Genomic DNA, 103,473 nt, shown 5'->3' with positions numbered 1-103,473 from the left:
TATTTCTTCTCACATCTGAAGAATGTCTTCTGAACTCAGCTGCAGAAATACTTGATTATTAGATTTTAGATAAATCCACTTGTAGTAAAACTGTTCAGTATCATATATTATTGTAGTATGAAGAGAAAATATATGGCCAAGTGGCAGCAGATGAGGCAAAGAAAACTAAGAAGTGCTCACCAAGACCACACAGAGATTTAAAAGAATTCAAAGCTGAAATAGCTGACCATTACTGAGATTAGAGAGTGCCATTTTTTAACTGAAGTGTTCCAAGAGAGACTCAGAAAACAAGAAGCCTGTCAGCCTGCTATCTATCCAAAACAAAGAGGTGGAAGCTGTAATGTGGAACACTGGACATCTGGATAAATATGACTTATCTGGGAAGAGTTAAAAAGGTTTTCATAAAAGGAAGTCCTGTCTCACAAACATAAGGCAGTTCTTTCAGGGGATCAAAAAACACGTGGATAAGGGTGATCTGATTGATCTTGGATTTACAAAAGGCTTTCAACAAATTCCTTCACCAAAGGCTTTTAAGAAAACTAAGCAGCCATACCATAACATGGCTTAGAAGTATAAGGTGATACACACTGGGGAAAAAACATTCATTCACATATAAAACTATGTACTTTGAACTAAGCAGCATCAGACAAGATCTTAAGATTTTGTAAGATAATTCCAGGAACTCATTAACTCTGCAGTATCTGAAAAAGCAAATTAGGTGTTAGCAGTGTTGGGGTTAGCAAGTAGAGAATAAAATGGATATCATCGTGTTATTGCATAAATCTCAGTTTTGCCTGCTTCCTGCCTGAAGGCTGTGGTGTTGCAGACCCTCATTTCAAACAGGACTTAGAACTAGAGGATGTCAAGAAAGAAAATGAGGAGAATGAAAGGTGTGAGATGGCTTCCCTGTAAAGGATGACTAATTATTCTGTTGTCTGTTTGGAAAACAGCGGACATACAAAAGATCTTTAAAATAAGTGCCTGGGAAGTGTGCCTGGGGATTGTGTGGTCATGGTCTCCCTTGATCCGTGAACCAGGGGACATCAAATGAATCTGTAGGATCCAGATTCAAGGCAGAGAAGGCGATTCTCTATGTCGCCGTTTAGTTAGGGATGACTTCCTGCATTAAGCTAAAGATACTAAAAGTTATGTGGGCTCAAGAGGAAACAACATGCCTAGTTCTTGGAAGATAAATTTCTGGTACAAAGGACAGAGCTGCCACATCCAGCTGAGGAAGTCTTTGAGAGAAGGCTGCCTGGGGAAAGAAATGCACCATTTTCCATGTTTCATTTTCCATCTATTATCGGAGACAACATTTCAGGATAGATGGTCTCACTTTGGCTATGCTGCAAGTATTCCTGCTTTATCACAGCTCATCCAGGCTATTGTGCTGAGTTTTTTGACTGGCAGTTCTTGAAGGTACATGAACAAGGGGAGATTTGACCTGGAAATGTTTTAATACACATCTCATCAAACAAGATCAGATTGAAGCCAAAGCTTTGCCTGTATTTGGTCACAGATAGCTGTTGAGTGACTTCTGCCATTTGTAACTTTTCCTGTTTATAGGATTGTTTGTGACCTAAAGGTTTTATTACTTGCTGCCTAAAACTGTAGGATCTTTAGGTTTTAGTGAGACAGTGGAGATGGTGGCAGTGGTTAAATGGCTGTAGTTGCCATTAGCTTGAAATTTTTCAGTGTATTTTGAAAATAATCTCAGAATTGATGCAATTTATTTAAGTTCTAGAAATTGAAGAGACAAAAAAGTCATAAACTCCATCATGGACTCCACTTTTATCTTGATGTCCAGTTTTTGACCACCATTTAGAAATCCCAAAAGATGCAAGAGTGTACAAAAGGATATGAGTCGTATTAAAAGCAAAACACGCTGCAGCATAAGCATTTAAGAAATTCATACAAAGCAACTGGGAATTGTTAGGGCCTATGGAATGTTCTTTGTGAGATTAAGACATAGGAAGCTTTGGGTCTCCCATCATGGGAAAAGTTCAGTTACAGACTTCAAATGGTTTCCTTACTGCAGAGCAAACAAGAAATTGTACCTTAGAGGAAAGCAGCAATTTGTTTGAAATTGCTTTTATAGAAGTCCCTCAACATACGGACAAGACAAAAGTTATTTCTCCTATTTTTTTTTTTCTTCTTCTGTCAGGAACACAGCTCTTCTCAGTTCAAGAGTCCTGTATCACTTTAAATGTACCAGGTTAAAATATGCCCAAAGCTTTGTCGTACACCAAAACCAAACAGATCCTGATGTTCTGACTGGTCATTTTATCAGCTGAGCAATCACTAATCAAGGTTGTTCTGTTCTAATATATTACACAGTTCAGTTGCATGGTCAAAAGTGACAGAAACATCTGTATCTAGTACAAATTCCCATCACATATGTGACCATCCAAATGCAGGGGTGATTCTGTTTAATTTGATTTCTCCAATAAGTATATGAAGAAGTTCAGAAACAGAGATCAGATTTGATTATCCCTTTTTACCAAAATGATAAGAGACTCATACAAGCTCAAAACACCCTAATTAAGCATTTAATCACAAATATGTAACATTTGAAGGACTAATAATTATGTGATAAATTCTGCTAAAACAGATGCCTAATATTTGTATTTAACAGTGTCATAGGACATTTGTTGCAGCTAAATAATGAAGAACTGTATTGCCATAAAATGTATAAAAACTTGCATCATTAGGTAAAAAGGAGAGAAATTTGTCTAAAGCAAGATTCTGCCTAGGGAAATACTAAAAATCTGTCTGCTACAGCAATGTATCAACACTGCAGAAGATAATAAGCAGTTAGCCACCTTGAACTATTTCAAATGAGGTGTCTGCACTCAAAGGTTGTCTAGCAAAGTCCCTTTAGAGGCCATCCATTCTCCTAGTATGGCTTCTCTGGTGTTTTCCTTAAGTATTTAATTGTATGGCAACCTGTGCTTGTTTGGCTTCTCCAGAGCTGTTGACTTGTAGTCAATAAAGCAAGCACTCTTCCTCCTCCTAAATCCTGTTATTGAGAGAGTGCCATTTCCCTCTGTTTGATTAGGGATCTTCTCTCCACCCAGGCTTTGTGTTATCTTAGTGTCCCAGAGGACTAACGAAGGACTCAAAGCTCCTAAAAGTCTGTCTGTACTTTTTCCAGTCAGAATATTTCAGTTTAACAGAAGATCCTGTCTCTACCTTGATATTTCACCTTTGAAGCATCACTCCAGGGGTCCCTAAATTGACAGTTGCACTGGATAGGTTTAAACCCTCAGTGGTTACCTTCTACTTAGATGCAAAGTCATGTAATTTAAATTATGAGTGTTTCCTGTAGCCCCAAGATCTCTGGCAGCGTAGAACCAACCAAGGGGAAACTCTTCAGAGAGGGACCTCAGTGAATTTGTACTGTGAGAATCTGATGTCCCAGTACCCTGGGTCTCAAAGCAAAAGGTGTTTCTTTCAGAAACTTGTCCAGACATTAAAGATGGCTCACCTGCTGAACATTCTCCTTTAGAACCAGATTAGTTCAAAATGCTATGTGATTTAAACCAGGCTACCAGACTTTGGGCTGAGGTGAGTAGGAGATAATGCTGTCAGTTAGTTGTTAACACCCAGCTAGAGGAATATTCATCCCATGCTGAAGAAGAGTCACCTCTCAAACCACCCCCAGGAATTTATTATGTTTTTTTTTTAATGACACAACGCAAACCATCCATTCGTAGCATCTGTAGAGGGATCTGATACTTCATTTCACTAACCCTCTTCTCCTCTCTGGTAGGAAAGGCAGCAGGCTGCATAAGAACAGGAATTATTAGAATCCAATAGTAATTCAGGTCAAAATCACAGCACGTTTTAAACTATAGTGAGGTCAGAGAGAACTAGAAAAAGGAGCAATTCTGTGACAGGGAAATTATAAGGCTTTTCACTCTCTCTCTTTTTTTTTTCCCCTTACATGCCTGCAGTGCTGCAGAAAGTGAATGCAGAGTAGACGTGAAAATCCTAAAGCCAGCTCAGTCTAAGTGAATCAGTTATTCAGAGGACGTACGTGGTGTTTCACTTGAGATTTTGCTTGGAGTAAAAATGCAAGAAATGAGTAAATTAGAGCTTAAAATGTCTGGTACCATTTACTAAAGTAAACTTATTTCCCAAATTGTCACAGGGAAATGTACACTTCTTTTTGCTGCTGTTTTGATTTAGCTAGCAGGAGAGTCATGTTTAAAGCCAGCTTTCTCTGCCTCACGGCTGAGCCTCTCTGTGTGCATTCCTTCAAGTTCCAAGTTCACTTACTTGACTTCGAAGGTGGGCTGAGCATCGGAATCTGACGAAAGAGTGGGCTGTGCCCTCGGTGCGAGGGAGCTCTTCCATTCCCGTCAATGATTACATTTGCTCGTGCAGTACACAGCAGCCGCAACAGTGTGGTGCTCTGGGTCTCCAGCTCTGCCCGGCAGACGAATCTCCAGCTCTCTGAACATCTGCAAGCCAACTTTTTCATGTTCTGCTGTATGTGAATGCTGCCCAACTGCACCAGGAAAATGGGCACAGGGGATTATCTCTGCATTGCTATGAGCGGAGGGGCGCCATGGGGCTTCAGGCTGCAAGGTGGCAAGGAACAGAAGCAGCCTTTGCAAATCGCCAAGGTAGGAGCATGACAGAAAGATGTTGGAATTTTGTGGACACAGATGACTGGACCACTTTGTTTAAATCCATCCTGCTGCCAGGGAAATGGTTGGTGTAGATATTATTGTGATGCTTCTTAGAATTTGCTTGTTTTGCAGAGATTCTGCAGGTGCTGATTCTGTTTCAATAAGAAGGGATTATTACTTTTTTGATAGCTTGCAAGTGTTGCAAGAGTTTTGTTAGATGCTGAATGTTTCACTTGTGACATGATGTGTGCCTTTCAGCTCCTGTTTGCTTCACTCTCTGGCTTTGAGTGCACCCGGCACATCACAAAACTCAATCTCCTATTATGAAATGCTGCTTCAGTCATCTATTTATGATAGTTTTTCTACTCTGGTCATAGAATAAATACAGCTTTATCATGAGAAAATGTTCTTTCTATTTTGGGAATCCTGGAAAGCGTTACACTGACTTATCTCTGGTTTTGGAAAGTTATCCAGTCTTAGAAGCAGCTTTAATAGACGCCAAACGTTCCCTCTTATATTTCATGAGCAATGCTGAAAATTACTGGGCACTTTATAAATTATCTGCACGTATAGAAGGAGGGCAAGACAGACAGTAGAAGTTTACAGTAAACCAAAAATAGGAACTAGTAACCCCAACTTGCAGAAATAATATTTCAAAAGTAGTTTTGTTAAAAATCAGCGCTCACTCCAGTGCAACAATGAAGATTTGTCACGGTTATTAAGGCTTATGTAACTGTATGCAGCTGCATTCTGTTCCCTTAGACAAGAGGGACAAGTTTTGTCCAGAGCTCTGAGCTCAGCAAAATACCGCTGGCTGAAACAGCATGGGGACTGATCATCATCCCATGAACTCTGCCTAGTTAAACTGAGGGACAGAGTTTAAAATGTATCTTATCTCCCTCGGGGATCTCGGTAATGCAGTACACTGAGTGTGTCGGCTTTACTTTGATACAGTATCGTAGAGCAGTACTTTATTATTTAAGCTGCAGCTTGCTCAGGCTGTCAATACACTTGTTTGTCAGTTAACTTTAATTCACTGTATCAGTTAACTTTTTCACAAACAGAAGAAATAATAAATCTATCCCATTTTGTAGGAGAAGGTCCTTTTAGCTCCTCTGTCAAGAAAAGAACATCTTTCAGAATTCTTTTCACTTATTTCCAGTCTATGATACTAACCATATCCAGTAACAGAATTATGATTTATCGAGGGACTGGATAATTTTTCTCATTCCTGTTAAGTTTTCATTTGTTTTTCTATGTTTTACAAAACTTGAACATGCTTACTTTTTTTTCCTACCGATGGGCAACTGTTGGTGTGCAAGTAAAAACCTCTGATAACAGATGGCAGTGGACTCCTGCCATCTAGTGAAAACTTGTAGCTAGAACTTAAAAAATGGTGAGCAACGGTAAAAGGCAAGTGGCCTTGATTACACAAAATCAAAAGTAAAACCCAAATATAAAGATTCTGAATAAACTTTAGTTTTTCTGATAAAAATGTGGAAGTTCAAGGAGGGTGAGTTTGGGTTTGTTTGTTTGGTTTTTTTTGGGTTTTTTTTTATGTCCATATCCTAGACTGGGGCACTTAAGTCTAGGTTCTGTTTTAAGACGAAAGGTTGGGACTTGAGATAGTTGTACCTTACTTCTAATGTATTTTCAGTAATACATGGTATTTTCTAATGGGAAAATCCCCAGGAAAATACACTCTCATTTAGAAAAATAATAATATGTATTTTTAGGAAAAAACTCACAGGTACAAGTTTGTTTTCCTGTAAATGAAAAGAAAGGCTCCAGAGGGGTTGCTTACTTTTGTCAGGGTAGGGCAAGGGAAGGGCACTCAGGCTCTGGTCATGAGTGGAGAAGTGATTGTGATATAGATCTAAAGGGGAGAGGGATATGAAATGGAGGGAAATGAGATAATCCATTAAAATATGTCAAGACATACAAAATTCCCAAATTCATACTTACCTACTCTTTGATAAAGGAAACATATTGTTTTTAAAGCTGATGGAATAAGTCACTGCAGCTCACTGCCAGAAGCAGCTTTTACCAGTTTGTTTTATGCCTTTTAAAATAGTTTTATTACATTTATAAAGAATATGTAAGCCATTCCCCCTCTGCCTAGCTCCTAGAGCATATATTCAAGTATCATTCCCACTGAAATCCATGAGAGTTTTGCCTGGAGTATAAATTATTGTCTTCCATTACTGTGCAAAGTGTTAATGGAGAGATAAAGACAAACTTTTTACCAAAAGATATCTCGGTACTTTTTCACAAGTACTTTTGCAGATAAAACAGGCAATTTTTATCAGCAAATAATTTTACAACCACTAAATTAGATTCAAGACCATTCAGTATTTTGTTAGTGTGAGACTGCAACAAATGATTTTTCTGAAGTATGAGCAAATATCATTCTTCCTGTCTATTTTAAACCCTTATTCAACACATAAATTTGACTCCTTTTTTGTAGAGCCATAAAAAGTATTTAGGAATTCTCCTCCTCTAAATCCTGGCTGTGTACACCAATTTACTTTGTGAAGTCTGACAATGTTGCAAATACTTCATAAAAACTTCTTTTCAGATAAAGAGAATTTGCATATTCTATATACTGTCCCAATGTAACATAAGGGCTTCTTTTTTAAAGTATTTTAAATGCTGTGTCCGAAGACACACTGTTCTAAGAAGGTTATCTAATAAATTAATGTTATTTAAAAAAAAATAGTTTAATCATGAGTCCAAAGCTAAGGAAAGCAGTGGTTGTGTGTATCCCTTCACTAAACCATGTCAGTGCTGTGCTGTAGGATGACTTTCCCAAAGCAGGAGATGGGAAATCTCAGTATAGCAGTGACCCTAGAAGGATAAGTATTCAAGATATATAAAATCTAAGCAATGCATGATGTCCTTTCCATTTTGTCACGAGATACATGAAAGAATTTTTTTTTAAATTTATATTATTGTGGGTTTTTTCCTTGAAAATTTCTTTGCAGCTTTTAATTTAAAATATATACAAAATAATGGCTGAACTAGAATTTGAAAGAAAGTCCTGTGAGTTTTTCTATTAATACTTAAAAACAGTTAACAGTAAAATTATGTCCTTTAAGAAGCATCTCTTTGCCACAGGTAATTTCAGGGAGTTGTCCTATAGATTATTTAGATTTATATTCAACTGCAATGTGACTCTATTAAATTAACAGTGCCAGAGAGGTACATTATTCTCAGCGTATTTGTTACCTGCACCGAACAGTAATTTGATGAACTCCCCGTTTGTATCTGTCAAAGTCTTGGTAATTCAAGTTTGGGAACTTAACCAGACACTTCTAATATTTAAGGGAAGCAAGTTGCATGACTCAGACCTATAAGCATTCCAAAGGAAATCCAGATTCATATCCTAAAAGCAAAAATGAACAGATGCTTACAAGGAGACTTCTGCTACTGCTTCCCAAATTGTAGCTTTACCTTTGGCTTAGTAATGACATGTGACAACTGGCTGCCTGGTCATTTTAGACTTGTGCCCTTGTCCATCAACATGCTCAGATTTCAAGTCTCATTTTCATCATTTTGGATTCACTTGAACCTGAAACAGAAAGTGAAACTCAAACAACCCAAACCAACAATGTGAAAAGTAATGTCTGATTACTTCATACTGGATGTAGAGGTGGGCTGTGCTGTGGTAGTTTGGCTTTTTCTCTGCATTTATCCAAAGTACTTGACACATACAGAACAACCCCAAGAGGTCTTCAACAAGTTGACTTCTACACTTTGTCTAGCAGAAAAAAAAAAGGGGTGAGACATGTTGGCACAGTAATGCTTTGGATCCTAAATAAGGCAAAACACACCACTGTCACATATATACGTGTAATGTATATATTAGCAAAGAGCTGGTCTATCCACAAAAGACACCACAACTGCTGGGTTGAAGGAAACCTTTTAAAGCTGTTGTCATGCTCTTCCATTGTCACCCCTGGTAAATGCTCACACTTGCAGACAGGTAAATGAGGTTAGTGAAAGCAGGGTTTTCCTCTCCAGCACTGTTTGGAATTGCAGATCTCAGCGAGCTGGGTGAAGGCTCAGCACTGGCTAACACCACCCTGCTGACATTGCCTCGTTTGTATCACTTGACATTTCAGGCAGGATTTGAACACAACCCTATGCAATAGCAATCAGCAGAACAAGGCATGCTTAAAACATGCTAGTTGAACTTTGGCAGCAAATGAGGGGAGTTTAGAGTCAACCTACATGATTTTAAACACAACTTGCCTTACTTGGCCTGTATTTAAAACTGTTTGTTTAAATTTCCTGGCTAATACATTTCCAAACATAGTTTGTTTTTGCAGCCTGGGCAGACTCTTATTCTCAAATTCACCCTTCGGACCATCTGACACAGCTGATATTTGCTGATATTTGAAAACCCTGGGAGGCATATTTACATATTCTTTCACACAAGGAGTTATGTGGAAGACTGTGGGTTTATCTGTCTTTTCTGGAGAGGATTTTGACTGTGTTACAAGCCTTGACCTATACATTTTTGCACGTGTTTAAATGACATAGCTCAGCTTTTATTTAAGTAAATTATGAAACTTCCATTGACAGACTGGAAGAAGCTGAGCCTTATGGAGCTTAAGATAATTTATTTTGCAAAACAGAAGAACAAAGTAAGGTTCCCCAAATCTAGCTAAAATAGAGCACTACTAAATAACTCTGTTCTGAAAGATCTGCCAGTGCTAGTTGGAAAATAATGAAGAAAAAAATTCATACACCTTAACCACCAAAGATTTACATGTTCTTCTAAAGGTTAGTGCTCTGTGTTCCCTACTTTCAAGCTTCTGCATTCCAGCCATTGTGCCAGTGGAAATGTTTAACACTGGAGTCTCATCTAGCTGTTTGAAAGCTACAGGCTGAACTAGCACATGAGTGTATACCCCATTTTGGATATACAGGATTACATACCAAGCTGTTTTTGGCATGCTTCCCATAGTATTTAGGCAAATGTTTTGGATACATGGTATTATTCATTTGTGCTTGTTTCCAACTGATGCTTTTCCAACTCTCACGCTAGGCGAGTTTTCAATGGAATAGAAATGAACACCATAATTCACACTGATTTAAACTAAACAAGCTAAAAAAACCAGTGTATTCCTACTAAATTAGATTAGCTGCTTTGTACAGAGCTTTGCTTCATTTTGTAGTTTCTTTGCTGGAAATATTTAAAGTACACTGCAAGACATTATTACTTGTCATTGTTCTGCACTTTCTGCCATTGCATTCTTATTGTGAATGTGAATGTAATAGTAAGACTTCTGGCCAAGTTCACATTAAAATATCACAACAGGAAATGTTATTTACAGAGTGTCAGGATTGTGTCAGATTGTTTAAGAGGACACAGCTAACAATTTATGCATATCATGGAAGGCTTTTCTTTCAAATGCAGAACTCAGCCTTCTTCCTATTTGCAGCAGAAATATTTAGAGCAGAAATTACTTTAAGGGACCACATTTTCTAAGTTAAGTGCTTAACACTCTATAAAGGGAGAAGGATTAGCAGAGATAGCTTCAGTTTTAAGAGGAATAATTCAGTGCATGGAATTAACTATGGACAGAAATGATAACATTTAGATTGCAACCAGTACTCACGAGCACTATTCATTGGCTGGAACAAAACTGGCAGTAAAAAAAAAAAAAAAAACAACTGGATATCAGCTTGAAGGTTTTAAATTTCAAACCTAATGTATGCAAGTTACACAGTGAATTCCCCCCCCCCCCCCCCCTTTTCTCTAATTTATCCCATCTGCACCATTTCATTAGAATCTGTAGGCCATAGTCAGTGGGAATTTTAGGATCAGACTAACATACATTTAGACTGGAACACTTCAGTGTGCACCAAAATCAAAGTGCTGTGTTTTGGTTACCTGCCAATACAACCTGGTATAGAGCATGAAGGCCAAAAATCTTCAAAACACCTCAGGACCTTGCTCTCAGTGGAGAGCTAAGAACAGTGAAAAGTGGCTGCCTTATTTGTGGCTATGTGGAGGGTAAATTCTAACAAAAACCTGGTTCTAAACTAGCCAGAGAAAATGGGTTTGGACCCTTAGCTCTCTATGAAGTTCTTCAGTCCTGGACACAGCACAGACCGTCCCTCTCTTATTTAGCAGGGAAACTCTTGTCTGCAAGTTGTCATTCTACTTTGTAGAAATATATTTTGAATCCTTAAAGTCTCTTTCTTTGTTGTACATCTCCTTCCTACATCTGGGACTGGGCACTGAATGCATGGGTAACTTTTGCTTCAAAAGAGTTATGTCATCCTGGACTGAGTAGCTGCGGAATCATTATTTTATGAACTTGCCTTTTTGTAGGTATATTTTAGAAATATGGTCCTATTTAAGAAACTGGATGCTTTGGGTTTTGAAGGCATGTTTTATATTACAATTCATTAGCAGATGAACTGGTGATGGGTCAAAACTACGAAGAAAGTAGATAAACTGTGGTGTTCTATACTGCTGGTTTCATTTGATAGCTTCTCCATAGCATAAACACGCCACGTATGGCATAAATTGCTGCATATTGAATTTCTAGAACGTTTCTAAAATAAAAACAATGTAAGACACCATATGTCCATTGTGGCTCTTCACAGTAACAGAAAGAAAACAAACAGAATGAGAGGAGAACATAATTTAATAAGACTAAATCTGCCTTTCCTAGTGGTCTCTGCCTAATACAGGAATTTCAGGAGCTGCGTGTTGTCTGAAGGCAGAGGTGGCAAAGCTGAAGCTCTGTTTTAAAAACCTGACATTTGAAATTGCACTAAAGGAAGTCTTAACAGAGGAGTTACTTTTTTCCCCATGAAGTAATTGGAAGCTTTGCCAGTGACTTCAAAGGGCAAAGGATTTGGCCTTAGTATGCATAATATAGTGCAGTTATTTAATTAGAAGCAGAGATCATGAATAAAAATCCTCATTGGGAAGAGTGTATGTTGTTATGGATCTATTCAGTACAGATTTCTGTGTCTAGCAGAAGTAATTCTCCTCTAAGGAATAAAAAACTACCTTAGACTTTGGGCTATTGTGATAACATGGCTATATAATGTAACTTTTATTCAAGTTATTTGGTAATTATTTGGTATATTTATTTTCCAACCTGTCTTGGAAGTCTGTGTGAGGACAAAGATACTTACTTGAGCTGAAGGCATTTCAATCTGCTTATTTGTAAGAGAAAGAAATGATTGCTAATAGTATAGATTAGACTGGCATTACTAAAAACTAGAAGCCATTTATTAAAGGACTGATAATGTATCAGGGTAAGCCCAAGGAAAAAAAAATTAGACAGTGGACATATCCCTCAGCAGCAAATGTTTACTGGTTGAAGGCACTACTTGTAATTGCCCTCTCACTTGCTTTAGCTCTGCAGACTGACCTGTGCTGGCTGAATGGATTCCCTAAACAATTTAGACCTCAGAGCTTTGCTAACTCACCTCACACTGCCTGACAGCTCGGGCAACAGCCCTGCGAGCAGTTTACCTGTCAGATTTGAAGTGCAGAAAGCCCCAGGTCAGGAGAAGAAGGAGGAAAGGAAGAGGAGTGCCAGGCAGCTGGGGGTGACAGTTTTCCAGCAAGCAGAGGCGTGGCTGGACAAGTCTGGAACTCCTTGACACACCCATCTTGTAGATCGGTCTCCAGCAGTTTAACTGGCATCCCTCTGGAAAGGCTCTAAGGGTCCTGCTTGTCATCTGTAAGAAAAGCATCTCCATGGAGAACCGTGCAGCAGTGATGGCAATTGCTGTCTATACCTGTGTAAGAGAAGGTGTTTCCAAGATGTGCTCCTATCCAGGGGAATCATGTCATGAGTTCCAACAGCTTTATGCACCCACCACCACTGAAACAGTCATCTCTCTATTTACCTCTCTAAATCCTCGTCTTCTCTGCCAGGAATTCTTGCTCTGCCTTCTCTTGTAATTTTCATTGTAGTACTTCTATTTAAATACACAAGTACAGCTACTTAAGCATCAGTCTCAGTGAATTCACTGCAAATTGTGGGCAAAAATGCCTCCGACTTCAAACCTTGTTATTTGGTTAGAATAGCACCCATCACTTCCACTAAACTTCCTTTGGACTGAAAGAAATACAGTAAACTTTCTACTTTCATGAACTCTCTCATGGCAGAATTCTCTGAACTAATAGAGCTTAACAGATGTGGCTGGAATAGAGTGATCAGCATTTTGTTCCACAAATTACATTTTCCTATTTTGCAGAGATCACTTCAAAGGCCAGCTGCCCTAAGCCACTGATTTAATTACAGAGGATGCATATGGAAGTTATCTGAAAGGGATAAATAGCTTTCTATATTATCATATATTCATAATGAGCTTTCTGCATGCTGAAATAATACTTGCAGGATGTATAGTGTAAGACTCGCTTGCAAAATCCTTCAAATTAGGAAAAGCTATCATTAGGCATGGATGCTTTAAGAAAATTCCAACATGTGATATTATTTAATGCCTAAGATCCTCATGAAAGAGCAGCTGTTAGACATCCTTCATAAAAAAAGAGACCAAAGTTTCAGAATTGTTGGCTTTCCAAACAAAACAAACAAACAAAAACACCCAAACAAAAACAAAAACGAAACAAAACAAAAAAAAGACACCTAGGAAATTGGAAGTGTTTCACCTAAATTGTCAGTCAGTGGAATAAGTATATTATGCTGATCAATATAAACCATGCAAAAAACTGGAGAGTTTCATTATAGAATATATAGTAAGACTACATAATTAGCTTTTGAAACAAAATTTTAACATTAAAGTTGTTATGTCATGGTATTCATGCTGTTAGCCTAAGCCAGTTTTTAGATGCCCTACACATTTTGAGGGTATCTGAGGGAAGGTACTGACATTTGAAAACCACAACCAGGACACTGTTTCCTTTGGAGCTCCCCAGTCCCTTTGGTAAGTGAATTAGCAGTGTGCCTTCATGTCCACTTTAAGTTATCACCTTTTCATGATACTGACATTATTGATTATCACTAGATGGTGCTCTTCACAATCCCCAAAATCATAGGTAAGTGAATGTAAAGACAGTTCTACCTTGGAGAAGTTCTGGTTGAAAGATTTAATGTTTTCTTACTGAAGCTGAAAGTATCATTCAGCTCAGTTCCCCTCAGACCACATAATTTCAAACTGTAATATTAATGCCCTCAGGAAAATTTGTATATAAACTAAGTCAAGGATGACAGAATATCAAATTAATCAAAATCATAACATCAAATTAGTAATTCCAAATCCTCCTTTCACTTCTACTTACTATTCCATGCACACAAATAAAGTGTAATCCCCTTAAGGAGGGCTCCATAAATTTGTACTAGGGTTTGATTTGTGGTTTCACAACACTACAGTTAGGACAAAATTTGATCTTGCAAAAACCCTGACTAAAATATTTCAGTAGTATTTCAGAAAAAAGAAGGAGTTGTAATCCTTTAAAGAGAAAACAAAAGTATTTCTGCACCTATCTGACACCATACTATGAACATTAAACAGTCGTATTACACACAACTATTGATTACCTGCAGTGAAATAATAATTAAAAAGAGTATAAAAGATATCTCAAACCTCATCTTCTTACAGCCCAATATGAAGACAGCCTGAGCAGACAGGGCTGCGAGCCCTGGAGGTCTAAGAACTCTCCCAGGTCTTGTATCCAATTTAAATCAAATTTTGAGCTGTATTAAAATGGTGTGTTTAATAAATTCCTCATTATCCTTTCACTGCCCCCACTTTCAGTCATGACTTCAGTCTATAACACTAGCTCTTCATTTTACTAATTTGATGAAGAATAAACTAATAAGAAGTACACCAAATCCAAGACTGCATCATTGACCAGCCATGGTGCTGGAAATCTACCCGAGTTTTGCAGCTATAGGCCATTTTTACACAAATAGTTTAAAATTAACAGATCAGTAGTACAAGTGTGACATAACTAAATTTTTCATGGCTGAATCTTCATTTCAAGGACCCTGATGCAGCTCCAAAAAGTGCTACATTTTGAAGTAATTTTCCAGATCCCCAGGATAATGTTACCAAAGCATTTCTGATTCCATGGCACAATTTGTGACTGTAGAGGGGTTTGACTTTAAAACCTCTTGTCATTCTGTTTCAGTTTTCTCCCTCTGTATTTACAGGAACAGTGAGAAACAATCCAATGAATCTTAATGCAGTGAGAGGTTCATGAATGCCTCTTTTTCTGCACTGGCAAGAACAGTACAAAGGCTACAATAATTAAGCCTGAGGAGGTAGTTATAGTTGTGGGCTGTCATTTTTTTAGAGTTACTCTCTGAACAAACAGAGCACTGAAATGCATGGCCTGAGAACAATAGTGCCCAGCCCCGTACCAGCCTTCTGGGTCATTCACTGGTTGTTTGCTTCCAGGCCTGATTTGCATAACAGGCCTGAAAAAGTTGCAGAGGCTGGGAATTAGCACAAATTGATATGGGGTGCTAATTGACTCTGGCAAAAACTAAAGATGCACTGACCTGTTCAGATCAGACCTCTGGATTCCTACATCATCCAGCGCTGAAGAATTAAATCCTGGCACTGTTCATCAGCTGCTGGGCCCTGGGATAAAAGTAGCCGGGCAGAAATGGGATCATGTTTTAGGATAATCAGCTGAAACTGAAAAGGGTGGGCAGGAACCCTTCCTCTTATGGAAAATGCTTTCTTTTCAGCTGTTTCGGGTGTTGCTGTAGGCAAAGGCATGGTAATCATGCTCACCTAACGTGAGAGCCAAACCAAATTCTTCCCCAAAACCTTTTACTTCTCTAGACCCAAATACTTTTTTAAAGTATGAAAAATACTCATTGTTCCATGTTTGTGGGCAGGCGTGCTCCATCAAGAGCAAGGAACATGATTTATTTCAGTGACTGGATCCAACATGCTGGATGCAGACCCAGTGATTCACAGCTGCAGGAGTTACCTATTGCCTCAGCCCTATGCAGTGCCTCCCCGGTCTGATAAACAAATAAAAAGCTGCTTCCAATAGCTTTCCATCAGGTCATTGTGAGAAGAAAGGATATGTTATGAAGTCCTCTCTGCTTTCAGAGGTCTGTAGTACTACAGAAAGCAGTGTTCAATCATGGGGATTCACATAATCTCATGTTATACCAGTATGTCCCTTAAAGCAAAAATTACGTTTATGCCCAAGTGAGTTCAGTTTAATTTACAAGTTTTCATGAACTTTTGTGAATTTCTTCAGTTTTACATTTGCAAGATGCTCTCAGGCCAGATGATATTTTCATGTGCTTGTGTTTCCTTTTGGCCATTTAACTTGGCTCACACAGACCTCTAGTTTCTCCATTATTTTAATACACTTAGTCACACCCTAAAACAGTGTCTCAAATACAGATCCTGACACAACTGCACTTGGCTGGTTTTGACTCCTTTCTTCCATGCCAAAAGAATGTACAATCCCCTCTGACACAATGACATTAAGCTGCTTTCACTGGGTTTTTTTTTTCAATTAATTGTATAAGTTAATAAGAAAAAGGTAAGTTTCAGGGTAAAATAATAAAGAGCAAAGGAAACCGGACACTGATTCTAGCACTGAATTTAATTTATGGAGGTGCTGGCCTGTGACATCTTTTTAAAGACTACGTCATCCTTAAAAAGTGTGCTTCCCAGAGAAACTTGAGATAGGAGCAGTTCATATAATAGAAGCTTTCCCTCAAAATTATATATTAGTCAGAGGTGCCAGCAGAGCCTTCTGAGGCACTCTGAGTTAGTTTATCATCTTTTAGGTGAAAAAGAGCACTGTACACGTTCACATTCCTATTCAGTTGCTTAAACGGTCACTTCTGATCTTCAGTGAGTTTTTAAATGACTCCTTACATCAGCAGCATGCTGAAAACTGTGTCTGACTAAAAGGGATTCTTAAAAAGCTAAAACCAGTGCCATGAGATAAGGAGCTACAAAACTTATCAATTCTTAATGTACATAGTAATTTGAATTGTTGGGAAGCACTTGCTCAGGAAACAAATACAAAATTTGGGAACCGATTCACATCAATGTCTTTTCACAAGACATTGTGACTTCACAAGTTCCTCCTGGCTTCTACTGCTTTTGCTTGGTGCTTGGCATTTGGAAAAATGCTGCAGATCAGGGCTGACTTTGACATTACCAGGGGCTTCCTTGCACCCTTTGGAAAAATCACTCATAAATACCATGCTGTCATATTGCCACACGTTCCTTCAGACTGCTTTTTCTTTCACAAGTATGCTCTGAAAGCAGCACAGTGCAAATGAGAGGAGAAAGCAGAGATGTCCATTTCCTCTTCTGCTTTTGTCTCCTGTTTTAAAGATAGCATTTGACCTTTGTTGGCACTTAGCACATTTTCCATAGGGAAATGTCACATGGAGGATTTGGGATTTGTAGCTGCCAGAGTCTTCATTTCAGAAGTACTTACAAAAGATGCCTCTTAATTTGATACAAGGTGCAGTCATTTCTTGCTTTCCTATGCAGTTTTCACTCTAGAAATCAAGTCATGAGGATCTGGCACAGTTTAGGATTTGAACATACTAAGGTTACTTGGAGGTTCCACAACAATGAAGCCAAGTCAGATGCACCATTTAATAGTTGAAAAATTTGCAGGACATCTTGGAGCAAAGCTGGAGCAACAGTAGCCACACAAAAGGAAAAGGGATGCTGCTATCCTACAGAAATACAGCTAGGGCTATCTGAAATCTTTCTATGATCATGTTGGGGTGAAATCTGATGGCAAGCAGGTATTTTATGGCCACGTGTTAATCTTCTTGAGCAGGATGAGTTACTAAATTAAATCCTCAAAATGAGCAGCTCTTTCATGTGCTTTCATATTTTCCAGATGTTTGATACAGTCAAGATTATCCTGTTCATTTACATGTGCTTGTTTAGTTTGTTGTTATTTTTAGAAAATTCTTTAAAATTATTAACATGTGAGTAAGATTTGAAAATACCTTTTATTTTAGTTTCATAGCATTTTCACGTTATCTTTCTTAATCCTTATTTCTATTATTTAAAGTTTTGGAAGAGACCAGGATTTAATTTAAACTAATTAAGCAAGTAAGGAGGAATTTTGTCCTAGGTTTCACTCATTTGAGGGATTCAGCAATATCAGTGATACTTATCTGTAATATTTAGCAGTAGGGTTTCATAAAAATTACAGCCTTGCTAAAAATAAAAGCTGTGCCTCAACATAAACAACACCACTTCAGAACCAGTGTTGCAGTAAGTCAAGGCTGTGTGTTCAGCACGTGGCCATTCCCTGCTGAGTCCATCCCTCAGTGATCCTGGCAAGAAATGTGCACCTGGAGGTTCTGACCCTCTGCAGGAATTTCACTTCTAAAAAACATTTTAAACTAATCTTCCAACTCGTGCCTATGATCTAATGGCATCAGTTATCCTGCACCCCTTTCCTCTGTGAAAGGTTTGTTAGGAAAACTCTGCTTTAGCTCCCAGAAGGAGCACATGGGGCTGCTGTTGCTATAGGATCGATGCATTTCATGAATGTGTGGGCTGCAGCTTCCTGTCTATGGAACTGCATCCTTGACTTAACAAATGTCTTAAAGCTGGCACAGATCTCGGACAAAGATCATGAAAGTACTTGGGATTTGAGTGATGCTATATTAAGTTTGTGTTACTACATAAAAATAATAATTCAGAGGAAGAGAATTAAATAAAATCATAAAAAATGCATGCCAAAAGTCTGCCTGAAACAATACTCTGGCTTCTCAAATTAAGAATTGTCAAAAATGGCAGCATTAAAACCAACCCCAACTGGCTCCTTCCCAAGCTCCATGCCTTTTGGATTTCCTTAAAAATTCAATCTTTACGGTTTCTGAATAATGCAACCATTGTAATTCAAGGACGCTCCCCTGCTGGTTTTGATTAATTTATTTTAACAACACAGAAAAAAGTCTGCTGTAGCTCCTCTGGTAATATAAATCCCTGTTACAAAGGATTCTGTTGTCTCCACCTCTCTAATAAACGATAGTGTCAGGGGTTCAGAGCTAAATGGATGGCAATACCACTTTAACAATTCATCTCTGCTCATGTATCTGAATTAATATCAGGGTTCTTTCCCCTTCAACCTTTAACTAATTTATAACTCCATTCTTACCTTTCTATGTAAGTAACAGATCCAGCGAAATAAAAATAGCTGTGGCTATCTGCCCAACTTCTTAAAACTTGCTGTGAGTCTCATGACAAATGCAACTTTCCTTACAGTACCAGCTACCAGAATCTGGTCCTTACCTGAGTTCCAGCTTTCATTAAAATTAAAATACATTTATGGATGTCCTGGATGGCAAAGTGATCCCAGCCCCTCAGGGAGAAAAAAACCCAACTAATCACAAGTTTTTTGTGTTTTAATCTTTTTTCATGGGGTACTAGAGAAACTGGTACTTGCTGGTTGCAGGGCTGATGGAATAAGCTTGGCAGGCCCACAGTCTGAGAACAAAATGCCCAGTGAGGACACTTAAATACCTGCTACAGTTTCTATGGACAGAAATTGAGTAGCACAACAAAGCTGCTATTAAAATAACCGTGGCTTTCAGAGGTTGCAGAGATTGTCACAGCAAATTACGGCAGGCAGATGTTTTCCCAAATCCCAAGAGCATGTGAATTCTCCAGCATTCAAGCAGTGGGATTCTTTTTGGGAATCCTACAGCTCTTTAAAAGAAATTGCTGTTAGCTTACTTATACAATTACATACTCTTGAACTGTTTTCATTTCACATAAATATTAAATACTCCTTTGTTTAAACGAATTGATCTAAAAATATTAAATAAAAGGAAATCAAACAATTTTCAAGCTGTTACTTATAGATTTCTTGTAAACTTGCTGCTCATTTGACATGTTGCATGTGTCGTTTCAACAATGCCCCTATGTGTGAGTGTATATACAGATGCTTTAAGCTAACATTAAACAATGTTCTATAGCTAGGACTGGTTTTGTAGTCCAAATAAAGTAGGTAGTGTTTTTATAACTATCAATTCTTGGGTTATGGAGAATGTCTTCAAATAGAAATAGAAAGAGGTTTATCTTTACAAACAGGTCTCATTCCCTTAAAAGGAAGTTGTTTCTTTTTTCTTCTGCTTCTTTGGAGAACTGACTACAAACTGGGAATGGTTATTGTATGACTCATTTGGGAAGAATAGCTACAGCATAAAAAGTTCAGAAGGGATTTTAATAAAACCAAACCAAATTATCTTCTGTTTTGGGCATGATAAGGATAGTTTTCAAGAGCAAAATAAGAAGTTTTTCAGAATGCTGTAAGTCAACCTAATACTGTAGTGTTTTGAAGGGAAGGGGGGAAAATGTCACGAAAGACTAAACCATTTTCTCCCAGTTTCAGTTTTATAGATAAGACAGAAATTGCCTTTCTTAAGGAAATTTTAATTTACTTTATTCTGGTCTGGTCTAGTCTGGCAGTGAACCCCTGCATGCACCAGGCAAATCACTGACTGCCAAAACCAGACATCGAGCTTGGGAACAACCCCCTTAGTGAGATATGCACAGATAATTGGAGTTTCTACTACAGCCCGTGTACTTCAGGTACTTGGAAATTCCCCCAAACCCCCAACACTGTCATTTAAACTGTTAAAAATTATAACATTATTCCAATAAAACAACATGAATGCTATGCACAATAGAGACTGCAAATGCTACAAGTATTACTGGATTACTCCCTGCATTGCCTTCCCTGCAATGCCATAAAGGATACAATAGCAAAGTTAGGACAGAAAAACTTCTATTAATGTTTACAATTCAGCATCCTTTCCTTACAGCCCTCATCTTAGTTTTTACAGTTTTATAAATGAAATCATGTCTTCAGCATGCCACTTAGAGTTCTGCTTCTCTTTGTGCTGCAGCACTTGAGTATCCTGCCTTTCAGGGGAAGAAACTGGGGTTGTGTCTTATAAAGCAAAGTTTTAACAGGGTTTGTGATCTTAGAAACATGCATTGAGAAAGTGCAGGCTAGCTCATGCAGTAGCTGGGTGAGGGATGCTGGCTGTTTAGCAAGTGTTCCATGGAAACATGGAAAAATGCAAGTTTTTTTTCAAGTTCAGCACTAGTTGTTTGCCTATTGCTAATCTAGCAAGATAATTTAATAAAATTTTTGTTCTCTTCCTCCTTAGTGTATATACAGTGTAAAGGAATTTGCTGCATTTGTCCCTTGTAGTCAAGGCACATTCCTTTGAATTTCAGACTATTATGCGGTTTTCTGTTTGAAAGCTCATGTCCAATGTTGTCCATTTATATAAAGCTTCCCAAAGTGCCAGTAGGATTTTTAAATTATTTTCTCATGCTTGAAGCACTATGAAACTTTTCCCTGAGTGTTTCTCCTAAGATTGGTTCAACTGAGGCTGAAGTTAATAGAAAGTGACCAAGTGATGGGAATTTCACATTTGGAAACCAAAATCATTACTGTCTTTTGGCAACATTGTTGATGTATCTGAACTCCCATTCCTAGGAATTATACAGGGAAATGCTGAACATTTCAAATTGCCATGAGTCTAACTTCATTTGAATCTTCTGAATATATCTAGAACGTCCTGTAGTCTTCAAGCTAAGTTTTTAAAAAAAGTGCTTCAAAACCCTCTTCACCTCACTTCCAGCTTGCTCATGTTGGACTGTTTAGGAATGTCCTGGCCAAACAAGGTTCATGGATGTGTCACAAGCACTCAGTTCTTTCTGCAAACCCAAAAATAATGACTCTATGCTTTCCAGGTTTTACAGTAGAGCTCAGACATGCAATGCTGATGCTTTATGAGGTACCTTTAACGATGTGAGATCTACAGGCACAGCCATAATTTACCACTGCAGTAGAGTGTGGAGAGACAAAATATAGAATTTGGATATTTTAATAGATTAAAAAACCATATTTTGCAGATCTCACATTTTTAAAGAGGTGTGGGTGTAACTGTTGTTGGTGCTGCTGCTGTCCCAAAGTGCAGCTCATTGTGGGGACCTAGAAGGTTGCTATTTGGGAAGGGTCCAGCTGCTGGGAATGGGAGGCCAGCTGGGACAGGAGGCTCCTCCTTGACAATAGTCTGGATAGTGCTCTGCCTGATAATGAGGGGAGTGATATTTCAGCAGACTGCAAAAGAGAGCCTGTGCCTCTTTTAAAGGCCTACCCTGGACCTAGCTGCCAGGGAGCTGTGGGAGGGCAAAGGCTGGCAGCTGACAGGGAAATAATTCAGCTGAACTCAATTAGAGTGCATCAGGAGAACTAAGTGAACTATTAAACAGTTTCCCTAAATCAGAAAGGGTTATGGAGCCTTCACAGATTTCTTTACACCATATTGAGATCTCCAATTACAGAAATTGGAACCTTCACAAATTTCTTTACACACATTGAGCTATTAATGCTTTCTAACATGAGCCACTGCATTGCACAGTTGGCAGTGTGCTGAGGACATGATTGTGTCTAGGCCTGCACACGTGGCAGGACCCACCTCGGGCCCTCTGACACGGGTCATTTTTCAGGATGCACAGCAGACAGAGATACAGCAAGGCACTGCTTTCCCCACAGAGACTGAGAAGCTGCTGCCTTGGTCTGTGGGTCAAAGGGAACCAGAACTAACGGCATGAGAGAGCAGGACTGTGAGCAAACCCTTCATTCCCTCTTCTGGTGAGGACTCCTGCTGAACACCTGCAGAGAGGGCAATGGTTCCTCTGGTAGAATGACTCCGGATTTTCCAAATATCCTGATCAAACCACTGGTCAGGATATAACCCTAATCGAGTAGAAACAGCCCAACACTTTACTAATGCCTTCGGATATCCTGGATCAATCTTCCTCTAAGCACTACCTAATTGATTTAATGAGAGAGATTTTCTTGATTTAAAAGGAAGCATCCTGAGTATTTCCTGGACTGTAGATTTAATTGGTTTGGCATTGGTATAGGTATTCATCAGCAAGCAAACACCTAGTTTTAATTTATAACAGCCATTGCACTTCATACTAAAGCCAGAGATTTAAGAAGAAACGGTGTGAGAAAGTGCTGCTTGTAACTGAAACTACAGACTAATAGTGGGCTCTCTGGGTAATACAGGAGTGCATTTCCTGACTGCTTAGTCTTCCTTGATGGTAGCTTTTGCAGATACTTATGTCTAAGTGAAAAATCAAAGTGAAAGAATGTAGCAATAGCTACGAGAAGAACATATACTGGAAGAGATTGCTAGGTCCTATATTCAGGGGAACAATACAATGTCCAGCAGACACAACAGAAATACTTACAAGGGTTGAATAAAAAAGTACCTTGCCTTTTAGGTGGTATTCTCAAAATATGATTTCCTGCCTAAAAGAAAAGAAGGATAATGAAGATAAACACAACTTAATGGTGAGAAATAAAGGAAACCATCTTATAAAAAATAATAGGACAGGAAGGAGTAAATATGCTGTATATGGAAAAAAAAAAAAAAGACTCCTAAGAAAGTGTAGTGGTAGTCCACAAAAAACTTCTATGGAATTTGCAACTGAGCTCCCACTTCCTTCAAAGGTTGAAAATGACAAGTTTCTGCAAAGCAGCCTTCTCAAAGTTTGCAAAGACCAAGGGTTTAGTTTATATTTTTCCTACTGCAAAGCAAGTGACAGAGGTCAAGCATACAATTGGAAAGTTAAGTCCTTTCCCCAAGTCCCTTTTCTGTTGCTGCCTCCCCTTAGTATTCCACTCTCTTGGTTTCTGAGTTCTCCTATGCATTAGTTGGCAGCCTCAGCTTATAGCCACACAAACTTATACACAGCACCACCAGAATTCCAACTTGGTGTAGACTGAAAGCCTGAATTTAAACCAACCCTTATGGAAGAAAACGTATCAGATACTTTTGCTGGAGTAAAATCTCCATGCTCACAATATAAAATATATTTTGCCTGCTTTTTTAGTACTCAGAAGCAGAAACCTAAATTGTTTGAAAGACTATTTTTTTTTTCTCCATGTAATACCTTTTTTGGTTATGGACCAGTGGTGCTGACAAATATCCAGCTCTTGCCAGAAGCTAAACTACTAAATGTCAATCTACTCCATTTTTGACAGTACACATGCAAGATAGGGCATAACAGCTGTAAACTGCAAGAGAAAGCACAGCCAGTTTCAAGCCTCATTGCACAACTGCAATAATTACTTCTGGAAGAATATAGCCTGATACACAGAACAAGGGTGACAACAGGTTCTATTAATCCAAGTGTACTCTAATGGAGCTAAAGATGGAATACAAACCAAAAAGTCAGAAATATTATTCAAACTTCCTAGCTTGACCCATTTGAAACTCCTGCAGCGTGGGTGAGAAGTCTGTGATATTTTGTGCTTATATATTTTGAGGCAGTTAGATGCCAGGACCTAATTCTTAGTTTGGGCCCAAGAATGCTCCAGCAAACTCATTTTAGAAACATAAAGTTTAGTTTTCATATTGATGTGATCAGCAGAACTGATTAATGGCAATGCAAAATGCTGAAGGGCTCCATTGGAAGAGCTGGCTCCAGTGATTATTGCAGCAGTTACAAAAAGCTGATGAGGGGCAGGGATGAGTTATGAATCCACACAGAATAGTCCCACGTTACAGACCACGGACTAAACTTACCAGTCAGACACAGCTTTCTCTGGAAATGGTTAGGACTTGGCTTTCCAACTACTGTTCCTACCTGCAACCCTGCTTTTATCACATCTGAGTTGTTAAGTGGATCAGTTCTGAACACATTTTGCAGTCAGAGCCTCATCTAATGTCACACTGTCCCTCACCCCCCCATGGGCTCTGACACCCATAGGGTGCTCCTCTGATTTCCTGTCGCACAGAGACATGAGCACACAACTTCCACCCTGGAATTACCACTTATAAATTCCCTTGGTTTAAAAAGCTGTCTTCAAACACCTTGCATTGCTTAATCTAACCTAACTCCTAAACTGGGCCCTATTTTATTCTGCTCTCTCCTTGGTTTTCTGGTCCTTTTCCTCTATATCCTTCCACACAGATCAACTACATCAATTCTAACATCAGCTGGGTGTTAGGATCATCTTTTTGGTCATTTCTACCAGGGGAAACAGCTTGCCTATGCTTCCCCCTATTTAATGGCATATACGTGTCTTTCCTGACATTTCCCATTCCTTCATCTGTCAGGTGTTTTAAGGAAAGAAACTCAACAGGATGTTTGAAAGAAACTGTTCCAGGTAAAGGTACTGGGAAGCCCTGGTACATGATGAATGCAACAGCTCAGTCTGGGATTGTGAGGATTATCAAAGAGGGAAGAACAGTAACTTAAATGTGTAAACTGCTTCACTACAAACAGTGTGCACAAGAAAATGTAAATGATGATGACAGTAGATTAAACTTGGTTCACAGGCCTTCAGACCTACTCAGTATGACATTTTTTTTCATTTATGCAGCTGAGCAAATTTACTTAGGCCAGTAGGTGGGGGCGTCTAAGGGAACTATTTGGACTATAGAACAAGAAGACATCCATACAGCTGAGAGAGCTTTGAAGACATGCCAGATTTATTTGGGGGTTTTTATCTTTCAATAAGGTTAAGGCTCTTCTAGGAAAATCCTAATATTACTTCTGCTCCTCACATCAAAAATAAGCCCCAAATGAAAACAGCATCAGGGACAGTCATGAAAGAATTTCTGTGGCCCTATAGATAGGGTGTCACAAAACAGAACAGCATACAAATGAAATACTGATTTGTTTATATGTTATGCATTCAAACAACCATCAGCAAAACACATCCCTGAAACTGTTGATATGAAATATCAAATATGAAATACAGAAGTTGCAAATTCCCAGCAAAAATCACCTATAGATCCTTGCAAATACTACCATCCTATTATAGGATGCTATTACTATTATGCTTCAGTGTTTAACTAGGCTTGGCAGGCAGAAAGAAAAAAACAAAAATATACTTGCATTCTGGCAATCTACTGCATGCTGAATTTTAGAGCATTAGGCCATGTAACTATCTTGTCCTATTTAGGAATTTTTTTTTTTTGGTCTAGATTTCTTTGTTTGGGTTCGATAGTGTAACTGCAAGCTGATCCAAAATGACAATAAGCTTCATTACAAGTGCAGTAGGAAAATGCAGACACAGATGCTGCTTCACTGCTTGTCCATAAGGAGGATTGCAAAGGATCTCTTAGGCTCCTAAAGGAAGAAGTCTGTTGCTAGCACCTCTCAGGCAGAATTTGCTAGTATTGCTGATTTGCTGTATTTGTACACAAAATAGTAAGGTATGCAAATTTCAAGACAGCGTATCAAATTCTCACACAACATAAAAGTTCTAAGCATGGAACTTGGAAAGACTGGATTGTATTCAAAGTTTGGGTGAAAAAAAAGTAACAGTTCTGTTGTGCAGCTAAATTTAGAAAACAAGAGACCCCAGGTGTGCTCTGCAGTGGTTTATGGCCTTCTTTAAGAACATTATGCTACTCAGTACAAGTCAGGCCCACACTATCCCATTCCTCAACAGTGGGCATTATTAAGCTCCCTTGCTTAGTAAGTAGAAACTGGGAAGGTGTTTGCTATTTTCCTTCTATTTTTTCTCTCCCCTCATTTCATAAATCTAAATTTTCAATTTAAATTTACTAGAGATTCAAATTCAAACAGCCCTAAATGTGCAACTATATTTTGGCCACATCTAGACAATTACTTTGCCTCCTCCTTTTATGATAGCCCTTCATCATTAAATCTTTTGTGTCAAGAGAGGTAACTGGAAATTTCAGGCTTCCAGTTCTCTGTTCAAACTTGCTTTTGAATATCTGAAGGATGCAAGGGGTAAAGCACATTGGAATTTCTTTATGAAGCCCTACTGGTAGCTGTGCTCTTAGATCTCCCATGGCCACTGTGGGGGAGGTGGCTCCAATCCCCACAGAGACATCCAACAAGACCCTTTCCTAAGTAACTGGACACAGCAGACACTGGTGCAGCATCACACAGAGGGCTGACATATGTTATTGCATTCTTATCTCTGAGCTTTTTCTCCTTGGATGAGTTCATTTTTTCAATCCTAACATGAATTTGACACTATTTTTGGCCAAAAAACAAGGCTAGTCCTGTGCCAGAAAAGCCCAGGATAAATGTGCCAGAACCTATTTTCATCTGCTTATTTAAGTCTTCCAGGACAACATTTAAGCCCTTCTCCCCACCCAGAACTATGCCTACCTTGAATGCTTTGTTTATTTGTAGCTAGGCAACAAGGGAACAAGTACCCATGACCTGGGAAAAGTGCATTGTATTAAGCTGTCTGTGTCCAACTCTTTTTTAATGTCAAGAGATTAAATCAAATGGAGCTGTGGGTTTCTAATATTGCCTTCATCTCTTTTTTTAAAAAAAAATTAATACTGCTACCACCCAGCATCACTGACAGAAACAACTGTAGCTTTAACTTCTGATCCAAGTCCTGCAGACCCTTGGTGCACTGAACTCACATTTGCTTTTTTTACCATCAGCTGAAGATGCAGTTTGGATAGATCTTTATCTCCTCCCTATTAGAGTGCAATGTATCACGACCTGCAAGACACCTCTTGCCAGAGGAAGGTGGGTACCTGATGAGCTCTGGCATATGACAGAGCCAGGCACAGTGTGAGGTTTGTCAGGCTGAGTGTGAGGCAGGTTCGTCTGCCCCTGTATCCCAGTCTAGGAACTGGGAGTACTGGGGAGCACCGTGGAGGGGAGCAGGACCTGCTTGGATGTGTTCATTCAGATGAAGCCAGATTTATGAGCCCAAGCTCAGGGCTGTGGCTGCAGCCAGCAGAGGCAAGGAGGATGCTGCAGCCAGCTGTGGGAGCAGGGTAAAGTGGATATAATTGAGAACAAATCTGGCCAATTTTTTCAAGTGTGGCTTGGCCTCAGAACTGCTCAGAATCATTACTGTATAATATATTAGATGTGCCTGAACAAGTTAAATTTCTCGTTTTCTTGGACAATGAAACAATATTCCTTCTTTTCTGTACTATAAATTATTGTAAAATACAAATTGAGATATCCTGTTGATATGTGGGTTTTCTTTCTGGTTTTGTTTGGTTTGGTTGTTATGCCTGGTTTCTAACAAAGCATAACTTTCAGTGCACATTCATGTCAGCAATGGCCTTATTTGAAACAGCAGTTCTTCTCAAGGTGCCTCGCAGGGTGATGACCCTTAATTCCAGGCATCCCAGCTTTGATTAAAACCACATGAAACAAGTTCATCTTTGTAACCCTGCACGAGTGGATAGCCTGCTTCCCTCAAATACACAAAAAAGCCTGTATTAAAACTACCCTAACTCATCTTTATGTTGGTCACATTTTCTTAAACCTTGTCTGTCTCCCACAGTTCAAGCTCTGAACAACTATTACAATCACAAGAATTCCTCCTGAATGAGGAGTAGAGTCATTTTAAATCCAAGAACAAAACCATCTTTTCCTAAAAGACAAGATTTCCTGTTCTCTCCTTCTACAGAAGTAAACTGCATATAGGATTATAAGAAGATGAAATCATGTACTTTTAAGTCAGTGGCTATTCCTGTCCCTCCGAAAAGTAGCTGGCTAGAATGGAGAGGAGAAGGAAAAGAAGGAAACACAGAATGCAAGAGCAAAACCACAAAGCTCTTTGGGGAATTGAAAATTTTTAAAAAGGGGAAAATAGTAGGCAACACACAACTGCCACCGCCAGTAACTGCAAAATCCTTAAAGAGGAACTGTGAGGAACTGCTACGGTTTTATTTCCCATTTTAAGACAAGATCAACAAATATGATGGAGGGTTTTTCAACAGCAGCCAAACTATGGCCATATTCACATCATCACACTGACACAGGGCACCTGAATCCAACAAAGACCTTTCTGAATTCTCTTTCCCTATGAGCAATCACTACCTTCACCACTGCTGGTTTTGTTTTGAGGTCTAAAATCTTGCTGGTTTGGTCCCTATCTTTCTCTCTCAGGCTTTCACAGAGGCTTTATGAAAAGTTGGTATGATCTTTCAGGATCACAGTTCTGTGATTCCCATTTGAATACCCACACCCTTTTCTTTGCTTCTAAAGCAGCTCTTCTGATCATATAGGCCTTGTACCAATTCAAGTTTTTAAGACTGCACTGGAGATGCCTCAATCCAATCAGACACTCGTGGAAATTGATTAATAATGACAGCTTTACTGCTCCTATCCACAAAAACATCTTTTTATCCATCTCTCCTCTTTGTGGGGCAAGAGAAGTCCCACCTAGCACTTTAACAGATGAATACATGAAGCATTCTTAACATGTCAGCAGATCCCCAACCCCATCACCATTGTTCAACACTTTCAAGAGGAATCCAAAGTGATTATAAAAGATATTGAATACTGGGTGAATGATCCTCTAATATGATAGTATCTAATTTCTAAAATCTAGTTGTTGTTTCTAGCTTCTGATTAGCAAACTAACACTGATGGCTTTTTTTTTTGAGAGCACCATACAGTGTTCGGTGCTTTTCTGACTTTCACAGTGTATCCATTGCAATAATAAGCCATTTCTAAAACAGTGTAGACTAATTACAGCACATAGAGTAAAATCTCATGCTCTGAATATAGTAAGCATGATCATAGAAATTATCTTAAGCACCTGCTTGCAGAAGTCATAAAACTTCTCCTTAAATAAGGAAATGCAGACAGAAGATTTAATTGATGAAACACCAAAACAGAGACTTCCTGATTTACCTTCTCTCCATGGGTGTGTTCATATTTTCTCAAGGTTGTGAAGTACTAATTATCCTCAAGGCTGAAAGCAAATTCCTCATATAATAAATCCTAAGCATAAAGCAGCCACTGCAGTTAAAATACTTTGTGAAAAATCAGTTGATCCTCTAATAGTTCAAATTCTGGCTGCAGAAATACTTCTCTTCATTGAATTATGAGACAGGAACCCTTTATGAGCCCCAGAAAGTAATTCAGCCTCACTAATTTTCCATCAGAGCTTGTAATCTTGCATAAATATTAAATCTCAGATTAAAAAAAATTAAAAAGAACTTTAAAAACAGAAAAGTAATTGAATAGTGTTTTTTAAATTGCGGTTTTAGTTTCTGTAGGAAGCAAATGTTCCTGTGGGGATCATCTGAAGGAATGCCAAATATCCATAACAGACTTCAGCACTGCATTTCATAGAGTGGTGCAAACCTTTTCACGAATAAGCAAGCTCAGAGGAGCTTAGCTCAGTTTCAAATAAGCATGAAATTGCATTGTTGTTTCTTAAGTTTTCACGTGGAACTAAGTGAAACAGAGCAATTTTAACAGAATTTTGCAGGAAGATTTGCATTAGTTCATTTTAATTCAATTACCAAGCATATAAGCTGTTTACATGGACATACCCAGAGGAAGAAAAATATAAATTTTCACAGCCGTGCTTGGGACTTTGAAGCTATAAAAACCACATACTTCAGAGTTTATAATTAAATGAAGGACAAGTGTCATCTCTACCTCCCTCTTTTAAACATCTGTAAAAAAATAAAGCTAATTTATCACAGTATTTGATCTCTTAAACGTCAGGGTCAGTTATGCTTATAGAACAAGCATCTTTGAACAAGCTAGGTATAGAGCAATTGTAAAATGTACAGACAGCAATGTATGTGCTTGTCATCTGGAGATACAAATAAACACCCAACAAAGCATGGAGCATTATGCTGTGCTAATGTAATAAGGGGCAAGGTTTCTCCAAAAATCTTGGAAGATGTGTTTTTCAGATGTGAACCTATAACTCATAAACACTGATACCTATCTACTCTCTCAGCCAGAAGTGGCACGTGATGTGCACTAACAATAGTCATAACCCTCCAGAGTGCTCAAGCACATAATTTGTATAAATATACATCATTAATTTATACAAGAGCTGTCTGCTTAGCCTCAGAATAATGCTGATAGAGCTGGCTGAGCCACAGCACTCAGAACTGCTACACAGTTACAGTCCTGCAATGAAACATAAAATAGAGCCAACTGAAGTAAAAATTTATTTATAAGGATTCTATTGCCACAAAACTGAATGCCTAAGCCTATATGAGACTCTACAAATTAATGTTGGTAGTATTTGTTATACTGGTCCAAAGAGAAAACCCTCTCAAGCATCTAAAACACATGGATCTTTTTTTCCCCCCTTTTTCCTGTTTTTTTTCCCCCTTCCCTTCCCCCCCTCCTTTTTTTTTTGTTCTATCTTTAACCTGCTAAAGTGATTTCAAGTGTCAAAACTCTGTCTGTATACTAAAGAATAGGCCAGAATAGAAAGCACACAGCAGCCTCACACAGGCCATTGGGGAAATGCTAACAACAATGCAAAAGGTAGGTTTCTGCAGCTAAAACCTGGAGCCAGACAGGTGCAAATGCTTTGTTTCCACTGAGTTTAGGCATCCATTTGTAGGATTTAAAAAATGGATATCTGGAAAAATAGTTATGCCAACAAAATCTTTTTTGTGTAGACATAGTCTAAATTGAATAAATCAACTGCCTGTAGACTCTGTGCTCAGAGACCTGGCACTCATCTTCTCCCATCTTCTAGAACACATGTAGAGATGATTGTTTTGTTATTTTTAGTTTCTAGGATACCTAAGTTAAATAATTTTAAAAAAAGATATTATGTTGAATATGCAAAAAGATGATAAGATATAGTGGGACTGAATGTGTCCACATAAAAAATAAACATAGAAAAAGAGGAGAACAGAGCTGAGTGAAGAAATTTCTAGAAGCAGGAGACCATAGTGTGTAGGCAAAAATAAACAATGATAAAATTGTAAGAGTTAATAATCTTAGTCTTGCACAGAGAAAAAAAAAAGAGAGATAAAAAGCCTGAGTATTGTTAAACGTTGGAAGTGCAACATAGATGTAAAGCACTAAAAATTATTGCTCTCATCTCATACACCTATCACTTTCTACAGAGTTCAGGCAGTGCCTTTACATCAAAGAGAGCTGGAATGATGCCTGGTCTGGCAGCCTGGTGTCTGGCTGAGCCTGAGCTCCCTGTGGATTTATACAAGTGCTACAGCCCAGAGCTGGGCTGGCATGGCCTGGTTGCCAATCATCAGTTTATCTCTTAGGGTAGCAAGGATGGAAACTCAAGAGCTGGGCTTGAGCAGAAGCCCAGCAGTCCCTTGCACACATGAGCTGTACAGCACTGCTGAGGATATAAATCCAGACAATCCTTCCAGAAGATCTTGCACCACTGATGTTTCCAAAGCTGAGCAGCAGAAGGGCAGAGTTACAGAGGAAAATAACACACAGCAAGTAACTGCTGTTGGTTTAGCGTAGAAAATTGCCAGGATGGAAGCTGAAACACAAGTTTGAAAAGAAGAGCTTACAGTCTATAAATGGAATGTGAAACTGCTGTAGAAGGGATGGATTCTGTTCCAACTGTTGCCATTGCAGGCTCTCCCCCATACTGTATGTCTATTCATACCTGATTTGTCTAGAGAGAAAAAGATACTAAGGAAAAGAAATGCCCCAGAACCACTAGTGAGCTAATGAGGACTTCTGTACAAAATGACTTTGAAGTTTTCCAACTTGCTTCACTCTTGAACACGATTTATGGATTCCCCTGCTATTTAGCTTCAGTACTCCACAAGGAACCAGGCTTCCAAACTAACTGGATCCCATATTTTTGTGACATATTTAGACAACAGTTTCCCGAGGATCTTCTCTCCTTGTTCAGTTTCCCTGGTACGCATACTACTGAGATGCATTCAGTACAATTCTCTTACTGAAAGAACACATTTCTTTTAACAGTCTTCACAAACTACTTCCGTGTTTTTTGTGGAGAATGTTATGGATAGTAAACAGCACTCTCTCACAGCAGAACATGAGCAATTTTGATTGGAATTAGTATATAATTTTCTAGCCAGCTTTGGAAGAATCAGCACTGAGTCAGGTCCAATTACAAGCAGATTTGCTGGAAGCATTTTCCTTTCAGCAACAACATTAGTCATCTGAAAATGTGTGTGGGTGTCCATGCACTTTTATTTTTCTATACTTCACAAAGGAACTCTCCCTGATAGCTTTAAGCTGCAATAAGCAGGCAAAAATATCAATAAATATATTTATCATCAGGGTAAATCAGCTATTTGAGAGCAGAGAGATCCCACTGTGCTCCCTGATAAGTCCTGCTAAGACCATCCACTGTAATTATAGAACATTAAAGTATGTGATCAATATTTATATCTGTTTGCCTTAAGAGCACATCACAAAAGAAGGTATTTGAGGGCAAGATATAGTCAGAGGAAAAAATATCTGACCTTGCCATTAAAAAAAACCAACACTCTAACCCATTTAAAACAGTCGATAGAGATACACACAAAATGTGATAGCCACAGTCTCTGGAAAAAGGGATAACTGTAAAAATGATCTCTTAAATCTGATTTATTTTGAGAGTTCAGGATATGAAGAAATTCATATTAATAACATCCTTTAAAAAAAAAAAAAAAAGATACAGACCATGAGGCACATGGGATTGCCGTGACTCTAAGTTTATATTTTGGGATAATGCTCTCCAAAGACTCTTTGAACATTTCCTTGCTTGGCTTTTGTACAGTAAGTATGCTGTGAGATTTCAGGCTGACCTTTAGCTTTTGGAAATCCCTGAGTCTGTGCTTGCAGAGCAAGCCTGAACATTTCAGCTAAACAGAAGAAGGAAAAACAGCGAGGAATGTTTTGTTATGGGATAGACTAATTTCTTTTAAACAAAGGAAACACTGCTGATTCAACAAAATACAGTTAGAGCTATGTTAAGTGGAAGGTAGGAGAAATGTTTGATCTGGCAAGCAAAATTTAAGTAAGGGGACATTTTTCTACAGCTGGTTGACAATGGCTGCCATTACACAGAGGGTAAGGGGAAAGATATTTCTTTTGCCTTGCCTTTTCTTAGGTCTGCATTGCACACAGCCTGTGGAACCAATGCTTTTTCCAGATGCATGATATTATCCTTTGTGAGGGAAAGGAATAATCCATCTCATTTACTTGTTGGGTGCAATCTGCTGTGGAAGAGCACATAACATGCAAGGAAACTGTAGGATCATCACCATCATCATGGTTTCCAAGCTCCCTGCTGGAACTGCCCTTGCAGCTCGTGTCTCCCAGGCTGTACTGTGAGATGGAAAGGGGTAACACAAAGGTAATGCCCTTTGATCATCTCCTTATCTGCAGGGAGATGTGTACCAATGCCCCAGTCAATATTCATATCATCTGAAGCTTTTCTTAGGGAAAAAAAAAAAAAATCAAACCACAGCTAAAAGTTGTTTTATTAAGAGTGAGCAGCCTCAATCCTCTTTTGAGTTCTCACAAGCCTACTTAAAACACTACTAAAATTAGAATTTTGTCCTTTTTAATTCATTGCAACCCAAGTAGCTTAGGCGGAGACAATGCCAGTGACTTCCAGACCCACTTTTCCCAGTAGACTGCTTTAAGGGACTTTTATACTGGGAAATAAAACTAATGTCTTGTTTGTTCTCATATCTAACTGGGGACAGCAGAGTTCCAAAAGAAATACAAGAGTTACTTGTTTATGTTAAGATAAAGCCCCGATGTAAGATGTCATCTCATTTATGATTTGTCCCATAAATTCAGAACACTCAGAACCAGATGCTTCTTCTTCAGAGTGATTAATTGCAAGAAAACTTTTTAATATCTGGGTTTAAGGTTTCTCACTTAATTTAATTTGAGTGTGAAACCAGACAGGAATGAATTGTGGAGAACAAATATTGTTCCAGAAAAAAATCGAATAATTTTTCACAAACTGCAGTACTCCCAGCTCTTCTAAGTACAGTACTTCAGGGTAGTCAAAACTGGTTTCGACTTCTCATATTTCCTTTTGACATTACTGAAATAATTTATAATTGAAAATTATTAGTGTTTTGATTGGAAATGTTGAGATACAGAAACATGAGAAGCAGGGGTATAGAAAAGGGAAGTCTGAGGGCCTTAACAGGAAGAGGGACAGTGAGCTCCAGTGCCTTGTGTGTGTCTGTGTTCAAGTTGATGATTTCCTTACCTTCCTCACCATGAGAATTAGAGCAGATGAACCATATGAGGGTTGTGCAATCCATACAGCATAACATGCTTCCAGGTATTCCCTCTTTTTGTTATGCACCATAAAGAAAGGAATAATTCAGAATAATCATCAAGCAGGGGGATTCTCTGATAAAAACAGGTTAAATGGGGGCTTCTGTAGGTGATCTCACTGAATGCAAAGACACTACAATACCTGGAGGCAGAGAAGAAATTGCCTAGAAAGGAAATAAAAAAGTAAAAACCAAACCACTGTCAGAATTGAATAAGAAACAGAATTTCCATTCCACTGCTTTTTTTCAGGTGTATCTTCAAGTATAAGAAGTTTCAGTTTTTGTGAATCATGTTTGGAACTGCAACAGTCTTTGCAAATGACTACTGACATAATAGCCAACTTCCTCTAAGCAAGCTAGTCATCAAAAAAACCCTTGATTTCTGCTTTGTTATAAGAGATTTTGAGAAAACATGTGAGTAACAAATATCCAGCTGGACTGCAAGCAAGTGTTAAAAGACAAGTGATTGGGGCCTTAGAAGAATGTATCTTGCACATTGCAAACTTTTGATGTTATATGCTATGCTTCTAAATACATAGATATTGTCCCTTCAGGAAAATCTGGAGAACAGATCTGGATGAAGCATAAATCTTTATGCTGGTGATAATGAACTGTAGGGAAAGATTTTATCATTTCATGGTGCACACATATCTGTATATACTTGAGAGGCAGTAAATAACATTCCCATATTTATTGCTCAGAGCTGAAGCTATAGTTTATACATGCCAAATGACTCTCTACAAGTCATTAGTCTTTGAGAAAATCTGCCATTTTGGTGCTTGACAGTCTGAACAGGAAGTCAGCACAGCTGCTGTGACACAGTGCTCAGAGCAAGTCCAGATGCAGCAATTGATTGAGAGGACAGACAGCAGTGCTAAATCAAATCGTTAATTTCCTTACATTACTCACACCAGGAATTGTCTGGTTTCCTACATCTCACTGCATACATACAGAAGCAAGAAGAGACTTCTCAGAAGGTTTTTTTTTCTGTGTGTGCCTGTTCTCTCCTCAATGTTTCAGTCTTGAGCTGCTCTTTCAGTGTGTAGGGCCTCTTCAGTACAGATGACTCATTATGAAGCATTCTCCAAATGCAAGGTGAGCAAGCATCTGCAGTGGATTAGGGTGACGTCAAAGCCATTCCAGATTCTCCATATTAGATATGAACTTGGGTCAGGAATGAAATGAAGCACTTGTTCATTGAGTCATCCAGACACTGAACTCACCACAGCCATAATTTGGGAGGTAGTTACACCCCCAAGAGCAAAAGTGATCTGAAATCTCTTTTGCCAGATGAGTCCAGATGAAAGGCCTGATACTGGGAGCTATAGGAGTCTTATTGTCCATAACCAGACCTTGTTAGAGTCACCAACAAGTAGAGTAACCTTTTCAAGGTGATTGCAGAATCCTCCCTAGCACGGGCTGTAGCTTCCAGCACTGACCCCAGAAAAATGGGAGAGATCATCTAACACACTCTCTTCTGTGGCTGCTGCCCACTGGTGTGAAGTCAGCCTGGGCATTAGGGACTCTCTCTTCTGTGCTAAGTTGTTCCAGAGAGGAATGCATTTCTCTTCTCTTTCGCTATTTCTTTTCAGACACAGAGGCAAAGTGGCTCTATGTTCTCAAGCAGTCATGTTGCAGGCATTCTTTCTCTCAAAAATACTGCTGAGATGAACTAAGGCTGTTTGGGGCACCATTCAAGACCTGTTTGTGTGGGTCTTTTCAGTTACTGTGGCAACTACACATTCAGTCAGGTCCTGCAGACCGGTCTCCTGTCTGGCTTTCCCCATTTCCCATAAGATTATTTAGGTGGTTGCTAGCATTGAACAAAGATGTGTGGGGCTGCTTGAGCCTTGAGAGGTTGTTACTCCACTGACTGGAGCTGAAACACCTCCTACCTACCAGCCACACTGAAGACCTCTTGCAACGGGGCTCTGCCAAAACCTCAGTCACCATAAACCAGGACTTGTGGCCAGAGTAAAACTTCACTCGAGAACCACTGAAACCAGCTTCGGGCTGAGAGGATTAAATGAGCATAGGCAATTCCTGACAGCAATTTGCTTCAAGTCTTCTAAAATCCTTCAGTGAAGGGGACTCCTAACTTAGCAAAATCTTTCATTGTCCTCAAAAATACTGAATATATAATCTCAAATTTTCTCCACTGCAAAGTTGATTTCTTGCTGTTTTAAGTCTATAAACAAGAACCAAAAATTTTCCTGCCTTCTTTATACAAGTTTCCTGCTGTGAAGAGGTTAAGTCCTTCTCCCCATCTCTAAACTTGTTTTTTTTTTCCTTTTTTCCCGAAAGATAAAGACTGAATACAGTAAATTCCTCCCCAGCTTCCTCATAGGTCATGCTTTCTCTTTGAGCATAGTTACTGACCTACTTTGGACCCTTCCCAATTCTCCCACATCTTTGTGAACTCGACAGGGCACTCACAGAACCAAGTGAAGATGAATAATTACATCCCATGTTTTGCAGATGGAGCTATCCTATCAATATGGCCCAGGATCACATTTTCCTCCTTTCCTAAGGAAAAAGCCCGACAGACAACATAAAACCCCACCACCTACCTCCTGCCCCAGCCTTCCCTTATCCAGTTTAGAAACACATTTAGCACCCCCCAGAACCTCTGCAGCTGAACTGGTATCTGCAAGAAACTTTTTCTTGTCACTTCATGATTTACAAATTCCATTTTTCAAGCAAAACAGTTTGTGTTACTCTGACAAAGTAAAAAAATCCACTTTTTGTCTTGACAAATCATTTTGAATTGGGGCTCTTTTACAAAGCCAACAATCACACCTTGTGGGCTCTCATTAGTCAATTATATTTGTATAATCTTGCTTCAGTGAGGGATTAATGAAAAGCAGCAATAAAAGGGCATCCTTTACATAAGTATATAACACTGCTTGGATGTAGAATGCTGCTCTTAAAAAAAAATTCCAAAGGATCTAACCCTGCAAAGTCAGACAATAATGATAAATACCTTCAAAGGCTTGTAAGGAAATTCCTTCCCTGGTGTCTCTGAGTACAACATTAGTAGTTTTCTAATCAAAGATAGAATCTTCTGGCAATAAAGTGTGGTATGCTTTGAATAAGGAAATAAAGAAACTCACAGGAGATCTGTCATTGATGATAACAGCCAATTTTCAATCCCATGGGGATACTTTTCTGCTTAGAGAGATTTGGTGAAAATCCTCATGTTCTCACATCAAATAGCACGTGAGAAAACAGAGAAGCACAAAAAATGCACTATCAGAATGGTCTTAGTGAGGACAAAAAAAGGATAAAATGTCCCTATCTCAGCTAGAGCAAACTTGTGATTCTTACTGTTAATCTGAAGAGACTGTAGAAATAGATTAAGAAATGTGAAAATGGTACTGAAGAATTTGCAACACTTGAAAGATGTAATATGAAAGTGCTTACCTCCATCAGAAATTATGTCTTCTGATAAAGCTGCTCGAATATTTCACATCAAATTACTCCTCTTTGAAAAAGTGAATTTTAAAGTCAATAGCTTTGGGGAGCAAAGAGTTTTAACGAGGCAAAGTCCCAAGCTTTCTGGGTTTTTTGATTGATTGGATTTTGGTGATGGTTTATGTTTGTTTTTTTTTTAACATCCTCAGCCTAACTGAATAGATCTTAGTGTTCATCTTTCACTTCTGCCAAAAAATATTCAGACACAGAAAATCACAAAAAGGCCACCCACTTCTGTAGCTGCAGCTAATATTTTTCGGGTTTGTAGTACTCATTTCCCCGAGTCTCAATTTTGACTTTATCTCCTTTTCTTTTCCATTTGTCCTTGTTTCTCTGCTCCCTTTTGCAGTGTATTAAAACAACAACGTATGCAGTGTAGCAGACAGTACTCTGGCCTTACAAAATTATCTTAGTTTATTGAATTGTGCCTTTATTAGGTCTATTAAGTTAAAAAAACATCATGATAACTATACATATAATTTACTTCGGGTATGTACGACAGGGGCCATTTCTGGTAGGGAATGACTCGGAAATGGGATTGTATGGAAAAGGAATAATAATTTTTTTCTATGAGCAGACATTTTAGTTTTTCTGACACGGTGATTTGCTGCCATCTGCTGTTTGAGACAAGCACAGAGCAGTCAGGGAACAGATAAACTCCAGCTGTAACACCAGCTGACTTGGGAAACTTGTAATCACAAAATAGCACTCTCACCTGACAAGCAGAATTAAACTTTGCCCTGGTAGCAAAGCTTTCCACTAAAATAACACTTAATTAAAGGGAAGGTCTTTGCTATTATCTCATTAAAGTAAAGCTATATTATCTTGCATTGTACAAAGAGCACAGCATTTGTGTGTGCACCTAAGCAACAGGAGCAAAAAAAAAAAAAATCTGTAATTATCCAAACAGATCAAATTCCACTACCTTACTTTTAATACATCATCTGGATTGTTCAAAGAGAGATTTGGGGCTTCTGGTGGTGATCAACATCCATATAAATCCAAAACTTTATAAAGCTAGAGATAGCAGTTAAACTCATCAAACTATGGTTTTAACAGGGTCAGTTATGTTTTTATATGCATGCTTTATGATAATTCCATAAAATATTTGTCATATTTTTTTCTGCGTCACAAGAAAACAAGGATAGTGGGGTAAAAGGCAAAAAAAACCCAACCCAAACCAAAACAAAAAACCCATCCCACATTTGTCTGGCGTTCATTATCTGTGATGTTTAAATATTCAGTTCTATTGAGAAGCACTTATGGTCACATACAATCAGACAATATTTGAAAGTAACCAACAGAAACGTAACTATTTAGCATTTTAGTGCTCAATCTCATTTCTTTTACCCAGTTTGTTTACTTCTTTCTTGGACACTCATATGAAAATATGTTTCAAAACAGCTATACAAAAGGACTCCAGGAGTAGTAAGATGCTTACAGATATTTTGGAAATTGGTGGCTTTTCAGATAAATCTTCATCCTTAACTAAATTCAGGCTTGTACTAACACACGCACAGTGCAGCTGGTTTTTGTAATATTGTGCATTTTGTGCTGCTGAGTTAACCTTCAGCTAATAAGAGGAGGCATGAGGAAATCATTGTACAATCGTGACTTAGAGACTGATGGTGTCTATTTACAGTACAATAGTGTTGCTTAATCCTATTTGTCTCCTACAGCAGCATTTCAGTAAGAAGATGCTGCTTCTTTTGTTAAGCAAGTGCTTGGGCTCACTACATTATTTAGACTTTTTAACATGCAGAATATGCTATTGTCTGACATGACTGGAGACCACTGAGCCCAGAAAAGAGAAGTGTGCTTATCTAGTGGGGCATGAGACAGACATTGGAACAAAGCTTATGATAAAAAATGCAGATTGAGTCAGTACTGGCACCAAAATGTTGAAGTTAATATGAAAAAAGAGGTTGCAAATGAAATATAAATCAATTTAAATGATCAAATATGTATCCTTGTACTAACTATTTCAGATGATCAATCGATGATGACTAAAATTTCAGGTGTAATGTTGTGTTTACCTGGTTTTCAGGACTTTCAAGCTATTTCTTCAACATACCCAACCAATGTAGATGGAAGAGCTCAGGTGACACAGGATAACATGCCTTGCTGTAATAAAACAAAAAAGAGATCTTGCCTCAGTTAATACTTCTTTTTCTCAGGTCCACAGGTGCCTTGGAGCTCATAGCCCTTTATTTTCACCTTGGAATAGGCATTTGTATATTAGCATATTTGTATTTACATGTTAAAAATGGAAACTCTGTGTAATACATGTATGTCGTTATTAAAAAGGCTGGGTTGATCAAATGGAAACTTTTAGTTATTTAGCAATTATCGGTTCTGATCTCCCTGTGGACAGTAGCTAGCAAAATAAAAACAAGTTAAAGGTCAGAACAGCATCTTAGAAGTGGAGCATGAAAATTTCAGTAGAAATCACACTGTATAAATTCACTGAGAATACATTTAATAAGACGAATGACTGACAAGGTGTACGACATTTTAAGAAATGGCTTGTCAATATCAGAAAATTACCGTATTTAGTATTAAAAGCGAGAAGGAGAAAGTTCGTTGCCATCTGAATGCCCGGCAAGCAAAAGTCAGAATTAACTCCTAAACCTTCAGCCAGCCGCTCGTTCGGGAACCAGCGAGGGGATTTGTGCAGTCCCAGAAGGAAACTGTCCTGGAGCTGTGGAAGGACAGCCCGGGATTCCCGCCTGGAGCCAGCTGCGCGGGGGATCCCGTGAGGAACGCCTGGACACGTTTGGGAAGGACGAGGGGACGGCCACGGAGACATTTCCTGGGGACTCCCTCAGGGGACGGGCACAGAGGGAAGAAGGAAAAGACACCGGCGGCGGGAGAGGGGCTGCTTGTCGTGGACCCCCTCGGGGCCGATGCATGAGGCCTTCAGCAGAAGGACGCTCCGCGGGTGTTTTTGGGGAATGGCGCCTCCGGCAGCTCCCGGCCCGCGGGCGGGCCCTCAGCGCTCGCCGCCAGGGGGCGCTGCGAGACCGCGGGAAGCGCGGCCGGCTCCAGACCAACCCCCCCTTCCCAAAACCCCTCAGCTCCTTCCTTCCCTCAGCTCCTTCCTTCCCTCAGGTGCGGCCCCTCAACTCCAGCACCCCAAGGGACAGCAGGGATGGCCGATTGATCCGCCCTGCCCTAGACTCACCCCGCTGTCCGCAGTCAAAGCTCATTTCAGCAGTAGCTCTGCGAAGGTGCTCTCGTGTGCCCCAGCGCACCCGAGCTGCTTCTCATACAAATAAGCCAATAGTTTTATTTCTTTTGAATAGCAAATGTCAAAGTAGAGGTGTTTCTCCCGCTATACCCGGCTCGGTGCGCTGAGTGGATGCAAAGATTTCCCTCGTTCCAGCTGCTCAGGCTTTGCCAGCAGCTCCTCTGCCCTGTCTTACCCCCTGCACAACCGAAGCCTTTCCTTATGTTACTGGAATCACACATTACTTCCAGCTCCTGTGCTTTTTTCACCCCCGTTCAGTGTAGCTGTTCCCATTTTATTCACCTGAAGCCGAAGAGGTTATGTCACAACTAGCCAGACAATATAAAAACAGAAATAGAAACCCTGGGCAAGTTAAGATCAGAAACATTTCAGTCCCATCCTCAGTTCAGAATTCATCACAGGGACTGTGTTGGACTACGGAAGAAGTAGACCCAGTGTCCTTAATTTAGTTCTGTTACCTCATTTAGTCCTTACTCAAGCAATACCAAGTACGCCAAGCTGCTGTGCTAACATTGGCAACAGCTGCTAAAACCAGTTTTACCTGGGCTGCCTCTGAAAGTCCAACCAGACCAGAAACCCTACAGTTCCTCTTCAAACTGTGGGAGAAATCACACTGAGAGCATTAATTGCAAACACAAGTTCGTCCAGTTCTGTACAGATCTTTTTCCTATCTATTAACACAAACCCAGAGATGAAAGGTAACTGGTTTAGGTGTTTTCCTGGATGACCAAAAACCAGGCTTCAGAAGAAAGCTCCCCAGCAAAGCCAGAACTTAAGATACTCTTCAGTTTTCCTGCCATTAACTGTGACTACTGTTCTGAGCCCACCTGACCACTGTCTCTGATGGCTTTGCTGCAGCACCCACTCAGTTCAGGTGCACTTTGTACTCAGGATAACTAATAAGTCTGTACCTGTAAAGTCTGAATCCATAACATCAAGCTTTACTTAGTCTCCCCATGAAGGAAACTATGGTTATTTGTGGGGTTTCCCCTTGTTTTGTCACATATTAGCGTAGCAAGCTGTCTTTTAGCATCAAACTCTGCTTGGAACTATCTCTTCCCTCTTGCATCATCACTTCAGATCAAGAGCCTTGCCTAACATTTTTAATGGATAAAGCACTTGTTTCAAGAAGTTGAACACAAGTTCTCAAGAAGCTGAGAGAAATTAGAATACTGAAAAACAAATATTGAGTTCTCAGTTTTTATCTCAGTTTCTTCTCACCCACAAAAGACAACCAAGTGAAAGTACCTTTGTGTTTTTCACTTTTATACGGAATTTTTCTTCCCAACAGAGTAACAAATACTCTCATCTATAATAAAAAAGTAATGGTCTGCCCAGAACAGCCTTATATAGTTCTTTGAGTAGAATCTCTCTCTAAAAATAGCAATCTCTTTGACATTGAAGCTCCAGGCAGCAAGGAAACTGTTGCATTTCAAGCTGAAGCTTTTGGAAAGCGCGCTCTGTATTTCCTTTACGAGTGTCCCACAGATGTCCAAAATGCATGACCTGTCCTGTCGTGAACTTTGAGCAAACAAGGTTTTGTTTGCAGCCAGTGCTGTTGCGGCAATACCTTCTTAGAAAGAAGAATAAAAAAGATGCAACGCTGGCAAAAGGTGCTGGATTTACAGCTCTGCAGAAATAACACTCTCTCTCTTCATCCCCCACCCCCAGACACAACTGCCAGCTTTTCCCAGACTGCCTGGCTGGGCATGATATCCTGAGTTAAGCCCAACACTTGCACTGAGGACAACAGGAGAGATGAAAACAAACAAACAGAAATTTCACACATCAGGGTAGCAGGTTTTTTTCCATTTCTCAGGCAGACATTCCTCTTGGGAATGCACAGAAAGAAAAGGGCAGGGGAACACAAATCCTCTCCATCCAGCCTTTGAAGATGCTGAAAACTTGCTCTTACTAAAGTCAGTGACTAAACAAGCCAACTCTGCCTGCATGCTGGAATTGAAGACTGTAAGAATAGGAGGGCTAATTCCTGGGAGCACTAAGTCCAGGAGTATTCAACAGAGCTCAGCACCTCTGTGTCAGACGGGCCTCAGACACAAATGTGCAGGGACAACAGCCCCAGCTGAACTATTGATGTGGGATCCAGAGGTCTGGCTCAGCTTCCATAGTTACCAGTGAAGTAAACAAGCATTTCCTCAGTGTTCTCAATACTACTGTCCACTCACCATGCCAAACTAGTTCTTCTTCCAGCACTGGAATATTCCCCTGGCAGCATATTTAACATGAATTTGAAAGTGCTGATATTTCCAGATTATTAAATGTGAGTACTGATCTTAAAGTCTGAATGAGGAGATGGGGTGTGAGTCTAGCCTACCCTGAGACAGATTCATTCTTTATTCAGCCTTCAGCACCAGGGCAAGTCTCATGCTCCACTTGTAAGATACTTTGTTTTCAGTCTGGTTGGTCCCACGTATGACTTACACAGGATTTTATTTAAGACCTGAAAGGCAGATCACGAATACTAATCTCTACATCAATTTCATGGAACCTGCACAACTGTCACATGTGTTCAAGGACTGCCTTCACAAGAAAGGATTGAAGGGGTGACAAAGAGATCTTTTCAGTAGAGATACTTATTTCTGTTTATCATTATCTTTGGTTAAAGGCATTCTGATTAAGTGACTGAAAAAGAAAATGAATTCTTGTGATGGTTTGCATTGATCAGCCTATGGCCATTTTAGAGCCTGAAAAATGGATAAAATTAAAACTAGGCAAATTCTGGATATATTCTTTAAAAACTGAGACTGAGATAAGGAAATCTTCATGGCAGATTTTAGGCTTTTATTTTTTGCTTGAAAGCACAGGTTAAAAAACGTGCCCATTGTTGTTGCCCAGGCAGGTGAGAAAGCCCACAGAGGGAATACTTTTGTCTCTTAATTCCCTGGAGGTTTTGAAAGCATCTGTCAGGAGTCTCCAGGCTCCATTTTCCCCATCATTAGGGCTTCCAGCACAAGCACAGAAACCTCATGTCCTCTTCTGGGAGGAGAAGTAGGTCACTGACCTCCCTGGCAGGCTTGGATATCCCTGGTGTGCATCCACTCTCGGAGCCATCACTGCTCCATTCCTGGCCAGCTTTATTTGAGTCACCAGGGAGAGGTGAGGCTGATGAACATCCAAATTTCCTGATGAGTCACAAAAGAGGAGCTGTCCAGGACAGCAGCCAGACAACACTGGAAGGCCTTCACATGAACCTACGTGTTGGCACTCACAGAGCATTCACCAGCTTTGGCAGAGCTTTGCCTCCTAAACACAAAGGTGGGTTGGCCTGAGACTGCCTCAGATTTAAAAGGTTGTTTCAAAACATTACGCCCTAAGCACAAGGGATGCTAGGGAAATTAAAAGATTGATAATTGATTCTGCATGGTTTCTATGACTGTTTTTTTTTAAAAATTGTGAGTCTTGGGAGACTTGTCTGAAACTCTGTTTTTAGCTAAAGCTACTGGTGAATATCAATTTGTACACTACCTGTCTGAGATATGAAGAACTGAGCAATTAGAGAAATGTCAAGGAAGAGTGAAAATTCAGTGAAACAGGCAGGCTTGAAATTTGTCAGTAAGAACTTTCCTGGAAAGAAGGGAAGCTTGAATCTAGCTTATTTTGAGAAGTGAAAGGAATAGATAGAGTGTAAGAGTGAGCAACATGGTGGAGTTTCATGCAAAACCTTGGTAAATAAATCTAACAGTTTTCACAGAGGACCATTTTCTTTAGATTACTCCTAAGTTTTATTTAGATGAACAGGTAAAGATGACCACAAGCACTGGGAGCTGGAACACAACCCCTGTATGGAGCTCTCAGTTGAGTTTGGGTGACTGTTTGATTCATACTTCTCAAATGACTTGGAACACTGTGCTCTCCTGTGAAGATTGTTTGGCATGGGGCACTTTGCTCGTGCATAATCTATTATGTGTATTAATGTGTATTATCCAGATGCTGCCTTTACCAGATGTTCATGTTATTTGGTTTCTTTGAACAGTGTCTCTCACGCGTGCTAATACAGCCCCCAAAGGCCCCCTACCCCATAAAGTGAGATCTGGCCCAGTTGTGCTGAGCTTTGTACACACAGAAAGCTCCCACAATAAACACAGGGCCACTGCTTTCTCCACTGGGAGAGAGGCAAAGCTTCCAGTTACCTCTGCATGATCCTGCTGGTGTTGACTGAATTGCTGCCTCAGCAGTGAGGCAAGTAGCAAGAAATACATCACTGGGCACACATTTCAGGATAACCTTGACATCATTTGACAGTGATAGCTCCAGCCCTGGCTGAAACAGAAACCTGTAAGATGGCATTTGTTCCTTCTTGCTGCCTTGGCTATTCCTTTTGGGAGGATGATCATATGCCATGCTCATGTATTTGCAAGCTCATGACATAGTGTTAAGGGATTGTAATAAACAATACCATTTTGGGGAATAGACTGGGGAGACTGAACGTTTTAACTGTCACTGGAGTAGTTTTGCTTTAAGGATTAAATGTGTTGTCTCAAATCCAGATTTGTAATGAGAACCCTCCTGTCTTTCCTTCTCTGCTTGTTCCTCGTGCCCCCTGCATCAAGAGATTTTGAGCAGGTGACCAATGGAGTGGAAATGAGACAGGGGAGTCACATAGAACAGAGTTACTGATAGAGGATATGAAGCAAGGAATGAGTGGATTTGACAAAGTGCACACCAGTAAACTGAATGGCTCATTTGCCTACCAGCAGGATGCATTTATAGGCTGTGTGTCACTAAGACGCCAGTCATTCCCCCTACTCCTATCCCCCAAAAAAACCCTCACATCCCTTGTGTCCCCCCCACCAAGGTTGCTTAATCTGAAAGGCAGATCACAAGTCAAAGCGTCAGATTACACAAACAGGCTTTGGGCTAAACTGGGGAAAGCACAAAGACCTCCAGCAAACTATTTTTTTTTTATTTTTCTTTTTTCTTTTTTTAAGAAACTTAAGGGTTCCATTACTTCTCACATACCTTTGCTGTTTTCTCCCAGCAGCCACAAGTCTAGGCTAGAAATGTTCTCTTTGTAACAGTGTGAATATATTATATACCATCATTCTCTTAGCTCCACCAGCAGGTAAGTACTTTCAGGTAGCAGGTTTTGCTTTTTACCTTTCATTTACCTGTGCTTGGACTGCAGTTTTGGTATAAGAAAGGTGTCTCTTTTCCTACTGGAAACACCCAGTGCATGGTCTTGGGACTGTAGAAATCCTGGAAGCATATTGCAGCTCCTCTACTCATCAGTGACAAGAACTCAGCCCCAGATTAGCTGGTGGATATACTTATCACAAGAACTGTCTATTGGAGCACTTGTTGCCTCCAACTCTCCAGTAGCAGATAATAAAGACATTTAAGATCTCTATTTGTTCTCCCTTAACCTTATCATTATAGAAATTCTAATCTCCAGGACATAAAGTATACTGCAGTTAAAGACTTTTGATTCTACCCTTATACCAAAGCACTCAGTAAAGGTTCATTATTTTCTCAATCCCAAAGAGGCATTGACAATTCAATTATCTCTCTGCATGGGGAGCAGTGGGAAGGAAGAAATGAAAATGTAGCTGCAGTGTTCCTGGAGAGATCAAAGTTGTTTAGGACTTAGAAATAAGGTAGGAAGCATAGAGCCAGTCACTACTCAAGCAGTGCAAGAAGAAAAGGAGAATGGAAATAGGGCAGACAATGCACAGCAACCCAAATGAAAAGCAAAGGCATCATTCCTCTCCTTGTCACATGTTCCCTCATGGCAAAAATTCACTGTAAAAACGTAAATCAGCACAACATTTTAGTTTTGACACATCAGCTACAAGTATGTAACAGCACACTCCAAGAAAGGCTGTGCACTGGATCTGTTGTACCAAATGAATAGCAGACTTTAAGTTCTGTACACCCAAGCTCACTGTTGGGAAATCTGCTGCGTCGCCAGCATACCACATCAATATTTCAGAGGTCATTATCTCATCCCTTCTTCAGCTGCTAACTTTGGATTTCTGCCAGAAAAAGGCAACCGCCAGTAAGATGATACACCAGTACATTAGGCAAGGCTTTTGGGAATCTGAGCAGGCTTTTCTTTTCACTGAGATCATTCTGCTCTCAGGGCCCAAATGGCACAAGTGCTCTGTCAATATATATATGGCAAAACAGGTTCTGCAACCCTCCCACGACAGAATGTGCAAGAAATTCTACCAAACTGCATTTGTCAAACAGACACTGCAGAAAACTGAACCTTTATGTGAGTACGTCTGACACTGTGGGAAGGAGGAAACAATGGTCACCAAACTGCTCCAGAATCAAGAAGTGTGATTTCACATGTACAGTGCTGCAGAAGAACTGGAGACAGAGTTAAGCAAAAAGTAAACCAGTCAAAAAGTAAACCTGGTACCATCTCCCCTCTGCAAGAATGTCCGGTGAACTTTTACGTCAGCAAACCATGATTAAAGTTCTGCTTTAGCTGTGAGTTGCTAAGTAAAGCCAGAACCTTTGCAATGGGATTCATGGACTTAAAAGTTTAAAAGTACCTTTTTATGTGGCTTGGCATCCTAGATCTCCTGCGTTGCCATAAGCTACTATAATATTACACCATTATTCAATTTTTCCAGTGATGATCTTAGTGATAATCAATGGCAGCACTCCTGTCCATTCAAGGAGTTATATCCTACCTGCCCTTCTGTAAAGACTTTTTGAAGGTTTAGTAATAAAACTACGTCTGGATGTATTAACTATTTTCTCCTTTGACGTCTTTAATGTTATTTTGTTTCATGACTCATTTAGAAAGATAATTCCCTCTAAAGAAAACATGAAAGTTGATGTCTCTAGGAGTTTTCCCTTAAGAACATTAGGAGAAAAAGGTAGACTGATCTGCCCAATTCCCAATATCATTATCCTGTTACTGGGAAGAATTTGGTGAAAGGAAATATTCTGTGCTTACCGTACAAGCCAAAGATACATCATTCAAAGCTTTCTCTCAGGAAAACCATTTGGGAGATAATTTAGAAGCATCTTTGTTTAACCCAGTTAATTAACAGGCGTTTGCTGTTAGTCTTACTGTGTAAATCCTGCATAAAATCCTCAAAGGAGGGGGCACAGAGACTTAGAGGTAAAATATAGAAAAGTATTTTATAATCATACTGTGTTCATATTATCTGTATTTATAGTAGCTAAAGTCACAGCACTTGAGCTTTAGCTCTGGGGCAAGTCTTCTCATTGCATTCCCATACATTCAGAGGAGCTAGAGAGGGGCTGGATCTCACAATCCCAGTGAACTTGCCCTGTCTGAAGCTTTTACACTGTGGCTTTTACCCTGACTGATTCTGAAAGAAAGTAGCTTATCTGGTAGAGAAATTCAGTCCAGAGAGGATAAGAACTGGAATCAGCTTGACACGAAGTCACCTCTGGGCAGCACGGATGCAAATAGCTCGAGCCACATCACCCAGCAGACTCCATCTCAAGTCCAGGCATGGCTAATGAAAGCAGACTAAAATTTGGTATGCCAGATCTAAAGAGGCCCTTTATAAGAGTAAAATGCATGCAGCCATCATGAGGTCTGCATACAGAATACAATCCAGCTCAATGGCAATGACACTGTCACCTCAACAGCATTTCACCCATTTTGATTCAAACGCAATCCATAAGCTTGAGCCCTGTCCTGCCAAAAATGCCTTCAGTTTAGACCAGAACCTGGTATTTCCAACGAACTTGTGTGGATACAAAGCCCAAACAGGAGTTCTAGGCAAGAATATTTCCTAATATATGGCTTTTAAAACCTCTCAAGGAAGATCTCAGTTCTGCTACCATTACTCAGACAATTCTGCAGGTGGCTCAAATTCCCTTCCTGAAGATCTGATGACTCTTTCCTCTCTGCTCATCGCTATCTATCTACTGACAACTACTTTCTCTTTATACACACATTAAAAGAGAAAATTAGGAACTCAAAGGTCTTCCAGTTTCCCTCGTTTACGGACACTTTTTTCCTTAAGACTCATTATTTATACAGCCCACACTATAACTTGTGATGGCAGTGCTTGTGGATGGGGGAGAAACTGTTAAGGTAGAAATATTTTTAGATGTTCTTGTTGTAAACCTGACATAACCCTCCCCCCCCAGAAACCATGGAGAAAACAAGGGGATGTGAGCTTGTCCCTTCATCACCCTCTCTGATTTAGCAAGAGCAGTGTTTACCAGCCTGGAGACTCTGAGCTATTTAAAGGATCTACAGAGATCCCTAAAAAACCCAAGCACATTAGGAGGTAGGCTTAACTTACTGTACAGCCCTTCATATCTTAACCCCCCAAAAGTTCACCAACTGAAGGCTTCTTTGCTGTCTAAAGGACTCCTGCAAGCATAACCCTTGCCAAACAAGGCCCTAGAGCTTTATTTATAAACTGTGGCTGAATTAATTTGATTTGTAACTTCATACAAGTCAAACTACTAATACACCAACAACTGTACCTCCAAGTGCTTCTACTCCCTGCTCAGAGCAAAGCACTGCACATTTGTCATTTTATTAGAGTGACAGATAACTTTAAAATAAATTTAAATACATTTACCAGCCACTGTCTTTGCTGAAGGGTTTATAACAGAAGAGATGAAGTGCCTTTTTTTGGGTGCATTTTGGGATTTTTTTAAAAATATTGTCTACAGGGATCTTTGATCCCTGATCCTTAACTTCATGACTAACATTTAGCTAATCAATTAATGAGAAAAATAACTTCTGGAAAGTATGAGCTCCTGTCTGACAAAATTAAACTAAGTAGTGAATACATTAATTTATTTATGCTGGCCTTAAACATATTTAAGAAAAATATGTCAACCAGATAAATTTATTGCAGCAATTAACGGGCAAGCCTTTAATTGTTGTAATGCTAATTTGTACTTAGCTAAGTGGCAAAAGCTGAGTTCCACTACACTTTGTGTAATTTCACATGTAGTACTATCTGTCACTTGGTCAGCAAGCAGAACAACTTTCTTTAATTACTTAGATTTTTGATCACTTCATCACTTCTCCTGTCTTTTCAATCAGTTTGAATCACCACCTCTTTTACAGCCAGGACTAGGCCATATGCAAGTCAGTTGACTTCACTGTTATTTCTGACACATAACCCATTTAACTTAATTATACTTTCTCTCAAAGTTAAGGTATCTGACCGGATAGATTTAGAAACATCAGGGTGTATTCAGGGTGTCAAAAATAAAGTTTAAGTTTATTATTATTATTAATATTTTAGACAAAATATTACTTGTGAAGGGAATGCATCAGCCACTTACTGTTTTAATATTAGTAGGAACACCAAAAGAAGAAGCACTGAATCTCCAGCCCCACTTTCCTGCATACCGATGCCTGTTTTCTCTGCCTCTTTACAATTTTCATATCTCTGGCAAGACAACAGAACAGTTGAAAAAAACCTCAACACAAGGCACATTTAAACAATGTCACTCAATTAATAGTTAATTAGTTAGTTCTACAGAGTAAGGGTACTAATCCCAAGATTTAGGTTAATGATTACTTTAAAAAGGCTATTTAATAGAAATTTCTTAAACACATTTTTGCATTACTGATAACAACAAAACATCAAAGGGCACAGTTTGCTACTGTTGTCAGAATTACTGCTTTAAAAACTGGCTAGCTGTTGGGTCTGAGAAGGTGACTTTAATCTGGGGAATCATTACTCAGTAAGGGCATAACAGTAGGCAAAGGATATATCCTTTGTTATTGATGTTAAATCACCAGTTTAAAAGAAAACACAAAGTCACTGCTAATAATGTTTGCAGTTGACATAACTGAAGTTGTAAACAATAATGAGGATGGACAAGAAGTCCCTTGCCTGGTGAGCCTTGCTATTTTGGGCAACATATTTCATCAGAGCAGAACACAAGGCCAGCCATCAAAGACTCAAACCTCCACTGAGGACACACGTGTAAATAAGGAACCAGCTTCAATCCTTGAGGGGCAGCAGCAGCTCAATGAGGCTTCAGGAATCAGACAGGATATTCAACTGAATAGGCTCTTCCAGAGGCAACCCCTCAATGGAAGAAACTATTCTGTCTGTGTGAGCAAGGGGCCTGAAAAGGCAGGCAAGGATATTTCCACTACATCCAGTGGTAGTATTTCCTGTTCTGCTGTTTAAAAGCTGTTGACAGACTAAAAAAGGATGAGTAAATAGTTCTGAAAATAGCTCATGGTTTTGGAAAGCTTGCTTTATATTCAGAATTTTGCTGCGAGAATATCTGCATATTTTAAAGCCACATAACTCTTATTTTATCAGATACAATTTTTGGCTAAATGGACTGTGCTTATGGTCATATTGCTCATTTCCTCAGTCTGGTTCCTCAGTCAGGCTATACCTGATGCACAGCACTTAGACACATGTCCCAGATAAAAGTTTGTGCTGCTAGCTCCAGAATTAAACTAAACTCCAGGACAAGATTAAGATACACATCGTCCTTACCAAAAATCACTGGTAAAACCAAGATGATGAAACATCCTAATGACTCTCCATTGTGCCACTGGACAACCTGGATTGCAGTGTCCTCACTCCATTTGCTTCACTTTAAACTACAAATCATTGAACTTGTTACCAGGTTCAACTTACCTCAACTCTGATCTGCTTATTATAGGGCTCAGACATGCACCCAAAATCATCAGCTGGTCAGCTGAGGCCCAGTTGTTGTCTGTGCATCCACTTGCAGCCACAACAAGTAACAGGTGCATCTACTCCAGTTTTTTAACTTCATCGGGATAACATTTTTGAAGCTAAATTCTCTGTTATTCCTGATTACCAAACGTTGTTTCAGAGCATGGAACAGCTCTGGGCTGTAACTCGAGTGCTTTCAGGGTCAATCAAAGGAGATCTAGTGACGTGGGAAGGAGTCTCCAGCTGGCAGGAGGAGACTTGATCTAGTTTAAATTAAAAGCACTATAGCATACACAGGATGAGGGCTGAGCCCTCCCATTTGCTTTCTCTAAAAATACATCTTTTCCCCACACTCACATGAGCACAGCTACTGTGTATCCATCCATCTATTCTTTTTTTACTGGGTAAGAAACTGACTGGAACTGCCCTATGCTGTGGGCACACGTGGCTACTCCAGCCCCAGCAGCATCCCACAGCCAGCACCCAAGCTCCTGTCCCACACTTCCCCCACATACCTGTGTCTTTGGGAGATGATCTCTCACCAGGCCAGCACAGCACCCAGACATTGCTCACCCACAGCTTCCACCTGAAGTCTTCACAGACCCTTCTGAGCAGCCTCTGGGCAGCCCCCAGTTCCTGCTGCCTCTGAACTGGTGCCAGAGGGGTCCTGGATCCCCTGGGTCACTCAGATAACATCGAACACCCAGGCTAAATTCTTCACATAGCATGGAACAGCTTCCTCCTAAGTTTAATATTTCTGTGGATATGAGGAATTGCTCAGCACTTGACATTTTAATCAGCAAAGGGCACTCCTGATAGCTGGAAATCGTGGATACAGGAGAAATTCCTTTTATCTGGGAATAAAAAGAAATTACACGCTTCAGGTACATTGAATAATAAAGAGTCCTGACTGAGGGGGAGCAGGAAAGCAATAGAGGCAGCACCAGCTGAAAATTGGGTGAAGGTCTTCAAGGTGCCCAGTAGCAGCTGGTGTCTTGACAGGTTCAGCACTAACAGCACCAGCCCAGTTTTGCTGTGTTATGCTGGTATTGCAGGCATTGGAAAACAAAGGAAATCTTTCCAAAGTAATTTTTCTTGGGTGAGATCCCATTCAAAAAAATTTATGGGAAAAAACACTTTTTTTCCAAGTGCATAGGAGAAACAAGCACCTGAGAAAGCCAGGTCTGCACTAGGAGAAAGAGCAAACGCTGGTTTTGTAAGAATCTCTCCTGCTTTACAACCAAATATGCCTTGCTTTAAATTCCCAAGAACTGGATAAAGGTTTCTTACTGTCCCCTGTGTGACCAAGTTGCATTTCTGCTAACAAAAGCAGCTTTTGTTTCCCAGTGGGCTCCTCAAAGGCTTTCTGCCAAAACTTTGAGAGAAAACTGTCCACTGAACACATATTTTACCAGGGACATCTTTCTTTCCACAAATCTTCTTGGAATTTTGTTGTTGTTGTTTTTCTGGGTGGGTCTTTTTCTTTATGATTTATTTATTTTTATTTATTATTTTTCCCAGAAATCGGAAAAGTTTCAGTTTACACGAGTAAATTATTTATTATTTTTTGTGGGTTTCCAGTTAAAACAAATAAACAAAGCCAGAAACAATTACAGCTTGCCTGGAAAAGCAGGCTACATATTATTGAGAAAGTGGGTGTTAAGCTGAGGCTGAAATAACACAAATGATGATGGGATATCCTATTCCAGAAGCAACCTGCTATAATTTACCACAAAATCTACCCTTGCCTATTTCCTTCTGGGTGTTCTGCCTTCCCTTTTATTACCCCAACAGAAACACACACACAAAAAACCACAAACAAACAAACAAACAAACAAACAAACAAACAGGTTAATACTGAGGTGATTTTATGTAGACGTTCAAATTTGGGAGGGTGTTTTTGCATGAAGTTTCAAATATCTCAAAATTGTAATCTCTCAACAATTCACAAGGCAGAACAATTGACTGAGAGAACCTTTTAAGAACTTTGAAAGGGAAATCAATCCCCTTCTCTGTTTTTTTTTTTTTTCTCTTTTTAATGCTACCAAGGAGTCTGTCAAACACTAGATAAAGAAAGAGAAACAAGTTTTCTTCTCACAATCTAGGTATCACATTATGCTGTTTCAGAGTTCACAGGTTTTTATAATGATGTTTACAGATTTTCTGAAAAAAGGTCACTCAAAATTCATCATGGTATCTATATTAAATATCTACATTCAGGACAAGGATGTCTTGTAAAAATTTAATAGCATACCTTTCTATTTAAAACAAGGACAATAACTAAACCTCTAGTTCTTACATGAAGCAAAACCTTCTAAACACTGTCTAAAGTGTCACTTCTTCCCAAGGCACAGGGATGTTTATGCTCTTGTCCAAGGGGAGATAAACAGAGCAGCATACCACTCCATATTTGTAAATGTTAACTCTGCAAGGTAGAAACTGGCTTCTGTAAGCAACAGGCTTCTGTTCCTTCACTGCTCCAAGAGCCATAATGTGACATGTGGGAATGTGAAAATTGAAACAGCAGTGACATATATGGTGGCCCTGCCACAGAAAAACGTGCAGTCTTACTGCTGTGCCCCACATCATCCTGACTCTAAAGAACTTCCTTTCTGAAATGCATCTTAGGTACCAGCCCAGTGGCTTAAGAGAAAATCTGGGACAATTCCATGAGTCTGCAGGGCAGTTCCACCCTCAGATCCAGAGCATATCAGAAGTAGCTTCCCTAAAGTCAGTAGGGACTGACTCTGCTGCTATGAGTGTGGTAGAAATGTTACTTCTTGAAAAATTTTCAAGAAAACACTATGAGAACTAACAAGGGTAACACGCTGAATCAACAGCTGGATATGGTATAAGGCTAAAGTACTCACACCAACAGGTAGAAAAGTGACATCAAAGAACTCAGGGCCAGCCCTTTTTTGTGTATATGTAATTCTAAAATAGACTCATGCAAGAATCCTGGTTACTATAACACACTCGTTGCCAAATACATACGTCAGAAATAGCCATCAACTGTAGGCATACCTTGAGTGGTGTTAGAGCTGTCTGGGTTTTGTTATGCAAAGATTGTGATAAGTTACACACACACTGCCAGTGGAAAAAGGAATGAAACTGCAAAAACTGAGCTGCACAGGATTCTTGAATGAGAACTTAACAGAGGAGTTTAGACATAATAGGCGTGCTTCAATAAATCAGGGCACTTACTGAAATGACTAAACACGGATTTAGGATCTCCAGGGATGCAGATGTCTGTAGTTTAGAACCAAAACTACAGCTGGGCATCTAAGGAAAAAGAGACCAGCATGCAGATACTGATATTCTTTCCAGAGAGGCCTGAATTTACACACTCTTCTTTTACAATCTCAGTGAAATTTCACTTCTTGGTAGTCTTCATTCTCAGAGAAACTGATGAGGGTTTTTTTGCAGTTCTGCTAAACTGTGATCAATTGATTGTTGCCTGTCCCAAACTTCAATTTCTCCCAGTTTTAAAGGAATTAATCCAGCCTGTTTGACATCTAGCTCACAAGTTCAGTAAAGCAGAAGGTTTTGTATTATTACTGGCCAGGGTAACATTAACCTCAACTGAGACAAGTTAATAATCTGTGTTACCACAAATATGTTTATGATCAACATTACTGATACTTTTGCACAGACAAAAAGTAGGCTGAGGACATGGTTGCTGCTGTTTTCAAATGAACACTAATTGTGCAATTTGGCATTTGTTTTTGACTCGTTGTAGGTTCGCAGCAAAAGCAAAGCAGCCAAGGCTGGACTGTGTGAGGGGGATGAAGTGGTGTCTATCAATGGCAAGCCTTGTGGAGACCTAACCTATGCTGAAGTCATTGTTCTGATGGAAAGCCTGACTGACGTCCTGCAGATGCTTATCAAGAGGTACAGGAATGCTCAGGATGCTTTGGTGCAATTCAGTGAACCACCTGGAAAGCGATGGCTTTGAACACACTCGTTTTGCAGACTTATACTGAGAGGTTCTGATAGTCCTGTTGTTAATGTCTGTAACTCTGCTTGGATGGAAAAGGAAGACAGAGAATTTGAGCTGAAGGAATTAATGTATATAATTTGAACAGCAGCAGTCAGGCACAGAATTAATAGTACAATCTCCAGATGTAAGTATTAATACTTGCAAGGTGTCCACTACCATATATGCATAATGCAGGGCCTTGAGTTCAGTTATTCTCTGCACCCCTTTGAAGCAGTGAAGTGTTGTTATTCCCCACAGATAGTAAAGTGAGGCTTACAAAGAACAAAGGCTGTATAGATGGAGAAACTGTATTACACAGATATGCCTTGATGATGACATGGCAAAGGGTCTTCTTGGGTGGCAAAATGTGATAGTGGTCAGGAAGAGGAGAGGGTCTGGAAGTCATGAATTCTATTTCTGTAGCTGTTATCACCTCACTAGATGAGGTGGGAGAAGTCACAGCTCTCTGGGTGTCAGTTTCTGCCTTTGTAAAATAGTGAGAGGGAATTTGGGTTTTCTTTGAAAATGCTTTGAGTTTCTCAGAGCAGAGAAGCTTCATGCAAACTTGCAAGCAGGCCAGCATTACTGCTCACTGAACATCAGTCTATCCCAATGCCTGCTCTGTAATTGCCAGCCGTTAATAAATGCAACCTGAGTTCAGAGCCACCTACAGTAAATCACATTCTCCCCAGACTGTGAATTCAGACAGGATGAACACTGAATTGCCTTCAGTGGGGGTAAGAAGAGGAAAAAAAGTCTTGAAACTCCCACACTCCTTGTAAGGACTTAAGGCTCCCCCCAGAGCTACTGCAGCTCCCTCTCCCAGGCAGGACCAGGGAAGGATCAGGATTCATCATGACAGCTACCAGAGCAGTGTCCCTGGAAAGGCTGAAAACAGGCATTTGTCTCTGTCTACCAGGGATGTCTACACAGCATGTGAAATTCCTCATGGTTCCTGCAACCTGCACAAAAGAGCTTTCCTCAAGTGCCTAGCAGTTCAAAGTGACAGTCTGCCTTCAAAACTAGATGCTCTCAAGGAGTGGTCATTTTATTTATAACAGACATTTATTTTACATGGCCTGCCTGTACATGTTGTCTGGGGCTGAGGAATGGATCTGTGTGACAGGATCAGAGAGACAGTGGTAGCTGAGGATTACAGCTTACCTCCCCCAGAGTGCACAGCTCCTGCTCCTGGTTCAGCAGGGGACCAGCTGAGTGTTCCTCATGTGATAGCTGCATTCTCCTGTTTTTAATTCACAACATGGCTATTGGAACTGCACTTGTAAGAATGGTATTTGTGGCTGACCAGCTGTCTTCTCTTCAGCCATAGAAATAGCTCTACATACTTTGACTCCTGCCTGTTGCTGTTCCATAACTGATATTTCAGTTGTCTGAAGGCCACAGGATGCTGCAGCTGTAAGGGACTCTCCATTGCCCCTGCTTGAATGCATGGTGAACAGCAAGGCATGTCCTGAAAATCAGAACCAAAATAGAGTGTTTTTATAACATAATTCAGTGTTTCATGGAATGCAACCATGTCAGAAATTTTAGGAAAATTGTAGTTGCTCAACATTCTGAAAGTGACTAAAATGTTCTGAAGAAATTCACTGTGAGAATCTTTAAATTTCTTCTCATCAGCTCATCTCTCCCAAATCCCAGCCCCTTCTGTCTGTATCTTCCCAGGTATGGGAGGATGGAGTGAAACACTTCTTTTCCCCTCCCACCTTGTTTGTGGGTACTATCCCTCTCAGCACTACTCCCAGAAGGATTTTTCAGGAAGTGCTTTAGCATCCTTTGAGAGCAATGAGAAGCAAACCCTTCCTTTCCTGAGTAGCCACTTGTTAGCAGCCATCTCAAGAAAATGCTGGAAAGCATGAGGAAAGAATAGTTTAAGTGCTATTCCACTGGTGAATTTTATATCTAAGTATCTTGCGTTAGCAGGGAAGAATATTTTCCATTGGAAAGCTCCTGGCTGTCCCTGAACTTTTTGCATGAAGGATACAATTTTCACAGGCATTAATTATTGACCTAATTGTGCTCTTACAAATCTTAGTGGGAGGAAAATTGGGCTTTTGAAGTAGTTTTTAAAATGCTACTTGGCCTTTGATGTCTACCAAAAGTTTTCCCAAAGCCGTGTAAGCCGCCGTGAGTTACTGACCAGCAGCAGTGCCCAGAAAATGCTCGGTTTACAGGATGAGAGGAAAGCGACACCCTGCAGGGCGGGCACTCCCAGATGCCTTGTGGGGGAGCATCTCCCTGGCCTTCCCGGCAAATGCTGAGCAGATGGATCCGGGAAACACGGAGAGAGGGGACAGACACTGAAACGCCAGGCTGCCCTTCTCACATCAGTGTTAGCAGCTCCTGGGCTACTGCTGAGTGTGGAGAGAACATTTCTAGGGGGAAGAAGGGAGTGCCCAGTGCATGCCGACATGAAATACACCATGTAGGGTGTAAAACATGAGCCTGCGACAAACCCTGCCGTGCTGACTCCAGGAGTTCTGCTTCCTTCCTGGAATTACACCAGGGCTGCTGTTCCTGCAGTGAGCTGGAAAGGCCTGAAACAGAAGCAAGAATTTGACAAAACAGAATCTGAATTGACAAAAAAGAAATCATGCCCGGTATTCTGCATTTTGACAGAGGATACACAGTTATGTCTATATAGAGTAGAAGTATATCCATACGTAGCAAGGGCCTTTTAAGGTGGAAATCTTTCTCTCCCACACATACACACAACCATTCAACTACCAATAAAGGCTAACATTTAGCTGGCCCAGCCCCCACTCCATATCTTACATGGAAATGTTTACAGATTTCTGTAATTTATCTGTGCTCGAGAGCAGTATAATTGATCATCCAAATAGCATCATCCGATGGGATCCAGCAGCAAGGAGCTCCCTAAATTAAAATCTGTCTGACCTTTACCAAGTCCCATATGTGGCGAAATGGATGTTACACATTTTGTGCTATTTGAGGCAGACCCAGACTGCCACAAGCAGTAAGCTGCATGCCTAAAAAGCAAGTGATATTGAAGTTTCTTCGGCACACTGACAGATTTATTCCTTCTGCTGTTTCTTCCAAGCTTTTTTTTTTTTTTTTCCTAGGGGGTTCTGAAGTTTCAGAATAGCCAGGGCTGCTTTTTTCGATTTCAAAATCTCCATGGTACTTGATATTAGTACTTTACTGGGGAAACCTACTGCTTTCCTCATTTGAAAAAATGCTTTGCTACCTTCTAGCAGATAGAAACTCTTAAGAACATGCTGCAGCCTTGCTGTACAGAGAAGATTTCTCATCAAATTAATAGTAGCCAGCATGGTCCAGAGTACTGAAAGAAGGAGCAAAAGAGTACACCAGGTGTCCTAAAAGCAGTAAATCAGCTTAACTGGGCCAGAGGAATCAACAGTTTAGAAAAAGGAGCTACACTGACATGTACTGTAGGTTTCAAAAGTGAGAATAACATTTTCCAGTTAGAAATATAATCTTTTTAAACAGGTAGGAAATACTGTATAGGTTCACTACACTTTTATGCTAGATCACTGGCATAGGCCCAGAATATCTCAACTAATCCATGATATATAAGGATGATGATCATCACAGGATCATTAATTTCCTTCCCTCTGATCCCTTTCCAGTACTTCTCTGTTCCTTAGTGAGTGATTTGGGACAGGAACCACATGTAAGGATGGTGCCTAAAAAAGTTGCAGTAGTGGCTACAGAGCCAAAACTGAAACACTCCTCTGGTGTCATGCAAAGTTAATTTTCTCACGGGCATGTGAAATATGAAGAAGTATAGTCTCAAATGTCCCAGCAACGTTTCTCTGAAAACCCTGTAATAGAAATGTGGCTGTGAAAACACACTGATATTGAGAATGATACAATTCCACATTTTAGGTTAGTAGTAGGGTCATAGTTCTACCAGTGGTGTGTAATTTCCCTCCTACTGGACTGCTAAGTTGAAGAACTTTGAAAGATACGAAAATGCTTCTATTTAAAACCTCTACATTCTCGGAAAATTCTTCTATTTAACTGAACCTGCCAGAAGGTGCCACAATTAATAGGGTGGTGAAATACTATGCAGAAATTGCTTTTGTAACTCTATTTACAATGGCTGTGCTAACAGCAGCTTAATTTCTTGAATGTGCAGATCCTCCAGTGGAATAAATGAAACCTTGAATGCTGAAAGAGAAAATGGGAACATAAAAATTGAGGACTACAGGGAGAACACCACACTGCAAATGAACACAGCGCAAGAGATACCCCATGGAGATTTATGCATCACAGAGATTTACAGTGGCACTCACCACGGAGCAGCAGAAAGCAACACACACTTTTCTGAAACAAAACAAGAGACCACACAAAGCCACAGAATTCCTCCTAAAGTGATAGGCACGCCCAAAGTGATCGTGACAGACGAGGCTGCTGTCAGTGGGACGACAGAAGAAAGGCCAGGCGCTATGGTTGAGCTGCAGTTGTCCCTCTCAAATGACGCACACCAGGCCACCAGCGCTCCTGCTGTGACTCTCTTGGGGACAGAAAAGTGCCCCCCTTCAAGCAGAGGATCCAGTGCACAACAGGACGAGAGCAGTCCCCTGATCGCAGTTCCCCTGGGTGTGAAGCAGGGCAACATCCAGTGGTCAAACAAAGTAGTCCACTTTTCTAGCAGCAAGGAGGTCAAGAGGATCCAAGGTGCAGCTCCATCTATCCCCAGGGTGGAGGTGATCCTAGACTGCTCAGACAGGGAGAAGGAAGCGTCTGAAAGGGGGTGTGTTGATTCTCAAGTAGAAGGAGGGCAGTCAGAAGCACCTCCTTCCCTCCTCTCCTTTGCCATCTCAGCAGAAGCCACAGTGCGGGGAGAAGACAGCAAGCACTCGGAAAAGGAGCACAGACCTCTCAAGCACAGGGCAAGGCACGCAAGTGAGTATGTCCCATCTAATCCTTTGCACTGCCTGGGGGCATCTTTTATAACTTTAGATAGAATTTCAGGATTTAGAATGCATTAGAATAAAAAAATGTTTAGAGATTTTTTCTGCAGTTTTCTAAATTTCCCTCTCTCTTTTTCTTTTAAATGATGTTTTTGTTCTCACTTTATATATTTTTTCAGGGTAATACAATGCTCCTGGTGATGAGCTGAGACTGTACCCATGCCTTAACTGCACTGAATAACTTTGCTTAGTAGAATTCCACTTTGAAATTAAGTCATGACTTTTTCCGATTAACAATTCTTACATCTCCAGAAAGGGATGAACTCTGCTGGTCTTCTAACTCATATTCAGTGGCAATCTGTAAAATATTAACAAAAAGAGCAAGTTGCTTGCACATGTCTAAGTGAATCCTGTGGGTTTCTCCTTTTATAGCAAAAGCTTTGCGTTGTCATTTGCATCATCTAAAACCAAAGCCATGCTACTGCTTTGAAAAGTTAATAAAAAAGTCTAGCAGCAAAGCTTCATGTTGTCTGCAGAAGAGATTTTGACAGACACCAGCATGTGTATAACTGTTACATGATCCTTTTGGTTTTGTCAGCCTTCTCTAGACTGTAAAGTGAACATGTTATTTCTCCTGACTCCCAGACCCAGAGGTCAGCTTCAAAATGTGTCCAAGAAGTTGACATGGAAGCTAACTTGCCACTAGGAGCCAATATTGATTAACTGGGTGTAGACATGCAATATTTATTAATTAAACTATTTATTTTTTTATTATTTTATTCATCTGGCACCTTTTCTCTCGGTTGCTTGCTCCTTCCCAACAATGTGAAGAATCCTGTCTGGGGATTTAGTAGCAGTATGTCAAAGGTGCTTGAATGTGTGCAGTGAGATACTGTAGCAACAAACTATTTCATATGCAGTGTTGGAACTCTTTTGCTAACCCACTGCTAATTCCTCTGGAAGCATATTTTTAGCATGATAACCATTTGTGTCTCGTTGGCAAGTGGATTAGGCACTTACTTATGCCTGAGTGTCTGTATGCAACCCACATATTTTGGGCATATTAAATGAAGTATAAAAGAAAAGTGCACATGCCTCACATTTTGGCTGCAAAGTCAGAACCAACTGTGGGACTGTGCCTGCATTTCTTAGGGAATTACTTGCAGTACCTGTCTTAAAAGGCAAAAGTACAAAGAGTGAACTACTTTTTACACGATAAACTCTTCTTTCAGGAAGAACAGAAGTCCTGTCCTTTTCCCATGTCAACTACGACAATCTCAGTCTCTTCTAAACTAGTGGCAGGTCATTATTCTTAGGAACCACTGATTTAATACATGATGATGATGATTATTATTATTACTATTGTTACTATTAACCTATCCACACATTAGAAAAAACAAGTTTCCAAGCATAGTGAACACTCTCTGTGCAGCAAATACTATGCATGTTTGCTGCAAAAATAGAAGTTACAATGCAACATTTAAGTCTGAAATAGAAAAGAACTTTTATTGTGGGTGTTTGATCTCTTTAGCAGGAATTTTCTCTGTAAATATTATTCAGATTATATTTACCTGAATAGGTAGCTCTCTAACACTAAAACCCATAGTTTTGGAAAATACCTTCAGTGACTATTGTAAGCAATTGGATTGTCACTGGACTGAGCCAAGGATTTTGTGATTTGGCTCTCCAACAAAAAAATATTAGAAATTGCTGGCTCAGGTGCCATGCTCCTTTCTCTTTTACAGATTCTTGTGAGGACCACTGGTCCAGCTGTGCAGTCATCTGGCATAATGGCAAAACTCCAATTGTCTTTAATAGGAGAAGTATCAGACTCCATCTACTGCCATGGCTGAAAGGATCATGGCTAGAAAACACACAGCATGGCTTTCTTTAATAAATTTATTTATGCCTGCAAAAGATACTAAATAATTTACCATTCTATTTTCTTCTATCAGAGGCATGTTTTTCCCTTGTGACTATTGATTTAGTGAGGGACAGCTTTAAATTCCAGGTTTTTTGAAGGGAGGAGCTATTGAGGCTGTCACTCAGTGGTAGAGTAGGAGGAAGTGAAGCAGCAGGGACATCACTTGACTAGCATTGCCCCATGAGGCACACGCTCCATGTCCCAGTACAAGGAAGCAGTCACACTGATGTCCAGTGCATCCATCAGCTTTGCAGCTGCATTTGTTCCTCTTTCACATGATCAGTAGTTAATGCTTTCAGAAATATTATCATTGATTCTCCAGTGAATACCCTTGAGAAGTTAGTTGAGTCTCCTTGGTTCTGTTCTTAAATGTGTATTCACTGTTGCCACATTTCCAAAATAAATATTCCATATACGTTATATCTTACAGAACATATATTTCAGGCAAGTGATGTTTGTTAAAAGACTGAAACCTGCTTTCATTGAGTACCATGGACAAACTCCCACATCTGCCAAGGGGCTGAAAGTTAATGCTAATATTTTCTGTGTATGCCCTTCTGGATGTATACTTGCTTTTAAACAGCTAATACACAGTAGAATACTGACTTTGAGCGAGTTTACAATTTACAGCACACCTAAATACCTGAAATAAGCACCTAAATGACAGAAGCTGCTGCCACTGTTGGACAGAATCTGCTCAGTTTCATTTGGTCTCAGATATTAAGCAGTTGTGGGTCTGCCTGGCTAGGAATGGCCGCTATGAGCTGAGGAACTTGCAGTCAAATACTTGGAAAATACCAGACCAGAAACAGGACAAATGAGAAAGTGTCACCTGTCTGTTGGTGCTGGGAATAAAAATTAAGACATATGTAATGCTCCTGTTGAGCTAAGAGACTCGTAAAGAAAGTGATGTAGCTTTTGAACTTGCATCAGTGTATTTCCAAGGAATGCTGGGTATGGAATTTATAACACTGTGAGAAAAACTTGAGTATAATGAACTTTCCATACAGAAAAAATGTTTTCATATTTAATAAATTTCAGCACAGAAAAATGCACTCGTTAGTCTCCTGGTAATTTCGTGGGCCACATGAATTTAATGTGCACTTTGTTCTTTCCACAGGGCTCCGACGAAGCGAGAGCCTGTCGGAGAAGCAGGTCAAAGAAGCCAAATCTAAATGTAAAAGTATTGCACTGCTGCTGACGGCAGCTCCCAACCCCAATTCCAAGGGGGTGTTGATGTTCAAGAAGCGCCGCCAAAGGGCCAGGAAATACACTTTAGTCAGCTACGGGACTGGGGAGCTAGAGCGTGACGAGGACGAGGGGGAAGAGGGTGAAGGTGAAGAGGGGGACAAGGAAAACACTTTTGAGGTGAGTTTGCTTGCAACGAGTGAGTCGGAAATAGATGAAGATTTTTTCTCTGACATTGACAAGGACGGTAAGATTGTGACGTTTGACTGGGACAGTGGTCTGCTCGAGGTGGAAAAGAAGGCAAAAAGTGGAGAGGAGATGCAGACGCTCGCAGACAGCACAGGGAAAGGCGCTCTCATGTTTGCCAAGAGGCGGCAGAGGATGGATCAGATTACAGCGGAGCAAGAGGAGATGAAGGCAAGCACAGTGCAGACAGAGGAGCACAGGGAAACCACCGTGACAGAGAACTTCCAGAAAGTGAGCTCTTCCGTCTATCAATCAAAAGAGGAGGAAACGTCAAGACAGCAGACCTCTGTGAAAAAAAGCTACACAGATGTGAGCCAGAATCACAGCAAAGTGGTACAACAAAATGGCTTTGGCTTAGCACCTGGCACGAGCCTCTCTTTTCAGTCCTCTGGAACTCAAAAGGCAGCATCTTTGAATAAAACAGCAAAACCCTTTCCTTCTGGTGTTCAAAACCGAGCAGCTGCACCATTTTCACCCGTAAGAAATATCACCAGTCCCCTTTCAGATGCAGCAGCACCACCTCCTTACTGCTCTGTCAGCCCACCAGCTGAGGCTTTCTACAGACCTGTCTCAGCTCCTGTGGCCAGCAAGGCTGCTCCACCTGCGTGGGCAGTCCCCGAGCCCACGGAACACATCGCGTCCAGAGATGAAAGGATTGCCGTGCCAGCCAAAAGAACTGGGATACTGCAGGAGGCAAAGAGAAGAAGCACTTCCAAACCTATGTTCAATTTCAAAGACGCACCCAAAGTAAGTCCTAATCCTGCCCTGCTGTCCCTTGTACACAACGCAGAGGGCAAAAAAGGGACCGGAGCTGGTTTTGAGTCAGGACCTGAAGAAGACTACCTCAGTTTGGGAGCAGAGGCTTGCAACTTCATGCAGACTCAAGCATCTAAACAAAAGGCTCCTCCTCCTGTTGCTCCAAAGCCTTCACTCAAGCTGTCTCCTTCTGCTGGTACTCCAGTTTCACCAGTTTGGTCACCTTCAGCTGCAGCTTCCAACAAGCCTCCTTCTTTCCCAGCACCAGCGTCACCTCAGGCAGCGTATCCTGCACCACCCAAATCTCCACAGTATCCTCATTCTCCCGTCCATCCCCCAAGCACTCTGGACCTTGCTGGTCCTTTCAAAGGGCCTCAGGCCAGCCTGGCGAGTCCAAACCTTGCCCCCAAGTCAACACCAGTCACCCCAAGCGCTGGAGAAACAAAGCCTCCCTTCGAGATGCCACCAGCTATGAGTGGGAAAGGAGCACAGCTGTTTGCCAGGAGGCATTCCCGAATGGAGAAGTATGTAGTGGATTCAGAGACTGTGCAGGCAAACATGGCACGAGCCTCATCTCCAACTCCATCTTTACCAGCTTCTTGGAAATATTCATCTAATGTCCGAGCACCTCCACCCGTCGCTTACAATCCCATCCACTGCCCCTCTTACCCTCCTGCTGCTACCAAGCCTTCCTCTAAGGCTGCTGCTGCTACCAAGAACACAAAAAGAAAACCTAAGAAAGGTCTCAATGCTTTGGATATTATGAAACACCAACCTTATCAACTCGATCCATCTTTATTTACTTTCCAGCCTCCTAAGGAAAGCCTTGCCATGAAGCAGACACTGAAGCTGCCCACTTCAAAGCAAACGCTGCCTTTACCTACCTACCTTCCACCTGGTGCTGGCTCTCCCACAAGGGCCCGGCCTTCTTCGGTGTACTCCGTGCCAGCCTACGGTTCCCAACCTTCGTTCCCGTCAAATGCCTCTCTCCCAGGGAATGAATCCTATTCACCCACAGGCTACTCCGCATTTTCTAAGCCAGAAACCACCACATCCTCTTTGTTTACTGCTCCGAGGCCAAAATTTTCAGCCAAGAAAGCTGGAGTCACTGCACAGGTGTGGAAGCCATCGGTTATTCAAGAGTAAACGTGGTAGCAGAAACTTAGTGTCCATTTTGCTTGCAGTCACTGATTTGCAGTGGTCACCTGGCACACGGACTGTGCCTGAGGTATTCCTTAGCTTGCTTAAAAATGTCAGATGTATCACCTCAAATCTGGGTCCAAAACATTTGAACTTTTTAAAGGAATCAAAACATCCAAAATTTTAGCACATTTATGCATTCTATCAGGTGCTTTATAGACACGACACCCTGAGATGGAGAGGTGCCATTGCGTGAAGTGAGCAGGACACTAGGTTTTTGCTTTAGGACTACAACAATAGAAACAGTGAGCAATATTCCTGGTATGTCAAAATTACAGAGAACAGCTTTCTTCCTGTCCCTCTCCCCAGCTGTATTCTAATTACCTAGGGATTTCAGGACTTTGGTGGTTGTTGTTTTGGTTTTTTTTTTTTAAAGAAGTGCCTTATTAACTATAGTAATATGTATTATTAACACAGCATAAAACAGATACAGTGTTAGACTCTGACTGATCATTAGCAGAATACAACTGGACAGACCTTTGGCCTGCACAGAGCCTCATGGAATTCACTCAGAACCTGTCCTGGCTCCAAGGTCCTTCCACAGGATACTGATTGATCAGCCAGGGGCTTAGCTTGTAAGCTACGTGGATCAGCTGTGATCCAAAATCATGAATTGCCTCTCTGATTTCACAGAGAACATAAGAACGCTATAAGAGATGCTGGAGTGTTATGAAGACTAAAAAGAGGTGGAAAGACAGCTGGACAAATTGTTTAAATTTTCCCATTTTGGGGAAATTTCACATCCCACATGCAGGCATATTTTCAGCCAGAGTTTGCCTTGAACCCAGCAAATATGAGAGAAGCCTGTAAACCAAAATTATTGAGTAGTCAGAGAGGTGAGCTGGGTTTTGCAGCTGCAATAATAATAATGCACCAGTTTCTTCTGAAAGCACAGTGACTGAGAACTGGAGGGCTATCTTTAGTGCAGAGTGCTGATTCTTGCTCCCAGAGTACTCTGTGCCACAGAAATTACCAGGAGATCATGATTACCACCTTCCTACTTGGCCTCTTATTTTCTCTTGGGCCTCTACAGAACTTCTTCCCACTTCAAATCTTTTTACTCTGGTCTTATACTTTTATCTTGTCATATGGGGGACTAAGGATTGAAATACTGCTACTGGGGAAAACTTCTGAGAGCCTGTGGTCTTGAAATATACTGTATAATCCTACAGTGAATATAGAGCAAATATTTGAGTAGTTCAGCATGACTTTCATCAGCATCATGGTGCTAGGGCTAAAACAAGTGCCTGTTTCTCACAACTAAGGGAATCAAAATCCATCCCAGGTGTGAAGCTAATGAAACATAACTCTGTGAATAAAGATGGCAGAATCTGTTGGTATATTTGTTAAAACTATCATTTGGCTAGTTACAGACCAGATTATGGACCTTGTATATCATAGCAGGGTTTGTAGAACTATCTGTCTAGATGAAGAAAACATTCCTAAGTATGAACAAAATCTCTGTAGTTTGATCCCATAATGGTATCTCAAACTGTAATCAAAGGTGAGAAGAATGCATTTGGTTGCACATGCAGAAGACAGGCTGAATTCAACCTCTAATCAAACCAATAAAAAAACAATCCCATGAATTTTGGACCTCCAAAATTCTACTCTCCCCTTGAAATTTTAGATTGGGATACTGACTGCGATAGAAGAAAATGACCAAGGGGTCCATCTTCCCCTTAAAATTCAGGAACATAATAGGAATTTAAGAGGGGGAAAAATTGGAAAACCCAAGAAATACTTATACTGCATTTACTTAGAAATAGAAAGTAGCAATATTTTAGTCCTTTGGAGATCTCCCTTCTACCTGTTTTCCACTGTCAATATCTGTACTTTTCTTCTATCATTAAACTTGTCCCTTTCCTCTCTGCCTGTTTGTGGCTTTTTTCTTTCATTTGGCTGCTGGTTTTTTTTTTTTATTTCACTTCCATGTACAGACTTCCAGTGTATTTTTTGGGGGAAGTCTATTCCCTATGCCAGCCTGTTAAGATGAAATCTCCCTCTCCTTCCTCAACCCTTTGCTCTTCCCTTTCCTCCCTTTTTCCCCTCTTTCCACGTTCAGTCTGGAGTTGCACACACTATTTTAGGTAGACTTTAAGACACCAGTATTTACTTGGAAAAAAAAGATCCTCCACCAAAGGTAAGTAGTCCTGTGAAGAGACACAGAAATCCAATCAGCCTCATATTGCCCTCCATGTTTTTGCTTAGTCTCCTCCTGCAAAGCACATCTGTAAATTATAATCATACTTCTGTGCTTGTTCACCCCACCACCAAAAGAATATTTCCCTAATGAGGAGCTTTCTAGCAGCTTTGTCCTTCCTCCAAGTGTTGATATCGATGCCTGCGGCTACAAGACACAGATAGTGCATCTATGCTGAAAAGTTAAATTTTGATCACACTTGGATTCAAATACAAGAATTTTATATGGTCTAGAACAATGACAGAAGGATTTCTAAAGCACCAGTAAGAGTTAAAAACAAAAGTCTTCATTAGTGGTCTTAACTCGGTTCAGATCTTTTGAAAATCTCATTCAAAGCCCAACTCTGAATTCAATTTCTCATATACACATCATTCTGCATGCATGGGACTTGGATCCAACTTGGCTTCAAGACTCTTTTTACTAATAAGGTAAGTCTTTATTAATTTTTATTAATATTTCAAAAGACTGGTTTACTACAGTAAAAAGGTTTATCCAAGACGTAATCTCTCGTGAAGCAGATATTTAGAGGAAAGCTGAGCTGCTCATTGTCATGGGTCTAGATGAAAAGCTAAAGATAATGTCGAACATAGCTGAAATGTCAAGGAAATGAATTGTTTGTGACATTTCACTTGGAAAGGGCAGTGAACTTTTCTAAGTGGTTTTCTGAAAAAGCTATTAGAATTATTTTATATAATATGGCAAGGCTGACAAGATGCAATTGTCACCTTTGCTATGGAAGCATATTTAACAGTGAATTTTAAGCCATCACCAATAACAATACTTCCAGTTTGTTCACATTAAAAGAGGAATTTAAGTGTTTTATGACTATTTTTACACACTTAATTACAGCACAGACTGTAAATATTATAATGCACCAGTTTTGATCTCATATTCTAGACAGCCTTTTCATAAAGACAGCTACCTCAATCAAGGGTTAATATACCTTAAATTTATGATTCAGTTGTAAACATCTTTCTATGAAACTGAATTGAAAAGTTTTGTTTTGGAGATGAGTGGCTTTCAGACAAAAAGTTAAAATTTCTGCTGCAAAAATAAAAGACAAAATTTAGTTCTTTAACAAAGAACTGTTGAACTCCTCCTCCCTTCTCTAAAGAACCACTCTTACCATGTCCCTGCTTGCCAAAAAATAATATATTATGAAACAACCAGAAAGATATTTCCATGAATTTTTCCTGTAGGAACATTTATAACATAAACATTATCATCTCTTACATGTAAGCCTCGTTCTTTTGCTTTCTGCTCTCATGAGGAAGAAACAAAAAACAAGAGGTTGAGGTACCAGCAGGCTCAAAAAAGAATAGGAGGTGTGGAGCTTGTTTGTGGTTCAGATAGAAAAATTAATGCTAAGTGGCAGAGCAGCAATTTTGAGAGAAAATACTTCTGGGATTAGAGGGAGGCAAGCTCGGGGGAACAAAACACAAAAAAAGAGTGCACAAGACAAAATACCTGTCAGAGGATTTTGAAACACTGAAGGTAAAAGAACAATCAGCAAGAGAGGCTCACCTGTTCTGCATATAGAGACAGCTGACTATTTCCAGACTTGTTGATTTTTGCTTTTTTTGTTGAACTCTGATAAAAGATTGCAAGCGGTTTTAAAGACAACTTCACACCAGATGATGTGATCTGGGAGGAACATTGCTTATCAAGTATCCAGGATGAGAGCTCAACAAAGGACCAGCCTGACCATCACGTGCTGCTGCTCCAGCTGTTCTGGAGTGGGGAATGCTCAGTACACTGTGAGGCAGGGGAATAGCAGGGAAGTGACAACAACTAACACTATGCAAAATCTTTCTCTTTTTTTCAGGATCCTTTTCCAGATTTTCTAGCTTTAAAATTCCAAACCCTTTGGTTCTAAAAAGATTCCTTCTTCCAGTCTTACCTTTTTACATGATGCAACTTTCTTTACCTGAAGTCAAGCACCCAGGATTCCACTGATTGCTTTGGCGGTTTGGCACGGCAAGTGCAAACCTTAATTACACAGCTTGGCATAATGCTATTTTATAATGACTCTCCTCAGCTTGGAATGGAAACACTGTACAAAGAAGAAACTTGACAAGATCTTCAAAACCCTGTGGATTCAGAAGCTCTGAATGGTTCACTGATCTCTTGGGAAAATACGTGAGCCTGGTAATTTCACGGCAGTCTTGGTGCCACCATCACAACTTCACAGTACCCATGACAACAACTGGTCTTCTTTTACAGTAGACATTACTTTTACAGGCCATTACATAAAGGAGTCAGAATCACTCAACAGTTATGTTTGACACGTGGTTTTCAGGCTGACTGCTTACTTAAGGAAGCACTTCAGGTTTTTATCATATGATTTAAAAAGTAGGGAAAATCCCAAGGCTCTATGTTAGAATTATCTCTACAGATGCAGACTCAAACTCTTCCTTGACAAGCTAAGACAAACCCTATGACAGTAATCTCGTGGGTTTCATATTTGCTTCTTTAAACAAGGCAGGCAAAGACTTTTTCTTTATGTGCTAATCAAGTCTCCAGTTAACCTCTACAGCATTTAAAGGAAAAATCTATTCCTGATTGTGCTCATCTTGACAAACTTTATAACTGCAGTGCATGCAAAACATCTGTGCAGGTTTCTCCCTTAGGCTGAGAAAACTCAGCTATGAGAAAATAGCTTCCTGAACTTACAGATTGACTACCTGGATGAAGGCTTCCTGTGTGGGGAGTTAATGTAAAACCAGCATTTTCAAACAAGAATCCTGATTCTTTTGTATGTTTTTAAGACAGAAATCTTAAACCAGAGACTACCCTCATAATTGCAGGCAATTAAAAGATAAGATGGTATAAAATAACCTGAAAATAACCAGGTCGTTTCTAAATAGGTGTCAAGACTGAACTGTTGAACAGATGAAGTGTTTCTCTTGATGTTTCCATCTAGATCTGAAACAGCAGATTGTAATGGTTTTAAGAAACATACAACAAACAGAAGAAAAGGAGGAACATTACAGAAGTAAAATACATTCCCAATCACGGGAGCACATTGGATTAAAGGGTGACATGGAACTCAACTGACTGAGAAGCAAAGAACTCAGCACATTTATATTAGGAGCAAAAGTTTCCATACAGTAAAAACCTAGGGCCAAAAAAAATCATTTTTTTAAAAAGAAAGATCCTTTTTCCCCCAAAACCAAAAATAACTGCTAGTGATTTGTGTCTTTGATTTGTGAGAATTCTACTTCTCAGAGCCTCACTATGCAGGTTGTTGTTGGTACATGGCTCCATACTGCAAACCAAAGCAAAGTATCTGGCATCTGGGTACACTTGGTTTTCTTCCTAGAGTACTGAAGTAGTACTGATGCAAGCACCTGACACTGTGTATACAGAATTATGAGAAAAAACATTATTAAACACTACTGTTTGGATTGCAAAGTGAGGCACTTGGAATTCTTGTTGCCTGTGTCAGCTTAATCCAACCTTCTTGGTTTGTGTGGCCAGAAATCTGCAATCATGTCATATCTGGCTTTTGTGCTGTACTCCAGCACAGGGGTGACCATCTGAGAAACAACTCTTTGCTGCTTTGACATCATTCCATGCTCAGCAGCATTCCTTACTCAATGCACACTCTTCAGAATGTGCCCTTCATACAGTATTATTTTTTTATGGATTTTTGCTGTTAGCACCCAAATAATTCAGAAGCCAGAGTTTATCTTTACACTGCTGCATTTTACAAATGAGTGAATAATGCATGGACTGAGCAGCACTGACACCAGGACACTCTGTGGCCCTGGGTGTCCAGTCCAAGGCACTTCAAGGCATCTCCAGAGCCCAGCAGCACATTCACCAGTTACTCTGTCAGTGTGATCCTTAACATCCCTCTGTGAGCATTAACAGCTGGTGGACTCCAGGTGGAATTCCAGAAAGGGAATCCTCAGTCACCAGCTATGAATTCCAACCCACAAAAGCATCATTTTTTACAATATACTCCTGTTTTAGAGAACCCATTATTTCCTAAATGAATCCTAAAATGGCACTGCTGGGGTAAAAATCCTGAGATTTCATCAAAATGCATCAGCACTGGGCAATGGTGCTTTAATTTCAGAGCTTTGGATGAGCTGACTTTCCACCTTCACTAGCATTGCTTTCAGGCAGCTTTTAAAGACCCAAAACAAACCCTGGAATACTATCATGGAGCCCGCTGTAACAGGGGGTTTGAACCCCCACAAACTTGTAGGAATGAATAAAACTCCCCTACCTCACAGGATATGGGGCTGTAAAATGAAGGTGCTCCTACTGAGCCATAAGGTTCTCAGTGCCAATGTTCACACACGGGACGTTTACACTGAAATATGGGACACTTCAGACACAAAGATTTGTGCCAAACCAGTTCTGAAGCAGGCAGTGGTACCACATCTCGAGGTAGAAAGGTCAGCAAAGAGGGCCAACTTTGTACTGCTAGCTGTGCAATATAAAATCCAGAAGGTGGCAGCAAATACTCTTCCTTACAAGAAATAAACAGTTTATTCCAAGGAAATCTAAGATGCCCATGTCCAAAAGTTTCAGACATTTGCTTTCTGTATGCATAAATTTACTGTATTTTGAGAACTGCATATGGATAAAGATTAAATGATAATGAAAAGCTGATTTTCTTTCATTTGCACAGGTGTGAAGTGAGCTAACTAAATAATTTATGACGAGTTAGCAACAATCTTGTTTTTTAACCGAGCAGGCATTTTGCAGTAATGAAGGCCTAATTCTAATAATTTGCTTTCCTCTTCTACCATTACTGGACAACTAAAATGGACTTTATTTTCAAAAGCAAAATTTTCCACAAATTTTGTCACAAAGCTTTAGTGAGGTGGCTGACAGTAACTGCTTCATTAGTTTGCATACAAATTATCAAAACAAGATTGTTCTCACCTGAAATAATGCCACATTTAGAAACAATCTGAATTTAGAATAAGTTAGATTCCAGTCCTAAAATTCCCTATACATTTTCAGAATCAAGCCCTGACAAGACAGCTTTGAGGAAGTCGGGATCAGGCCTGAACTATGTGAATCTAATCTATTCCTGGTCTCAGTACAGCCACTGACAAGGTTTTAGTTGTTAGACAGGTGAGATTCCCTCCCTGCCCCACCATTAGCCAAATTTCTTCATTCCCATTTTAGTCTACTCTAAAATATTTCCAGAGTTTCAAATAAAAATAATTTTCCCATTTTATTTCAAAACTTTTGGTAGTTGTACTATAAAATAGCTGTAGCATTTACTGCAGAGCTGGCAGCATTTCAGAGAGAAATTATTTTTTCATTACATAAAGTTTAAATAATGAATGGTTTGGGACAAAAAAAAAAGCTGTAATAATATTAACAATATGTCTCCCTTACACTCAGTTAAAAAGTGAAGTTCTTCTTTCATGTTAAAAAAAATGGAAAAGAAGAAAGAATTGAAAGGCATAAAAATTTAGTATTATTTATTTTGTCCTACATTTTCTCTAACTGCAGTGGCCATTAGAAAGCCAAAGGACTAATGAAACTTAATAACACTTGAACACTTAATAACTCATCATTCTCTGATTAAACTCTGTCAAAGAAAATTAGTACTTGCTTTATAACTGATGGTTACATCAAAAAGATACTTCCATAACTTGATGAACTCTGGAGATTTTCACTGAAAATCTGGACAGACCAAACAGTATCTTCATCTAAATATCTTGAAAAGCCAGATGTTTTATCCCACATTTGGTTCAGCAGTATCATTTCCCTCTGCATCTTTGAAATCCTACAAACTACTCACAGGGCTTTGAACTGGAATTTCCATTGAAAAAAGGGAACTTTTTTTGTCCTAGAACCCTCCTGAGAGGAGTTAACACAAGTAGACTAACGAGGTGGACCTGTTTGATCAACTTCTTCACCCCTCTCTGCAACCTTATCTTCTCAGTCGTTTTACATTCTTACTTACCACTTAATTTCTTGTGGTTTGGGTTATCTTAATAATTCCTAACATAGGGGTGTGTGTGGGTGGGGTTAATAATGTTGGGGAGTTTCCTCTCTGGAAATAGCTGATCATAGCTAAGAGGTGAAAGGATAGTCCTGTCATAAAGCATCATGAAACACCTCAGAACTCTCACGACATAACCTCTGAGTGTCACCACACTTTTTAAAAGAGATTCAGGCTAAGTATGACCAAAGTGACTGAAAATGCTGAAATCTGAAGTCTCTTCCTCAGTTTCCATCTCTCATACAGAAGGCTGATATTATAACATGACCTAAAACCTGAAGCAGTGGTCGATCAAGTTTCTTAAATGCAGCAAGATCCTCTGGCAGAAAAATTTAAAATGTGACATTTCTATGTGAATCTTTGCTTGATCAGCTATACCTTGAATGATCACACACCTGGCTGGCTGCTCTCTAGTTCATGCTCACAGGAAGCTCATTAGGAAAAGTAATGACATTAGGGCAATGTTGTTCAGATTAAATTCTAGCAAAGCCTCTGGCCAAAAGAGCCAGGAATTTCACAGCAGATTTCAGAATTAAAGGCATTTAAGCCTGAGGACATGAATCAGTGAGTGTAAACAGGTGAACCATGAACCATTTAGGAACCATGTTTGTAGAGGTTCTTAAGAACAAGATGATTTGTGTGGCACAGAGAGCAGGTCTGGCTTGGGGACAGGCTGTACCTGCTTTGTGTGCTGCCAAATGGCTGCTGCAGCAGAACCTTCTCACAGACACAGTTTCTGTTTCAAAGTGCTGCGTTACTAAGAAGATTAGGATTTGTCAAAAATGAATGGATTGCTCCTATAAGTGGGTCGGAATGTACTGAAATTCTGAGGGCATTGCCTTTTAAAGAAGCCAAAAGTAGCGTCATATTAAGGGAATTTAGTGAATGATTGCATTAATGCCTTTAATTGCTTGTGTTCACTTTTGTGCCCCAAAATGTGAAAACCAGGATAAGTCTAATAATTTTCAAGTAAGAAAAGCCTTTCTTAAAGGGAGATTGCCAAAGATACGCTCCTGGACAGATGTTCTAAACAGAGCCTGTTATCAAATAAATTAGGCCGTGCCTAATGTTGGAAAGAATCTTGTGAACACACACAGGACTGTCACAACATGACTCCCTTCTGCATTAAGAATGGTCTTTTCAGAGCGAGGGACACCATCTAAGTAGTGGGAAAGCTGCACAGTTGCTAATGCCACTATAGTTTTTCAGTAAAGGCCTGTCTTTGGTCTGCTTACTTTCCTCAAAAATTCAATTTGCTGTGTCTTTTTTCTTGTTTTATTTCTCTGCCCCCTGCCTTTCCAGTAAATTAAAGTTCTAAAACATACCTGTAGACATAAAAAAGGGGCTGTCAGGATGTCATGTGCCTAAAGCATATTTTTTTCTAGTTTGGAAGTGAAGAGAAGGGGCTTCCTTTCTTGCTGTTTAATAACTGTATTTGGTATTTTGTCTCCTTAGGGAAGAAGCAGTGGCCGCTCATTATCGCTGCCTGGGAGACCTTCCTCATTCATTCCTCGAGCCATGTCTCCAACTTCTCCTCTTGTATTTCAGCCTGCCCCTGACTACTTCAGCAAGACAGACACAGCAGCTGACAAGCCTGGCAAGAGACTGACTCCCTGGGAAGCAGCAGCCAGATCTCCCCTTGGCCTGGTTGATGAAGCTTTTGCCCCCCAAAGCATGCAGGAATCCATTGCTGCTAACGTGGTATCGGCTGCTCGCAGGAAAACGCTTCCTGAGCCACCGGATGAATGGAAACTTAAAGTTTCTTATGAGCCTCCAGCCCCAAGTGGTAGTGTAGCCTTAATGGGAGGGAAGCTGTCGGGGCTTCTATCACCCCAAAAAAGCTCCCTGTCTGCCCCAAGTGCCCCCACCCAGGCTGGCCCTAAGCTGCAGTATCCCTACTGCACTCAGCGCTCCATAACGGATCCTGATATAATGTCCATGGATTCCAGGTCTGACTATTGCCTGTCAACAGCTGATTCAAACTACAATCCACAGCCAAGGGGATGGAGGCGTCCAACATGAGCAGCTGAAGGGCCTGGGGCATTTTCCCTTCCTCCAGCTCAGCAAGCCCTAAGATTTGAGTTGGAGAAGGGAAGTTTCTTGCTGGCCTGGCAATCTCTGAAGTAAACAAATGAGGAGACAAAATTGAACGGAGCACAGTTTTCACATGACTGCAGTGCTAGCAGCCTCTAGAATAGACCCAGTTTTACACCTAAGATTGTTCTGTTTGTCAAAAGGCAAAAATACACATTTCTTGGGGTGAGGGGAGAGATGAAAGTGGGGCAATCCATGTACTTGATGCAAAAATCTAGCAAGGATGTAGAAAGTGACAGCAAAAATGCTTGCAGTTAAGCTAATGTGAAAAAAAAAGGTAAAATAAGGGCATTTAAAAAACAAGAAGTATTTTACAGGATCTTGTAGGTTTTCTAAGTATGTTTGACATGAATTCCAAGTTACTAAATATAGTCAGATTTGCAAAAGTTCTAATAGAAGTGGAAGACTTTGAAGCACTGGCTTATTTGCCATATGTTTTTTTACTGCATTTCTATAATGAGCTGAATCTATGACTATTCTTACTGTGGCAACAGTTAAAATACATCAGTGGCAATGGTACCTGAATCACCACAATATGTAGATACAGGAAATCATACAGTCACTCATTTCAGACGGATTTCAGGAGAGTTTCAATGAAGTTTTACATCTTGTAATTAATCTGAAAACACCAAGAAGAAAGGCATTGTTAATAGAGATCAATACCATGATACTTGAACAACAAAGGAGATGAGGAGTGTGTTTAAACTGGATTGCGAGTTATTTTTGTAATAAACTATCAAACAAGTCAGAGGCTGAACAGCCTTTATTTCTCTGTGAAATGCACTATTTGCTGAGCATTTACTGCTCCAGTGCCTGGTAATCCAACTGGCTGGGCAGTTACTCGTGTTTCTAAGGTAGCTCAATGTGTAGAAAGCTTTTGAGTTGTATCCTCAGTTGGGAAGACATAGATAAGTTGTTTAGCAAGGACAGTTCCTGCTCTGCATAGAAATTGGCATGTGACAGAGGGTTTCTGATATGTGGTGCATGGTGTGAGTCTAGGAGCAAATATTTGGGTGGTTGGCTATATCTAAGTGGTGTTGATGAATCTGAAGGGATGGTGAATAATTTTTGCTGGTGAGACATGCCTTGCATATGCAGCTTATTTAAACAGTAGAAATACGTGGCTAAAAATGTATGTATTCCAAGCTTCCTGGGTAGTTTAGATGTTGTTAAAGCATTAAATGAACACCCTGAGTTTTACCAAGTGCTGCCAATTCTCCTTATTTTGTGGGGAATTCTTAAAGGATCTGTCAAGCACAGTCAGCTGAAATTACTGCAGAAGCACTATTAACTATCCTTAGTTTCAGTAAGGCTGTCACTGTGAGTGAAGGGATTTGATTACAAAGAACTAAAACATATATGTGGCAAGAAAAAATAGAGTACAAAGCATTCCCATCTGCAAAGAATTTAATTTGCATAGCAATTATAAAATGTAATTGGTATGAAAGAGAAAGGAAAATTAAATCCAAGCTCAGTTGAGCTGGAACTTCCCCTAAAAGCAAAAAAATTAGAGGAAAAATATAGCCTTAATGAGTTTAAGTTGGCAGAAATTCTGTAGCCAAACAGAAATCTCCCTAAAATTCAACTGATCCTTCTGACGAGTCAGGAAATGAAGATCTGAGAGTGGTAAATCTTTAGAATAGGATCATATTGCTGTAGCATTTTACAGATTTATTTCACCATACAAATTTGCAAAAAAAAATAAAAAGTGATTTAGACAAATTACATGAAGAAGGCTGCCATGATATGCCTGAAAATAAGCCTTGCCTGGAGGGCTTATTTTCAGATCTAGCCCTATTGCCCTGGAAGTACATGCCAAATCTTCACGTAATTTCAGTTAAAATATAAATCAATTGAAATTCATTGAAATTTGTCATTCAAGGTCATCAAGGCCTTAACTAGTCAATAAATACCAGTGCATATGCATTTCACAGAGGGCCTGCATTTTGCAAGCCCATGCTTCTTACGTATTTTGCTGACCTGTGGTCCATATTACAATAACAAAACAAGTTTGTATTTTCAGGTCAATTTCAGGCTTCTGTTTTTAACTGTTTCCTTTACATCATTAAACAGAAAACCATATTAATGAGTTTGCATTCAGGCATATTTTTACCCAACACCATTATTTTAATTCTAAGAAATTAGACACCTAACTTTTACATTCCCATTGAAACTAGTGCTGTGAATTCTGAGGTCATGCATCTACCAGAAGCAAATGTGTGTTTAATTTTAAGGTTCATGCAATTAAAAATTGGCAAAAGTGTTGTTAAATTTTGATAATGGATAATGCAAAAAATGTTATGATAAAAGGTGATCTTGGAAAGGCTTTAATGCTGTGATCACATGGCCTTACAGGAAAACATTCTCTTGGATGAAGCCCTAATTCCCCACCCCAAATATGCAAAAGCATGGAAGTGAAGAATTTTAGACAGGATCACTGACTTTCTGTCAACCTCCCTAGAATAAAAAAAAGTGCAGCCTTATAATTTCATTATATTCACAAGTGGGAATTAATCTCTGAGTACTTCTGTGAACATGAAGATTCCTGACGCTGAGTTTCATGTGGCTTTGTATCTTATCGTAGATTAATTTGGGTGTTTAATATGTCCTACTCCAGAATTTTTTTCCCTCCTGCTGAGGATTTCCTAGCTCTCTTTTCGATGTGGTTTCTCCCATATCTAGTATGGAATGAGTTCCCAGTGCAGCATTTCCCTCAATAGCAACACTGGTACATGGATCTGGCCTCCCTGACGCCGTCTATTTTTACAGAGTCTGTGGGCAATGGATTGTCTCTGAGATCTGTTCCTCTGCCACAAAGAAATGGAGCTAATAAACATTTTTGAAGTTATTATGGGAGGGTAGACATGAGGGCAGGCATGCAGACAGATCACACAGCCTTGTTTAGAAGAAAACCAGATTGAGACCATGTAGTGATTTTGAAGAAAGCAGTAGGCCCATTTATTTCAGTAAATGAAATATTAATGCATCAGAGCTCTAGAAAGACCCCACGGCATTTTCCACTTTCTGTCCTTAACCCCATTCCTCCACTAGCAAAGCATCTTTCTATCTAATAGTTGTGACTTGTGAGTTCTGAATATATTAATGCAAGTATTTCATACATTTGCTTTTGAATGCACAGATTGCTCAGTAAATGTGAGGAAAAACTTCTCTTGATATTTTAAATCGTTGGCTTTGTGCTCACCCTCAGAGGTGTCTCTGTTAACATGCAGAGCATTTGAATACACAATATAACTGAAAATTTAGTTTCTTTAGTTGTGTTAGATGATGATGTTCACAACTCTTGTTCATAGTTGGTTTTCATTTTGGTGTGCTTTAACACAACCAAATATCTATTCACACTGCATTTCTGCCTAGTAGCAACAGACTGTGTTATCTTTATAAAAGACTTTTCACTTCTAAAGACTTTTGCTCATTGCAAAGGACACTTTATTTGACAGTGCATGCCAGCGGTGTAAATTGTATCACATAATAAAGTGATTTGACCAATCAGATGAGAAACACAATTTTGTTTTCCCTAAATTCTTGTCTGTTTGTTTATATAATCTGAACCCAAGTAAAGCCTAATCTCTTCTTTTTTTCTGCACCATTTTTAGACTCACTGACTTTGCCTGTCAGTGACCTCGTGCTGGTATGAGCTTCTAGAAGCTTAAATCAGCATCAGGTCAAAAGGCAACTTATCAAATTTAGTGGAATTTCATTTCCATACTGACTACGCAGAGGAAGGAAACGCAGTGAAGCACAATCTACCCAGGTTAAATAAGACAAACAGAGCCGCTTTTATTGTTTGAACATTTTCACCCCAACCACAAAAATCTGCAACTAAAATCTTTACTGTACTTACTTGTCTACTTCACTTGCACCTAACCCTCTGTTTAGTTCCTTGTTCATTGCTGTATTCTCGTTGTTTATCCTCAATTGAAACATACTGTTCAAACATGAAATAAATATTGTGAATAAATTGTGAACCCAGTCTGTACACTATGCAGGCTATTTGGATAAATAGCTCTTCAGGAAATAAGGCCAGTGTATATGCTCTAGCTGTGGAAAGCCAGATCAGATTTTCATTATAGACATGAAACGAATCCCAAAGCAGTTTTTGCATTTGTAAAGCAAGCAGGATTTTGTCCCCAGTACAAGAAAAATGATTAATGTGTGTAAAACTTGGGGAACTGAAAAGGCTCCACAACAGCATTTTAAGAACTTTGCTCTACAAAGGATTTACAAGGTTATAAGAGACCCAGTACTATTCCTTTTCACAGCTCCATTTCCACTCTTCTTTGGTAAGTTCTTAAACACACCGTAAAGAAAGCAAGCATAAGCCAGATTCACAGTTTAACATAACGCCCTTGACTTCAGTAATTGGCAACAGATTACAAATCTCTCTGCCAGGCAAACAGTCATAGGTTTTGTAGGATGTTTCAGTCTCCAGAGAATGTACCCTGGGTTTCTTGGAATGCCCTCGATTTTCTGGTGCATTCATCAACGCTTAAGAGCATTTAAAATTACTCCAGTGTGGCAGACTGCTCCCTTACTGAATGTGAGGCTGGTGGAATGAAGAATTTGAAGTCCAGAAAGGCGGATGTTCCCAGGCCAGTGTCTGGTTTTCCTCAAACTGAACATTTGTGCTTTGAAATTGTTCCCTGGATATATTATTGGACCTTAACAAGAAGCCTTATGTTGCTGCTCAGTCAGAAACAGTGGTCAAGATGCTGGAGAATGTCTGGTGTTTGTTCACATATTTTCAGTCCTAAAAAAGGACTCAAGTATTTCACACCAAAACCAAAATTACCTAAGGAGTGTTTGTGTGCATGCACATGAAGTCGTGGGGATTTTGGATTTTTGTGGAGAAAGAAAGGTAATGATCAATTAACAGATGTTAATGGAGAACACACTATGCTGCACTACGGTTCAAAGAGATGGAAGGTTACAATACACTGACACACATATAAAAAAGAAGGTGTTGATAAACCTCTAGATCTAATTTTATCTTTAAAGTAAATCAAAACCCAAAATTACAAGGGTAATTTTGTCTAAATACTGCAGAGGTTCATGACTAATCTTTTCCATATCAATTAGGAAACCAAAGGAAAGATATGCTAATTGCTGGACAAACAATGTTGTGTGCTGTAAATAATTTAAACCAGGCTGTAGACAAGCTGAATTTGCCCAAGGCAAAAATGGAAAATAAGAAGTTTGCAGAATTCTAAATCAGATTTATTGGTATAGTTTCCCAGCATGAACAACCTCACAGAACTGTGGCAGCTATAAAACAATTGCCACTCTTTATATTATTAACAATTGCTAAGTCATCTTCATTTTAACCAGTCACTTCCTAATATCAGTGGATGCACTTGAGTTTAGTCTCAGAAAGTCAGTAATATTTGAAAAACAGGAATCAACATTAAGTCAGAATATTGTTAACTCTGTGGTAATTCTAATGTTTTGGGGATTTTTTTCTAACAGAAAAGCTTATAAGCATAAACACAGCAGTTTTGATCAGGTGTCCCCAAGAGATTTTCCGTGTGGCAGTAAAATAAAAAGATTAGTGTTGAAATTAATAAATCTTCCTACTGGATCAGTATGCCCTGAGAAAACCTGAATTTCAAAGAAACACCAAGAACAAAACAAGGCAAAAAAAACTCCTTTGACCACGTGGAGCAAAATCCTGATACCAGCTAAGTCAACAGGAGCTTGACTAATTTACCACTTATGACAGCAGGGCTTCACCTCACACAGAAATATGCAGCACCACAAAACACAACAAACTGACAAGCACTGAACTGGTGCCAGCAGTTCCAGAGATTTTTGTAGCCTTTAGAATTAAAAAATGTGATTGACAAAAGAATAAGGCATTAATCAGATTTTGTAATGGTATCTTGTGTTAGGAACTTGCTCACTGATGTGCAGAATAATGGAGAGTCGTCTCAACTGGGACTCTGCTGAAGCTCAAGTTGCTGTCTTGGCCTCCTGTATAATCACATTGGAGGGACATTCTTAAAAAGAAATTAACTCCATCCCCAAATTAATGCCTAAAATAGGTGGACAGGATCCCAGGACCCCTTACAGCACTCCAAACTCATCTAGGCTTGCAGAGGTCCTTTTAGATCATTCTGTACTTGAGAAATGGATCATCAACAGACCAGAAAAAACACTCAAGGACAGTGAAGAGATGATTGTTATTTTGGGAGCCATAAAGTTCTAGAAGTTCAGGCAGATGATTTTTCAAAATCAGCTTGGAGGCTTCTCAAAGGAACAGATCACCACTCATCTCTTCCTACATTTTAATAAGCTGCTGTTTACCCTGCAGAATTAGATACAGACCACTGTGTTTTAGATGTTTATTACTGGAGTTAGATGTGACTGCTCTGCACGTAACCTCAAATGAACAGCAGTATGAATACAGGTTTGGAGAGCAGCAATCCAAACAGATAACAGTCAGACAGTAGCAGCAGTAGCTTTATTTTTCCTTGTGACCTTTATAATAATTTCTACTGCTCTGAACGCTCTGCCATAAACTGTACTGGAGGGCAAAGAACACAAAAGTAGTTAGGACTAAGTTCACAACACAATGAGGATTATGGGCACTTCCAAGAAATATTGTAGTTTTTTTCCTGCTCAGATAATAATTTTGTTTGCCCCTTTCCTATTTTTAATTTCCTGTTTTAAATTCTTGCCATTATTCATGATCTCCCTTTGAGATACTACAATGTGTATGAAATGCATCATACTTTTTGACAAAGCATATAAACCTCCTGAAAAACCATAGCTAAACTAAATACAGTAAATACATTATACTGAACACTCACCTACATATACACAGAAAGCTCACAGGCCACAGAAGATGTGAAGCAGGGAGAGAGGAAGAGGGAAAAAATAAAATTATATTTTACCAGTGCAGCAGAAATATTCTATTATATCAGACTGTAGGACAAGGTAGGTTTCCAAACTTCTATTTCCCTCTGCATTCTAGAGACTGGTGCAGTCTCTGGAACAAGGATGGTCAGTTTGTCACTAAGCACTTCCAGCTTACTTATATAATATTATCAGGTTTATTGCTCTAAAGTTTTGCAAGCCCAAAAGAAGACAAGCACCTGGACTAAGCCTAGTGATGTCCAACAGAGGGCAATGGTACACAGTCCATACAGTCCATCCTATTTGCTCTCCCTGACAAAGCCTCTGTTCCAGCAGAGAAGCTGTGGCACAGGTAAGAGATCTGTGGGGACACCAGACACCAAACAGTGCCATTATCAGCACATCCACTGGAACTCAAGTGACATAACATTTTAAAGTTTGAGCTAAATTAGATGGTATAGGACACATTCATACAGCACTGTTTAATGAGTCCCACATAGATAGTAGTTAATTATTCCTGAACTCAGGAGCACGGGGTGGGCAGATAGAATTTTCTCATTTTACCAGTGGAAGAGAACATGGAATGGAAAGAACACGTGCACTGCCCAAGGCTGTTGGGATAATGGCAATGCTGCACTTGGATGGGGACATTCCTGGTTCTTACCTTCACCTACAATCCACTGGCTATTTATAGCAGTCATGCATACTTCACAAGCAGCACAATTACATTCTTACAGCTCAGAAAAGGAAGGAAGCTCCTTTGAAGAAATAACCTAGTAATTCAAGAGACAGATCAAGTTATAGCCCAGACTGCCAGACAAAATTCACCAAATCCCATGACAGAGACTGTAAGGCTTTGGAGCTGTTTACTGATAGTAACCATAGCTGAGTGAACAGAGGTTAACCTCAAAGGGCAGTAGAAGGATTAGTCTAAAATATCAGAATTAAAGGGGAGTCCATATTTGCTTACCATAATGGAAGCCCCTGTCTTTTCCCACATCACCACACTAGTGTCACCTGCTGTCTGTAGCAAAGCAAACAAAACCCATCCAAAAGAATCAAATCTTAAGTTCCTGTTAAATCATGAGCCTCCCCACAAGCCATTGCCACTGGCAATCATCACTGGCAATGTCTTCAGTCTGATGTCTGTTACTAAGGAGCACATATTGTTTCTGTATCTGTCCCTACAGTAATGTAAAACATACACTCAGCTGCTACCAAGGGATCAACCCTGCCACTAAAGGGAAAAGAATGGCATAGCCATGCTCAAAGGCACCAAATGAAGGCATGTTTATTTCAGGAGTCACTTCCATTAACCTGGGGAATAGGTGACACACATGACAAATTATGAAAGATGGTGCAAGAGCTTCTCTTGTGCCTCCTTGAAAACTCCTTTAATAAGAAACTGATTAATTTAAAAATGAGTGAGCAAAACTTAACCAACTTGCCACTTCTTTCTCAACAAAATGGAGTTAACAATTCCTTCTTAGCAGGTGACATAACAATAAATGTAGATAAAATCAGTTTGCTGACAAAATACTTTGATGAACAAAAAGCTTAAAGAAAAAAGTCTGTGCTAACGGATTAGCAATACTAATTCCTGGAAACAGAAACTTCTTGGAAAAGAGAGACAGCAAGTACAAAGACAGAAAGTCAGCACAAGCACTGCTAAAGAATCTTCCTTGAATGCACAGTGGCAAGGAACAGCCTTAAGATAATGAACAAATGTACAGTCAGTTCATGTGATTACGTGTCCACCAGCTCCAGCCATGTCCATGCAAGATCCTGAGGCACAGTCTCTGGGGGAAAGAGAAGGAAGTTGGCAGAATTAAAATGCATTATGTGCAGTCAAAAGTCACACAGACTCTGGTGTTTCCAGCTTCCTTGCCATGCAGGCCCAAGTTACCACCCACTTGAATGACAGTACTAAATAGCTGTTTAATTTAAGTTCTAGCAGTAAATACAATTCAGGGGGAAAACCAAAAGCATTTGGTCTGTCGTCCCTAATAATCCATCCATGTCTCTTCTTTCATATTGCTCCAGAGCATGGCTATTTGTTCTAAATCAAACATCACAGCATAAAGATAAATATTTCCACAGGAAAAAAAACCTTCAGCCTTTGCATTTTAGTGTGCACATAATATACTATGCATACCTTTTTTTGATAGTGCAATAACACTGAAGAATAACTTCTGTCAGAGTTTGGATGAAAGGGAGTCCACATACCTGGGAAGTTTTACTCTTCAAAAAGCCCTAAGTCCTGCACCAATGAGTTTTACTCGTGCAGTGTGTGTTTTGAGGGGGATGGAACTACAAAGACAGCTCCAGACTTTTGCCAACAATAGTTTCTTGTTTCTTTTAGTTCTGTTCACTGTTCTAAGCAAAAGAGGAATTTGGAAAAACAATTAAGCTGCAAATGCTGGCAGCTTCTGTTTGATTTGACAGATCAGCTTTATCTGAATTAAGGCGTATAAAAGCGTTGGTACAGCAAGTGTTACTCCACTGGGCACAATGCCCACATTTAGGGCAGCTCAAGTAATGGAGAAATTACTCAGGAGAGTAAAACACACGTGTACAACCCCACAATGCCTTCCCAAACAGTGCGAGGAGTTTTAATTCCACATCTGTAGAATATCAAGAATAAGAATGGAAAGTATCTATGGCATGGCTGGACTCTTGTAAAGTGGAAAATATGAGATGGTCAGAGTTCTGTTTTCTGCTAATCATCCAGCAAGCCCATTAGTCATGGAATACCTCTAAACACAGTGAATCTGTGAAGAAGGAAAAAGGAGCAACAACATTGAAATAAAACACAGCACATTTCAGAAGTAAAATATTCTTTCTCCTATTTTAAAATAATTCTTCTTGCAAAGATGGAAGTATGGATCAAAATTTGGACTTTGATTCTTCCAATTTAATAGTTCACAATTATTTGGATGCAGCAAATTACTTTTTATTTTAAAAAATGAAAGGGAAGACTGATTGTGGTATAACCTAGCAAGTATTACTTCTAACACCGTTGGTCACACTTGGTAAAGAATAGTAATCCAACCTATTGTACTTTGATTGTATATTCCAAATATCCTGTAAAATACATCCTTTCTGTGGCAACCTGTTCACTCATCTTTTCTGCATGACTCAAATAACAGCTAATGGGGGAAAAAAAAGGGAAAAGTGCCAAGAATTAATTGCAAACTCAGATATTATCCCTAAGACACACGCAGAGTAGTACAGTAGATGTGCTCCACACAATGAAAACTGCTGCATTATTTTGCACTTAAAAGGGTCAAATTGATAGGTTTATTTGGGGGTATAATGCAATTGTGACATGTGACAGTTCTAAAATTTATACTTCCTTAGGTTAATGATACAGTATTAAATTTCACTGACTAGCAGAGCCTTTTAAATGGGTTTGGAAATAGTGCTCAGATTTTTGAAAGGTAAGGTCATGACACGTCTTGACGACACAGCAACAAAGAAATGGTACTTCTAATTCACCACTTTTGTGCTAACTAATAAAAAGAAGATCTGCTGAACTACAGGCTTTCTACATTTCAGCCACTAAGTATTCTAATTAGCTTCAAAGTTAATGGGATCACGAGAAAATACACAAACACTGGAAATGCCACAAAGCAGAACAGCAACATCACCTGTACCATTTAGGGAAAATTCACTGAAGATGGTTGCTAACAATTTGCACTGCTGAGTGCAGATATTAGTTCCCTACATGTGAGACAGGGAGAAAAATGCCCCAAAATAAAATTGATAGATTGTGTTGTTTCAATGGTGACAATGGTGTTGAATTTTCTCCAAGTTGGAATTTTTCCACAAGGAGATCACTTTGGTGGTGGGCAAAGACCTGTCTTTTTCCTCAGCAAAATGAATAGTGACAGGAGAGAAACTCCAAACCTTCGCTGACAAAGAAAACACCAAACAAAAAACAAGTTCAGCCAGACTATAATATTAGAAGTGAGGGCAACATCTCGTTTCTGATTATTGGGGGGAAATCTCAACAGCAGTACATCCTACATCTTCTCTGCTAATACTGAGTCTGCCTGTGAAAAACACGTATAGAAGAATCCTCACAAATGCCAGAGGCAGACTTAGAGCTTTAGAACTATCCCCTTACTAATAAATAATCATTCTGTGACTTTCTTAAACAAATAATAACTGAAAGCTTCTAAAACACATCCAGGTGTCCCTGCCTCACAAGCCTGGTTGTTAACTGACACCCAATGCCTATAATGTCAGCAAATATTGAATGGTTGTAAGGGGAACATCCCTTGCTTTGGTCACATGATTGTCAGCTGAAGATGACCAGAGTTTATTTGGATTACTTCTTTACTTCTGCTACATTCACTATGTAAGGATTTAACTTCTCAGCCAAAATTGAACAAGTCTGAAAAAAAGCATGATTCTTAAGTACTCAATTGTCTGAAACGGATTCATTTTGCACTACAATTTCTGTCTTTTTTGTGTCGTACATTCATTTTCTAAAATACAGCATGTGCTCTTCCTAAAGACCAAAGTAAATCTCTTTCTCTTCAGAGGCTAAATAAGAAATTAATTTTCCTTGTACAGCTAATACAGAATTAAAATCTTACATATATTTTAAAAGAAAAAGTCAGTCTGTCCTAAGGGTGAATTTTCCTCAGATCTCTTCACTGAAGAAAACTATCCTCCCAAGAAAGGATTTGTTCTCTGAGAATCATCTACAACCAGCCTTTAACTTACACTCTAAGTCTTCACATGTCCTGAATAAAGAGAAATAGACAGTCACTGAAAAAATGTTGGTCCAGGTCTGTGGTTTGGTAACCAGCAATCTCTGCTTCAAAAGTCCTTTTGCACTGTGAAGTCTAAAAATAGCCTAGCCTCTATATTTATGCTGTTGGATAAGGTAAGCCCATGTCCAAAGCATGTAAATAAAAATTACTTTGCAGAAGCCCTGAGATCTGAAAACAGTAGATGCCTAAATGCCCATCATGGCTTAAAATCAGCCCCCTGCTCTGTAGCCTGAATATGGTGCTGTATATGCAGTTTTGGACACCTAGATTTAAATGCTTTCTGAAAATAGCCTCATTAAAGCTTGTGATAATCTAAATGAGGAATTTAGAGGCCTGCTGGTTTCTCCCAGTAGTATAGGTGCTTTCTGGCTTTTCCAGCCCAAATGCTTTCATATGTAGGAAGAACAAAAGAGGCAGCAGGCTCAGTGTTACCCTCAGGACTCAGCTGCAGGTGCCCCTGCACTCACTGAGTGCAGGCAGCTTCCACTGACATTCAAGAGAGCTCTGCATGTGCTAAAGGGGAAATCTTATTTGGCAAGTGACACTACCACACAGCATTGCAATCCACTGAGTACAGAGACAAATCCTGCTTTCATCCTTCTGCAGCAGCAAAGCCACATTAGCTGACACTCCCTTCCCTGAACCAATCGTGGGCATATCCTTGTTTTGATTTAAATATATTCCTGTGCAGGAAGGACAGAGGATGGTGATTTATTTTCTCAGGAAAATATGAGCGGCTATCATGATGAATGGGAACATAATTTTTCATAGCACTGGGATACTAAAAGGAGAAAGAAATGTGGGACGAGTTATGTAATGCGTACTTACTGAAATATGCTTCATGTCTCTGAAAGGAGACGTGATTTGCCATCTCTGGAGTGAACATGAGCTTTGCCACTGAGGGAAACATCAGCCGCTTTAAATCACAAATCAATTCCCCCTAATTTATCCTAATTTATGGTGAAATGTCCATCAAAAACTACTACACCCAACACCAGAATATCCACTGCATGACATATTCCCACCTCAAGAAGAACAGCATCATCCCTGTGACATGTAGGCCTAAAGCTCAGTGACACCAGTGAGTACAAGAGCTGCCTTGCCCCAAACCCCTGAGGTTGAAACAAGGTTAACACAGCTGCCCTGTGTCAGGACTGAAGGTTCCTGCAGACTATGAGACATTAGTCTGAATCACTTACAAATAGCAACTGTACCCAGAGGAACAAGTGTCTTGGAAAGAAACCACTGTTACCTAGGATGACACTTCTCTTGGAACTGTGCTGAAGTTTCCAGGACAGACTCTATTCAGTTCAAGGGATTAGAAGGCATGTTCACACAATTTTTCCTCTGGGCGGTACAGAAGTATCGCTCCATTTCTCTATTTTTCTTGTGAAACAGGATTAGGCACTCGTGCACATATCTGCATTGTGGAACAGGATTTTTAGCTGTGGTCTGTGGGGCACTGGGGCCAGCCTTCAAAATTGCATTATGGCCTACACAGTGCCTTAAGAAAAGAATGCTAAATTATCCATGTCCCTTCTACTGCAGGCTGCCACTCTTCAAAGAGAAATGTCTCTTCATCTTTGTCCATCATGGAAGCATAGACAGAGGCTTTCAGGTTGTCAGTCCAGTGAGTACTTTCCTCAACAGAAAACAGAAAAATGTTTTTCACCTAATGGTTATAATAAAGTGGATGCTGATAGAATCTAGGGCCTTGCAAAATAAGTAATTAGAAGTTACGTTAGATTTTATTCTTCATTTAGACACAAGAATCTGCCTGGAACATGAATAAACCAAAAGAAAAAATATATCTACTTCAGAAGATGGTGATCTCTGGATACAATTACTCTTTATATAAAGTTTGTTATTGTATAAGAAGGCAGATTGTCCTTTCTAGAGAACAAAAAAATACACATGAATAAGTTCACACCCCAGAAAATTTATCAGCTGGGGGAAAGAATTAGAGCAAGTGATAAAGGTAACCTGAGATTCTAAAGGAATCTTGACATTGGTTGTCAAACCAGAAGTCCACTGAAGTTTTCTGCAGAGGTCCCAGGCAATATTATGAAGTGTACAGAGGATGAAACAACGGAGGAAGAAACTGAAACTATCGGAAAATGCTTCTTCAACAGATCTGCTTCAGGAAAATGTATTTAAAGTAACTGAAACATGTCAGCAATAAAACAGGTACTGTGCTACCCTGCTGCAGAGCACTCCTTGCTGAAGGCAGTGGTAGTGTAAATATTGTATCAGCCACAGAAATGTTTTCACAGCAGGGCTACCTATGGCTGGCAGCCAGAACGCCTGTTTTTGAACCAAATGTTAATAATTGTTCTCTTTCCAAAGTGTGGGAAAGAAGGGGAAACACCAAAGTAAGCTTTTCCACCTTATTTGTACTGGTTTTGGTTTTTTCTTTTTTAATATAAGGGCATTTTCCTGTCAGTTTTTTCCTATAAAAACACTTGGCCAGCTGATTCCTTCTTGGGCTATTTTATTGACTATTTCCTGCCAGCACAGTTCCTGTGTGTGCATGACAGTCTTCCTACTTTGCCATAACTCCATCTCTACCTCTGGGTCTTTACACTCACATGCTGCTCTTGGCTTGGCAGGCCCATGTTTAATTTAAAATTATTTCAGCATGAAAAGCTATATAAACCATACTTAACAAACACGGGGCTTGATGGTACTCCTGCTTGGATGTAAAATTATAGTCCAAATACACTTCTTTTTGTTCAAATTTGTTTCTAGCTCAACAACCTTTTTTTTTTCTCTTTCAGACCACCTTTCTGTTGAAGCATTCTTGAACTCATGCTTCAATTAGCCCAGTCTTGGAGCTGTAACCCCCAGTGATCAGTAGACCTAACACACATAAAATTGAACAGGTGTTTACTGGTAGTATCAGGAGCTTATTTTTCTTTAAACCAAAAATTATTTCCTCGCATCCCCATCATTCTCAGCTTTATTTACCAGTGTTTACCATTTTAAGGCTGATTTGAAGTGGTGGCATTTTGCTCTCTTCTTTGTTTATTTTGAAGAGTTCACACTGTCCTGACTTAAAAACAAACATATGAACTACAAACCACGTATAACTCACCCTGCTCATAACAAAAGTCTCTCATCTTCTCTGAGTTAGTTTCAAACCACCTAGTTTGTGGAAGATGGAACAAGAAACTTGCATCATGAGTACTGCCAGTATCACAAGTCAAGCTTGTATCTGCCTTTACAGAGAGAAAAGAATTCAATGCATATGAAGACAGCAAGTTGTTTGTTTTTTTTTTTCTGAGTCAGGTACAGCAATGCTGTTAAGACGTCAGAATTCAATCTCAAGGTTTTTTGTTGTTGGGTTTTTTTTTCCAGCTCTGCATTCATAAGAACTTGAGTCTTCCAAAAGCATCTTTTCAGAAAACTGAAAAGATGTCTGAAGCACGTGTCAGACAAAAGTTATTACGTAATTTCCCCACAGTGCATTTGTAACCACACATTCTTTATAAACCATGGTCCAGAAGATGGCTCTTCATTCTGAATGGCTGGATTTGTCAATACAAAATCAGGAAAATAAATATGAAACTAATCCACTGATCTGGAAGTATCAGTGGAGATCATAAAGTCAGATACACAGTGAGGTTTGCCTTGGATCTGCATCTTCAAATACTTTAAAAACATTCTACATACTTTAATCGTTACGAAATGCATTTTGGACTAAGATTTCCCCCTTCACCTTCAAAACTAAAACCCCCATGATATTCTGCCAGTTTGATGTTTGGCACTCCCCAGCAAATGGAAGAAGTTCAACAACTTGGCAGAATAGTCAGTCTTTTCTTTGAACTCCTATTTCACTTGGAAAGCTTCCTTTTAAAATCACAGCGCCACATCAAGAATAACAAAATAAAATTCTCAGGTATCCAAATCCTGTGGTGAAGGCATCTAAACAGATTCTCTAGCTATGGAGAAAGAATTTGGAATTGAATGCAGTATGAAAAGGGTTTATCTCCAAACAAACATCAACCTGCAACAAAGATGTGCATGCCCTGCTATATTTAAGAAGAAAGGATCTTTTCTTTAAGAGCCCCTTAGTCAGGGGCTCTCAGTCCATTCTGGTGACACAGTGTCAGACTGCAATGTTGATGCAATCAGGGAGAAGACTTGTATCCTTTTGATGGGAATAAAAAACAACCCCTAAGAGTATGTCAGGCTCACAGTGCAGTGGACCACCCACAGAAATGAAGGAGTTTTCAACCAGTGACCACCAGAACATGCACGTACTGAAATAAAGCTCCCTGGCCAGCTGCTGGCTCTGATTAAGTCTTTGACAGCACAGGCTGGTGCTTGTGGCCTTAGTCCTGGGGATTAAATCAGGCTGTCGGCTTGGTGCTTTCTTAAAATGCCTATTTCAACTGGAAATGAAGCATGAAAGTGTCAGACAAGTGTAAGTAAGAAACCTTGAGGAGTCACCCCACGTCTGTTGTCCCTGGAGGCTGAATTGCAGCCATACCCACGCCACCACCCCATCCCCGGGCTGCTGGGGCACTTTTCCCACTCTCAGGGAGACCAGGGGCAATACTGTGCCTCCAAAAGTGAAGCTCCATCCCCACCTCTGCACAGAAAATGTATTTCCAATGTGTCTGCACTAAATGCAAAAAGATCCCACAGCATGGGAAAAAAAGCCACTGAAGAAATGTTCCTATTTTCTACAGATTATTTAACTTTAGTCAAGCACAGACCAGAGTCTCCAATGAGTTGTACCTATTGAACCATGAATTTCAGTGAGAAGTATTATTTAACCACTTGGATAATTAAGCCAGCCTGTGAACAAGGGCAATATTAATCTGTCATCCTCCTTTAGGTCTCCTTCTGTTACGGACAGTGCAGGTAAAACAAGGGGGCTTCTTTGCTCAGGCTTTCATGTGAATTGTTACTGGGTCTGATGTGGCAAATGTAAATCCTACAAAATAAACCATCCCATTTGTTTAAAAAAACCTTGAAGATAATGAGATTACTAAATCATATACTAAGTCTCTTCCTATGGATCCCAGACTAAAAAAAAAATTGTATTCTTTGGATCCTGAACAGAAAGACAACAGTAACAATATTTTTAAAAACCTCTCAAATTATTGATTACAGGTGATTGAATACATCAATACCTCAAATGCAACGATCTTTTGCCAGTCTGCTCAATGTAGCTACAGAAAAAGTACCAAGGAAGCATATAATTGAAATGAAAAAACTTAGTTTTTCATCTGAAAAAGAAGAAAAAATCCCTAAGCAAAAATTCAAACAGAACATATATTTTTTAAAGGCTTTTCCCACACTTTTCATAGGCAGAGAAGGATATTCCAGATAACTCCAGAGTGTTAGGTATTTTTTCACTCAAACATATTTGAATTTAGAAGTGGAAACAGGGAACCCTGTACTGCCTCAGTCAGACTGCAAGACATATTTCATGAAAATGAAATATTGGTCTCATTCACATGTAGGAAGCTTAGGTTCAGAATTTAAGTAAAAACAAGATTATAAGTACACTTAGATTGATGGGGGACAGCTTCATCCGATCAAAAGCAACTGTTGGCAGTTTATCTCCGAAAAGGACCAGTTTAATTTTTAAAAGCAACTGTTGGCACTTTATGACTACCTATTATTCGGTTCCAGCCAGGTATTTTACAGTGAGTTATACCTGTAAACTGCTGTCTGAAGCACAGATGGACATAGAATACAGAAACATCAGCTTCATCATTAACTGAACTGCAACTTTGCCATTGTCTAGAAATTATGGCCCCCTTTTTACCAACAGATATTGCTCATACTGTGAATTATACAATGCACAAACATTAACAGCCTGAATAGTTCATTGATTTAAATTCATGGCATGAAGTTAGGCAGATCTGGCATTCACAGTCTCAGGTTGAATTTAAGCACCTGTTAAGAACTGAGGCTTTGTTCAGCATTTAAATTGCCTCTGTGGAAAGGAGATGATGGAAAAAGAGAGAAAATGAGGGAGAAATAGTTCAGGCTTTTTCCACTTGCCACCCTGGGTGTCCTTTCTGGTCAATTATGCAATTCAGAGGAAGCAGTGTGGTGGGAAAGAACCCACGAAGTGCAGGACAAGACCAGACCCAAAGGAAAGGTCTTACTTGGTTAAATAAAAATGCCCTGAATAAAGAAGACAGGAAAACACTGTCCTTGTTACCAGGCTGACTAAACATCCTATTTTGCTACTAATAAAGTAGCTCTTCTTACTGACATGCAGGGTTTAATTTTTGTGATGATGTCACATAGTACTGTAATTCTTTCACCTTCCTTAGCTTTTACTAAAAATTATGGACATTCTACTAGTCACACATATATATGAATGATGTCTTAGCAACCTGGTGTATTTTATGGTGCCCTTAACCTCTTTGAACATTATAAAAGAAAGCAGCATTGAACAGGATCAGTTCTAGTTTTGCAGTCATGACAGATACACATTCTTTATTTCAGCTGCAGTGACATGCTTATTTCTACTTCAGCTAACGGCAAAATCTTCACACACCAGTAATTAGTAAATTAAATTCTACAATAGTCACTCTACGAAGTTTATTTTAATGCTCAACTTCAACACAATAAAATTTATGTACTTTTTATCAAATAATTAGTTAATGGGAATTGCAATAGACTAAACATGAGACGATCCCATTTGGGATGTCTCTTGATAGTTCCTCCTGGATTAAACTTTTAAGTCAGTGTCAATTAGATGAATGCCCACTTCATAATTGCTTTTGGATATGGCTTTACTGAATTGCATTTGATTTCCTCCCACCCTCCCTCCCCAATTCCTCAGGCTATTTTAACATTTAAATTCTTCCCTTCAATCCCATTTGACAATCTGGTGGTGAAACACTGAGATCATTCAAATTCAAATAGTTGAATAGATAAGATTCAACCAAGACTGCGACCATGCTTATTAGTACTGTTAAAAGTGTCTGATCCAAGCACAAAAACTAGGAAAAAATCACCAATCAGCAATAGCAGCAGGTCAGTTCTGATGGTGAGGATTAAAATGAATTTCTTTGGGGCAGAGATGGCCAGGATCTCAGAAAAAATGTTTTGCAAAGCAAAGCAAAGGGAGTAGAAAGCCTGAGGGAAAAATAATGCAATTTTTCAGCTGGACAGGCAGACTTTCAGGACATTGGATCATGCACATTTATTTTATCTGTCTCAAAGTGCTTCTTGCTGGAAAAGGTCTGCACACTGTGTTGGTTTATTTTATTACTCTCCAGATTCCCTTTACAGTCAGAATTCCTTTCACTTGTCTTATCAGCATGCATGCAATTTTCTGATCAATCCTCCAAGCCAAATAAGACCATCATTTTCCATAACAAAAAGGAACTTCCTACAACAAACTCAAATACAAGTCAGAAATACAAGAACTTCACCTTGCTTTTACTGCCCCAAAACTCATCTAGCTCCATTCAGACAGGAGGGCAAGGGGGCCCCTGTTTTATTCTGTCCAAAGTTGGTCGCTGCTGTGAAATATCCGTGTGCTACAAATCACACATTTCTTTGATAAACTGACACAATATCATCCTGCAATGCTGGATATTAGTGAGCTGAAGGTTTTTTGTCCCTAGTGCTCAAAAAAAGTGAGGGGATTTTGAGAACCAGTTTGCGAGGCGTGTGCTTGTTGAGCAATTACTCCCTAGCACGTATCATGCTGAAGAAAATCTCATTTCTTTCCCAGAGCAGCCTCTGTATATCAGCCATCTGCCACTGACTTTAGCCATCAGGCCCTACAGAAGCACAGTTTCATCTTTCACTGAAGGATTAGCCCATGCCATTCTCATCTGCTATAGTCTTGCCTATCTATACACTTAACACCTTATTTTTAAATGCCTCCTTCCTGATTATAACAGACAGATTATAATTCTCAGGGGTGATGAGGAGATGAGGAGATGATCTGTACCAGTACTAGGGGGGCATTCCATCAAATTTGCAATAAGCTCTGGAAGGGACACAACCTCTCTTTGTTGTGGGTGCAGTTGAATCTTTTCTGTTCTCTTCTTTTGCCAGGAAGATATGAGTGGCTGGAGTGTTTGATTCTATATATAACTGGTTGATGTCAGCTGGATGCCAACCCCTTTGGAGAGGATCAGCCCCCCAGTCTGTCTCAGTACTAGGTACCATGCAGATCCCAGCACAAGGGTACAAACCATCCAGGACCAGGCAGGTCATCCCCATGCATAACTAACTTCTGAAGCCTCAGCTAAAGGGTTGACATCGCTTTTTATCTGCACAACAAAACAGTAGGGTAAGTGTATTGTTTCCTGAAATGTTTTGACATTGTCTGTCCTACAAACTGTCATATTCAAGACATTTATGTAACCTCTTGACTCTGCAACTTAAAAGATGTTTGTATTTTTACTTAATCAGAAATGCACCTTCTTTAAAGATACTAGAGAAGCTAGTTTCATTCCTCAGATTCCTTACTAGATTAAGAAATTTCAAAATGTAACATTCCTGAAAACATAAACCAAGATGTAAATTGAAATTAGGTGGGAATTTACCTCTTGTAGTATAGTGAGTAGATGTGAGAAGGCCTATACCACTGACACTGATTTTTGCTGAAGAATTTATGTAACCAACTCAAAGTCCATTCCTTTGAATCTCCTATCCATCAAAACATGTCCTAACATCTGTCTGCAAGCAAGAGCTGCCAGTAAATTTTGCAGTGCAGTGTTTGTCAGTCAGAAACCCCTGGCTTCCCTGTTCAGCCTCCCTAAGCAGGCTGTTGGAGATGAAAGTTGGCCGAACCGTGCGTGCTGGCTCAACAATATAAAAATGTGTTGTTTTTTTGCAGCAAGGAAAAATCGTAACAGAAAATCACAATGTTATCAGATTCTGCCCTGGCCAAAGAGAGGAAAGAGCAAGCATCAGCCATTATGGATGAAATACACAGAAATGGTATAGCACTGAACCCAGCTTACTGCATATGCAATGTCCTCTAGCCCTCCCTAATACATTTTTTTTAATCATAGAGTTTAACTCTCTTACAGCTTTGTCTCTGGGTGTTTTGCCATAAATAATCTTGTGGGAGTATCATGCTGCCTATGGTAACTAATCCTTTTGTAGTTGCCTCTTTTCATTTGAAAGCTATTTTCAGAGGAACAACTGCTGTGGAGGAATGAAGTAATCTAACAGCTGATGTACATTCTGCTAGGATAGCCTTTCAGAACATTATTTGGGGTTAATAACATGACTTCATTCCACTTTAAAAGGCTATCGTCTAAGAAACATACTGATGTATACCATCTTTTCAAATTTTTTTGCTCTGTTTCACTCTGCATTTTTTATATAAATGATAAAAAATTTTGAAACAAATGTTTACATCTCTGTTCCTCTCAAATCTCGTCTTTGTAACTAACACGTTTTACTAGCATTTGGCATTCTCTCTAATGCACAGCCACCAATTAATCTGATTTGACAGAAATTTTACTTCTCTGTAGTTGCACTGATGAAAATGCTGGCACTTATTGGAAGGTTGTTTAATTTTCTAAAACAGGTTCTTGAAGGTATGCTTCTAGCATGACACCTTAAGAAGCAATTAGCTCAGTTGGGAATACAAATCTGCTTGGCTTTCATTAGGTATATGCTGGATGACTTTGGAGAGCCTGCCAATCCTGCCTATGAAGCCTTTTTTACCATCTACATAAAAGACCCATTTTCTAACAGTGATAAGCACCCCACAAGCCTCACTGCAACCACAGGGAGCTGCGTTAATATTTAGAATTTATCAAAGTTATACCACTTTCATGGGATGAAATATTGAACATTGAATTCCAGTTTTGAAAATATTTTTGGTGGGCTTTTGTTTTAAAGAACTTGTTGATGGTTTCTGCACTCACTCCATGACCATTGCAGCTGCACGAAGGGTGAGGTGAGAGACTTAGGAATTTTTAGAACAAGTAGCTAAGAGTTTGCCTGGTCCTACTGCTTCTGATATTTCCAGAGGGTTGGGTTTTTTTTACATGAAGTTTCCATTCCTAAGCAAATACCTCTTTCTTATTTCCATTCTCCACTGAACACACACTCAAATCTGAAAGCCAGTCTGTCCTTCCAGATTTCATTACAACCTTTTTTTTTTAAATTGTATTGTATCGCAAACCCAAGCACTACATGTGCTTGAAATAGCCTGTAAGCTCTTCAGGGCAAAAGGGGGGAAAAAAAAGTCTTTCATATGTTTGTTTGGAACCAGGCATTTCACATGATAAATGTTGCTACTATTCATAGCAGTACTAATAAATGTAGCATACAGTCCTTGAAATCATTGGCGTATTTGGATAATCTGTGCTGATGCTTAACATTTGCCTCACATAATCTTCCTTTTTATTATTTACGTATTATCAGATTTGCTGTCAAGATTCATACTCATAGTTATGGCAGCTTATCCTGCTAGATATGCTGTGATATGTGGCCACTGAAGGCAATTCTAACTCTTAGAAAAATTCTATTTTTGCCTCTTGTTTGGATGCTTGCGATATTTATATGCTAAAATAAAATGGAAGTCCATGAAATGGTTGTGATAAGAGACTGAAATTTGTAACTGTACAAGCTCAGTGAAGCCAGATAGAGAACAGAAGGAGAACCAAAGCTGTGGTGATACAAAGTATAAGCCAGTTCTTGGGGACCAAATCTGAACAAGCCTTGGAAAAACCCAGGAGAAATCTGGCATTTAATTGGCTAGATTCAGCTCAACTAAATTTTGACATTTTGTTTTGCCCTGAATTGTTAATTCAGTGAGCTTAATTTGAGATCTAGAAGGTGAACTGCTGTCTTCCTGGGCTTGGAATCACTATTCCTAATGACAGTCCTGCAGCTGGCAATTACATCAAAATTAAATGTACAGTTCCAGCCAGTCTCACAGCCCTGTGAAACTCTCCACTGCTAGCACAGGTACACCATAACAAAAGGCTCTGTGACATAAACCCCAGCACCTCGGAGTGGTGTAAGCATTCCTACTCCATTTTTATTTCAGACCCTTTTTATTATAATGCTTTCAGGTAAACAGTGACTCTCCACATCCTTGTTAAAAGACATTCCTAGCAGAAACAGTTGTTGGTAAACTCCAAAATCAGCCATGTTTTGTGCCAGTGCCTGAGATCACCAATCTGTGAGCAAGACTGGTGAAGACTGAAAGCCCACCTCTGTTGTTGGCTTGTGGGACACGACTTTGTCCCATTCTTTAGAGCAAGTGGATACATCACAAAATGCTGCAGGAACAGACACTAACTGTAAACCGTCTTACAGTCTCAAAGAGAAACTGCATGAATAAATCAGTGGGTGCTCAAGCTGGTAGACTTGGACTAATCAGAACATTTCAAAGACTACTTGGTAAAGGTAAATGTGGATGTAAATACTTATGTTTGATAAAGCCCTTGGAATTGATCACTTAAATCCCACCTCCAGTTCTATATTACTTCTTAAATCCATTCTCCAGTATCTACATGATTAGCTGTCTTTCCTGATACAATTTAAAAAATCTTACTTCTTATACTACAACAAATATGCTTTCTAATATTTATTATTAAAGTTTATAGTCCAGATTAAGGTATTTAGAAGATTTTAAACTGATGGATTAAAGGAATATTAGGTAGTGAATGCAGGAGGAACTATATAAATCATATTTAAATGCCATGTGCTGTGATTTTAAGCAGAGGACAAGAAGGACTGGGCAGGAACAAATTAAAGAAATTAAAATAAAGGTTAAGATTAGGATTAAACTATGAATTAAACTTCTAACACTATTTTACAATGTCCATCTATGACACTAATGTTCTCTTTCTACCATCCCCTAAATGTCCTTCTTCTCTCGTTCTCCATCACTTTATCTGCACTGACACTGAAACTATCCCTAGACACATCATAAAGCTAGACAGATGATTAGATTTTAGTTGGCAAGGAATTCAAATGAACTTTACACTTACGATTTTGGGATGCTGCCTGGATACACAACAGGACACAACTGTGGCTTACAAAGTAGCTTGGAGCCTTCAGTTAACATTAACAAGAACAGTGTGCACATTAGGGAACAGCAAGGCCCAGAATAGATAACACCCAGAGTGTCCCAGAAGAATCCTGAGTGCTTTGGACAGAGCTCTGTAATTCCCTTGGCTCCCTGGTCTCTGAGGATGTGCACATTCCCCATGTTGTGTACAAACAACAGAAGCTTTTCTACGTGAAAATGCTGCTGATCTGTGGAGCGAAATTCTTACTTCTTACTAACACAAAACCATCCAGCAGTCCCTACCCTTGCAGTCATTTTGAGAAACAATAAGGTCTAAATTTCAGGCCACTGGCCAATAACCAGCACAGTTATCTACACGTCAGAGCCAAAATCCCACTACTATCAGCCCCTGATAGGGCTACACTGGGCAAGCTGAGTCATTTTCTTCCATGTTAAGAACTCTGTTTTGTAACTAGCTCTTAAATAACAGGAGGTTGTTAGGATTCTTTGTACACACTATTTTTAAAGCAGACATGCACAATCCAGTTCATGATCCAGTTAACTTGCTCTTGTTCCACTGAAATCCACTGCAAGCACTCAATTGAAATTGGTATGGACAGAAATGGATCAACAGTGATGCACTCCAGGGCCCATCAACTTGTTTGATTTACTATGTGGAAAACTCTTGTCTGTCCAGCTTCAGCTAAATATTTAATATACTTGTCTCCATTAGGTTTTCCTAAATGTCAGCACGTCACATTGTTTTTCCAGCATAAAGTTACTAGAAGACACGTGCCAGGTTGAACATGCCATTTACTCAAAAGAAAACCCTTCATATGCAATATTGACTTTGGTATTAGGTACCTTCTGCAGTTAATGAATTTGTAATGTTAATTTTAAACTGGACCTCCTGTCTGCTTGCTCTGATAGCAGGAAAGTTACTGTGTATAATTTGTCCTCATTTCATTTTAATGTATTAAAATACATGTCAAAGTTCAGAATTTTAAATCCTGGAGACCGTAAGAATATGTGAGGCATAGACTATCCTATTACTGTTCTATTTCTTAAATTCTGCAATGTTCTAAACAAAACCAAATAAATAGAAAATAGTGTCTTCAGTGTTTAGGTTTCTGTATTCTAAGCTTTAAGTTTTATCTCTAGGTTGAGGACATTCAACAGTGAGTGTTCAGCCACTAAGCAGTACCTTGCCTGGTGCCACCAGCATCCCAGCTTCCAGAACACCACCATGAAGATGACCATAGGAATTCTGACATCTGGAATTATTTGTTTACAATCCTGACTGACCACCCCTTCCCTTGCTCATGCATTCTCCTTTCCAAATTCCAATTTTCAATAAAGACATAGAAGAAATTTTTCCCAAGTAGTGAATAAAGAAATATGCATCCAGTACTTTCAGTTTCCTCTCAGAGAGAACAAAACGCAAAAGGTCCTAAATGAATCAATTCCTAGAAACATGTTGTGATTCTTGTTAGGACTCTCATTTTCCATACCTTGAGCTTTACTTTGAAAGTTAGTTTTGAAATAGTATTTAATGGAGGCTGGAAGGTATGTTTAAAAGGAGTTCTGTCTTACCTATCCAATGCAGGACACAGAAAGTTAACTGAAGGTTTGATGTGGGAAGGAATTTTGCTCTCAGTTTCAGCAGAAGCCAGTTTTTGCTAGCCTGCTATTAATATAGTGCGTAGGATACTATAGATCTGCTCTTGATAACAGCTAATGTGGAGCTTGAGGTGCTTATCATCTTTGAAAATACAGGTTTGTGGCGTTCAATAATCTCCTCCAAAATTCTGGAAGAAGGCTCGATGTCACTAACGCCATGTGACGCCGTGCTACGTGTTAGCTCAATATGCATGAACATGTTGTTGGATTTCAGATGCAGAGCAGAGAATATCAGACATTTAAGACAAACAGAGGTTTGTACTCACCCATTGCATTGCAGTCTCACCCAGCCTGAACCTTGGGAAAAAGGTCAGCACGCCCAGAGATATCATGGTGGAGGAATTGTCGACGCTCAGCAACAGAGGGGCCAGGCTCTTCAAGCGACGCCAGCGGAGATCTGACAAATACACGTATGAGAATTATCATTACGTGGCAAACAAGCCAAGAAATGTGAGTATTTTGTAATGACTTCTCAGGGATTCTACAGCGGGATTCTTCGGTGATCGTGATACACGTTGTGTATGATCTACTTGTTGTTTCAGGAAAAATAAAAGCAAAATCCTAGAATGAGGCTAAGAAGAAGTGAGCCAATTGTATTTTATTAATTGAGATCCTATAGTTTAATTTTAAAAATGAATTTATATTTCTTTTTATATCGTATAGATATTTCCAACATCTTTGATCAGTTGCTCAACACAAGTTAAATTACACTGGGATAAAATGGGATCAAGTTTGAGCTTTGATGAATCCGCCTTTTTAAAATAAATCTGCACAAAAGAAATCCCATACTAAAAAATCTGAATAACTCCACCAAGCATCCAAGGCTATTATTAAACACTCTTATTTAACAGATCATCTATGAATATTGTCCCCCCATTTCTCCCTCTGTTGAGTATTAGAAGCTACACAGATAAATTCTGAGCACACCATCAATCTTGTCAGAATTCCATACACAGTTCCACGATTTTGCTACAGTCTGACAGATCCATTTCCATCTAGTCCACTTTCCCTCCCCAAAACCACAGAGTACACATGGTTCACAGTCACTATGACATTCCAACACATGAAAAAATGATGGATCTGGCTCCTGTTCCCTTCCCTAAGTGTCCATTTAGCACCACTGGTGGTGTCTGCATCATCTTTAGGATTCTGCCTGCCAAAGTTCATCTTTCTAACGTACTTCAAAATTACTAGAAAACATTCTGCCTTGATTTTTTTGTTGTTGTTTCAAGTTTAAACAAATATTATTTATTTGCTTTCCTACTTCAAGAAACTCTTACTCTAAACCAGTCTATATTTAAATTGCTTTTAGCCTATGTGTCATAGCTAAAATAAGATGCTGACTTCTTATGAGACTCTAATTCTATATTTGTGCAACAATGATTAAGCCTTCAGATGTTTCCTTAGAACCGATATCCCAATAGGAGGGTGGAAAATAACAGCATATCATGAATCTCCAGAAACTGACTTGCACTGAAGTTGTTATTTCTATTACAAATAAAGGAAAAGACAATCCCAAACAAAAGCAGTTCAACAAATGCAGCGAGTTTTCAACAGATAGGGGAAAATGCACTTTGAAGACTCAATGCTTTGAAACTCAAAGAGCTCAAACTTGCCAGATTTCTCGGCCCTTTGGGTAG

The 103,473-nt window shown here is 39.6% G+C and overlaps 2 protein-coding genes across 3 annotated transcripts in view; both read left to right on the top strand.

The window, feature by feature from the left end:
• Positions 1 to 4,502: 4,502 nt before the first annotated feature.
• SYNPO2 (synaptopodin 2) lies at positions 4,503 to 76,450 on the top strand. 2 transcript variants are annotated; one of them, XM_062494015.1, is made up of 5 exons: positions 4,503 to 4,631; positions 55,773 to 55,924; positions 60,154 to 60,923; positions 63,976 to 66,161; positions 75,884 to 76,450. In XM_062494015.1, the coding sequence occupies exons 1-5, from the start codon at positions 4,503 to 4,505 to the stop codon at positions 76,448 to 76,450; spliced, it is 3,804 nt and encodes a 1,267-aa protein (XP_062349999.1). The 2 variants fall into 2 exon arrangements, with proteins under 2 accessions (XP_062349999.1, XP_062350000.1); XM_062494016.1 differs by having other exon boundaries at positions 4,527 to 4,631; positions 63,976 to 66,163; positions 75,892 to 76,450.
• Positions 76,451 to 97,037: 20,587 nt separating this feature from the next.
• MYOZ2 (myozenin 2) overlaps positions 97,038 to 103,473 on the top strand; it is a 14,846-nt gene continuing 8,410 nt past the window's right edge. The window contains exons 1-2 of the mRNA XM_062494014.1: positions 97,038 to 97,113; positions 102,114 to 102,283. Coding sequence (XP_062349998.1) covers positions 97,038 to 97,113; positions 102,114 to 102,283 — 246 coding nt within the window. The remainder of the gene's footprint in view (positions 97,114 to 102,113; positions 102,284 to 103,473) is intronic.

Source organism: Cinclus cinclus, chromosome 5 (assembly GCF_963662255.1).
Source record: "Cinclus cinclus chromosome 5, bCinCin1.1, whole genome shotgun sequence".
NCBI lineage: Eukaryota > Metazoa > Chordata > Aves > Passeriformes > Cinclidae > Cinclus > Cinclus cinclus.
This window is presented reverse-complemented; position numbering and strand designations above follow the sequence as displayed.

What these genes read in the sequence shown, in the direction of transcription:
- SYNPO2 (XM_062494015.1), top strand. Translation starts at nt 4,503, where the DNA reads ATGCTGCCCAACTGCACCAGGAAAATGGGCACAGGGGATTATCTCTGC. An exon ending in GCACAGGGCAAGGCACGCAA is followed by an intron (nt 60,924 to 63,975) that starts GTGAGTATGTCC and finishes TTCTTTCCACAG; the next exon opens with GGCTCCGACGAAGCGAGAGC. An exon ending in AAGCTGGAGTCACTGCACAG is followed by an intron (nt 66,162 to 75,883) that starts GTGTGGAAGCCA and finishes TTGTCTCCTTAG; the next exon opens with GGAAGAAGCAGTGGCCGCTC.